Genomic DNA, 122,181 nt, shown 5'->3' on the forward strand with positions numbered 1-122,181 from the left:
AAGTGACATAATCACACTGGGCACGTTGCGTGTGGATGTGCAAGCATTTTGGTCCAAACTCTATGGTTACCCTGGCGTTTGCGCCAAAATGCTAGAGCATCCCTGCATTATGTGCCTGATGTGATGATATCACTTCTACATGATATCATTGTGCAGGAACATCCAGGAACGGACCCAGAAGTCCCTCACTGGAAGCCAGGTAAGACTTGCCAACCCTAAGAAGAAGATATTGAAGATATTGGATTTATATCCCGCCCTCCACTCCGAAGAGTCTCAGAGCGGCTCACAATCTCCTTTACCTTCCTACCCCACAACAGACACCCTGTGAGGTGGGTGGGGCTGGAGAGGGCTCTCACAGCAGCTGCCCTTTCAAGGACAACCTCTGCCAGAGCTATGGCTGACCCAAGGCCATTCCAGCAGCTGCAAGTGGAGGAGTGGGGAATCAAACCCGGTTCTCCCAGATAAGAGTCCGCACACTTAACCACTACACCAAACTGGTGTAACCACTGGTGTAACCACTCCAAAAGTGGAGACAAGAGAATTTCTCTTCCTCTCAATATACTCTCTAAAGATGCTAAGGCCCATATTCGAGTAAGAATGGACTCTAATTCTGCCCTATAAGGCATTGCAGTCCAGGTCTGCCTGTGTGTCACCAAACACCCGGTAACTAGCCAAACTTTACCCTCCAGATAGTTTATATTCCTCAAGAATAGAGTGCACCAACACCAAGGGCAAATGGTTATAAATTAAGGACAGGCCAGCCAGTGCTATCCAAACGATTCTTGATCTGTTCCATAGTTCTGTATAGTCTATAATATTGTTAGTAGAAAGGGTCTGTGTATTGTTGCTAGAATGACATTCTTCATGACACTCGCATTGGAAATGCTTAGCAACAAAAGAATATGAAAGATGTTAATTTTAGATGCTGGGTGTTGCCTTTTCTGATGGCCAGCTGGGACCTCCTTTTAGGCATCCAAGAGATCTCTTTATTATTGATAAATATGTGTACACTGTTTGACATATGCTTTGAGTAAATGGTTATCTTCGTCTTTAGCTGAATAAAGTAGAACAAAGTGAAAGCTTTTGTCTTTATCTCTTTCCCACTGGGCTGATCTCCTGCCATTCCACATCTGGCCCAGGGACTCAGGATCTATCAGATATTTTTCCACCACATAGTACAGTGTGCTTTGTTCTCATATATCTTACAGCAGAAGTAGGTAATCTTTTGGGGCATAATTCCAAAAGATCTGCAACATTAAGATGTGATGATGTTGGCATGCTGGCAAAGAAGAGACGGAAGGATAGAGAGATATGAACTGTGCTCTTGGCCAGCCAAACTGATTGGGAACCAAGGGAGCTTCAGTAATTACAGGTGTGCATTCAAAACCAAAAATATACCTGAAATTAGCCATTTGGGGTTATCAAAATGATCCCCTCAATTCCTGAAATTCTAGGAGTAACATTAAGATGGGTAACCGGATTAGTCTGACTGTAGCAGTAGAAAAGAAAAAGAGTAAGAGTCCAGTAGCACTTGAAAGACTAACAAAATTTCTGGTAGTAGTAGGAATAACAATAATTATCAAAGGTTTCAGGTTTTCACGGCTGGTAACATCATTAGGGTTTGTAGAATCTTTCGGGCTCAAGTGCGGTGTTCTGCTGGAGAAAGTTTTCCTTCCAGACGTTTCATTCTCAGCTGCGGAGAACATCCTCAGTGGTGTTGCAGCCAGAGCATGCGCTCTGACCTTCTTGGCTGCTTTGCATTGAGTGGGGCCAGGGCTGCTGGAGAACTGCTATTTCTAGGCTGGAGGGGGTGTGGTGAAAGGGCAATTGGTTTGTGGATGTGCCCATTTTTTGGTGGGGCTTTCTGGAAGGGTAGTGGATAAGGAAACTGGCTGTTGAATGTGCCCATTGTTCTGTGTTAATTGCTGGGAGGGTTGAAAGGGGTGTGAAGATAAGGAAGATGGTTGTTGACTGTGCTGATTGTTCTGTGGAATGTACTGGTTGTTCTGTGACTTTCTGCAATTTATAGTTTGTAGGGTGTTTTGCAGAGCTGGGTACCAAGACTGGTGGATGAAAATGCCTTCTTCCTTTCCTTTTAACTTTTAAAAACCTGTTTTACCAGGTTTATGATCTAAATTTGGCTTGTATGGTGCGAAGGGAATGGGTTGGGAAACCAGAGTAAATATTTTAAATTATCTGGTTCTAATATTTAACTTTATTCCTTCATTCCTCTGGTTGCAGGACAAGAAATAAATAAATGGCATGTTCAGGAAAGACTGCTGCTTTAGGCAATGTGAGAAAAAGAGACCTCAACAGATGCTACAGCATGCAAAACACTAACTGTGCAACAAGCAAACATTTTCTCTGGAGCAAAACAATAAGTATGGAGGAGGCACAGAGATACTCTGATCAAGTACTATGAAATAAGCAGGGCAGTGACTTCCTCAAAGTGCAGCCTGCTTCCTTGGATGTAGCAAGCAATATCTCTGGAGAAGATCCCTGGTCATAATGAAGTTTCCAGATAAGAGGAAAATGCCTGTGCACAGACATGCCATTTGATTCATGTGTGCAAGTCAATGTGCCTGTGGACATCAGCTGACTTGTGAACTAATTTTGATGGCAGACTATGCCACACACAAAAAAAGTTTGCTAAGTTCCAGCCTGCCAATATTTGCCTCCCTTGGGAAAATTCCGTGTAGCCCACTGGAACATGTGTGACCCACTGGCAAATGGTAAGATTCCCTACAGGGGTGATAGTGGCTCCCTGGGTAATTACAGGTCCAAAAAATGATGCAAGGGAAAGTTTAATTCCCCCTTTCCACAGGTGATTACAGACTGGCACTTTGGGCTGGCTCAGAGACGCTTCAGAAATCAACCCCCAAAAGTCCTTCCACACACAAACCTCTGCCACCTGTCCCTATCCCATACTCCCATACTCACCCAGACCTCCGGCCTCTGCAGGCTAGCTCAAAAAGCTAACACTTCCGAAGTGGTAGCAAATTTCTGAGTCAACAGCCAGTTGCTCCATTTTCGTTTGGAAGTGGAAGGGCACAAGGGAGGAGCCTTGGTGGTGTGAATCTGCCCTTTCTGGTTTTGTTTTTTTGTTTTTGTAAAATCTAACCAGAGCACTTGAGTGCATGAGCACACAAGTGCCTGACTCCTCAGGGGAGAAAAAGAGCAGTTCAGCTTCTGAGGTGCCTCCCCATCTGAAAGCACCAAGTCACCTAGCAGATGAGATGGGGCCGCCTCGCTGGAGAGCATGTGGAAGCTTCAGGGCAGCCGTTTTTGAGCTGGCTCAATTTGGAACATCTCCCAACCACCCCAAACTGCCCATCTGTTAGCAGCCCACATGTGGCAGTCCTGATCCAAATTGGAGTCCTACATACCTGAGTATTCAATTTCACTGTGGAACTTCCGCATGCATCTGGTAATAAGCATCACATTCAGCCTGCTTCCAACTATGAGCACTGCCAAGAGATCATTCTCTGGTTCTTAAGTATTGTCCACCTCCACCAATCTTACTATTGAAGTAGCATTCAGAAGCCCTGCCCCCAGGGGACCATGTGCCTTTGCACCTCCGGAGGCTTCAGTCTCCGATTGAAAGGCTTCCTCTTGGGATGGTGTGTCTGTGTTGCTGTGAAAAAGTTGGCAGCAACTTGTGAGTAGAGAGGCCAATCCCCCTTCAGAGTTGCCAGAAACTGGGTGGGGGAGGGAGGAAAAGGGGAGGGAAACGTCTGCTGAGCACTTCATTATTCCCTATGTGGAGATCGATTCTTATAGGGTATAATAAGGAATTGATCTGGAGGTTTCAGGGGCTCTGGGGGAGTTGTTTTTTGAAGTAGAGGCACTGAATTTTCAGTGTAGTATCTAGTGCCTCTCTCCAAAGTACTCCCCAAGTTTCAAAACGATTGGACCAGGGGGTCCAATTCTATGAGCCCCAAAAGAAGGTGCCCCTATCCTTCATTATTTCCTATGGAAGGAAGACATTTAAAAAGGTGTGCTGTCCTTTTAAATGTGATGGCCAGAACTCTCTTGGAGTTCAATTATGCTTGTCACACCCTTGTTCCTGGCTCCGCCCCAATGTTTCCTGGCTCCACCCCCAAAGTCTCCTGGCTCCGCCCCCAAAGTCCCCAGATATTTCTTGCATTGGACTTGGCAACCCTAGTTGTGAGGATCCACAGCATGGCAGGCTAAGACACTATTGTTTTTCATGCCGCACCTTACAAAATGTGTGTGTGTGTGGGGGGGGAAGGCACTTCATACTACGGACTCATCAGGATTGGCCCCTCTGAGCACTCGTACGTGATTTTTAAATGATGGCAGTCAGGGCTTTAAAAAATATATTATTATTATTATTATTATTATTATTATTAGGAACGCACAGGAATGCAGTTTCGGTTGGCTTGGCGTCAGGGGTGTGTAGCCTAATATGCCAATGAGTTTCTGCTGGGCTTTTCTACAAAAAAACCCCTATGCAAAACAATGGTGATGTCAGGGGTGTGTGACCTAATATGCAAATGAGTTCTTGCTGGAGGTTTTCTACACAAAAAAGCCTTGGTGGCAGCATCCTTGTGGCAGCGATAAGAATGCTGTCTTATCTAATCTGTTGACTAAGGAGGCAGCATTCTGTCTTGCCAGCAGTTGCCAACAGGAAGTCCTGGATCTTAGAAAGGAGAATTTTGGTTAGCACAATTTATCTTGCCACAGTGGAGGATGGGATGCTATCTTTTTCTCTCCATGTAGAAGTTCAAAGCACATGATCTCTCCCGGGCTTAGATCTCCCCCAGCCATACAAAAGGCTCAGGGACGTCCCTCCGGCAGTACAAAAGGTACAGCTATCTCCTCCCAGCAGTACAAAAGGCTCATTCATTTGCTTTCCTTTGATCAGCACTCAACCAACATCAGCCTCTTCCTGCACTGTGACCCTCAAAAAGTGCTGGAGCTCAGGGACAAATTGCACATTTTGGGTTTTTAGAGTTGGGTCCAGCTTGCCAAGGCCCAACTCAGGTTCCTTGCAGCCACAGCAGTTGCAAGGGATGGCTTCTTAAAAAATAAAGGAGAGCCCAAACAGGCTTGGAATGCCCCTACAGAGGGAAGAAAGAGTCCTGTTTCCCTCCCACCAAGCTGTTTTCCTGCATGGAAAAAACACTGGGAGGTAGTTTCCCCCCCTGTATTTGCCGTTGCACACAGAATATTCTTGCATGTGGAGGTGCAAAGATGGGACAATAACTCCTCCCTGCTGTTTCTGCATGAGAAGGGGGTGGGGAGTGAGAGGCAGGTGTCTTTCCTCCCCCTGGGGTAGCACTCCAAGCTTGTTTGGTCTCTACTTTATTTTTCTTAAAAAAAACCATTCCCTGCAGCTTCGGTGTGGCTGCAGGGAACCTGAGCTGGGTCTGGGTATTTAGACTGAACAATTAAAATGCCCTAATGTGTAGTTTGGCCTTCAGTTTCTGCTCATCAACTGCTTTATAGCTTCTAAGCTTGACTTGTATTTAAACTTGTTTTCTTCCGGGCTTCTGGCCAAACTGAAATCTATAAAAAGCTTCCTTCTGAACCTTCCCCTCCAAATGGGGTTGCCAATCCCCAGGTGGGCATTAGCATAATCAACAAGGAGGTCACAGTGAGGATATATACAAAAAACACACAACATGTCTGTGATATGAATAGACTACCAGACTTTTTAATACTTTTAAAATATATTTTAATATATATTTAATATATTTTAAAAGTATTAAAAAGTCTGGTAACCTATTCATATCACAGACATCATGTGTATTTTTTGTATAAATCCCCAGGTGGGGGATTTTGGGGTCATCAGAAAGCAAGGGGGGGGGGAAATGTCTGATAGACACTCCATTATTCCCTATGGAGACCAATTCCCATAGGATATAATGGAGAATTGATCCACAGGTATCTGGGATTCTGGGGGCACTGTGTTTTGAGGTAGAGGCACCAAATTTTTAGCATAGTATCTGGTGTCTCTCCTCAAAGTACCTTCCAAGTTTTTAAAAGTATTGGACTAAGGGATCCAATTCTATGAGCCCTAAAAGAAGGTGCCCCCATCCTTCATTCTTTCTAATGGAGGGAAGGCATTTAAAAGGTGTGTGGTCCCTTTAAATGTGATGGCCAGAACTCCCTTTGGAGTTCAGTTATGCTTGTCACAACCAAGCTCCTGGCTCCATCCCAAAGTCTCCTGGCCCCACCCCCAATGTTCCCAGATATTTCTTGAATATTGGAACTGGCAACCCTAAGCTGCTAGGCAGGGTTGGTACGTGGAAGAGAGACCACCAAGGAAGACTCTGCAGTGGAAGGCACCACTACATCTCATTTGCCTTGAAAAACCCCTTGCACTTCACACACACACACAAACATATTATGCAAAGTGCTATGGATACTGATAGCACTTTGTGTTTCTCTGTATGTGTCTTGTATAATTTAGTTTCCACACAATACTCTAGATTATAAATGATGTACTGAATATATCCTCTGTGACTGTAGAAATAAATAATGGAAATTGTAAACACAAATCCTATGTTTTTGTCCATATTAGTCTGTTGTAGTAAAAAATAAGCAGGAGTCTTGTGGGCTGAAGAGTAACAATCTTTTATTTTAGTACATACTTTTCTGGACTAGAGACCACTTTGTAGTCTGTAAGGTGCCACAGGACTCCTGTTTTATCTCTGTGGATGGGATTATTTTTAAAAAGAAATTGTCCAGTTTTTCAAACAGCATCAATACATATATATAGTAGGGTACATTTTTACAATTAATTGTATTTTCTGAATCATATTTAAAAGGGTGAAGAGCAAAAGTTTCACAAAATACATAACTGATGCCTTTCTTGTGTTTAAGCAAGACTAAGGAGATCTTTTTTCTGGGCCCCTTCTCTCCCCCCCTCCCACGAAGTTCTCTATTTCTTCTTGAAAATATGGTGTGGAAGGACTTATTTTCGCTCTGCTTCTCTTTGCGCTTCCCCTAGCAAATGCACACATATCCTTAGAGACACCCCTTTCCACACTTCACCTATAAATAATTTATTGGAGTGGAGGACAAGGAAAATGCACTAGCATTCTTGCAAACTTTCCCCAGGATTTTCCCCTTAAGATTCCTTCATTCCACTTATAAAGAAGGTGGTGGGGTCTAACTTATACAATAAAATATGTAACTTATATAATAAAATATGTCCTCCCCCACTAGAGTTACCAACTTCCTGATGGTGGCTGGAGATCTAATACAACTGATCTCCAGGTGACACAGATCAGTTCACCAGGAGAAAATGGATGTATTGGAAGGTGGATTCTATGGCATCAAAGTCCCTCCCCTCTCGAACCCCACCCTCCTCAGTCTCCACCCCCAAAATCTCCAGATATTTCCCAACCCAGAGCTGGCAACCCTATCTCCCATCTTGCCTCCTTTCATTCCGTGGCTTCAGGTACTTTTCTCTCAGGCCAAATCTACTTCTGGTGGGCTAAGGAAAAAATGTCTAGAGGGATGAACCAAGGGGCCAACTTATATGTGCACATCTTTTTCTATAAAAACTAAGCTTCCATTTCCTGATTTCATTCCATGTGGGAGAACTAGACATAATGAAAGCAAATAGAGCTGCATCCCATCACATCTACTTTTGGGTCCCCAGGCTTGACATTTGTGTTTGAAATTCAGTACTGATGTGGTTTATTTATCATGATAATCACAAGAGAATATGTTACAGAAACTCTTCCTCCCTGGGCAACAATCTGTGTGATAAATAGGTCTTATATTTTAAGAAAACAGAACTAGCAATCATTCAGGTAGATTCTCAGACTTAAATTTTGACACAATAAAATCACATACCTCATCAATTTTAGAGGCTAACAATTCGAAGGAATCACGGTGAATGACATGGGGAATGGCTTCTTGATGTCCATGAGTTTACCTCACACAGGAATGGAGGACTCATCATTTGTGGACACAAACTGAAGGGGAAAGTGTGAACCATATTTACCACATATCTTAATGGCACCTAACAATTTTAGATGTAACCTTTTTTTATTTTTAAAGGTATCTTTGCAGACCAGACTCTGGCTTCCTTCTTGTTGTACATCAGAACAACTGGCCAGAGGAAGCAGTTCCAGGAGTTACTAGTCAGAGGTAACACAACATTCTCAAGCCAAAGGGTCAATGACCCTGCAGGTGCTGCGTGGTTGTAGTGAAAGCATGTTAGGTCCAGAAAAGCCAATTCCCTAAAAAAAAAAATCATATAGTTTAGCCCTGACTAGCAGTCCTAATCAGAGCTGCACCCTTCTAAATCCACTGAAGTCAATAAGAATAGAAGGGCCTAACTTTGCTTAGGACTTTTTTGTAAGCTTTGGACATTCTACCTAACTCTCTGCCAGTTCTGCCACTATCACCAGATGTCCCTTACCACTGCCAGAACTTGATCCTGAAAAGACCTAGCTGGCAAGAGTTTGGCAGAGATTATGGTTGTAAGAATTCATACCAGTGAATGATCTTGGAGGGAGATCCCAATATATCTATTTCATTTAACATATTCTAGGATTGAATCCCAGCAAGTCCTGGCTTCTGCTTTCCTTTCATTTCTCGTAAGACTCTTAGGTTTAGAGAACTTGACAACTTTGATTAAAAGGAGCTGAGTGAAGATAAACTAGCTGTCCATTTAAATAAGTCAAGCTAGGATAGAATCTAGAGTCCCAGTCAGCTAACCCTTCACACCCATTAGCCAAACTGAAGTGGCAGAGCTGTCAGTCATCCGTGCCTGCAGGACCAGAAATCAGCCTTCTCCCCCCCCCCCCGCCCCTGCCCACACACACTTTTTAAAAATGTATTTCTCCTTGATCCAGATAGAGGTGAGAAATGAGACTGATATGGGAACTGAGCAACATTTTTGAAAAATGTAAAGAAGATATGGAGGCTGCTACTAAAGTCACCTATTTTAAGTTATCACTGAACTGCATATAATCAGTATGCATCAGCTCCTCTAGCACGGTGAATGTTAGGCTGCAGCTGATGGCCCTTGCTCATATTCTGTGGGGTAGTCCTAAGATGTGGAAAGTCCTTGCTTAGGCTTTCAAAATTCTGGAAATGGGCTTCGGAATCAAGAAATGAAATATACCTCTTCCTACTTGCTATGTTAAGATCACAGCATTGGAAGAAGCCTCAGACACCACCTAGTCCAAGCCCCTGTTCAGTGCAGGGAACCCACAACTAGAGCATCCGACAGACGGCAGTCTAGTCTCAGTCCCTGAAGACCTCCAGTGGAATTTCCCCATGGCTTTGCTTTATCATGCCATCACATTTTCAAAAACCTCTGCAACCGTGAGAGTTAGAAACTTACTTTCTTTAAATAGAAAGCTGCTGTTGGTTTCAGGATCCATGACCAGTCAGCAGCTCGCCTTATGCTTGTGGCCTGCACAATAATCATATTTCATGATCAGTGACTTGCCAACAAATGTGTGTTGTTAATTGACACCTCCCAATCAATGTTCCCTCAAAGCTGAGTTGGCGTGAGCTAGCTCACAGTTTTTTAGCCTCCGGCTCACAAAAATGGCCCCAGAGCAAACTAATTGATGCAATAGCTCACAATTTTCATGCCGGTAGCTCACAAAGTAGAATTTTTGCTCACAGGACACCACAGCTTAGAGGGAACATTGTTCCCAATGTTGGCTGACTGCACTACAGTTAGTGCACTGGAAGAGAAGCAAAAAATGAGGTGGGGGATATCCTTTTCCACCATCCCACACAGGTAACATGAAGTAAATCAGGCAGATAGCTAGTGTCAAACTCTGTTAATTGTCATATTTTCTGGGAATAAAGGCCAAATTATACATCATACACATGTAAAAACTCCATGAGGAAAGCCTAATGGAAAAGCATGCAAATGTGATTTGGAGCAGAGAAACAGTGGGGGGGGGGAGCTATTTAATAAGCTCCCTTTCCCGCACTTCACCATAGTTTATCTGCTCTCAACTGTATATCCCAAAGCAGTTTTTCCTGTAAAACAAATGTTGCCAGGATACCGTAACATAGATTTTCATTTAATGTGTACTTTGGTTTGCAGATATTCTGACAGAAAACCTCTAAATTGGAGCTATGTTGATGTGACCTAACAGCCAGTGTGCACATCACTTTTTTTTGGGGGGGGGTTGTTTTAATCACGTTAAACCTATTCCTGGGCTACACCAGGCTGCAGGGGGTTCAATGCTCCCACAAATTAAAAACAAAAGTTTCTGCACAGAGAAAACTAGATTCAGGGAGATTAATTCCAGCCTAAATATTTCCCTGGCAAGTTCATTTTCTATATGCATAGATTTTATTATTCTTGATGGATCATACAAAACTACTCCCCTCCTACATGCCATCTGATGTAATACAGACCTATTGAGCAAAGGTTATGTACATAATTGGTTTGTATGACTTTCACAGCTGACTCCAAAAAGTACATCAGAGCATCATTTTTATACTATTTGTGCCACATGTTCATGTTGTTTAGTGGAAGAGAAACTGAATGTAAATTCTAGCCAATGTAGGTTTTACATGCACATTACAGACTGATTTAGGCACCTGGAAATGTTTTAATTTGAATAATTGGGATGTTAAATGGCTTTGTCTAGCATACAAATTTGGCACCGAAAGGATGGATTCTTCAAGCCATCCTGTGAGGACATAGAAACGTTCAGAAAAATTTCCAGACAGAAGCAGAACCCGTGTGGCCATTCAGTGGCCATCTAGCTATTCATCACATGCACACTCAATGGATCACTTCACAAAGGAAGTACACATATGCTAAATATTGTGATGAGCTTTTGGTGTGCAATTAGGTATGCATAGCTGTTCCAGTGACCAAAACTTGGCACCAAGATAGGAGTTTCAACCAAGAAAAAAAAATATGGCACTTGTTCAAATATCAGATTCTCATCATCAGACCTCAAATAGTTCATGGAAGGTCACGATTCATATTTTGGACTTTTCTTTCCGGTGAGTACAGTCCATTTTGTGTGTGGTAGGTGACTCTCCTATGCGCTCACTGACACCGAAAGAAATTTGGAGAGGGGAATGGTCAAGTAAATCCTCAGATTTTAAATCTGCACCTTAAAAATCTGCATTTCCAATTTTGAAAATCCCCTAGAAATTGTATTAATGCAAAATTTTATCCCAGCTACATTTTAGATTTTTTTAGGGGGAGGGGACATGGATATGGAGTTATAAAATCTATGAATGCATTGTTGCATAAGCACTCACACCAACAGAGCGTGTGTGTTTTTCTTTGTGTGTGTGTGTGTGTGTTGGCTCCCTTTCATACTCAGTAGAAGCCTGTGCATCACAGAGGGCATTGGTTTACTCATACGAAAGAGAGAAACATATATAGGGGAGGGTATTTAAAGGACTGTGAGGAAGCAGCTTTGCTTTGAGTGATTATAGTGCTCTGATGCCCTTCAGCAGAGGGGCAACTCATCAGGCATAATGTCTTTGTGTTTATAGGGGGAGGACAGTGATCCACCCACTCTACAAGCTGAGGTCCACCACAATATGCTTGTAGACCAATGTGTTTCCTTTGAAGCTGGGTGCTAGCAGGATATCCATGCCCTCCAAGGGAATCGGGTGGAATGCTCGCGGAGCTTGGACCGAGAGTTCCTGGAACTTGACAAACTTCTGCTTCTCTTCTTCCCAAAGGTAGATATGGGTAAAGGAGAAGTCACTGCCCAGGGCCAAGTACTGGTGCTGCGAGACTCGAAAAGGCTCCATGACCATGGAACCTCGAGAGGGCAAGGTCTGCAGCTCTGTGAATCTCAGCCCTTCCCATTTGACCACCTTGGAGTCACCAATGTAGCGGCTCAGGCACAAATAGTTGTCCCTCTTGATCCGGAAATGCTTGACCATCTGTACATCCATCACTTCTGCCACATCACCCAGGTGGACAAACTGTTTCTGCGAGCGGTTCCACTGGTAGATAATGGGCACCTGGGAGCTACTGGAGATGATGAGGCGGGGCTTGCCATCTATTTCCACATACTCCACGTCAGTGTCTCGGTGCCAAGAGTGCAGGTCTTGGTGGGAATAGAAGCCATTCTGGTTCCAGCGGTAGAGGCTGGTAGAGCCAGCTTTGGAGCTATCTGCAATGACAAAGAACCATTCACCCTCAATCTGGAAGGCTTCAATGTCATTGGGCTTTCGGATCTTCTGGCTGTCAATGTCTTGGATCTTGATGAACTTGTCAATGTTGGTGTCCCAGCGGTAGATATAGGAGCCGCCAAAGAGCTGGGCTACCACAACATACAGCTGCAACTCCGCCACAATTGGCTTGCAGTAAACAGCTGAGTGAGCTGTAATGGAGGAATTGAGAAGAGTCAGCAGATAAAAGGAAATCAGCAGCATTGTATCTTAGGCAGGTACACTTTATGACAATCTGAATGGCTACAGACATCTGGTTCAGGCTTTCTCTTATAAAGCACACTACCTGCTTTTACTTATTTTAGGCGCAAAAATGAAGCCTTGGAATCAATTTGAACGGAAGAGGTGAGTCCTCAAAAGTTCGTAATGGATGTCTGTAATGAAATACAGCTTCTATGTGTATATGTTGGCCAGTGGGCAGTGGTGGGGAAGGCAATAGCTCCAGGGTAAATTACCACCAGTCATTGCAAAACAGCAAGGACTTAATATGATCACATGTCTAATAGACAATGATGGTCCCCCAGGCAGATCAAAAATACACAGAAGCCCCACCCCGCCAGGATAACGTTCAGGTCTGCAGTTTGTCCACCTAGGTGACATGGTTCATAGATTGCTATGTTAGCCACAATGCTGGTGCACCAACTCTTTAAGAGAGCCAGTTTGGTGTAGTGGTTAAGAGCAGTGGTCTCTAATCTGGAGAACTGAGTTTGATTCCCCACTTCTCCACTTGAAGTCAGCTGGGTGACCTTGAGTCAGTCACAGCTCTCTCAGAGCTCTCTCAGCCCCACCTACCTCACAGGCAGTGTTCCCTCTAAGCTGAGTTAATGTGAGCTAGCTCACAATTTTTTAGCCTCCAGCTCACACATTCTTGTCTCAGCTCAGGAAAAATGGCCCTAGAGCAAACTAATTTATTTATGCAGTAGCTCACAACTTTAATGCCAATAGCTCACAAAGTAGAATTTTAGCTCATAAGACTCCACAGCTTACAGGGAACAGTGCTCACAGGGTGTCTGTTGTGGGGAGAGGAAGGAAGGGAGATTGTAAGTCACTCTGAGACTCCTTCAGGGTTTGAAACCAACTCTTCTTCTTCTTAATCCGTTTATTTTAAAAAAATATATCCATTTTGCCTAGAGCCAGAACTATCTGAGCCCCACCCCCTTTTTTTTTCTATCTGCCTTCTGTGGAGCCATTAGTGGGTGTAGAGGAAGCAGTCAGGCGTCTTTCTTTCTGCTGTATTTCCAAGTCCTTACTCTTCATGGCATTGATCTTGAGGCTTCACTCCACTATAGGAAATGGGAAAGATTTTTTCCAGGACTTTTTCTGTGTGTGTGTAGCAGGAACTGCTTTGCATAATAGGCCACGCACCCCTGATGTAGCCAATCCTCCAAGAGCTTACAGGGCTCTTCTTACAGGGCCTACTGTGAGCTCTTGGAGGATTGGCTATAACATGAGTATGTGTCCTAATATGCAAAGGAGTTCCTGCTACAAAAAAAGCCCTGGATTTTCCTATTATCTACCCTGCCCACTCCATCTTTACCTGGGATGCGGTCAAAGTCACGCAGCTTGCGTTCAACATAGTCCCATTTGAGGATGGTACAACTGCTGGAGCTTGGCTGGGCCAAAGCCACGTACAGGTCACTGGCATAGACAAAGGGCTCAGCAGACACAGATTGGAAGGGCAGGACCTGGTGCACCACAAAGTCTGATAAGGGAAAGATTCCAAGAAACAAAATGAAGTAATGCAGCCTAATAAGCCCATGGCTTCCTGGTCCCTTATAATCACCCCCCAGACTGTAGCTTAAAGGATGGCTGTTCACACTAAAGCTGACCCTTTGGTTTGGTATAGTGGTTAAGTGTACAGACTCTTATCTGGGAGAACCAGGTTTGATTCCCCACTCCTCCACTTACAGCTGCTGGAATGGGCTTGGGTTAGCAATAGCTATCGCAGGAGTTGTCCTTGAAAGGGCAGCTGCTGTGAGAGCCCTCTCAGTCCCACCCACCTCACAGGGTGTCTGTTATGGGGGGAGAAGATATAGAAGATTGTAAGCCACTGTAAGCCACTCTGAGTCTCTGATTCAGAGAGAAGGGTGGGGTATAAATCTGCAGTCTTCTTCTTTTTCTTCCTTATGGTCAGATCTCTTCAAATGTGCTTTATAACATTTTTGATTATGTTGGACAGAGGCCAATATAACCCATTCAAATCATGTAGTGCCAGTCAACTCACCAATAACACAGTGGGCTGCTTTTTCTACCTCAGAGATACTGTGATGGGGAAAGTTTCAGCTGCTTAATTCCTTTCTGTTTCACAGATGTTACAGGCAGCCAGAAAAAGCTGGTAAGAAATGCCGCTATGTTTTTCAAATGCCTCTTCAAACATATGTGAACTTTTTCAAGAAAGAAAGAAATGCCCACCAAATCTAAGTATTTTCCTGATTCTTATCCTGCTCTATCACTTCTGCTTCTCTCCATACTTTTGCTCCATCATCTACACACATTCCAGCCATTCCAACCTGTAGTGATGCAATCAAAATCCTTGAGTGGCAAGTCCCGGATCTTTTGCCCTTGGTACTGAGGGGGGCTACCACAGAAGGCAGCAGGTACGGTAGTGTTGGAGCTTTCCATCCACTCCACCAACCACTTGGTTTTGCAATCACAGGTCAAGGAATTGCCTCGGAGATCTCTGTTGGGGAGAGACAATTCAAGAACAGTCGCTGGAGGATTGGGAATTCTTCCCTTCAGTTCTAAAGAATAAAGTTGTACGGTCTCTGAGTATTCCCCATATATAGAAACAAGTGCTTAATCTCCATCAGGAGAGGACTGGAAAATCTGAACTGGTCACTGGTCAATCAAATGTATTTTGAGTGCATGACCACACCTGGGTTGGGTTGAGGCTTAGATGTGCTGCTGATTTGGAGTCATCTGTTCCCCAGCAGCGGCTAGAGCAATTGCGATGATTCATCAATCTGCGCAGCTCTAAATGAATTTTACTGCTGTTCCTTGCCAGTCTTGTCCTACAGGACACTTGTAGGCAGGAGTCTCTGTCTTCTCTGGGAAATTAACTCATTACCATTAACTCTGTATCATAAGTTCTAGGAGAATAAAGGGATCACACCTTACTGGTGAACTCTGCATAACTTTCCCTCACATGCACCAAATGATACTGCCCTTGCTTTTGCAGTTTATTGGACACCTCATTTTCAGGCCAATGATCATGCTAAATGTCCTTGCATACATATCACAGACAAAAAGACAAATGTAAACCCAGTCATTTTACAGTACATAGTATGTACATTTGTTTAGCATATATCTGAATTGTAACATGTGGGACACAATCTTCTGTTTTCCCCAGGCCCTTGCATTACTTAAGTTGCAGAACCTTTGGGGTACAATTATAGGTCAGTTGTTTTTTGGTGAATTTGCATAATTTGCCCTGATTCTGGGAAGTAAAGCACACAACAGCTGTGGATCTTCACATTCTAAAGGTAAATTACTAAAAACAAGGTAAGGGAAAACCTTACAAATCACTTAGGATGTCCAACGGCTTCAAGAGGTCTCTGGGCAGCGTCTGCAGATTGTTGTGGGCCAAAGATCTGAAAGAAAGAAAGAAAGAAAGAAAGAAAGAAAGAAAGAAAGAAAGAAAGAAAGAAAGAAAGAAAGAAAGAAAGAAAGAGGCAGACCTGAGCTGAATGCTTGCCCATTATTTTTTCAAAGTGAAAGAAGTACTTTGTGAAACTGGAGGCAGAAATATTCCCTGAAACCCCACCCCAAACATGCAAACATTCACCATTTCTCAAAGTTGTGTATAGGTATTGTCTTCCCTGTCTACTGCTGCTGGTTCTTCAGTGCAATTTTCCTCTTGGTTGGGGCTTCTTTCTTCCTTGCAGAGTGATCCTACCCAGTCAGCAATCACACAGCAAATGTGAAGTCATCTCAACACTACACAGCCAATCAGATGCATCACTGAGGGCAAACCTAGCCAACTAGGAGGACAAGGGAAACAGGCACCTTTTCATGCTGATGAAAAGTTCACAGAAAACAGTCTCCCCTTTCAGCTCAGTTCAAGGAGAACCACTGTCATCATAACAAGAGATCGAGGACTTGATTTGCATAATTTCTTAAAGACATGGGGAGGAGCATCACACTATGTGGGGCTGCCTCCTCACCAGTAGATAATGTGCTCAGCCCCCTTCATCTCAGCTCCTGAGATTTCCTACACATTCCTAATCCAATAATCATAGCCATAAGAGCTGAACTGAACTCAGATGGAATATGCAGGATAAAGTCAAGGCCATAAGCAGAATGTTTAGTTTCTATTCCAGGGGAATCTCCAATTGGACCTCTTTAGTTTCTCCCATAGACATGCATAGTTTTCCAAGACCTCTCTTGATGCACCACTGTGGTGCAGGGCAACCCAGCTCTCCACACTGATCCTGGATGACCTCTCTCTCACGAGCAGAGATCCTGCAGCAGCATGCAATGCGTCTGTGCTCAAAGCACAGAGGCGGCAGGCAACCCTTGGGGGCCTTGCAATACAAAAGCTGTCCCTTCCTCCAGACAGATTGACAGGCGTTATGCTAATCTCACTGGTATGTTACACACTAACTAGTCATACACCCTTTAGCTTATGCTCCAGGCTCACGCAAAGTATGCTTCTGCGCCAGTGCTAACTCACAGGTGCGTCAGGGATTTGAGCCCACGGAAGGTGTTTTTTGACAGAGACCGGATGTCATTGTTCTCGATGAACCTGAGGGCAAAGAACAAAATGTCGTCTTACTGCTCTGTGCCTTGATGCTGCTTGAGGAATCTTCTTGCTCCACAGAGGGACATCTGTCCTTCCACCCCAATCACAACAAGGTGTACACGCTGCCTATATGCCAACACTTCCCTGGCAGGACTCTCAGAGCTGATCTCCTTTGGCAGGGTCTCGGCTGGATTCCCTCTGCTGCCTTACTGGCACACTCTCCCTTGCACCTGCTCTCTATACCAGCCTTGGATGTGCATGGCCACCCTCTCCTCCCTTGCCTTTTGGCTCCTAGGCCACTGCAGCACTTCCCCCCTCCAGATAAATGGCTATCTGGAGGCATAAGTGGTAGTAAAAATTAAAATGCCCGGAAGCTGCTTGCAAAGCACTTCTTGCAAGGCTTAATACCCTTAGGACATCTATCTTATCCCCCTCAAGATCAGTCCCCTCAAGGAGCAGAATATCCCTCTTCCTTCCTACCCTTCACAGAATATCCCTATTCTTCTAGCCCACAGTAGCATCTGCTTTGCCACTTAGCAGCCCTCCCTGCCCAGTCATCATGCCAACTTTACACCATCCCCTCTCTGCTTTGACTGGGTGCTAGACAAAGACTCCCCGTTGTTCATACAGGTATTGCAGGTGCGGGAGTCCCATGAAGGCATTGTCCCCAATCAAGGTGAACTTGTTGGAGTTCAGCAGCCTGCAAAGGGAAAAAAGAGAAGGTGTTAAAGTGGTGACATTAGATACAAAAGGGATCACTAACCACCCACCACCACCACCAGGATCATGTTCTCATTTTGTTTAAAGTTTCCTTTGGAAGAATCAGGAGGCTCAAGGCAGTTTAAGACAACAGAGTTCTACAGTTAAAACAAAATGGATCTATAAAAGAATACCCTAAAAATAAGCAGGCACAACATTTTACACATGCAGCAAAATGTTCTACAAAAAAAGCCCTGATTATACCCTTAAAATCAGAGTAAATTACAGTAAGTAGACAGAAACTTGTTTTTAATTTAATAATAATATCTCCTACTCCAGCTGAGTGAATTTAGTGATCTGCACCCTAATACCAGGAATACTGGGCTCTTTGTTAGTCTTTCTTGCCCCACTAGGAGGGGATCTAGTCTCCCCCCCACCGCTTACTATTGCTGGCCAGTGAAAGCATATGTTCTAAAGCAATCTGAGAAAGAATGAGCCCTTCCATCAGTTGCTGCAACAAGTAGAGTGGGTGCTGCCCTATGAAGCCATTCCCCTAGTAAGACTAGATATGGACTAATTCCCAAACCCTCCATTCCAAGAACACCCCAGTGAGAGTGAAGAACATACAGGAACTGCAGAAATGGAAGGTGAGCAAAGGCGCCTTCTTTGATTTCGCTGAATGCTGCATTTATCAGTGTCCTGCAAAAGAGAAGGAAACAGTAAGCGAGATGCAAGAGATAGGGGAGAAGATTTATCCTGTCACAAGGAAGCATTTGAACTTCAAAAGTGTTGATATAGCAAGGCTGAGACTGAATACATCCCTAATCCACAGAACGTTGGCATCATAAGTAGTAGTAATAGTAGTAATAACAACAGCAACAAGTGCATAGTTTGTGTTCAACATAGAACACTGGTGTGATGGTGTAGGATATAGATCTACCTACAAAATTACATTGCATCTTTGCCAGTTTAACTTTCACAAAGAATCCCAGGATCTGTACTTTGGTCAAGGTACAGAGAAATGTTCTCAGCTTTCTATCACACCTTGAACTCTAATAATAATAATAATAATAATAAATTTTATTTATATCCCGCCCTCCCCACCTCGGCAGGCTCAGGGCGGCTAACAACATTTTATAAAAACATACAATAGTAGATAAAAACCTTTAGATTTAACAATATAAAACATTAAGCTTAATAACATTAAAACCAATCCAATAAGTACAGTTATTCAGCGGTATAGGTCTTCAAACTGCATTGGCAGATCTTTAATTACCGATCTTCTTAGCAGTCCAAGTGTGCAAGTTTAAAAAGGGTGGTCTTGCAGGCCCTGCGGAACTGATCAAGGTTCCGCAGGGCACGCACCTCCTCGGGGAGTCGTTTCCATAGGGTAGGGGCCGCGATTGAAAATGCCCGTGCTCTAGTATTCTGGTATTTAATCTCCTTCGGCCCAGGAATGGTCATTAGGTTTTTCCCGGCTGACCTCAGTGCTCTCTGGGGTTCATATGGGGAAAGACGGTCCCTCAGGTAGGCAGGTCCTCGGCCATATAAGGCTTTAAAGGTAATGACCAACACTTTGTACTGGACCCGGTATATAATCGGCAGCCAGTGCAGTTCACATAGCCCCGTGAACTCTACTACCCTCAAGAGAGGGAATCACTGGTTAATCCATAGTGCTGATGCTCCTGTTGTGAAATTTCTTGTACAAACAGGGGCAGACTGGGATGTTACGATCACCTAGGAACAATCTGAGCCCCCTTTAAAAGGTCCACAACATTATTAATTTTAGTCATATTTAGGAGTTTATTTATTTAAAGGTCCATCATAATCTGAGACTCTAAACTGTGGTTTACTTAGTTTGCACATGAATCCAGTTCTGGGGTGTAAATCTGTGTGGAAGTAGAGACTACAGTTTTCTAAGAATTCTTAGCACATAACTACTTGACCCCCAGGACTCTCCAAGGAAAGCTGTGAGTGTTAAAATGGAATAAAAGTTCTGCAAATGTAGTTTTGATAGGGGTCTTGGATGCCATTCTTGTCAGTGTATAAATTACAACTGCCCCAACTCAAGCAAAGTTATTTCCAGTATCTTGTAATCACCAGCTGTCAAGAACCATCAGTACATATTTGAGTATCTTCTAATCATCTGCTCCTGTCATCTCCTCACCTAAGTGACTTTCTCAGTCCTGCATCACCCCACCTCCATTATATCCGTCTGATAATGGTGCACTCGCTCTCTCTCACACACACACTCATGCACATACATGCACAGCTTGCTCACGAATGGGAGCTCAGCACAGCTAATGAATTGCACCTACTACACAATCCCTGCAGGGGGGGTATGTATTGAAAGATCTCTCCATTTGCTGTGATTAATGAGGGCTAGCTGGAGAAGGGCTCAGAAACCACTTAAACAAATCAATGCAGGCATCAACATTGGCCAGCAGACAGATCTAGCCAGTACAGTTTGAGAGAAAGCAAGCAACAGGAACTGCCAGAGTATCAGAAATTCCTGATAAGAGATATGGAGGGGGTCAATTTGCAGGATTTGCTGCTTAAAGGGAGATGAAGTTCATTTTATGGTCTTCCACAGACTTTGGAGGCTTGCTGGATGAAACTCAATTAGTTTATCCTTTAAAAGAAGTGTTGAACTGAAATAAGGCTACATCCCTGCAGCAAGCTCCCTCCTCCAATAGCATGCAGATGCTGAAGAGCTGCCACCATCAATCTCCAGGTGGGGCCTAAGGATCTCCTGGAATTATAACTGATATCCAGACTGCAGAGATCAGTTCCTCTGAAGAAAACGACAGCTGTATGGGTACAAACTATACCCACAATGGACACCCAACCCAGCAACCATCATAGGTAGGGTACAGAACCACAAAAGCTGCCCATCCTGTGTGAGGGGAGCCATTATGTGCTTTCTTGGAAACACAGGAGCAGCCACAGGGCAGAGGCTCCTATGTCACTAAGGTATCATTTAAATTGTGTCCAAGACCTTCTGCAGAATAACAGTGCAACGAGATGAGATGTAAGTGAATGGGATCATATTTTTGCATTTAAAAAAAAATCTGTACTCCAAAAGAAACAGGACAGCAGTCAGGGTTGCAGCCTCCCTCCCAGATATGTTGTTTATTTACTTGCAGGGGGTTTTTGACATGGAAAGCATTCAACCCTTTGTATGGCTCCAAACCATATCTACAATGATATCCTCTCCATCTGCAGTTTCAAGTGGTACAGTCCAGCCTGGCACTGCAGGATGATACTACCCCATTTCGCTGCTTGTACAGACTTCTCCCAAGCTACTCAGAATGTGGTGATAGAATCTTGGACAACACCATTTCAGTACTCCTTGTTTGGAGAGGTTAATGTATTGTTTTGTTTCCACATGCAGAGGTATCCTCTTACATGAAGCAAACCCACTTAGTAGCCATTGGCACTCACCAGTGTTCCCTGGCACCTGCCCACTTTCTTTCCTGGTACCCCACTTTCTGGCCTCTTCCTGATCCCTTTCCCCTTTCCTCTCCTTCTCTTTGTCCTCCCCCACCATGTCCACATCACCTCCTTTTCTACTGTTTCCTTTGACAGTGTCCACCTTCCTTCCCCTTCCACTGCCCAACTTTTGTCCTTGATCTACCCTACATCATTTCTCCAGCTAGCTTTGAGGTATGCAAAAGGTAATGGGAGGATAGCGGGGTTCTGGTCTAGCTTCATCTTGTGAAGCTGGGTAGTAGCTGCAGAATAAAAGGGAAAGAATGCCTGAGCTCTCAGCTAAACTTTGTCTTCATGGAGACAGTGGGCTGCTTGAAGCTATTTCACCAGTATTTCATTCCATTCACCACTGAAACTATATCACTCCATTCACCTCACCACTATCCTGTGGATTGATAATAAATATCATATATACATAAAAATAAGTTATTTCACCACAATGAGAGCTTTAATGCCAGCAGAAATGAAAGGGTTTCCCACAAAATGAAAAGGAGCTATTAGAAGAGCCAAAAGATATCCAGTAGAGGTGGGGGAGTAGGGTTGCTGGATCTGGGTTGGGAAATATCTGAAGATTTTGTAGGTAGACCTGAGGAGAGGAAAGTTTGGGGAGGGGAGGGACTTGAATAGGGCATAATGCTATAGAGCCCACCTTCCAAAGTGACCATTTTCTCCAGGTGAACTGATCTTGGCCACCTGAAGCTCCTTTGTAATCCCAGGAAATCTCCAGCCACCACCTGGAGAGCCAGTTTGGTGTAGTGGCTAAGTGTGCAGACTCTTATCTGGGAGAACTGGGTTTGATTCCCCACTCCTCCACTTGCACCTGCTGGAATGGCCTTGGGTCAGCCATAGCTTTTGTAAGAGTTGTCCTTGAAAGGGCAGCTGCTATGAAAGCTCTTTCAACTCCACCTACCTCACAGGGTGTCTATTGTGGGGGCGGGGGGGTAAAGGAGATTGTGACCGCTCTGAGACTCTGAGATTCAGAGTGTAGGGCAAATACAAATTCAATATCATCTTCTTCTTCTGGAGACTGGCAACCCTAGCCCAGAGAAGGATGACTTATGCTACCCCTATTCCAGCTAGGAAAACCTTCCCTGCCCTCTTAGTGCCTGCCACATCCAGAATAATTTCTCTCATATTCACCCCCACAAACTCTCCAACACACAACCACAAAATCCACCAAACAGACTTATGGACTCCCCAGTATTAAATTCAGCTGGATTCACCCATTTGCAGACTTTCATAGGATGGCAAAGGCTATTCACCACATTTTTTTTCAATTGCACTTAAGTAATTACTATCTGAAAGTTTCTTTGGCCCTTACAAAGACTGAAATTTTACTTTTTAAAAAAAGTGAATGTTTAATGGAACTGAAACTATTTTTTCAAAAAATTATGGGGGAGATTTAGGTGGCACCCAATGTCTTTTTTTCAGAATTGCAAACATGCCCAGAGGGATCAACAAGGACAGCAAACCCTTTAGTAAACTGTCACCATGAATGGCCTATTGTATGCCTCTTTCTCCAATAGCTATTTTATTACACACATATTTTAAAAATGTTGTTGTTGTTAGGTCGCACAGTCGAGTCTGACTCTTTGAGACCCCATGGACAAAGTCACGCCAGGCCCTCCTGTCTTTCACCATCCTCCAAAGTCTGCTCAAATTTGTGTTAGTTACATTAGTAATGCTGTTCAGCCATCTCATCTTTTGCCATCCCCTTCTTCTTTTGCCTTCTGTCTTTCCCAGCATCAGTTCTTCTCCAGTGAGTGCTCCCTTCTCATTTGGTGGCCAAAGTATATGAGCTTCGGCTTCTGCATCTGACTTTCCAGGGAACAGTCAGGGTTGATTTCCCTTAAAAATGAGGAAGCACTAAAAAAGATGCAGTTTGAATTGGTGCAGTTGGACATTTTGCCACCTCCACTTATTGGCTCACTCAGATTTAGGTGTGAGATAAGCACCCATAGAATAGCCCTAATTGACACCGTAGTGTTAGATTTACTGAAAATGGGAAAATATTTTGCCAGGCGTAGGAGCTTCGGGATCTGATTTACAAATTTCCCTTGAATCTCCTCTGGTTCCTCATTTTCCATCTCTGAAGCCACTTCTTAACACAGACTTTCAGCCAAGCTTGTGGTCAGAATTAGGCTGCTGCAGCTTCCTCTGAGGCATCTGTGTACCACCTATTACCCACAGGTATGCCAGGATCCAGCTTCATAAGGGTCAAGCATTCCCTTTTGTGTACTTATGCACATGCGCCCGTATTTCCTATTTGTCTATCTGTGTTTATCCACCACATGGGACACTTTACATATGCATACTCACATGTTCAGTGATGCAGTAATAAGTACTTACAAATGTACATAGCATTTGCATGTGTTCAAAGGACATGCATGGCCTCAAAAAAATCTGTACAACAGACTTCTACAGTAGGCTAGTATTGTTCTTTCCACCATTATGGGGGACTGTCTGGTGCTGAGACAATACTGGCAAACTGAATGTGTGCCTAAAGCCAAGATGCAACCAGATCTCAGTATTTTGCAGGCTTGCTCTGAAAGGCTGAAGATAGACAATCATTTTAAAGAGATGTGACAGCACTTCGCCAAAGCCGTTGCTCTGCTTCCTTTTCCCCATCCTCCCATCATCATTGATCAATTGATATCAATGCATGTGTGAACTAGCAAAGCTTTGTATAGCCACAGAGTTCCTGTAACATCTCACATACTCCAACTCACAGATTACCTTTTCACCCTGCAAGCTCTGTAATCAGCTTCCTTTTCCCTAGGAACAAATCAGTCATTACCCAACTGCAAAGTAACTCCTGAAAACAAGCTGCCACATGACAACCCAACACTCTGAAAAACTCTGGACTGATGCTCCCAGCAAGTGTTGCAGATCTAGCCCACCCCACCTCAGTCTAACCTCATCTCTCCACCTGCTGGCTCCAGACCCAATGGCCTCTACCCTCAACAATCTGACCTCCACTAGGGTGACCACTTCTCTTTGTAGCTATCTACAAGCACCAGCAACACCCCCCACACACACACACCACCATGCATACATATGCATACATACTTCCCAGTTTGTCTCTGCTAGTGATTTCCAGATTTGCCACTTACAGTGAAATGACATCCCGGGGCAGATTCTTGGGTATGCTCTTCGAGTCCACACAGAAGGCAGTATCTCTCGTGCAAGAACAGCTGGGGGGGCAAGGGGGTGGTCTCGGGGCTCGCCGGGAGCTGGCAGGCAGCCAAAAACAGGCCAGGCCCAGCAGGCAGAAGAGAAGAAGAGATCCCCTCAGGGAGGTTTTCCCCAATGGCTGCAGCTCAGTCATGGCCTTTTCCTGGCCTCTTTCTCCTCTCGTAGTGAAGAGAACCCCCTCCAACTCTCTGTCAAGGAGTTTCCCCAGGGAAAACCAGCAGTTGTAGCTGCTGCTGCTGCTGCAGCCACCAAACAGGATGCTCTTTCGACTTCTCTCTTTTCTCCTCCACAGACAACCTCTGTGTGTTTTCAGGCTGCCGCTGAAGCCAGACTGGCAGGCTGCTACATACAGCAGCCTTGTGCGTGGGGTGGAGGGGGAGGCAGAGCACCAGGCTTCTGAGTGATGGGGGAGAATGAGAGCATTGCTAAGGATGCAGCCCTACCATGGGGATTGTCACTAAGGGGGTGGAGAAGAAACAAGAGGCAGGCTGCATATGGAACAGTATACAGCTGCTCAGAATAGCTGTAGCCATCAGAAGCGGTCCAAGATGCCTTATCCAGGGTGGAATGAAGAGGATAAAAGATGCAAGCATCAGAATTTTTAAAATACTGGAAAATTAAGACCACATTTTTAAAGTGCGGGACAGATTCTAGTTGAAAGCCCTACACATTTTTGGAAAGGTTTTTAGCTGGTCTCAGAAGGCCTGTCAAGAGGGGATGAAGTATAACTCCTAGAAGAGTTTCAAAGTCTACACCTGGTCACCAAGAGGGCCTTCACTAGAGTTCCCTTTAACTCTCAGTGTAGATAGTAAACAGTAGAGGGAACAATTGAGAACCTTAAGGAGCCCATAAACTAAAGGCGAAGGGACAGAAGACCACTGGCACTGCTTTCGGCCTTCTGCCCCCCAGAAAGGACCAAAATTTCTCCAACACAACACCATCCATCTATTTATACCAGGTGATACTAAAGGATAATGTGGTTGATAGTATGAGACTGTTGAGAGATCCAGGACAACCAGCAGGTCACTCTTCCTTTGTTAGTAAGCTAGCATATGAGAGTGACCATATATGAATTAAGCTAACATGTTTAAGTCATATTTTATTGGACTGCTAGTCCTGAGAAATATATAGGTACACATTGCGGGGGGGGGGGGGGGGATTCTGTCCCAGTGAACAAATGTCATTTCAAAGATGCACATTATGAGCTACTCCATGCCAATGTTTGTCATAGAATATCACTTTTAAACTTGTATAGGTGTGTGATTTCTCCAGTGTTCACTCCAGTAAACAAACTATTTCTCAAATTGAAAAAAAGCAGAGTTCATATTTGAAGTACAAAAAATACAACTCCTAATGTTGGTCAGTGAAATTTGTCAAAATCTCTTGAGGGGGGAACGGAGAGAAGCTGAAAAACAAGTTGATTTAGTCACAGGAAATTCTCACAAACGGTACATTAGTGCCTCTATTTTGGGTGCCTAGAGAAAAGCTGTAGGAAAAGACTACAGCACCTCACTTGGGAACCCTTTTGCAGTGATGGTTGCCAACCTCCATGTAGGGCCTAGAGATCTCCCAGAATTACAATTGATCACCAGATGACTACAGAGATCAGTTCCCCTAGAGAAAATAGCTGCATTGGAGGGTGGCCTCTATGGCATTAAACTCTGCTGAGGTCTCTTCCCTCATTGAACCCCATCTTTCTCAGGCTCTGCCCCCAAATCTCCAGAAATTCACAACTCATAGTTGGCAACCCTAGCTGCAGTGAAAACAAACTGTCCTCCACTCTTCAACTGGCTAAACTGTCCCTAACAGGAATTCCACAGGGGCTAAGTGCTTTTGTGTAGAGATGCCCGATAACTCCTAGTGTCTCTGCAACACTCAGCCCCTCCTACCCATAAACACGTCAAAACAATGAGCATTGTGTTAGTCACAGATAAACAATATTGCACAAAAGCCGGTAACAGGCACAATCTCTGCATCTCACCCTGCTGCTGCTCCCCCATCCCTCCCTGCCCCCAACCTTTTGTGCTGCCTCATCTCTTTCATCCCCAGTGATCCTAGCAGGTTCAAGTGGCTGTCAAATAATTTATGGCACACGAGCTGCCTGTGAGCGCTGAGTGTGGCACGGTCACAAACAACTCTCGTTCCAGGCACAGCTGAGTCCCAGACAACAAAAGGCAAAGGGTACGAAGGCCATTCTTAGCCTCTTGGAGAAGGGCCGGGATGGTCACGAGCAAACAAGACGCAGGCCCTCCCAAGAAGAACAGGACTTGTGCCATCCTCTGCAGGGGAGAGAATATACACATCTCAGGGAGGACACAGCAGGGAGAGAATAAAGCAGATTATCCAGACAGACAGCGGCTTCAAAGTGCATTTCTATCACATGTAACCCTCCTGTGGATCATCATGATTTAAAGGCAGCAGCATAATGGATAGGGAAGGATAACTTTCTCCCTTCCCCTGTCTCATGCACATTTGCTATTTGCAGGCTGAACTCTGGCATAAGACCGCATCCACACACATTAGGCATTATGCTGCTGTAGTATTGTGTAATGTGGTGCTATAGCAGTAATTCACAACTGTCTTTTACCTGCATGAACAAGATAATCCAAGAGGTAAATGGTCACTGTAGTACAATAACATAATATCCAAAGATAAGTGAAATCTTTCAGTCATGACGTTATGCTCTTGTGTACTTCCCACTCATTGCAAAAAAGAAAATACAGAATTTCCTGGGGAAATGTGCCCGAAATATTTATGGAGGCACTGTTTGGATTTTCTGCCTCAGGAGTCAAAATTTTCCTTCCACCAATGAAGACAAACACTGCCACTTGTTTCATATTGCTTCCTTCAATTGGGTCTAACTGTCATTTCAACAGGGGACAACCAAACGCCTGCAGGTTCAGCTAACTGGTTGTTCACCAGTCATGAACAGGGAGCTAGCTATCCAGCAATGAATTTGCTGTTTGTGAACAGTTCAGACCTGTTTGTCAGGTTACATTTCTCAAGCATTCAGACAGCAATTGGCAATGTTTATACGTGTACCTTCTCACTGAGCATGATGGTAGTCCTACTTCCCCCCCCTTTCCTACACATCTGTCACCAACAGACCTGTTGTCTCTTCCTGCAGCTTGAAGCCTATGGTATAAACCAACAGTGAACATAGATCAGTCTGCCACCCCTGACATAGCCATTGTTTCCACACAGGGCTTTTTTGTAGATAAAGCCCAGCAGGAACTCATTTGGATATTAGGCCCCCAACCCTGGACACCAAGCCAGCCAGAACTGCTTTCCTGTGCATTCCTGCTCAAAAAGGCCCGAGTCTTACTGCTTGGTGTTTCTTGAAATCCATGTTATCAACATTATTTACACATGCACATTTTCACATAGCCCTAAGGGAGACACAGTTCTCTCCTCAAATCATTTAATTACCTTATTTGACTATTCATGATTTTTAGTAGAACTAATTTCATCTACTGAAGAGATGCAAAAGCTCATCCAAAGCCAGGAAAATGAAATTCTACCACAAGGAAATGAAATTCCACAGCTGCAAAGCCATTCAAAGTGAACAAATCAGATGTTTAGGTGATTGTGGCTTTTAAACAAGATATGTTTGACCATATTCACTGCAAAAGTTGCAACATCACTAATCCTGACATGTGCCCCTCCCTTCCTAATATCCTTCTTGTACCTGGAGCTAAGTAGTGTGTGCATCTTGAAACCTCTCATCAAGTTCTTGTGTTCTTACTTAGAACATCTCAAGAACTTTGTGACACAACTGATCAAAAGTGAGAAGGGCCCTTAATCCTGCTTGTATTGACAAGTGGAGCCTGTAACTTTATGGGAGCATGACAAACCTTTCAGAGCAAGTTGACTTTAGCCTTCAGAAGACAAAGAGACCCTTTGCTGCTAAGAGGCCCTTGTGCTTTTGGTAAGCTTCCTCATAGGCTCTTGGCTGACTTAAGTCCAAATGCCACTTATCAAACTTGTCCTTGAAAAAACTTAGTGAAAAACAGGTTCCCAAATCAAAGGGCAAAAGCCAAATATGGCTCTCAGCCAACAGCAGGTTCAAAGAGACAAGTGTTACCCACAGAGCTTTAGTTCCCACCATCTGATATAAATATTAGAAAGTTTCCAAAGAGCAGAGCAGAGCAGAACCCACTCAGAGTTGGCAAGGATGGCAATGGACAGCAAGGAGGTTCTTCTGATGGAGGCACCACCTGTAAGTCTCTCCTTCTGAAGTAATTTATTTCTTATCATGGCAGGTGTGGCTTCCAAGCCATGGCAATGGCAGCTAGAGTTGACCCATGGAGTTTTAGTGACTGTGGTCCAAAATTCCAACAGGCACAATCCAGAAGGAATTTCCCCTTCATGTATCTTGTTAAAATAAATAGGAATTGCACAAAACAGTGCAAGTTAATTTCAGTAGGACTCATAAAAAAGAACTTCCACTGGATTGTGCCCCTTGAGTCAGATCTGTCCACCTCCCATTCGTCCGCCTTCAACAGCACTCTTCATCCGCCACCCAAGCTTCCACTTAGTAGGGTCACCTGTCAATTGGAGGAAGACAAAATGGGAGCCAAGGTTGTGTGAATCTATTCCAACCTCCCACAGTTTCCTCCAAAGCATACGCTTTGGCTCTTGTTGCTTTCCCCTGTTACTTAGGGTGGTAAAACTGTGTTTTGGTTGTGCCACTTCAATCTACACGAAGGGCTCTCATGGCTGAATAGCTGATGTGAAAAAATACTCCCTTGGCATAGAAAGCTAGCAGGGAGAAAGGATCCAGTATAGACTTTACCTTACATACCTTTTCTATGTTTGTTGTTTTTCAATGGAGTTTTAAATTGTTACTTCAAGCCAATTGTTATACCTCAGATGAAACAAACAACATTCGTTATTATAACTGTGTTTCCATTTCCATCTTTCTTTCTACTGTTGCAGGATTATACTGCATCCCCCCGACTTCCTGGGCTCCCTTGCAAGAAGCTCTTGATTGTTGTGGTTGTGGTGGTAGTGATAGTCTTGGTTGTTTTGGGCTTCCTTCTGATGGGCCTGCATATAACTGAGAAGCACACTGAAACGGTAAGTGCAATAAAATGGCCGCAGGTACAGGAAATTCCAGGTGCTGATTGCGACAGTAAAACACTCCATGGCCCAGTGGTTCCTCTGCTGCTAGGCAGGAACTGCTTGGCTCATATCCAGCCTACTATAATACCAGCCCTGTTCACATGTTACAGAGCTTGCATGTACAATCCATGTGACGTATACACTTGATTTTTCTTTATACCTGTGTTGAATAATTCTCATGTTATATTCAACACATGTACAACTGAATGTGTGATTAAAAAGCACGTTTATCCAGGTACTGATCTCTGGTTTCATTTGTAAAGAATGGGTATTGGCTCTTTTTTATGGACAGGTGTATGCATATACATGCAGGCTGTTTGTGTATTCATTGTAACATGCAAACGTGGCTGGTGACAACTGTAGTAAAAGCAGGACTTTTTTGTAAAAAAAAGCCCAGCAGGGACATATTTGCAAATTAGGCCACACCCCCTGACACCAAGCCAGCTGGAACTGCATTCCTATGTGTTCCTGCTCAAAAAAAGCCCTAAGTAAAAATAAGTGGGTAAAAAGTTGTACCGCCAGTATTCTACACTGAGCCTCCCCCCCCTCAAAAAAAAACAAGAGTGAGAAATGTCAGCTACTTTCACACCTGGTGACCATGATAAAAGTGAGCTTGCCCCTTGCCTCTGTCTGCATCACTGCTGACATCAGAGGGGGAGGAGCCAACAAGCAAGCTTGTGTATGTGATTGGCTTGAGCAACCTAGCAGTGCTGTTAATGCCACTGTGGTTGAGCTTAGCTTAATTTTGACCAGGAGCAAGTCATCCACGGCAACAACATTACACACTGGGAAATTTTCCAGTAAATTATGGACTAGTTCCTAGAAGTGTAGAGTTGGTTACTTCCTGCTGCTAGCGACCCTAAACAGCAGTCAGAACACTGAACTGATTAAAAGTAAAGAAAGCTTTATTTAGGAACTAACAAACAGGATAGGACCCAGAAGAGATAAACCTTGCTACCTCAGAGAAAGTTCTAGAGACTGTTCTAGCAGAAAAGCCTAAGAGTAGCATCTGCTGACAAAAGCCCCTTTAGAAAGAAGGTACGACCCCTACATTCCTACCTAGCTGGAGCTTGCTGCCCCCTGGAGGATTTTTTTGTACAAAAGACATGGCTATATTCCAACACTCTTCACAGTACCCCTTAACTCAGGGGTGTCAAACGTGCGGCCCGTGGGCCGGATCTGCCCCACGGAGGGCTCCAATCAGGCCCTCCAGCAATTGGCTGTCATCTGCTTCATTTTCCCTTGCCACTCTTTCTCAATAGGAAAGCATGTGAACTATTTAGAAGAGAAATATCAGCATTAGGCTGAGAGTGTTTTCCACCCCAGGTTTACCCAGCAAATTTTCCTTATTTTTTTCTTTCACATTTTCCTTTGATTGGAGGTCTTGAATTTAGACTTCCCAGATAGTAGGCTGACACTGACCGCTGTACATGGCTGTTTCTCTGTTCTTGTAGTTGGTTTTTTTTTGGGGGGGGGGAGGGAAGTTGTATTTTTTTTTTAGTTGCAGTCATTTTTCTGGGGAAAATTATAGTTTTGTAGACAAGCACATAGCCCTCAGTCTGTGCCGTGGTGCCTTCACATGTTATTGACTAGTACTTGAAGCAGCTTCTGTACAAAAGCTCACAATGCCCAGCTGCTTCATGTTCCTCTGGGTCTTAGGCTCAGAGCATTGACCATGAGATGTCTGTAATGAATGTCAATGAATCAAAAGTAGGTTTGCAGCTTACAGATGTGCACACCTGAACAGCACATATTCAAGACTGGTACAGCACAGACATCGTCTGCAGTTTTTAATGCAATAATTCATAGCAAGAGGTGACATTTATCAGATACTGTAACACAAAATATTGCAAGTGGGCTAATATTTTAAGCATGTTTTATTTTAAGCAAAATCTTTAATTGTGTGTCTGTGCTCTTTATAAAGTTTATATGTCCGCTACCTGACATTACATTTTATGATACACATGGCTCAGCCCAACAAGGTCTCATTTATGTCAAATCCGACCCTCATAACAAATGAGTTTGACACCCCTGCCTTAACTCGTAATTTGTATGCGTAGTGCAGGCTCTGTGTTCTCTATACCCTCTCCCCTGGAAACTGACATTTGAGCAAGTTAAAGAAAGCAAAGGGTGCTGCTGCTGAAATGCACCATTCTCACTACTCTGGCTGACTATTCTTTCATTTCTCCCTCCAGTGCTCACACACAGGCGCGCACGCCAGTTGTGTTCAGTGGCTGAATGTGCTGAACAGTGTTAGGTTGCAGGCACAGTGCCACTGAGGAGCTGCAGTGGTTTTATTTGGCCTGGCTCACTGCCCTCCCAAAGCTTCAGAGCAGGCTGATACCCAGATTTTCTTTCATCACCTTCAAAAGCATGCTTAGCTAATCCATATCAATAAAAAAAAGGTTCCACAAGGTAACATGATTTTGATCTTCATCAATGTATTGATCACCGATGTCAGTCTTGTGTTCCAATCAATGGCCGGCATCCCTATCAATGCATCAAATCTTGCAGCTACTGCAAATGTCAGATGTGTAAGTGCTTCAGGTTTTTAAGGCCAGAAGAAATTATGCTAGTCAGGAGTCACAGTTTCTTTCCACCTAATTTACCAGGAATAGCTCTGTCTTTTCTTCTTCCCACTGGAAAGATAGCCAAAGTGCTCTGGCAAAGACCTCCTTGTCTCCTACTGTCTTGGGTTGAATCATGTAAGGCAACAAAACGTCTGCTGTGAGAAAAAGGAGAAACTCTGATCCCTGCACAGTTTAGACAAAGCAATTGCTATATACTCTTCAGTTTCCCAGTTGCTCTAGTTGTAGGAAGTTCCAAAGGGTTTCCTTCTGAGAAGAGAATACAGGTGAATTATGATGCTGTTGTAATATCTGTTCTGTTACAAATATGCAGATGGAGCAGAGGATTGGACAGGAACCCTGACAGATAGTTAAGCCAACAGCATTCCTTTACAGTTCCCCAACCCCCTCCCAACAGCTGCTGCCCAGCCAACAGGTGAAGAAACTCAAACTTCTGGTTGCTCTGCTGGCTTCTCCAGCTGAATCTGATGGAATGTGCTCAACAGCTAGTAATCACCCATCCTTAGAAGGCACTGATGCTTATTCAGATCTGTCGACTGAGCGACTTCTTTAACTATTAGCTTTTCAAGAGAATGCTTATTTCCTTGCTCTTATCTTCTGATCCACAGACACTTCTTTTCCTTTGCTCTTTGTTGCTCTCTTGTACCATCTAGGTCCTGCAAATGACCATTCAAGGTCTGGATGGAGATGGTTCTCTGCAGCACCTTTCCATGACTCGGAAAGAGCGGCTGGCAACATTCCATGTCCGTGTGGATAGCAATACTTCCGCCACTGTGGTGTATGACTACAGCAATGTAAGGTTTGCTTAATGTGTTTGGCATCTTTTGAAGGGAAATCCCTGAGGGGCAAGAGTGAGCATCACACAACTGCTGCTTCACATTTTCAGATGCATGCTTTCATGGCCTGCATGCCCTTATTGGAAGCATAGGTTCTCCTCATTTGGAGGAAATTTCTCATCTTTAAGGCTGCAGAAATTATTCTTATTAAGTTATATGGCACTTCTCAATTTTTAAAATATTTCAACTAGATCATCTCTGCAACAATTCATTCACAGGCAGGGAAATCTGGATGATTCCTTATTCCCTTTTTGTAGATAAGAAACTGAAGCTTAAAGATTCCTGACTTGCCTAGTGTCATTGTAACTGAGCTACAGTTAGAGATGGGCATGAACTGGGAAAATGTGGCTTGGTTTGTGGCATGCCTGGTTCATGAACCACGAACCATCATGAAATTTCAGGAGCCAAATGAACGGTTTGTGATGTGATAGAACAGCCCCCTCAGCCTGTAGAGACACCAAAATCACAGGGATCACCCGCTGACCCTCCTCTACCTGACTTCCATTTTTGGTGAGGATTGGGTTTACAGGGTCTGAGTAACCCCACCCCCAAATGGTGCCCCCAGGAAAGTGCTTTCTGGGGAAATGACAGGCATAGGTTCAGGAGTGTACAGAATGAATCCTGTAAAAGCTAGAAACAACAAAGTCACAGGGGACCTCCTGTGGATGCTCCTCCAAGTTCTGCCCCTTCTGTTGCTTTGAAGTTTGGTAAACATTTAGACTAACTGGAGACAGTCTATCTGGAAATGTATCCATAAACTGCCATGAACTGCTTGAAAGTTCATGACGGTTGACCTGCTACGAACTTCAGTTTACAAACCACAAACTGGCCAAAATTCATCATAAAGTGTAATTTGTGGACCGGTTTGTGCCCTTCCCTAGCTAGGATTTGCATACTGTCTTAATGTCAAGTACAAGAATTGTTGATTTAAGTGGAGAAGGACCTACTTTGGCAAAGGAGCTGGTGTGAACTGCAAGACATTTGAAAATTCCACACATCTCAAATCTTTGCATCCTTTGGTTTTCTACATGTAAGAGGGACATGGGAAGAAGCTACATGAATCTGGATCCTTGACAGGAAGGCAGGAACAGAATTGTGTGCGAGAAGGTGATTTGACTGAGACTGTGCATTAGGTTTTATAGTATACCCATGAATTCTGTATTTGCACAGCTGCTGATTGGGTACAGATCTTGGCCAGGACCGTCCTGCTGCGTCACCAAGATGAACAAGGAGAATATCCCAAGCCTGGATGATATCACCAAGTCTTTCCAAAAAGTTCAGGTGAGGTCAACCAGAAGGCATCACCATTGTGATTTCAGGGAGCACCCGTTGAAAAAGAGTTGTCTCCCTCACAGGGGAACACTTGGATGGAACGTCAGCATTTTGTGCCCAAAGACTCAACAAGGTCAAGATCCAAGGATCTCTATTCTGCACTAAAGAAACAAACCAAGGAGAAAGTTAGACTAAAGATTTCTCCTTAACATCTATTTTCCATGCACACATAATTCTTAAGTGGAGGGGGGAGACACACACATCCAACTTGCAGTCTGAAGGAACACACAGTGCATTCCTAAAGAGAATTATACCCCTCTAAACTTATTGACTTAAATGAACTCAGGCAAGTGTAACTCTGTTTAGGATTGCATTGACAGCCTAAGAACAATTAGCCCATGTGATCTAGTTGTGTGGACTAACTCCACTGAAAGTAACCAGATGGGAAAGTTCATAAGCAGGGCACCATGGCAACAACCAATCCTCTGTCCTTAATCCCCAGCATCTGGAGACAGTAGGTTTACTGCTAAAATATGAACAACTGGGTTTCTGGGCATAATGACACTACTATCTAATTCTTTTAATTTATCTTGAAGAGGAGCTGGAGGAAGGGGCAGTGCTTGCTGAGTTTATCAGAGCCCTCTCACTCCCGTAGATTGACAGAGGTTTCCACTTTAATATTCTCTAACAGATGGCTTATCCTCTCCTCAAAACCAGCCCAAACGAAAACATCAATATCTCTTCTGAAGGGTGAATAGCCATGAGAACAATTCTGGCTCTGCATAATGGAAAGTGATAGCAACGGGGTGCTGTCAGGTCATGTTCTGAGAATGCAACATTTTTTTTTCTTTTCTCCTTTAGTGCAAGCTTCCTACAGCCCCCCACCAGCAGACTGAGGAGAAGGAAGAAGGGCTCCTTGTCTTCCTGACTGATCGCTCTCTCCTGAGCACCACAGTTAACATCCTCTGCAGCAGCGTTCCCATCTACTGGGCTTAGAGGAGAGGTGGGTGACAAGCAAGTCTGACAAATGTCAAGGCCAACAACCAAACCTAACTTACCCACCAACTACAACTTCCAAAAAAGTCTTCTAACAATGTTCCTGTCAGAAAGAGTCCTGAGATGACTCATAGGGTACCTCTCTTCCCACACAATTCTGAAGCCTTTTTCTAGAGTCTTGTTTTTGAGTATGAACTTGATTAACCCCCCACCAAATGCTAAATCTCCCCCAACATGAAGGCCCAAGTGACATGATCAGCAGAGTCATGTGGTCAAATTATACCACTTCAGACTGAAAATGGGAGTTTAAGTGCTTGAGTGCTTCTCCTGTATAGAAAAATACACAAGTGGCATATCTGGGCTTTGAACAGCAGTTATGGAGCTGGGATTTTTTGTTGATATCAAGGAACACTCAAACATTCAGACCTCCCCAGACAGTCTGAAGTGGCACAGACCAGCATCAGGTAAGGCTGTAGACTATGTACCTTGCTTCTAAGCCATCAAGATTTCAAGGCAGTGGAAATGCACTAGACCCTTTTAAGTCTATTTGCCTAAATTTTAAATAATTGTCTTTTAGAATCATTATTGATGGTACCTAATGTGAACCAAACTTCGACAGGCCTTTTCCTTTATAATTTTTATTGATCTGCTGTCTTATGCTGTGTTTTTATGCTGCTTGCAAAAAAACCCCACGCCTATAATAAATGAAGCATGGAAAAGCAAAAGATGAGTTTAGGGGGGGGAAAGTCTCCATTATGTCACAAAGGATCCAGCTTTCATATTGCTGTGGGTGAACTGTGTAGCATAAGTGATATGGAGTCAAAATAACCATGGTATCCTTTCCATTCCATTTATCAAATAAGAGCTCCATGACACATCAATCTTGAGCAGTGGATAGCTGTTGTTAATAATTTATCACACAACAGACAAAAGAATAATCATGGTATCAACAGTGGTGCCCAAGCCAATATACCTGGGCTCCACTGTAATCACATCTCACCTTGCTGCCCTTTCTGTAATTTTTTTTTTCTGAGATCCCCCCCCCCCCTCTGAAAACCTACAGCTTTCAGACTATGTTTCTGGAACCCTCTTGGAAACTTATAGAGAAGATGAGTATTGGTGGACAAGCTACCAACTGAAGAACGCCTGCCTAGTTGTGCAGATAAAAACATGGCCATAAGGAATTATCTCTCTCGGCTTGACTTCGCGAATTATAGTGAAGTGTAAAAAGGCTGCATGAACTGTGCCCAAAAAGACACTACCCAAATTTATGTTCAGTGGCAGCTTTGCAGGGGTTCCTCATCAGAAGAGCCATTGTGGAAGGGGCCAGTTTCAGGGAGAAAGATTTAAGCCACAACAAATATATGTCATCTCTCTTTTTTACTTATACAGTTAGGGAAATGCTAGGCAGGATAAGAGGGAACAATCCATGATAGCTATTTTTATACATTGATTAAAGATAGAATGATTATTGCAATTGGAGTTCCAGTTGTGTACCTACCACTGTTAGGGTTGTCAGTTCTGTGTTGGGAAATACTTGGAGATTTTTGGGGTGGAGCCTGAGGAGGGGAGTGTGGGGAGGTGAAGGACCTCAGCAGGGTATAATGCCATAGACTCTATCTTCCAAAGCTTTTCCAGGTGAAGTGATTTCTGTCGCTTGGAGATCATTTGTAATACTAGCAGATCTCCAGCCACCACCTGGAGTTTGGCAACTCTAACCACTGTATGTACTAGTGTCCCATTTCTGGATGCAGAAGAGCAGATTTCTGTGAGTACATAAGGAATATCTTTGTCTTAATGGCAACAGGAGAGGCCTAGCCACATGTATAATTTACAATACTGAATTATAACTCACTCACAGTTAACTTTATGCTGAGTGAGGGTTATCAGCAGTGTGGGAGGAAATACAGAAAACTCTCAAGATTTAAAGTACAGGGCTGCCAATCCTAACAACCATTTTTTTATATTTTTTTTAGTATTTCACTCTACGTGGGACAATCCCATTTTGTCATCACAGCTCTGTAGAGTAGATTTGCTGAGAGAGCAGCTTCCTCCCAGCAGATGTCAAGTAAACTGTCTGGCCGATTTCGCACTAGAGCTTTAATCCTGGTTTAACTCTATCCCCAAACTGACTTTCTACACTAGAATCATAGAGTCAGAGAAACCAACTTTATGACTCTATGATTCTATGGTTTTAGTGTAGAAAGTCAGTTTGGGGACAAAGTTAAATCAGGATTAAAGCTCTAGTGCGAAATCGGCCTCTGAGTTTGGATTTGAACCCAGATCTAATAACTCACTAGCAGTAAACACTGAAATAAATAACAAGCAGAACCATGTATGGTTCTGTGCTTACACTCGCAAAACAAGTAAATTTACATATGTGTCATTTGTATCATATCAAAAAATCTGATTTTTTTTTTTAAGAACTGAGTTTCAGGTTAAGAAAGAGGAGGCATGAAAGGAAGGAACATTGCAAGACAACTGATGGTTCTTCATTAATACTACAGAATGCATTCCTAGGCAGGCTTACTAAATTTTATGTCCTATTCTAATTGCCAATCCTCTTAGCAACTGGCAGAGAATGGTGGGGGAACTTAACAGGAGAAAGAGAAAGGCCCAGGCCATATTGCTTGTGTTGCACTGGAAGTGACATAATCAAGGCAGTAACTTCCAAGTGACACACTGGTATCTGGGCAAAACTCCATGGTAAAATCAGCTTCTACCATACAGTCTTTTGCCCAACTACCAGAGTGTCACAGAAGTCACTAATGTGATGACATTACTTTCTGTATGAGACTGGTGACATGGCCTGGACTTTCCTCTTTCTACGGTCCATAATAAAAACAGTAAAAAACCAATTTAAAATATAAAATCTAAGATTACAAAGATTAAGATGGCAGATTCTGCCTCACAGATGTGACCTATTATCCTAGTCCAGCAGATCTTGCAGCGCTGGGATGGAATAAGGGGGTGGAGAGGCCGGTAACAAGTGACGCCCACTGCCTCAGCTGAAAGCCTGGTGAAAGAGCTCTGTTTTACAGGCCTTGCAGAATTGAAGCAGATCCCACAGGGCCCGGATCTCCAGGGAGAGCTCACTCCACCAGGCAGGCTCGTTGAGGCCAGATGGATATCTCTGGGGCTAGGTATTACCAGAAGTTGTTGGTTTGCTGACCGTAAGGATCTACGGGGCTCATACAGGGAAAGGCAGTCCCAAAGGTATGCTGTCCCTTGGCCGTATAGGGCTTTAAAGGTTAGTACCAACACCTTGAACCAGATCCAGTACTCAATGGGTAGCCAGTGCAGTTCACGCAGCACAGGATGGATCCATGCCCATATAGGTGGCAAAGTCAATATCCGTGCAGCAGCGTTCTGCACCAGCTGGAGTTTCCGGAGGAGGGTCCAGGGCAGCCCTATGTAGAGAGAGTTACAATAATCTAGCCTGGAAGTGACCATTGCATGGATTACTGTGGTCAGGTCGTGGGGGTCGAGATACGGGACCAACTGCCAGACCCGCCTCAGATGGAAAAAGGCCAATCAGGCAGTGGTGGTAACCTGGACCTCCATAGTTAGAGAGGCATCCAGAAATACCCTCAGGCTCTTCACCTTCGATGTGGACATCAATGGAGCCCCATCAAAGGATGGGAGCCTGATCCCTGACCCCAGCCCGCATAACCTAGACACAACACCTCCGTCTTCAATGGATTCAGTTTCAACCAGCTCTGTTGCAACCAACCAGCCACGACTTGCAATGCTGTACCCAATTCCTCTGGGGCTGAATCCAGGCGGCCATTCATTAGCAGATAGAGCTGGGTGTCATCTGCATATTGTCATCATCTCCGGATGATCTGGGCAAGGGGGAACATATAGATGTTGAATAACATTGGGGAGAGAATTGCTCCCTGCGGCACACCACATTGTAATGGGTGCCGCTGGGATAGTTCACCCCCAAGTGCCACACTCTGTCCCCGACTTTGGAGAAAGGAGACCAGCCATTGTAGAGCCAGCCCCCATATCCCTGCATGGACGAGGTGGTGGATCAACACTTCATGGTCGACCATATCAAATGCTGCTGACAGATCAAGAAGGATCAGCAGCGCCGAACCGCCTCGATCCAGATGCCTCCTGAGATCATCCACCAAGGCGACCAACACCGTCTCCGTCCCATGGGCAAGGCAGAAGCCAGACTGGAAGGGATCCAGGACAACAGCATCCTCCAAGAAAGCCTGAAATGGCGTTGCCACTGCTTTCTCCACTACCTTGCAAGGAATGGCAAGTTTGAAACGGGGCGGTAGTTTGCTAGGGCCGTAGGGTCCAGAGATGGTTTCTTCAAGTGGTAGGTTTCACAGCAGCCAGGGTCTTGTCAATTTCATCCTGGGAGAGCAGGCTGAAATGGTCCAAAACTGGACCTGAAGAGAGGCAAGGGGCTTTCTTTTAAAAAATGAAATCAGAGATCCTCAAAATGTTTAATTCTGTGCTGTCATGGTATATCTCCCCCATGTCAGCACAGAATTAAACATTTTGAGGATCTCTGATTTCATTTATATGTGTGTGTATGTGTGTATTTACACATATACATATATATACACATATATACATATACACACACACACTGGCCTGCTGCATATGGATTATTCATACTGCTGACTGTCAAGATTTAATCACTGACTCTTGAGAACAAATGAGCTCTATGAATATTGTGTCACTAATTAATTTGGTATCTCTGGGAGTTTTCCACATGCTGAGTAGACCCAAGGGAGAAGCACTTTCATGTGGTACAGAGAAGTCAAAAATAATTACCACACATCGTTTGAAGAACCAGACCTGGAACATTATTCCAATTAGCTTGAGATATTCTGGATGGTGTTTTAGAATTGCTTCCTACCTAATCTTGTACTAGCTGCACTTGGGGGCTATTCATTACCTGAATTGTACAATAAAATGAACCAGTTTTCTTGTACTGGATTTGGTCAGTCTCCTGATTTCCAATTAGCAGGATTTCCAATTGCATGATGTAACTACAAACAGAGTGAGAACTGTCCATGGCAAAAAGAGAACAAAAAATTAGGTTGGTCTTATCTCATAATTATCCATCCCTTTTCAGGCCAGTATTCCAGTTTCTTATACTCAGTTATCTCCCAGCTAGGATTGTGTTGATCGAACCAATAACACCACAGTCTGAAAGATAAACCAATATTAGGGTCTGAAAAGCGAGTAAACCCCATATCATGCTAGACTTCACCGAAACTTCTACTAGGTTCCTCCCTAATAGGTTATATACTGGAAATCAAAATGAGGCAGCCCTATTAAGAGACTGCTGCACACTCAACTTGTGCACACCAAAAAATCTATACAAACATGAGGAAACCACAGTTCACCGCTGAATAGTATTGTTACAAACAATACAATACACCCATGAGTGATGAAAAGTTCCAAGAGCAGTATCCAAATTGGTTCCTGTTCAGTGGGAGATAATGATGGTCGTTTTGTGTGATATTTGCTTGATCCATAACACCACAAGCAAAGCATCTGGGAGGCAAAGCATTTCTCCTTCATGGCAGCAGACCTGCTAGGCCGTATCAGATCCTGAATAGATCCAGCACTCTAAAACATGTGCACCCCTGAAACTTTCCTTCAGACAGGAAAGGTCTCCAACTTCTGATGGATGCTAGAACCGAGCCAACAAGGCACCCTCCCTTAGTACCCTCTGCACTCATTGAGGAACAGTAGAATTCTTTTATAATTAAATTATTTTATGTAGCACAAGTCCCTAGTGACAGAATCATTTATAGTACTGAGTAATTTCACAGACATATTGAATGTTTTAGTGAAAATCTGTGGGAAGGAGGGGCAGAGTCCAGCTGTACTATATTGGCTCCTAAATGAATGGGACACAATGGTTACAGGGAAGCTCAAATACCAATCTAGAGTGTATTGCCTGGAGCTAAAAGCATTGACCTTTGTGATAATCTGGGCCTCCTTGGTGAAGGTGGAACTAGTACGCTGCCCAGTCAATATATTGTGGTGCACTTTTCACTTAAGTAGTGAGCAGTTCCATGTGCATCACTGCCAGATTTTGTTTTCTTTGGAATTGCAAATCTGGAGAAAATTTCCTGTATCTTTAGTATAGGTTTATTGTGCAGAAATGGGCAGTTGAAGCTTACCCTGGCATGGAGTTAAAGGATATCACCTGGTAAACATATCCCATTAAGTTTCTATTAAAAGGGATGGGAGCCTGTAGCCATGGGGGTACATTTGAGGGTGATGTCCCCACCAAATGTGCCTTCCCTTCACTTCCTCTTGCCCTCTCCTGGTACCCCCTGCCATCCCCTGGGAAGTGGAGCCTGGGATGACCAGTGATGATAGCGCCTGCGCCAGCCCAGGCTTGGGCTCCTAATCAGGGCTGTCTCCCTTTGCTCATGGTGGCTGCAGGTTATGAAGGCTTGGCAGAAGTGATGTAATCACATCAGGGAAGTGTCCCTCCACCATCCACATTTCTGGCTACAGGACATTTTTCTCCAAGTCTGTTGGCAACCCCTTTTGGAGACAGGCATGGAAATGCATGGCATCTTTATATATAAGTTGAACACAGTGGCACAAGTAAACAAGGAGCAGACTGTACAGTAGGTAGCATAGCTGCTCATCCTGCATGAAAGAACTGCATGTGCAGTTCTCCTCCACTTCACCCCCAGATGCCTTTCCCACTTCAGCTGCAGCTAGAAACTTCCAGCTCCTTCCACCCTGCCTAATTCAAAATTGCGTCTGCCTTTAGCTGGAAGCTGTCATTTCCCCCAGCTCTGATAGGTGTTAAGGCTACAGCCATCAAAGTTCTTTCACAAAGTCCCTGGTCACTTGACAGTGATTAAGGAAGCCAAAATATTATAGGAGGAACATTTAAAACAGAGAGGGTCTAATAGGAAAAGATAGCCTTCCTCGGTATCCTATTACCTCCAGGTTAATTTTATCTGTAACTTTCTTACACTAATTCTTGGGGATACCATGTATATCATGTGCATGTAGACTGTGGCACATAGCACACGGCACCTCCAGTTCACATGAATCCTTATGCTGCACATAAACATACATGTTGTGTAATAGTTTCAAATGGCTGCACAGCATTAAGTAGTTAGCGGGAATGTGAAGGAGAAATAATTGTGTGAGAGAAGCTGAGGCATGAAACCATGCTCGCAGAGTACAAAACAAAGACACAAACACAAAGTTTCAGTCACATTCAAATAACTCTTATTCAGGCCTTTTTTGGTAGAAAAAGCCCAGCTGGAACTCATTTGCACATAGGGCTGCCAAGTCCAATTCAAGAAATATCTGGGGACTTTGGGGGTGGAGCCAAGAGACTTTAGGGGTGGAGCCAGGAGACATTGGAGGTGGAGCCAGGAACAAGAGTGTGACAAGCATAATTGAACTCCAAGGAAGTTCTGGCCATCACATTTAAAGGGACAGCACACCTTTTTAAATGTCTTCCTTCCATAGGAAATAATGAAGGATAGGGGCACCTTCTTTTGGGGCTCATAGAATTGGACCCCCTGGTTCAATCGTTTTGAAACTTGGGGGGTACTTTGGGGAGAGGCACTAGATACTATACTGAAAATTTGGCACCTCTACCACAAAAAACAGCTCCCCTAGAGCCCCCGAAACCTCCAGATCAATTCCCCATTATACTGTATGAGAATCGATCTCCACATAGGGAATAATGAAGTGCTCAGCAGACGTTTCCCTCCCCCCCCCCTTTTCTGGTGACTCTGAAGCGAGGGATTGGCCTCTCTACTCACAAGTTGCTGCCAATTTCTTCAAAGTTATACAGACACACCATCCCAAGAGGAAGCCTTTCAATCGGAGACTGAAGCCTTCGAAGGTTGAAAGGCACATGGTCCTCTGGGGGCAGGAAGGAGTCTGGGAAAGCGGAAGACCCCCGCTGGGACCTGGGCATTGGCAAGCCTATTTGCACTTTAGGCCACACCCCCTGGCACCAAGCCAGCCAAAACTGCATTCCTGTGCGTTCCTGCTAAAAAAAAAAGAGGGAAGCTTATACACATATCCCACATCCAGAGAGACCCTGAAGGACCCCACTTGGCCTCTTTAAAGAGATAAGGTCCAGACTCTTCCTAAAGTTGCAAGAAGGCTCCAAAGACAAAAAAAAAAGTATTCTTCACTCCCACTGGCCTTGGGATTATTACATTGACTTTTTTATACTGTATTTTGTTTTCATAGTTAGCAATATCTTCTCAGTTTAAAACTTCCTTCCTCACCTTTAGGGGGAAACAGTTCTTCTTAAAACTTCAGTTCAGATTTGAGTGGGCTCTGATCACTATTAATGCAACAACCTTGCCTTTTATGGCTGACCAGGTAAGGCAGAAGTGCATATAAATATATATATGTATATGCAAGATTAAAGCAGGAGTACAAATAATTGATAGACAAGGAAGTGCTGGCATTGAATATAAGAACATAAGAGCAGCCCTGATGGATCAGACCTATGGTCCATCTAGTCCAGTGGCCAACCAGTTTCTCTGCAGGTAGGGTTGCCAGGTCTCTGTTCCATTTTTTAGCTGAACTATGTGTGCTTTAATTTCTTGAGAGCTAAGCTAACCAAGGGGCAGTCTTCTGGTACAGCAGTTGAATTTAGTGATAGGTTACAGAGACAGGTTAGGGGCGGCCAAACCGTGGCTCAGGAGCCACATGTGGCTCTTTCACACATATTCTGTGGTTCTCAAAGCCCTCACCACCCTGTTGACCAGCTTGAAGAAGGCATTTGTCTCTTTAAATCACTTATCTGAGTCCCATCAGCCTGGTGGCTTGAAGAATGCAGTTAAAGTTGCATTCTCTCCACTTCTCCCTCCTCACTACCCCTCTTCCTTCCTTTCTTCTCTCAAACATCTGACATTCATGTCTTGCAGCTCTCGATATGTGTTCTGGTCGAGAGAAAGATTGAGTTTCTTGATGCTCTCAATGACTGTGCTATGGAGCAGATGGTCTCAGAACCTACCAGGGGTGGGGTGATCCTGGATTTGGTCCTAAGTAATGCCCAAGACTTGGTGAGAGATGTAAAAGTGATCACACCATTTGGGAGCAGTGACCATAACGTTATTGATTTCACCATTTGTATAAATAGGGAGTTGCCCCAAAAGACCAGCACAACCACATTTAACTTTAAAAGGGGTAAATTCTCTGAGATGAGGAGGCATATGAAGAGGAAACTGAAAGGAAAGGTAAATATGGTCAAAACCCTTGGGGAAGCTTGGAGGCTATTTAAAACTACAATCCTAGAAGCTCAGATAAAATATATACCACAAGTTAGGAAAGGCACAAACAGGTATAAGAAAAGGCCTGCATGGTTAACGAACAAAGTAATGGAAACTGTAAAAGGTAAGAAGGACTGCTTTAAGCGGTGGAAAACCAGTCCAAGTGAGATTAATAAAAGGGAACACAGGCTGTGGCAAATCAAATGCAAGACTGTGATCAGGCAGGCAAAAAGGGACTATGAGGAGCATATTGCAAAAAACATAAAGACCAACAATAAAAATTTCTTCAAATATATTAGAAGCAGGAAACCAGCCAGGGAGGCAGTGGGGTCCTTGGATGACTAAGGGGTCAAAGCGTTACTAAAGGAGGATAGGGAAATGGCTGAGAAGTTGAATGCACTTTTTGCCTCTGTCTTCACTGTGGAAGATGAGAAGTGTTTGACCGCTCCAGAATCACTAATTTTGGAAGGGGTGTTGAAAGACCTGAGTCAGATTGAGGTAACAAGAGAGGAGGTCCTACAACTGATAGACAAATTAAAAACTAATAAGTCACCAGGTCCGGATGGCATACATCCAAGAGTTCTGAAAGAACTCAAAGTTGAACTTGTGGATCTTCTGACAAAAATATGTAATCTTTCATTGAAATCTGCCTCCGTTCCTGAGGACTGGAAGGTAGCAAATGTTACCCTCATCTTTAAAAAGGGTTCCAGAGGAGATCCGGGAAATTACAGGCCAGTCAGTCTGACTTCAATACCGGGAAAGTTGGTAGAAACCATTATCAAGGACAGAATGATTAGGCACATAGATGAACACGGGTTATTGAGGAAGACTCAGCATGGGTTCTGTAAGGGAAGATCTTGCCTCACTAACCTGTTACATTTCTTTGAGGGGGTGAACAAACATGTGGGCAAAGGATACCCAATAGATGTTGTTTACCTTGACTTCCAGAAAGCTTTTGATAAAGTTCCTCATCAAAGGCTCCTTAGAAAGCTCGAGAGTAAAAGAACAGGTCCTCTTGTGGATCAAAAACTGGCTGATTAATAGGAAGCAGAGAGTGAGTATAAATAGGCAGTCTTCGCAGTGGAGGACGGTAAGCAGTGGGGTGCCACAGGGCTCAGTACTGGGTCCCATGCTCTTTAACTTGTTCATAAATTATTTAGAGTTGGGAGTGAGCAGTGAAGTGGCCAAGTTTGCAGATGACACTAAATTGTTCAGGGTGGTGAGAACCAGAGAGGATTGTGAGGAACTCCAAAGGGATGTTGAGGCTGGGTGAGTGGGCATCAACGTGGCAGATGAGGTTCAATGTGGCCAAGTGCAAAGTAATGCACATTGGGGCCAAGAATCCCAGCTACAAATACAAGTTGATGGGGTGTGAACTGGCAGAGACTGACCAAGAGAGAGATCTTGGGGTCGTGGTAGATAACTCACTGAAAATGTCAAGACAGTGTGCAACTGCAATAAAGAAGGCCAATGCCATGCTGGGAATTATTAGGAAGGGAATTGATAACAAATCAGCCAGTATCATAACGCCCCTGTATAAATCGATGGTGCGGTCTCATTTGGAGTACTGTGTGCAGTTCTGTTCGCTGCACCTCAAAAAGGATATTATAGCATTGGAGAAAGTCCAGAAAAGGGCAACTAGAATGATTAAAGGGTTGGAACACTTTCCCTATGAAGAAAGGTTGAAACGCTTGGGGCTCTTTAGCTTGGAGAAACGTCGCCTGCGGGGTGACATGATAGAGGTTTACAAGATAATGCATGGGATGGAGAAAGTAAAGAAAGAAGTACCGTACTTTTCTCCCTTTCTCACAATACAAGAACTCATGGGCATTCGATGAAATTGCTGAGCAGTCAGGTTAAAATGGATAAAAGGAAGTACTTCTTCACCCAAAGGGTGATTAACTTGTGGAATTCACTGCCACAGGAGGTGGTGGCAACTACAAGCATAACCAGCTTCAAGAGGGGATTGGATAAAAATATGGAGCAGAGGTCTATCAGTAGCTATTAGCCACAATGTGTGTGTGTGTATATATATATAAATTTTTTTTGGCCACTGCGTGACACAGAGTGTTGGACCGGATGGGCCATTGGCCTGATCCAACATGACTTCTCTTATGTTCTTAAACATCTGATGTTAATTCTTTGTGGCTCTTATATTAAGCAAGTTTGGCCACCCCTGGGTTAGTAGATCAACAATCTCACATCTGAGTTCCTTAAGAACTATCTGGTGTTTGCCATCAGGACCTGGAGACTAATCAATTTTAATTTCCCCAGTCAGTTTAGAATTTAATGTCGAGTCACCTCAATTTGGCTCAGTTCTTCAGACTCCCTTCCTAAAAATAGGGGCTGTGGCATGGGTACATGCCCCGCACTTTCTATATAAAGGTAAAGGTAGTCCCCTGTGCAAGCACCAGTCGTTTCCAACTCTGGGGTGACGTTGCTTTCACAACGTTTTCACGGCAGACTTTTTACGGGGTGGTTTGCCATTGCCTTCTCCAGTCATCTACACTTCCCACCCCCCAGCAAGCTGGGTGCTCATTTTACCGACCTTGTAAGGATGGAAGGCTGAGTCAACCTCAAGCCGGCTACCTGAACCCAGCTTCCGCCAGGATCGAACTCAGGTCGTGAGGACTGCAGTACTGCAGCTTTATCACTCTGCACCACGGGGCTCTTTCTATATAGATTCCATTAAAAACTTGTAACTAGAAAACATACCTCCAGTCTGCCTTTTATTTCCCAGTCTCTAACCTGGCATGAAAGCGTCATCTTTGCAGGAAAGATGGAGGCTGTCTAACTAATGTAATACCCACTGAGCATATTTTAACAGCATTGTGCAGCATTTTTCTGTATTTTATCAGTGGGGAGCAAACATCACACTACCTGTGGGCTGCTGTGTAAATACAACCATAAGCTGATGTTCCTGGGGTACAGTTCATTTAGCTCTGTTCCCACTTTTTGGCAGCTAGCATTACGCATCGTGTTCTTGGCCTGGCTGACAAAGAGTTCTATTATGTGACTGTGGAAAACACAAGAACCCTTACCTGTATAAAAGGCCTCTTTACGAAACATTTGAAGCCTTAAAAGTCAAATTAGCCAAAGCAAAGAGAACCCAGGCCAAAAAGATTGTTCTCTTCAGCTGACAAACACTATCTAGAGAAAGGACACATATACAGTCAAAATTACAAAACCAAATAAAACTGGTACATTCTAGAAAGCAAATACTTCATCTCTCCTCAAACCCTGCTGACGTGACTTTGTGTAAAAAAATAGTGTTCCTAAGCACTCAGAATTTCCACATTTCTTCAAGGCCCACTTCAGACTTTTCAAAGGGCAAGTCCAAGGACACAGAAGGAAGTTCAAGGCCAGCTGTGAGAAGACAAGCTCAATGAAGACATGACACAGGTTAAATGCAAGGAGCAGGACTGCTGCTCATAAAGAAGTGACCAAAATCATCTGCCAAACAGCCTAAAAGGGGCAAACACTGCTAATCAAAGGTGACCACTTTGTGTGTTGTGAACAGGCTAGGAAAAGAACAATAAACACAACTACTTCTATGAGATGCTTCTGTTCTTAAGAAGCTATTTAGGAAACTCAGGGCAAAAGTCAGACTGGTGTAAACTGCTGCTCAGTTATGAAACACTTATTATGAAACTTTATTGGGTACTTTTGGGAAATCCCTCTTTCTTGGCTTACATTGCAGGGTGGTTGTGTGGATAAAATACCCCTCTGAGTTCAAAAGGAATGATGAGACAACTCTCACTCAGTATTTATGTCTGGAAAGTAAATGTGCCATTGTTCTGAATGAGTGTAGGATCTCCTAGTTTGAAGGTTCAGGATAGGAAAATCATTTTTGAATTATTGTTTTGTACATTTCAGATCATTCACAAAACAGTTGAGGAGATGAAGAGAGGCCACCTCATTCACATAAGGGGATATTGATGTCACAAGAGCAGACTCACGGGTACACTTTGGCTCTCAGAAATGAACACTTACAGTTCTCTAAACAATGAGGCCATATCAGTGAAGGACTTGCCTTTAGATGTTACTTAATGCTGAGGCTCCAGGCCACCTCCTTGGTTCTTAAGAGCTGAAGAGGCATTGAATCAAGTTCTCAAATTATATAATTAAAAAAAAAGCAAAAGTGAAAATCTGGATCCCAGCCCACCGTCTTCTCAAAACCTCTTAGCTGTGGACACCTCACCTGTTTTACGACACCTCTGGCTTCATATATATGACACACACTCCACTCAGAGTGGGCTGGGAGCAGAAGCAGCACAGCAGAGTTGGCAGGACAATGGAGATAAGCGAGAAGATGGAAGTTGTTACTAAAGAGGTACTTCTTCACCCACCACCAGTGGTGAGTCCCACCTTTATGGGCACAATGTTTTTCTTTTAAAAAGCCATAATAATAAACAGCTGTATGAACCTGCTGTTTCCCCACTTCTGTGTTGCAATTCCAGTACCAATTTTAATAAGTGTCAAAGTAATCTGAGCAAGAATGACCGATGGAAAATGAAAACAACCTCCATTAGAGTAAAGGCACAATCCCACCAAATATGAGTCAGCTGGCAAGAGTCTTTGTCCCTCTAAGATCTCTTGAGTGTGAATTTGTCATCACACACACATGCACACACATCCCATGCAAAACAATACTGTAATGACTGTGCAACAGACTGTATAGATTTTTCAGTGGTTTTTTTTTTGGGGGGGGGGGATGTTGCTATAAGGTACCATGCTTTTCAAATGCAAAAATATATATAAAGCCAGTGTGGTATAGTGGTTGGAGTGTCTGGGAGATTCAGGTTTGAATTCCCCCCCCCCCTCATGCCATGGAAGCTTGCTGGGTGAATTTGGGCTGGTCACACACTCTCAGCCTAGCCAACTTCTCACAGGGTTGATGGAAAGATAAAATGGAGAAGAGGGGAATGTTGATATATAAATGAAGTAAATAAAATAAAGAATAAAATAAAAAGCTAATTCTGCCTTTTGGTGGAAGCTGTTATGCAAAAAGTTACTGCTAGCATTTCCAGATTCTTATTGATGATTGCAGTTTTGCTGTCTGGAAAACTTACACATTGTAATCAATTGCCTTTGCAAAGTCTGAGCAAAAACATTTAGAAGGTCACAAAGTGTTGGGACTTCAGATAATGGATGGGACGCTCTGGAGTCCTGCTAACCACAGCCAGTGAGGGAGGAGATAGAGGATATATCCTATTGTGTTGGTGTTTTCAATTCAATATTTTATAGGCACAATTGTTCTTTATTGTTTGGAATGGGATGAGCAAGAACCTTGGTCTCAACAGACATGACAAAGCATGTTGGTGAACAAAAACAAATGATCTCAAAATTATATAGGCTTTTAATTTTTATGGAGTCTACTAGACCTCCCAGTTATCAGAAAGCATGGCAAAAGGAAGGTTAGATTTTCTTGACAGAACAACAATAGGATGTTCTTAGAGCATTATCTATAAACAAACCTAATATTACTGTCTTAAAGTTAAATCACTTTAAAATTGTAACGCAATGGTACTTTACCTCAATGCAGCTTTCCCATATGTATAAAGATATTAAACCTGTATGTTGGAAGAACTGTGGATCTAAAGCTATATATGCTCATTGTTGGTGGAATTGTTTAATAATCTCATAATTTTGGAAACAAATTATTTTACAAATCAACAAAAATCACGGGCCATTTATTGCCTTTTACAGCAGAGATGCTATGGTTAAATTATGGCATCAAGGATTCATTAGCAAACTCTACTAAACAGTTAATAATGTTTTTACTTGCAGGAGCCTGAATGACTATAACTAGTAAAAATAGCCCTGCTATTGAAGCATGGTATAATAGAATAGCAGGATATATCGTATTAGCAAAGTTAACTGATAACATAAAGAAACAGGTACACAGTAATCACCAGTTGAATTTCATTCAAATTTCGTTTCCCCCGATAGAATTTTTGGCTACTAGAATTAATTTGTATACCCAACAAATGTTATATTTTAATGGAAACTTCAGAAGGACATTGTCTCTGCAAGGATTTAAATTTTAGACTTGTTGAATTACATAGTAATTGTCAGTTAAAAGTTTTATAACTTTGACCCTGATTTGGCTGGTAAATTTTGTTTAGACAAAAAAGAAAAAAAGACATGACAAAGCAGTGTATTCCCCAGTATTTCACAGATACCACTAGGGACATGTTTTATAATCCTATTCCAAGGAACACTTTGCATGCTGTTGTGTTACATGTTATTGAAAGCTCTTTGCCACCTATTATATGCTTTATTAATTTACCCTGAAATAACCCTACCCTTAATGGGTTTAAAAATCAAGGTATGGCGGGTTCTTTTGGATAAAAGTAAACCTGAAGCACATAAGTGTCCTATCTATCTCAGCAGCAACAGAATGTAGAACAGCCTCCCATCTCCACCAGCAGGGCCAGCCCTAGACTGGCAGACACCCAAGCAAGGCTGTCTTCTGGTGCCCCCTCTTCCTGCACTGATAATGTCACCAAATCACATGGGGTGCTCCCAGAAGGCTGGCGCCCTAGGCAATCACCTAGTTTGCCTAGTAGCAGGGCCAGCCCTGTCCACCAGTAGGGGTTTTGGCAACCCTAAGTACAGCAGGCTGTGTATTGCTTGCTGTCTTAGTGTGCATGTACTAACAGATACCAATTAGAGATAACATGCATGCATTTCCCATTCTGAGATTAAATTCTAGACATTTGGTGGGAAGAGCTGAATTTTAAAGACTGACAATGCTGACACAAATTTAATGAGGCATTCCCACCCCCCAAATAAAAATGACCATGAACTACAATGGACAGCGACCAGCAAATGGCATCCATGATAAAGAGGAACTGTTGGAGCACTCCCACCATGGATAAGCAGCTAGATTGTGTGACATGTTCTAAAATGAGTTATAGTTGCAAGGCCATGAATATCTCTTGACTGATGGGAAACAAGAAACGGAGGAGGGAGAGGACTAAAACAGTCACATCTCAGCAATAATTAATTATGGTCCTATACTCCAGGGGGGTGGTATAGCACAGCCCTATCTGGTCAGATCTTGGAAGCTAAGACAGGTCACTTCTTGGATGGGAGATCATCAAGGAAGACTCTGCAGAAGAAGGCAATTGCCAAGCGCCTCTGCTTCTCACTTGCCTTAACAGTCCATCACAGGAGTTGCCATAAATTGGCTGTGACTTGAAGGCACTTTACGCACACACACCCTATAATTCAGGCTGGGTGGTGCAGTGAATGAAAAAGGGAAGTCCTCTGGAGCTATATGGCTAAAGGATAACGTAATGTGTAAAGTATTTGAAAATTGTGGTGGATCCAGCCATTCTCCTAGTAGCCCCTTCCTCCAACTGAAGTGGCTCTTCCTCCAATGAAAGACACATTTAAGTTGGAGGAAGACTCCTGACTGCAGGAGAGCTCCGAATGGTAGTGACAGGACAAAAGTAGGATCCACCCCATTGTGTACGGAGCCAGTGCCTCCCAGCCAGGAAATCACTTTGCCCTCTGATCTCGCCCCTTCCATAGCACCACCATGCCTTGGATCCAGATCTTCTGGGCTGCTGCCCCTGTTGCCCCTGCTGTGACTGCTGCCCCTGCTGCAACTGCTGTTCCCTGCCTGACTGTGGCTCCTGCCCCAGCTGCGGCAGCTGTCCCAATTGCTGCTGCTGCTGCCCCAGCTGCTGTTGCCCTCCCAGTTGCAGTTGCTGCTGCCGGATCTGCTGCTGCCTCCCAAGTCTTCTGTGCAAGTTACCCAAGTTCCCCAGCTGCCCAGTGCACATCAAGAGGCTTTTGCTCATTGTGGTGATTGTCATCCTCATCGTGGTGATCATCGTGGGTGCTCTCCTGATGGGGCTGTTCATAACTCAGGGGCACACAGAGACGGTGAGTGGAGGGTTAAGCAGGTGGGGGCTGGTGAGGAAGGAGGCAATACATTCAGCAGAACAGTATTTTGTTTTCTCTTAGTGCGCTTGGCTTTTTAAAAATCCCATGAAGGGGTATATTTAACTTTTCCACAGTAGCGTAATACCTGCACAGCTACCTAGAATCATACAATCACAGAGTTGGAGGGGGCCATACAGGCCATCTAGTCCTCCAGCCCCTGGCTCAATGCAGGATGAGCCTACAGCATCCCTGGCAAGTGTTTGTCCAGCCTGCAATGTTTGCCCGCTTTTCCACAGGCAGTACGAAGATTGAAGTCACAAGGCACAAGGGACAACAACAAACACACTAAGTGATAAAGGGCACCAAGAAAAAGCCAATATCAGAAGTAAACTCCCAGAACTACTTCTCACCCAAACAGTCAACATGAGTCTGGGGCAACTATGGGGGCTTCACAAATATAAAATTGTGCTCTGCTCATAGAAAACTAGATATCAAAGAGGACAACAGAACAATTTTCTTCATGTAGGATTTTTCTTTCTTTTCTTTTTGGAATGAAGGGACATTTTTGTCTTGTAAGCAACCACTTGCACTGTAGTGGTATAATCCAGATACAGCTTGATATAGAAGTTAGAACACCAGAACAGAATCTCAGAAACCAAGATTCAAATCCCGACGTTGCCTTAAAGTGCGCTGGATGACCTTGAACTGCCAGCTAATCAACCTCACAGAGTTGTTGTGAGGATAAAATAGAGAAAGAGAAGCATGCATACTTCCATGGAGTAAGGGAAAGATAAAAAAAGATAGACTTGATACTGGACGAAGCAGAGTTGCCCTGAGACCATCAGGGGAGGGCGGGATACAAATAAAATAAAATAAATCAGTTTTCCAATGTCAGAGCTTATCCAATGCATGAAACAAGAGTATGCATATACAGCTAAAAGTACCATTGGAGCATAATGGTGAGCCAGAAAGTCTTCCATTCCTATCTCTCCTGTATACTTATGCAATAGCCTTTGACAAGCCACACACTCTCATTCAGCTCCCACTTACCATACTGGGAAAATGCTGACCTATCTTATTGGATTGTTGTAAGGATTATTGAGATGAATATATATGCAGATTGCCTCTCTGGAGCTAGGAAGCAATTTTCTCCAGGCCAGTTTGGACAGGGATCCTGGAGAGGTGTTTTTTTTTCTCCCCCTTTTCCATCTTCTGGGCATGGAGCAAAGGTCCCTGGGGCTGTGGGGAGGTAGGTGTGAATTTCCTGCATTGTGCAGGGGGTTGGAGTGGACTAGATGACCCTGGAGGTTCCTTTCAACTCTATAATTCCACAAGAGCATTCAGAACACTCTACAGCAGAATTTAAATACCATTGTGCCACAAACTATCTGAGTTTAGAGAGCCTTATTACCCTTCTTTTCAGGGATTCAGTACTGCTTACCATCTCCACAAGATCTGGCTGCTTCCCAGAGCTGGAACTGGGACCCTTGCAGGCAGGCTGGTGAGAGGGGAAATGGAAAGCAAGCATTCTCACCATAGTGTGTCCTGTTCTTTACTGTTAGGTTTTGCAAATGACCATTGAAGGGCTGGAAGGGAGAGAGTCACAGCTGAATCTGTCCATGGATCAGGAAGAAGTGGCCACTTTCCATGTGGATGATGGAATCAATGACCCAGCCACAGTCATTTATTACTTTGGCAAGGTGAGCATGAGAGGCCTCTGGAGAAGAGGGCCTTTGGGAGAGAGGGGCATTGGTCATTCAGGCTGCACCACTGCCATTTTTATTGTGTATGGACAACGTGTGGCTGCAGTCTCACAAATGGTTGTCTGCCAGTTTAGTTCACACCACCCATTCTCTCCTTGGTTGCTTCAAGCAGAACTGAAATAAAATATCTGCCATTGTCCATTACCTAGTTTCATCCCTAAAATTATGAATGTTCCCTAATTGGAAAAAAATTCAATATTAATATAGCAAAATATATTTTTGTTGTTGGCACCTTTTGGCTATTTTCACAAGCATCAGATATGAAATTCTTGCATCTAATGGCTGTGTTAGCTATCCAACAAGGGAACTGGATAGCTAATGTATAATTTAGGTTAAATAAAGTAGTATTATAGAGAACATCTGGAGAATTAAAATCAGGACTGGCAGCCCACAGGCAAGCAGAGAGAGCTGGTGGTTCTAGTAGGAATTCTAGCAGTGGCCTTCTGTGACCCATGACTTGCTGACATTGAGGGTCACTAGTTATGTGAGGCCAGCTGGGACCCTAGGGCCTTTTTAATTCAGCAGAGCATCCTCTGGCCATCAACAAGCAGAGGAAAGTTAGGTAACCATGGAGGAAATTTACAACATGGCCCAGCCTAGCATTACTGCTAGATTCCACACAAAATTCAAAAACTGAGCCACCCTCCTTCTAATGCATCTCCAAGACCTACCTGATTATTGGCATCCGACAAGTACATATGAATGAAAGCATGTCCTCTGTCTGCAACAGCTACTGATTGGTTACAAATCCTGGAACAGAAAGGCCTGCTTCATCACCACAATGGACAAGGGAAACATCCAAGGCCTAGATGCCATCCTAAAAAAATTCCAGGTAAGAGCAGAAACCTGATACAAAATAAGTTGTGCTGCAGGGAAACATTGTGAGATGGTGGTACTTATGGCAAAATCCAGTGGATTTGCAAATGGGGAGAGGATATCATCTACTTGTTAGGAGGTTGATTGTTAAATAAGCAGAGGTCATGGCCTTAGTGACTCTACTTATGCAGAATGGTAGATTGGTTCCAATTCTATTGTTTTCTTTCACAGCCCAACCTAACTGTTATACCTCCCATACAGAGGAAAGAAGATGAGATGTTCCTTCTGTCCCCAGCTGATCACTCCATCTTGGGTGCTACAGTTAACATCCTTTGCAGCCATGTCCCCATTTTCTGGGTTTAACAAGGTGAGTGAACAGAGGTGTTCAGTGTGGGTGTCAAATGAACCTGGAAATCAAGGAGTTGCAACTTCATGCAATAACATCTTCCAGGTATCAATGTACAATCCATTTGTCTTCCCAGATCACTTATCAGTTTATATGCTTATACTTGTCAGATGCAGGGTTGCCACCTCTGGGTTGGGAAATTCCTCTAGATTAGGTGGGTGGAGCTTGAGAAGGATGGGGTTTGGAAAGGGGAGGGACTTCAATGGGGTATAATGCCATATGGTCAACCTTCCAAAGTAGCCATTTTCTCCAGGAGAACTGATCTATCACCAGGAGATCAGTAGTAATTCCAGGAGATCTCCCACCACCACCTGGAACTTGGCAACCTGGGCAGTTATCTCTCCAAAAACAGGGAGAGGCAATGGACAAACTTGCCTGATTTCATCCTCTGTCACATACTGAAAGACAAATCTTAGGCATGTATACTGAGATGTTATCCCCACACCACTGAACTAGAGTTCCCACAGAGGCTGAAGACCTTGGTCATCACCTTTCCTATCACAGAAGATATCCCAAAGGCTCAGTAGCACTTGACATGAGTATAAATTCCTCTCATGTCAGAAAGAGGGTTCAGGTCTCTCTTGTGGCACCTTAGGAATGGCACTGCTCCTTTCTGGGTAGAGTCACGTGAGGAGCAAAGAGTTCCTGCTATGACCCCACATCTGCCAGTCCTGAGAATACTAAAGTGGTGAATTGGCAGGTATGAAAAGCCCTATCAGTTTGGCCTGAAATGTCAGAGTTGTAGTCTCTTCTCAGGGCCTATAGGGGAAAGACAAACATTTCAGGCTGAAGGGCCTAAATCAAAGACATGGGTTTGTTTTCTGACTGGCTCAAGAAGAACTTTTTATATTTCTTCTTCATCCTTATCTCTCGAGCTTCAATCATGAGGCACCAGCTTGAGCTAGACTCCTTCCTGACCACACCGGTGCCATCCTTTACCTTCACCACCAGACACTTCTAGGTTCTCCCCACCCCCCCCCCCCCATGCTGCCAGGCTCCTGATCTGCCAGGCATCACATCTTATCCCCAGGCTTTGCATTCCACATCTTTGCCTCTTTGGGTTCCCATGAGAAGAAAGGCAAGGTGTCAATGAAGTAAATGGAGCAGAGGGCCATCAGTAGCTATTAGGCATAAGGTATAGATGGAACTCTGTCTGGGGCAAATGATGCTCTGTATTCTTGATGCTTGGTGGGGCAACAGTGGGAGGGCTTCCAGTGTCCTGGCCCCACTGGTGGATCTTATGATGGCACCTGGGTTTTTTGGCCACTGTGTAACAGAGTGTTGGACCGGATGGGTCACTGGCCTGATCCCATATGGCTTACCTTATGTTCTTATGTTCTTAAATCATCAAGCCTGAGCCACTGGAGATCAGAATTGCAGCAACAAGCAGTTACCTCCAGAGATGCTGAATTTCAGGACCATCACTTGACAACATTCTCTGCTGCAGCCCCACATTTAAGCAGAGGACCAGCCAGTAGACTTCAGCCCAATTATGTGAAGATGGGTTCTCACCTTCCCGAGATCTTACCTTGTTTCCTTGCAGGTTTGGGACAAGCTACTAAGTTCTGGGGTTGCCCCTAAATGGAACAGAAACACCTCTGAGCAGCTTTTAGGGGGCTTCATGGGGTTTGATTTGGGGGTGATTACAGAAATAGCACTATGGTGGTTCTGCTCTTGGGCTCAGTACAGCATCCCAAGAATGGCTTTGGGTGTTAACAACATGTGTGCAGATACAGGAAATGTGCACAAGTTGGCTTCCTGTATTTGCTCATAGCATTAATGCCTGAAGCCTGACTCCTAAAGGCAACCTTCCCTGGGACTGTGTGCAAGACTGTGTGCAAGTGGTCTGAGGCAGGGACTGCAATTCTGAGGTATGTATTTGAAAAGGCAGTCCAAATTGCTTGGGCTCCCTGCCTCACAGTCTGCAGACCACTCCCTGTTCAGTTCTCTCCTCCTCTCAAATAAGAACTTGCCCAACTGAACCGCCACCCAGGCAGCCCTGCTGTCTTGCCACCCTTAGTGGCAGCCATTCTGCTGCCTGGAGGAGAGGCTGCCTCATCATGTAGAGGCCCATCATAAGAACTCCTAGCTGTGCAAGAAAAAGGAGAGAAGTTAGAAAGAAAGCAGCAGTTCTGCCTACTCTGTTTCCCCACGTTACCATCATGCCTGGGTGGACTGCAGTGAAATATAAAGGAGCTTAAATAAATGATAGGGGCTTCTTAACACTAACTCAAAGAGGCAGCCGTGTAGTCCCAGAGGGTGGTAGATTGCAGACTGAGGAATGGAAGCCTTTGCAAAGGGGTTGTGCCTTGTGCTGACAGAGCCTCCTGGTGGGCTGTCTGTTTGAGAAACAGCCAGCACAGGAGGGAAGAGATGGGCGGTTTTTGCCCTAGTTTTCACAGTGGTAATAAACCTGAACTTGGGCTGTGCCTGCTTCATACTGCAAGCCTGCTACTCCACATATAAAAATCCCTTTCATGAAAAAACTAGCAAGGCAGGGAGACGACTAATTAAACAGGAGCTCTTTCCCTAACATGCTAGCTTCTTATAAGAATGATATTTTTATACAGAGAGAGAGAGAGAGCAGGGGGGCATTTAGTCTAGGCCTTGAATTCTCCCAGAATTACAGCTGATCTAAGGTTGCCAGCTGAGGATTGTGAAATTCCTGGAGATTTGGGGGTGGAGCCTAGGGAGTTGAGGAAGGGAGAGACCTCAGTGGGATATAATACCATAGAGTCCTCTCTTCAAAGCAGCCACTTTCTCCAGAACTAGGGATCAATTGTAATTCCAGGAGATCTCCAGACACCACCTGGAGACTGGCAACCCTTAGCTGATCTCTGAAGAAAATGGCAGCTTAAGAGGGTGGACTCTGTGGCATCACAACCCTGCTGAGCTCCCACCTTTCCTCAGGGATTGTCTCCAAATCTCCAGGAATTTCCCAAAGTGAATATGGCAGCCTTACTGCCCCAGCCAACAGTCTGAAGTGGTACAGGGCAGACACAGGCTACCTTAGAGGTAGGAGATGGGAGTGGAGACCTTCTGATTTTGATTTTACCGTAACATTTCAGATGAATACTAGAGCAGTGGTCGTCTCCCCTGTGGTGCTCATAGGGGCCATGGGGCTATCAGTACCTTTCATGGTGCCTGCCAAGTAGGAAGTGGGTGGGACCAGGGAGGGCTTTCGTCCAGCTAGGCTTCTTTTTGATTATTGGAGATTTGATTGGCTGTGCAGATTTTTTTTAAAAAAAAATTGCTTTGGCAGTAGCTGCCACTACAACAAAAGGAGCTACATTGTCTTACTGAATTTCAGCTGTAGCAATCATGTGGCTGGCGCAACCTCCTGTGGCAGCCATTTTGTTGCTGTGCTAAAAATGCCAGATCCCCGGTGGGGGCAGGGTCCTTACTTTCAGATCCCACCTCTAAACTGCTGGCCAGCAGGGGGCAGAATTACCCCCACACAGGGAAGAATGCTGGAAATTAACATGATGTGCCTACATGATCTGGAAGTGACGGAGGCATGTGGGGGATTTGGAAGGGGGAACACTCTAGTTTTGGGGGGAAACTCTATCGTAAAAGTAAATTCTACCATAGCGTTTTTGCGCAAAGCCAGAGCACTAGCCCTCGATGTCCTCACATCACTTCTGGGTTATATAAGCATATCACATTAATTTCCAGTGTTCTTCCGCACTCCAGGTGTGCAGCCCCTACCCTCAGCTGCAGTTCCAAGGGATCTGGCTACCCTATGCTGTATCCACTGTGCCATGTCAGAATCTCAAAAGTGCTTGCAGGCTCAAAAAGACTGGGGACCCCTGTAGAAGATGATGATGATATTGGATTTATATCCCGCCCTCCACTCTGAATCTCAGAGTGGCTCACAATCTCCTTTATCTTCCTCCCCCACAACAGACACCCTGTGAAGAGGGTGGGGCTGAGAGGACTAGTGAATCGCTCAATGCACTGACATCACTTCTGATTTGTGCAGGAAGTGGCATTTCAATGTGTATGAGGGGTGGGTGGGATACCAATTACCCCCCACTAGACTGTTGAGCAGGGTGGACAACAGGAGGCCCAGCTGGGAGGTCTCCCACTATAGTGAGGTCCTGTCCCTCTGCTCAGACTCCTGTGCTGTCCAGCAAGGGCCTGCGCCTTTCTGATCCAGGCAGCACCCAGGGAAAGAAGAGTGCAGGAGAAACAAACAGGGAGGTAGGAACAGAAGAAGCAGTTACTACATAATCAGTAAAGAAGTACAGAACAGCCAAGAACCATAACTTTAGATTTGAATTTGAGAAAGAAAAGCTGATTTAAAATGCTGCAAATAAATAACAGCTCAGTTGACAGGAAACTTGGCTGGCTGCCCTCACTCGGGTGTTTTGACAGCTGGAAGAAAACATTGAGGAAATCATTTTGAATGCATTTTTTGACATTTAAAGACTGGATTTCCAATCTGAGCACTCCGGACAATCTTTATACAGAAGTACATGCCATTATGCTCAGTGGGACTTTCTCCCAGGTAAAGAGAATAGAAGCACAGCCTATGATCAATAGCATTCTCTTGATCTTTGCTCTTTTTTTGGCCGTTGCCAAATGCCATCAGCTATAAACCATCAATCGCCTATCAGAATGCCACTACCAGATTCTCAGCACTGCATGTCACTTGGCAAATGCCCAAGAGTGTTGTTCCCTGTTGAATACTGTCAAAGCAAATTTTGTCAAAGATCAAATCAAATCAAGCATTGAATTAATTTAGGTGGAAAGAAAAATGCCAGTTTATATCCTCTTCTTCCTCTTTCCCTTCTTTGTTGTCTTGCCCATGTAAAAATTTAGATTGTAAGCTCCATGGGGCAGGGATCTGTCGCTTTGCATCCTGTCAAGCACTGTGCACAGTGATAATAAACGTTGATAATGATGTATATATGAAACATTCACTAAATATTAAAATCCTCTGCAAATATTTGACACCAAAATTGGTTAAGTTGTATTTTGTTTCTGCTTCATTTCAACTTTTCGTTTCTAAACTGCTCTGACTTTAGAACCTACAGTGGAAAAAAGCAACACCACAAAAAATCAATCAAATAAAAAAAAATCAATTTGAATGGAAAGTATAACATACTCTTGAGGAAAACAAGTTAAAATTACCCAACAGTTTTCGTCTGGCTTCTAAAACTTGACAGTATTAAAGTGGCTTCAGAAGGTACCCAGAGTTGTAGGTTTAGATCCTATGAACAAGTTTTGTGTGTGCAAGATAGTTTGGTGTAGTAGTTAAGATTGGTGGACACTAATCTGGAGAACTGAGTGATTCTCCACTCATCCACATGCACCCTGCTGGGTGACCTTGGGTCAGTCACAGTTCTCTCAGAGCTGTTCTCAAAAGAGCTCTCTCAGCCCCCACTGGGTGTCTGTTGTGAGAAGAGGAAGGGAAGGAAATTGTAAGCTGCTCTGAGACTCCTTTGAGTAGTGAAGGGAGGGGTATAGAACCAACTCTTCTTATTTACCATGGACCATGCTTCCTGTTATGCTCACACTTTCAGTTGCACAAGATCAAGGATTTTCAGTGAGACCTTGGTTACTAGCGCTAAAGAAACCACTTTCCATGGTAGTGACTATCCAGCATGCACAGAAATGGCAGACCTTGGTGAGTCTCTGGTGGAAGGGCAATTCACAGCTGTGGAGGACCCCACAGGAATATGTACAGGCCTATGTTCTCAACACAGATCAACCATACACAGAAAATGCAGTTTTGTGGCACCTTGAAGACACAAAATATTCTTCCAGGATCAGTTTTTGTGGATGAGAGCTCACTCCTTTAGGTACTCCACTAAGCATTCATTTTATGGTGGAGATTTGAAAAGATTAGAACAGCAAGGTCAAGGAGGTTGTGAAATGCAGGGATTACAGGTTGAAATATAATTCTGTAACATTCAAATCGAATCAAGAAAAATACAAAAACCATTCACTAGTTTTGCCAAACAAATCAATGGGGTATTTGCATTAAAAAGTCTTTCTGTGAGGAGCCATTACATTACATCTGAAGAAACGGGATGTGGTCCAAAAAAAGTATGCTGGAATAAAATTTTGGTGCCAGTACACTCGTTTATTTCTGCTGCTACTAACATGACTGCTGTCCTGAAATTGTTTCCAAAAGGGCTCACTCATCTGATGCTAAAGATTCAAGTGCATCACAAGTAAGGGGGTCAATCTAAAGAGAACACTTTTCCATTTTCCAGCTTGAAATGTCAGCATTTGTCTGCTGAAGTGTCCTGGACCATAGTAATCAATCTTGGATGACGTTCTAGGGCAAATGCTCCATGTGGGGCAATGTTCCGCAATTTTAGTCTCTCAATTGCTATTATCGTTGAATGTGCTCTAGAACCTCTGTTCTCTGGTACATGGTCCTAGCAGAGAAAAACGAGTGGCTATGAGCAGGTTCTCCTTCCTTTGGGCTCACAGGGCTCTCTTAAGTACAGCTTGAAACCCACTGCTCTAAAGATATGCAAGCCCATTGTGAACTTGACTTGTCTCATTGATGGGGCATTGGTTGACACTGGTCCTAAGAATGAGAAAATTATGGAAACCCTCTTTGTTCAGCATGGTATGTGCTGGCAAATGATCAGTTTCTATTAGACATGATCATGAAAAAAAAAAAGTAGTCCCCTGTGCAAGCACCAGTCGTTTCTGACTCTGGGGTGACGCTGCTTTCACAACGTTTTCATGGCAGACTTTTTACAGGGTGGTTTGCCATTGCCTTCCCCAGTTATCTACACTTCCCCCCCAGAAAGCTGGGTGCTCATTTTACCGACCTCGGAAGGATGGAAGGCTTAGTCAACCTGAGCCAGCTACCTGAAACCAGCTTCTGCCAGGATCAAACTCAGGTCGTGAGCAGAGAGTTCAGACTGCAGTACTGCAGCTTTACCACTCTAGGCATGGTCATGAGCCAATCCACAAATCACAATTTGCGCATGAATCAGGTCAATTTTTGGTTCGTTCTAAACTGGTTTAGCCTTTGGTGATTTGTTTGCTTCATTTTTGCTGTTCATTTTTCCAGACAGCCTGGTGCTGATTCAATCAATTCCAAGGCAATGCTGAGGGTGGACTTCTGGAAGCCCTAGAAACACTCACAGCAGTTGTCCATAACTTTATTGGCAGCTCCGGGAGCCAATCACGAAGCTCCCATTCTGCAGCATGAAGAGAAATGAGTTTATTGTCAGGAAAGCTGAAGTGAGCTTTCCTGGGAACACCTGCTTTGGGGGAGCTATAACTCAGACATTCCAAATCCAATCCTCACCAAACTTGGAGGACAGGTGAAAGACAGTCTGTTGAAGACTCCCAGTGAGTTTTACACTCCCAAACCAAATGAACCAACAAACCATGAACCAGTTCGGAAAGCATATGAATCGTGAAACGAAACAAACCACCATTTTTTCAGTTCATGCCCATCCCTAGTTTCTATCACTCCTTTTCTTCAGTGTGGTTTTTTGACCTTTGCTGAGTGTTAAGTTCTTCAAATAATTTTTTTTAAAAAACACATTTAAATTAACTGGGCTGAGCAAAGTTGCTTTGTGTTAAAATAGGAATGGATCAGTGCTGGCTTTTACCCTCAAATGCTTTCACTCCCTTTCAAGACTGACTGCTGGTCCTGTAGCGATTGTCAGGAACAGAAGAGGTGGTAAAGAAAGAGGCTGCATTCTTATGTGTTTATTTCAGGCTTCCGAGCAGAGGGGCTCTTTGCATTATTGTTTCATAACCCAACCATTAGTTTCCTTAAAACAGCCAAACAAAGCATGGTACAGTACAGCCATCCTGCCCCTTTCCAAAAAAAGCAGTTTTAAAAATAAATTTCCAGGCATTCAGAATCCATATGAGATCACTCAGGGCTGGTATGTGAGGTAGACCCAGGTCTCTGGTTTTGGGAGGGGATCCAAAACACTTGATCTGTTATGATGCAGGAAGGTCATTACCTTTATTTTTCAAACAAATCTGATACTACTGGAAACCCAGGCAAAATGTACCCTTACACCTCCAAGTCAGCTGCTGTGCACAAACAGCCCCACGCAGCTACCAGGATTGCAGATCTGTCAGACTGAGGATGGCACTAGCCACCCAATAGATGGCCATGGAGCAGGCTGAATTCAGCCCCTCACTCTATGGTTGCCCAAAAGCAGCTTTTCACATCCCTGAAGCTGAGTGAGATGACCATCTGCACTTGGAATTCCTTTTTCTGCACATAAGGGTGCCCTAATGGTAAAAGGCTGCCCCTTCCCTCCATTCCATTAGTGGGCCATGTAATCAGGTTGCTATTTAGGGCAGAGACTTCCATATTTGACAAAGCCCCAGAGATCATCATGACCCTGACTTGACGCCTGACTCATCTTGAACTGCAGATTGGATGACCTTCCTCCAAGTGCTCAGGATATGGAAATGCCTGCAGATAAAGTCTATGGAGGGGGGAATATTAAAATCGTCCCCTTTCTGAGCCACCTAGTGTAGATGGGCAGGATGATGGTGGAAAGAGCGTGAGTTGTCCAAGGCCACCAGTTGAGTCCATGGCAGAAACAATATTGAAGCAGGGGACTATCAGGTATGTAGATTGCAGTGCAATCCTCAACACACCCTTCTAAGCCCACCAGTATCAACAGATTTAGAAGGGCATCATCCTGTTCAGGATTTCACAGTCTCTTCACAATGGCTCTGCATGAACGGAGAATCTCTTGCAGGTTGCCTCAGTTGTGTAGTCCTCTTCCCACCTTCTCTACCCTCAGGTATTACCACTACCACCATTTTCAGCCTCTGCTTCAGTGGGAGCGGAAACTATAACAGTGATAAATTTCTGAGTGCCTACCTTCCTCTCAGAGCTGCACTGTGTCCCTCCACATTTTGCATTGAGTCTACGAAGTTGCTTTCCACTGGCCCATGCAGTTCGGCCCCATCTCCTCTGACTGACGGCAGCACTCCAGGGTTTTGGGCAGTGAATGCATGTCTTAAAACTGCTCAAGTCACTTTTAAGTAGAGATGACAGGGACTCCTTGAGACCTTAACATGCAACCCATGTGTTCTACCCCTCAGCTATGGTTTCCTGTTAGGGCATGTGGTAGACCACTACAGGTGCCAACTTCCAAGTGGGGCCCAAAGTTTTCCTAGAGTGACAACTGATCACCAGGTGACAGAGACTAGTTCCTCTGGAGGAAGTAGCAGCTGTCAATGGCACAACACCTCTGCAGTTGATGGCATGCATCCATCTGCTTCTCAAACTCCACCTTCCCCAGGCATGCCCCAAGCCAGAAACGGCAACCCTACAGAGCCCTCATTTGAGCCTGAGCCCCAGCACTAGAATTAAATGCAATCCCCTCCTTCCTTGCCAGTACGCCAACAGCATGGTATTCATTTCTTCAAAGTGTACAGCAATCTTCTCACACCACTGTAAAGCGTGCGCCACAAATTCTAATCTGACTTTGCCTGTTTGCTTCCTTCCTCCACTGGTGAACATCTAAGTGGAAGTGATCAGCCCTCACAGCAAACCAAACCAAAATCTGCACCACCCAGACTCTTCTCCTGGCTGTAACAGATGGGTGTGACTCTGCCTTTAGCTCTGGAGCACCATGTAAGTGACCCCGCACACTATTGGGGAGAAGGTCATCAGCAGAATCCCCACACTAGCCCCCTTAGGAGCTTTGCTGTAGAGCTCTCCTTCTGCCAGGGGGTCTGACCAGTTGGGGTTCTGGAATCCAGGTTGGGCCATCTGCTTCCCCCCTGAAGAGCTCTGTCCTCCTCGGGAATAACGAGACCTCCCAAGAGAACTCAGGCCGTAGCCCACCGCTGCCCCTGCAGCCGCTGCTCCCGCCAGCTTTGCATGACGGCTGGAGCTTTGCCCGCTGCTGCTGCTGCTCTTTGGCAGGGAGTGGAAGCCCCCACGTGATGACCCTCCACTTTTGCTGCTGCCACCACCACTTCTTCCTCCTCCTCCTCTGCGGCAAGTGGCAGCATCACTGAAAACAGCAATCAGGAGCATTACGATCCAACACCAGGTGGTCCACATTCTTCTCATTGCACCTCACCTGGAATAAAAATAGAGGATGGGCAACATGGGCAGGGTTAAGAATGCATGGATCTGAATATTCCAAAAGCAGCTCAGCATAATATGTCAAAAGGTCAAGGCTTTGTGAACTGTCCACATCCTCCCCCCAAACCCAAAGTATTTTGCTAATTTTCTATAAAATGTTGTCTTGCTTATAGAGCGCACACATGGAGAGTGTGGGAATTCACTTTGCCCCATGTGTAAGAAGAGTTACCAATCTGCAGATGGGGTCTGTTCTCTCACAATTAAACTGATCTCCAGCCTATAGAGATCAGTTCCTTTGGAGAAAATGTCTGATGTGGTGGGTGGACTCTGTGTTACTGAGCACCACCATCTCCCCCAGCACACACACACACTCCAAATCACCAGGAATTTGTCTAATAGGAGCACTCCTCTTAATGGACACATGTTCTTCAGTTAATTTCTGCCAGCATAAAACTTGTTTTTGAAAAAATGAAATCCAAGATTCTCAAGATGCTGAAGTTTGTACCATGTCACACAAGCACAGACTCTAGTACAGGGGTGACCAAACTGTGGCTCAGGAGCCACATATTGCAAGGCTCTCAAAGCCCACCCCACCCCACCCCATCAGCCAGCTGGGGTAATGCATTTAAAGTTGCTTTCTTTCCACCTCTCCTCATCTTCCTCCCTCCCTCCAACATCTGACATTCATGTCTTGTGGCTCTCAAACATCTGACATTTATTCTGTGTGGTTCTTATATTAAGCAAATTTAACCACTCCTGATCTAGTATGTGAAACCTTCTACAAGGAAAGGTGTGAGAGTGTCCACCCCTGCCTCCCCCAGCTCTCCATAACCTAGGGTTGCCAATCCCCATGTGGGGGCAGGGGATCCCCCGGTTTGGAGACCCTCCCCCCACTTCAGGGTCATCAGAAAGCAGGGGGAGGGGAGGGAAATGTCTGCTGGGAACTCTTTTATTCCCTATGGAGATTTATTCCCATAGAAAATTATGGAGAATTGATCAGCAGGTATCTGGAACTCTGGGGGGGGGCTGTTTTTTGGGGTAGAGACACCAAATTTTCAGTATAGCATCTAGTGCCTCCCCCCAAAATACCCTCCAAGTTTCAAAAAGATTGGACCAGGGGGTCCAATTCTATGAGCCCCAAAAGAAGGTACCCCTATCCTTCATTATTTCCTATGGAAGGAAGGAATTGAAAAGGTGTGCCGTCCCTTTAAATGTGATGGCCAGAATTCCCTTTGGAGTTCAATTATGCTTGTCACAGCCTTGATCTTGGCTCCACCCCTAATGTCTCCTGGCTCCACCCCCAAAGTCCCCAGATATTTCTTGAATTGGACTTGGCAACCCTACCATTACCACAATTCTCAAGATTGCTTGGGGGATATCAAAAGCTCTTACAAGACTTCTGTGGAATGGATTGCCCCTATTTTGGTGCTCAGCAATGCAAAAAGTGAGCCTAGACAGAATTAGGACCACCTCTAGATTTCAATCAGTCTCTCACTTCAGGGGAAATTAGGGACTAAGCAGGAATGCTATAAAATATCATACCTGCTGAGCTACACACACACCAGGCCAAAATCCCAATGTTATTCAGCCAACTATCTTGGCTGAAATCAAGATTTAGAGTCAGGTTAAGGGGAAACAAAATGCTGGGGGTGGGGTGAGGTTGGAGCTATATACTGAGGAGGAGGAAGGAGGAAGAAGAAGGAAGAAGAGCAGATTTATACCCTGCCCTTCTCCCTGAATCAGAGACTTAGAGTAGTTTACAATTTCCTATATCTTCTCCCCCCACAACAGACACCCTGTGAGGTGGGTGGGGCTGAGAGGGCTCTCACAGCAGCTGCCCTTTCAAGGACAACTCCTGCAATAGCTATGGCTAACCCAAGGCCATTCCAGCAAGTGCAAGTGGAGGAGTGGGGAATCAAACCTGGTTCTCCCAGATAAGAGTCTGCACACTTAACCACTACACCAAACTGGCTCTCAGAAGGACTCTAGAAGGAAAACACAACCTTCCAGCCTTTGGAACGGTCTCAGCCCATCAGCAGGACACAGATCCGTGGATTCCCAACTCTAACCTGTCTTGTCTAAGGCACAGATAACTTCATAGATGATGTCAGTGAAAATTTAAAAATGATAGCCGGCAAAATAAAATGAAAGTCCAGTGACAAAGACTAGCATAGTAACATCTGAATAAAGTTCACTTCTTTAGATGCTGGTGGAGATCTGGGCAGATCCAAATACTAGTTTCCTGATGGAAGGCAGTTTACTGGTCAACAGCCCTGGATGGACTGGTGGGGGGTGGGCTATCAGGATAGCTTTGATAAATATAAATGACATGGCAGAACCTTCCAGGAATAGAAGCAGAACAAAGAACTGGGAAAGTGCTGAGCAATCGCCCCATTAGCAGCTCCCCACACTGCTCATGTGATCAAGATTTACAATAGCCCAAATGATCCCAGGAGGGAGGAGATCAAACCCTTACACACTTTTATGGCAGCACAGAAAATCTCTTGCAACACAGAAAATCTCTTGCAACAGAGAAAAGCAGTATCCTATCCCAATGGTGTTTTCCCACTTATGAGCTCCAGAAACAGGACCAAACTATAACATGTGAAATAATATTAGCACTTATAATATCCATGTATAGTAATTTGTATCAGCTTATTTCTTAAGTGCTCACAATGGAGAACATGCAAAGAGGGAGTTGTTATACAAATGGGGGGGGGGGGACTACAGATGAGCAGTTATCACGAAAACAGAATGCAGGTTCAGTTACATTGGTGTAAACTGAATTTTGGCAATCATAGAACACTTTCAGTGCTTTGAATCCTTACAACAGCCTGTAAGGCAGGCCATTACTGAGACTGAGAAACTGATGCTCATCTGAAACCTCCTACCTACTTTGCAAACAAGATGGGATTTTAGCCAATGACCTCCCAACTTAAACCACCTCTTTTCTCACCATTATGCCATTATGGATCCTGACAAGAGGCTGGGAATCAGTGCAAACTGGGGAAACCACTTAGGTGGGGGCTTGAGAGGAAAAGAAAGCACACATAAATACATCCCATGAGCTGCAAAGAGAGCTGGAAAACTTTTGATCTCAATCAGTCATCAAGGGGGGGGGGGGGAATCAGCTTCACTTACTTTGCCCCAGGAACAGCCACTTAGAGGTGGAGACCTTCCGCAGCAGCAACCGCTCTCTGCCTACAGGAGGGTGGTGTGGTGGAGCTGCCTTCCATGCCAGTGGCTAATGCAATTGTCAGGGGATGTTGGGGCTCTCCAGCAGGGAACAAAAGCAAGCCCGCAGCTTCATCATCACCTGACTGATCAAAAAGAGCCTAGTCTGCTCCAATTCAACCCCAGCACATACAGTTGTGTGACCAGCCAGGCCAAATGTAGTCCAGGGGCCAGGCATCCTAGGCTGCCAGATGCTCAACGGTCAGATTTTTTCCAAGTCCAGCAAAGAGCTGGAAGCTTACTAAACTACTTGGATGATGAACTACAGTTAGCTTGATGCCTTGAGTATTGTACAAGCCTGTTTTACATCCAGTCAATTCAGTTGATGACAGCCATCAACCTATTGCATTGTCCAGGGCTTAATTTGAATTCTCCAATCTAGAAGAAGAAGAGACTGGATTTATAACCCCACCCTTCAATCTCCTTCCCTTCCTCTCCCCACAACAGACACACTCTGTGAAGTAAGTGGAGCTGAGAAAGCTCTGGGAGAACTGCTCTTGAGAGAACAGCTGACAGAAGTGAGGGTGACCCAAGGTCACCCAGCTGGCTGCATGTGGAGGAATAGGGAATCAAACCCAGTTCTCCCAGAGTAGAGCCTCCACCCCTTCCCCCTTATATAGCCTCAAACTTTCCATGGCTCCTAGCCCAGTTCTAGACCATACCCTTTATTTGGGCCTTTGTTTCACTTTCCCCCCCCACACAAAAGAAACAGACTTCAACATCACTGATACATTTCTATTCACAAAGTGCTTTTTTAATTAAAACAAAATAATCTTGTTGCATGTGCTTTACACTATTAATCGAACTGTTATGGAATAGTACTGAACAATAAAACATCATCAGACTCATGATCGAAAGACATCTGCCACATTGCAGTGATGTTGTTGTTTCCCTCTGTAACACAAACCCTGGTAAGTTTTTCAAAACATCTAAAATGGGAATTCAGAACATACTACAGGTTAACATGGGAACACTAGCCAACATTTCTTTTATCAATCAGCTTATTGCTCATTCTCTCAACAAAAAACGACAGATGTTTTAGGCTATACATATTTGAGTGGGGGCGGAGATTCCACACACATTTGCATTTCATATGCTTAGTGCCCTGCAGGCTCAGACAATTTCCTTTCAGTATGACGAAGAATAGTTCTGTGCAACTCTGAAGGCTACAACATTCATTGAAAAAACAGGCATTGCTTCAGAAAAAGATATTGCTTTTCCTGTTGCAAATCTGATGTTGCAACTCATTTCACCAAGGATGGATACCAGCAGTTTCTAATAAAAAGGTTCTCTTCCAAACAGATCTTGTCTGACATCAAAAAAATCCTGTATATAAAAGAGAGGAAACCAGAAAGAGCACCCATTCCACTGCTACATTCAGCAGACCAAGGCCCATTTAGCCATTCAGAAGAATCCAGGGATAAAGGTTGTCTTGAACGGTACCACTTGGGCTGGCAGGGATAAGGATGTCCACTTTGCATACCTGTATTTTTCTCTAACTCATTTCACATGGAATACTAGTGTGGCATATGCTACGTATCTTTTTTTAAGGTGGAGGGGTGCATTCAGACAGCCTGAATGGTACATTCCAAGAAAAGTTTTACTTTTGCATATACAAAGCCTTTACTCCTGTACATATAAAGCTGCTTCTGGCACATTGCTCATTACTGTATCCAAAGCGAAAGCAGTTACTTGTGCTCAGAGTATGAATCTTGCAGCATCATGGGCCATGTAGTCCAGGGAAGTCCTGGTTGCTCAGTGCTTGCTGGGCACCCTACCCCTTGAGAAGGCAGGGAGTGCAGAAGGTATCATTGTCCCCCTCCAAGCATGGGCAGATTATCTAAGAGTTGCAACTTACAGAGATTCTTCTTCTAGATGTGATTGCCTATGTGATGTTCACTGGTTTCCAGTCACTTTACCTAGTGACATTTGCCACTTTCTTCAGCCTAGGGAGTGTTCCTGCAATGGAAGTGGTACTTCCACCAGTGGAAGTGCCACCTAAGGTGGAGGAAGGCTCCTTAGGCAGGAGGAAGGCTTCAAATTCTGCTGAGCAGAGTGGCAGGACACAGGTCGCGGGCCTGAAGAGAGATCTTGTTTCCAGACCTCTACCCAGCCTACCAGAGCTGCCTCCACAGGTCTGCTTAGATCATATGACTAACCACCAGGGAATAATCATATTTAGCATATTTTTCAGGCATCTAAAGTGTTCCAGACACTTCACGTGCATTATCTCAGTCATCCTTACAAGGTAGTACGGTACTATCTAATGCAGCATAAGTCCAAGAAATTACTGCTTGCTGAAGACTGCCTTCATGGCCTACATTCATGGCAGATTAAAAGTTTGATCTGGGCCCCTCTCAATTTACAGTTCAGGCTCTCTACTACATGAGCTTAGAGATCATTTCTTCATTCTACATTAATGTGAACCCTCCATTAAGGTAATTACAAGGGCTTTTTTTGTAGCAGGAACTCCACTGCATATTAGGCCCACACACCCCTGTAGCCAATCATCCAAGAGCTTATAGGGCTCTTAGTACAAGGCCTACTGTAAGCTCCAAGAGGATTGGGTACATCAGGGGTGTGTGGCCTAATATGCAAAGGAGTTCCTGCTACAAAAAAAGCCCTGGTAATTACTCTGTGCAACAGAGACCCATTACACATTGGCCACAAGGACACTTTATGGAACTGTGGTTCATTTTGCCTAGTATGTAGAACTTCTTACAGTGGTCTGCATTCAAGATGGGACTATTGATTCATACATATTCCTTGTTTGCTACCGTTAACCAAGGAATTGCATGTGCAAATAAGCTGGCACAGGCAGAAATTTTTTTTTTATTATCTCATATACAGTGTCCTGGTTCACATACCTGTGGATTTGTCACATGACATCGCAAGCAAATACCATAGGTCATGACAACTCAAACTGTGGGTTGTATCTAACCAGTTTTTCTGTCGTTTGGTGAGCATTTGCTCTTCTGGGGCTCATGGGAACTACATGGACAAAAGACATGAAATAAGTGATGGGAACAATAAAGAGGGGAATTGGGCAAGATTAACTGAAAAAGCTAGTTGGATCTAACCTGTGGTTTTCAAGCCAGTTCATACATTCAGCTCATACACTCATCAAGCGATATATGCATGAACCAGCCCTCAGACATAGTAATGAGAACCAGTTTTACAATACGAATTATATCTATAAGAGGCGCATGCTTGGAACTCTAACAAACTGCTTTCCATACATCAGACATCTGCTTCAAATGATACACAACTCCTTTCTTAGATCCATGGCCAAACAAATAAACAAGACTAGTGCTGATAACATTAAAGGAACAGAATGTACATTTGGACTAACACAGTGGAAAGGTAACAAATCACAAGGGCAAAGAGGTTTGTGCTATTTGACCTACACAAAGGAAGGCTGGAGATCGCTCCAAACAGGTCACTAGTAAAAAGTCAGGCTGCTCTTGAGCTGGTTTATTTTCAAATATTTCTAAAAATAACATTATTTATATATAAATTATTGCTGGTATTTTCCTGTGCGTATGATATTTGGCATAGATAATACTAGAAAGAAACAGAAGGGGGAAATATCTACAATCAATCTAGTGCAATTTAGAAGTGAAAAGATGTTATAGGGTTAGTTGAAGGGCAAAGAGAGAGAACAAAGGACTAGTCCTAAGCAGGCTGACTCGGAAGTAAGACCTGTGGCACTCAGTAGGGTTACTTCCCGGTAAATATGCTTAAGATCCCAACTGTAATACAAAACACTGGGAAAACTACTCTTTTCAGGGTGGTAAAAACAGATCTTTATCTGCATAATTCTTTTGTCAACAAGATTCCACAGGGACCACAAAATAATCAGAGGCCAGAAGGGGGGGAATAACAAGAAGAAACCAGCAGTTAAACCTGATGGCCACTTCCATTACTTAAGGGAGGGGCAAGACCATCTCTCCCCCAGCGCCTTCCCCACTGCAACTCCTTGCAAAGATATTTCTGACAACCAGCAGGGTTTCAGGCACCTGTCACAGGAGGGGTCAGCAACGATTGGCTCTAGAACCATACATGACTTAGCACAGAAAGAAATGTGGCTCGAAGAACATGGAGTCTTAACACGAAGTCTTAATGTTAAGGTATACTGTAGGGAGGGGATACTAGAATAAAGGAAAAAGCAGGCAAAGATTTATTATGAGATGACTTAAAGATGCTTTACAGAAAGCAAAATGATAGGTGAACATCTGCCATAATCTAGTGCAATTAATGCCAGTGCACTAACGCAGTCACATGGGATGCTGCTGCGTGTATTTATTGCTTATTTTGAGATTCTGTATGTGCCGCTTCCTAATAAAGGACTTGCAACAACCAGTGTTTGGGCAGCAGGAATTTTATGGATGGTTGATATATCAATTATCAGTAATGTTTAAATTGTATACTTTTCAGCTATGCAAATACACTTTATACTGGCTCTCTGTTGATTTCTTGTGCTGAATTTTAATGGAGTTTGGCCCTTTAATTATAAAAAGTTGCAGATATCCTCCCTCCCCCCACCCCATTTAAGAGGGTAACCGAACACCTGGAAGTCCTTGGCAGGGCAGGGAAGAACAGCTTGGAGTGCAAATCAGGAGGAAGGAACAGCAAGTGAGGACAGGGATAAACCCTCTGGGCTCATGCATGCATAGACACACAGACACATTTGCAAGTAATGTTGCATACTCTTCCATTCTAAGTCCTGTTCAAGAATCCTGATTTCTTGCTTCTTTTACTCAAACAGAAAAGGGGAAAGAACACTCTAGTTTTCATTGCTAAACAAGAGGTAATGCTTCTTTAGGCATCTGCTACTGCCAATATCCCTGGGTATGACCTTAATATAGACCGAATGCAAAAAGGTTCTTGAAAACAGTACTACAAGAGTCAGCATCGTATTTAATCACTCAAGTCCTGTCCAGGGCCACCATTTTCAATGATCAGTGCAGTTACAGGGCAAAGAGATTTCCACAGGAAGGGTGAGATTCACAGCAAGATTTTTACGCCTTGCTCTTGGATGTATTCAAGTTTAAACTCATTCAAGATTCAACCATCACCCTTCTGCAAATTAAGCAAAGAGATCCAAGCCTTTAGCAAGCTCATATAATAGCTTGAAACAATTGGCATCAAAAGTGTAGAAGCAGGAAGCTGGCCAGGAATACTGGTGTTCCTGAGGAAGGGTCACACATGGTATGAAATGGGGAAGATGAGACTTCGGGAGAGTACCCTTGGTCTGTCCAACCCTCCTGTACATGTCCCATCTCACTGTAAAGAACAGCAACGGCATGCTAGGTCAGAGGTCCAGCATACCCAGGCCGTTTGCAGTGGCTCAGACTGCACTGAGCAACTAGGTGAAATCCTTCTGGCTTCTTGGGCCCCCTCATTCCTGCTGACAGCTGCAATGCCCCCTTCAGGTCATCAGCAGTGGTGATGCTCCTTTTGCCTGCAACCTATCCTAGCAACGCAAGGAGTAAGGAACCTGGGCTGTCAGTGACAATGATCCAGAGCCTCTCCCACACCTCACTGAGAACCATTCAGACCAATGACCTTGGCCATATGCAAAAGTCAACCCAATGAGCAAGTTCTCGGACCAAGATGAATGCCTCAAACCTTCCACTTGGGCTTTTCGGCTTCTATTGCTTCTTCTCAAAGAAAGTAGCGTGGTGTGAGAAAGGACTTGAGAGAACTACCTGGAGACAGATGCAAAGGTGCTTGGGGAGGTGTCTGTGGAAGGGATCAAGATTTAGGCAGCTTTCTTACATGATGGATAAAGCACTCTAAATTCACTTTAGCAATTTTTTGCAACTATATTTTCCAGTGTGAAACAGGAAAATCCAATTGCAAATATTTGGTAAAGTGCCCTATCCAACATGCGTGAAAGTAGCCATTCCAGCCATCTGTGCCCACTTGGGGTAGCATTTCTGCCAAACAAGTGGAAAAGCTTGCTTTGGAGGCTTACAAAAAACAAGAGAAGAGGCCCCAGTCCCTCGGGTGCTTGAGGACTCCCAGCATCCTGTGGTTTGGATGGAGCTGTAGTAGACTCTCCTGAGGTGAGGATCATAATAGGACCCTGGAAAACATCAACACCTAATTAGGTCAGGGGAGGGAGGAATGTCAACAGGGCAGGCTTCCCTCTAAACCTTACTGGTGAACAGACAAGTGTGATGAGAAGGACAGGCTGACATTTTTGACAAAGAGGCAGTATCCAGACACAGTTATGACCAACAGCCTTCTAAGAACATAGGGATCAGGCGCAAAAGAGCATTTAACCCAGCACCCTGCTTCCCAAAGCAGCCACAGTCACCTCTGGAAAGCTCATCAGCAAAAGACAGAAGTGGTAACTTTCCTCTGAAGCTTATGCCCCACATTTTATTCTCAGGGGCCTCCACATCTACAGATCCCACTGAGTTCACCTTCTACAACTGGAGAGCAAGGATGAGACAACAACCAAAGTGAGTTCCATGTCTAAGTTCAGTTGCAGGGAAGAATCAACCTCTTTGCTTGTCACGGGGCATTTGTAATCTTTGAGAAGTCTCTCTTCTGGATGTCAAGCTCTAGCACAGTTCTCCATGGACGGTGGCTTCACATTGTGACTGGACCTTCAGAGATCTCTTCTAACCGCCGCTCAATCATTACACGCAGAACTGAATACCTTGGAAAAAATTGCACAGAATTAGCCAGGTTGGTCTGCAGCAAATAAAAAGGGGAAAATGGCTGGGAGCCTCACATAGTATTGATTCTCACACTGGTGGCTGTGAGGAGACAAAAGAAGGCCTTCAAAAATTAAGCCGCTTTGAGGGGGGAAAAGAAGGCCTTGAAAAATTAAGTGTCAGAGATACTTGCCATTCCATGCTTCTCTGAGCAGGTGGTAACAGATTCCTGGACATTTGAGACTATAATACATTCTTTATGTATACATACACATAGTGCAAAAAAGTCTTAAAGCAAAATGATCCTACGAATGCTTATTTATCATATTTGTATCCCGCCCTCCCCTGACGGGCTCACGGCAGCTAACAGGTAAAAATGACCGATATAAAAACAAAATATACAATAAAACCATAAATACAAGCCCCTTTGCATTTGAGAACAAATGCCATTAAACACAATAGGACAGACCTCTGAGAAGATATGCTGCAGTAGGAGGCCAGAAGGCACCATCAGTGTGATCTGTGAAAACACCCCAGAATTATTCTGTCCTTTGCTGTTGTGCTGTAAGGCACTTGTAAAACTCTTTACCTTGAGGACTAGAAGCCACTAGTTCCACCTCCCTGGCAAGGAAGAACTTACTTGCGTTTCAGCTTCTTCACTTCTCGATCTTCTTCTTCTTTAAGTTTCTGAATGAAGCTTTTCAAGACGGGCATTTCAAATTTGATATATTGGGCAACCTGCAAGGGAAAGAAAAAGAGAAAAGTAGAATGGAAAATTCTTGCAGTCTGCCTTTTCTTCAAGTACTGAGTTCTGCCAGTTCTACTCCATCTGAGAACACAGGAGAGCTGAATAAACATTTGCATACTCTGGAGTGCTCTTTGAGGCAACTGCAAACTTCTTGAATTTTGAGATGTACACCTATGACTTAGTGTGCACATCACAGGAGCAAGGAAGAACTAGGAAAGAAACCAAAGGTGGCTCACTTGCAGGTATCCTACTGCTGGTCAGCCAAGTGTAAGGCTTCGCTCCAGCCTAAGGACTGTTCCTCCAGCCTCAGTGGCTCTTCTTCTGGCCAAAGGAACCCATTTAAGCCAGGGGAAGCATCCTTAGTCTAGCAGAAGGCTTCAAATTTTGCTGAGTCATGACCCCTTACCATCAAGAGCCACTTGAAGCACTGTGTTCCAAAAAGGGACATTCCTTCCTGTGCTGCCTGAGCAATTTCAGCAGGAACAGGGGCCTTATTGTTGCTCGGTACTATGAGAATGCAGGAATTCCCTGGGGCTGTTTGTGCTCAGAGCCCTGTGCTGTTGGGAAGAAGGGGTGCAACAGCATCAATCACCTTGTGACTGGGGAACATTGCACAGTCTCTGGACTTTGGCTAGGGCAGATATGTCTCTTACAAGGGCCTGGCCTTCAGCCTTTGGTCTTTCATCCGCTTCACTTCAGGCTTCAATGTCCACCTGCTCAGCTCAAGATCCTAAATCTGATTTCAGCCTCAGAGAATGGAGCTGCAAAATCCCTACTCCTAGTTTAAATTTGGGCACCCCCTGCATAACCTCAACCAGGTCCTGATAAGAGGCTGGCGGAATACAAGCTGGAGGCTCAATCACATCACAAGGCAGTACTTCCACGGTGAAATGCTTCAGCATAGACTTTGCAAGAGACTTAAGCAGAGTTATACCCAATCCATGGACATAGAAAGGCATAACTCTGCTTAGGGTGGTGCTGGTAGTAAGAGGCATTATTGCAATGATTTCACATGATGCTATTGAGTGATCTGACTGCATTTCATTGCATGCAACTGGAATCAACAAAAGAATGGCACCTGCCCTTAAGAATGCCACAAGGGAAAATGTCAAGGATATCCACAAATGAATAAAAATGGTCTTCCATTCTAAGCAGAATGGCTCTGCTTATAAGGAAAGTCTAGCCCATAATGCCTTAGATCAGGGCCGTCAAACTCATTTGTTATGAGGGCCGGCTTTGACATAAATGAGATCTTGTTGGGCCCGGCCATGTGTGTCACAAAATGTAATGCCAGGCAGCAGAGATATAAACTTCATAAAGGACACAGACAAACAAAATTAAAGATTTTAAAAAACTAATAATAAAATATGCTTTAAAAATGAAAATTCTTGCACTATTTTATTTAACAGTTTCTGATAACTGAAACCTCTTGCTCTTAATTATTGCATCAAAATCTGGAGATGATGTCTGTGCTGTAGCAATTTTGAGTATGTTCAGGCATTGTAGAAGTGTCTGTCTAAGTTGCAAACCAACTTTTGATTTATTTACATTATTACATAAATCTCATGGTCAGTGCTTTGAGCCTAAGACTAAGGGGAAAACATGAAATGGCTGGGCATTGTGAGCTTTTGTACATAAGTTGCTTCATGTGCTGGCAAGGCAATAAAGAAAATAGAGGCTTTGCTCTGTAGCTCCTGTGCAATTCAGCAAGCCTGGCAAAGGAAGCTGTGATGCAGAAGGAAGCAAGAGAGACAGAAGAAAGTAGATGACAGTGAGTAGCTTGCAGGTCTGATAGGAACCCTCTGGGGGCATGATTCAGCCCTCGGGCCACACATTTGACACCCCTGCCTTAGATAATGCAAGAGTTGCCTTGCTGGCTCAGATCAAACTCCCCCCCCCCTACTAATTTACTTATATACCACTTTTTCAAAAAGGCTGAAAACAGTTCCCATACATAAAAGCCAAAAGTTAAAAAAAAAAAGTTAAAACAAGCTGACTTTTGTCACTCTCCTAGCAACAGCTAGCCATACATATGGGAACACATTCTGCATATTAAAAGATTCTTTTGCCGGTCCTGATCTTGTTACTAGTCAGCTTTGTTCTGGTGGTGGACAGTGCCATCAAGTCACAACTGACTTACAGCAACCCCATAGGGTTTTCTAGGCAAGAGAGGTTCAGAGGTGGTTTGCCCTTGCCTTCCGCCGCATCACAACCCCGGTATACCATAGAGGTTTCCCATCCAAATGCTAACCAGGGCTGACCCTGCATAGGTTCCAAAATCTGACAAAATTGCAATAACCTGGACTAACTTTGTTCTATGACACCAGAATTCTAGGATTAAGAGAGCTGGAGAAAAAAAAATCCCTTCTCTCTACATTTAGAGTTTTTTATATATGTAATGTAATGTAATGTAAAATTTTATTTATACCCCGCCCTCCCCCGCCAGAGCAGGCTCAGGGCGGCTTACAACATTTAAAATGAACAATACAATAATAAAACATTAAGAACACATTAAAACCAATCAGTGATTAAAACATTAAAATATATGGCCCTCTCCTATGCCATTTCCCCTCCTTTTGCCTCTAAACTGAAAAAAAAATGTATTTCTGGGGATCCCGAGATTTAAAAATAAAACAAAGAACAAGGGAAAGCCTGCAGCTACAGCACAGTTTAGGAAGTCCATTAGTGACCTCTCCTCAAACATCAAAAAATCAGACCAGCTCCTGTCCTACTACATGATACTGGAGACCAAGATAATTCAAATTACAGTATGGCTGCAAAAGCTGGACAATGAAGAAAACTGGCAGGAAGAAAATGGATTCATTTGAAATGTGGTGTTGGAAGAAAGTTCGGATACTATGGACCTCTAAAAAGACAAGTGGATTCTGCATCAAATCAATCCTGAATTCCTCCCATAAACTAAGATGACTCAACAGGGACTATCTTACTTTGGTCACAAGAATCACTGGAAAAAACAATGTTAGGAAATGTTGAAGGCAGTAGGAAAAGAGGAAGACCCAACATGAGGTGGATTGCTAAGCAAAGGAAGCTGAAGCCTTCAATTTGCAAGAACTGAACAAAGCTGTCAGTGACAGGACATTATGGAGGTCATTTATTCACAGGGTTAGCTTAAGTCAGAAGCGACATGATAGCAAATAACATGCAGAAACACACACAGGTTTTGCCAGGCATCAGCTTTTGCATAAAATGATACCCTGGCTAAGCACAGTTTTAAAAGTCCTGTTTTCATTTAAACATTTCTACCTACTTTTCTCTATATGTGTGAAATCTAATCCTAGCACCCCTTCATTATGGGTATATGCTTATGAAATATCAATGTAGAACAGAGTGGCTTTAATCTAACCACTAGATGGAAGCAGAGGGGTATTTTCCTTGCCAGTGCCCCTGGCACAGAACACAAAAAGGGAAATTCGTCTTTGGTTGATGCTGACCAAACATACGCAAAGGCTGACTGTGCATGAACTGGGGAGACATGAACTCTGCAAAGCAATGACAGCTCTTTGGATTCTGAAGCACAAACGTTAAAGGAGAGGCTTGCAGATGGCTTGCAAGGGCGAATCAGCACAAACCCCTGAAAGTAAAATATTTGCAAAGCAACTCACGTCATAGGTGACTTCTTCAACTTGGTCTTTCTCCATCAAAAAAACCTTAGAGATCTGTTCACATGGCCCCTGCAGAATCCGTGCAATCAGAGGGTAATCAGTGGCCTTCAGCTTCTGTTTTTCTGTGTACAACAAGGGGTTGAGGGAACCAAGTCATTGAGGACCCCAAGGCAGCACTCCTGACTCCACCCTGTACTTCCACATTTAGCCATTGGGAACAGGCCACAGATCAGTGGAAGAACATCTGTTTTGTTGTTTATAGAAGGTCTCAGGTTCAGCCTGCAGCATCTCCAGTTAATTGAATCAGGTGATGTGAAGGACCTCTACCCAAGGCTCTGGAAAATCATTGCCAGTCAGAGTGGACATTACCAGGATGAATGATCTGACTCAATTATCAGGTATCTACACATGTTTGATCTATAAAAAGGTCTCCAAGAAGCAACTGATTTAAGAGTGGGAGAAGCTGAGTGCGGCAAGAACATTCCAGGAAACCAGGACATGGTGCAGGCAATTTGGTTTAATGAAGCATGGGGAAAGGTACTGCATCAAATTTTGCATTACGTATATTGAGATTTCTCAACTGCATCCAGGATCCATAGAACCAGGATCCAAAGAGTCAAAATGGGCTTTGCATATGTGCTCTCTGAATAGCAGCTGCTTCCGCACCACAAAATGCCACACGGCAAAGCACTTAGGACATGGAGGAGTCGGGATGCATCACAAGCCACTGCTAAGAGACAGGAGAGAATCACACTGAAGACATGCAACCAGGGATTTTTTTTGTAGCAGGAATCCCCTTGCATATTAGGCCACACCCCCTGATGTAGCCAAGCCTCAAAAAGCTTACAGTAGGCTCTGTAAAAAATTGACTTGCCCAAGGCCACTCACAGAGAAGAGACATGAACCTTGCTCAGTCCTGACATCTCTTAACTTTGTTAATTATTGCAAATGTTTTGCCTGCTCATGTTTTCTTGGCATTTGAAATGTGAATCTTCTGTCATACAGACTGCAGTTCTGGGAAATCTATTAGGAAGAGACCCTGGTGTGGGCTGGGAAATGAAAGTTGAGAGGTCCCAGGATGCTACAAGGCAATACTGCAGAGCCCACTTGGCTCAGCATTGCAAACAATGGATACTAGCACACCCTGAAAACTGGCACCAGTGTGGGACAAGACAACTGGTGAACTGACAGCAGTTAGCATTGCCAGTGAATGGTCTGGGCCACACAGCTCCCTGAGGCTCTGGCTGAGTTGCTAGTGGTTGGTTATGCTTGCTCTTGGCCACCTGTGGCCTCAGGAAATTTCCAAGTTAAATAGCCTGCCCACCCCTAAAGAAGCCTCCCTGTAGACCAGTCCGGAGAGATCTGGTGTTTCAGATTTGTCTTGTTCACTCTCTTAAGTACCTCTGGGCTACAGCAGTGTGTACTAACTGTCACCTTAGATGAAAGGACAACTGGCACACAAGAGTACCCAGCTAAGGCCTATCTGTCCCAAGTGCAGCACCCCACCCCTCCACAAGACAGGTGAGAGGAGGGTGTGTGGTTCCTGCCATAAAGAGGAAGCCCACATCTCTTGCCCTCTAGCTCACAGGACTTGGTCTACAGAGAACAGACTGTAAAACTCAGCTGAGGCACAAGTGAAAAAGAGTCACATTTGGGAATGGCTCTTACGTATGTAAGTTCCATCACATTGTAACTGACTGATGGTGACCCCAGCACAGGGTTTTCAAGGCAAGTGAGAAGCAGAGGTGATTTGCCATGGCCTGCCTCTGCAGAGTCGTCCTTTGTGGTCTCTCTTCCAAATACCAACCTTGTTTAGCTTCTGAGATCTGAGGAGATTGGGCTATGCCATATTGCCTTTCCTCCTCTCCTGCCTATTTTAAACAACAATAAAAGCTCCTTCCAAATTGAGAATTAGCACTACAAGCAGAAGACTGAACTTGAAAAAATCCTTATTTCTGCTATGCTAGTTCTTCTGCTTGCAGGGAAACTTTTCCATGAGAGAGCATTCAAACACTGCATTTCCCAACTTGCAATCCAGAATGGTCCAGAATCTACCCTGGCACTTCAGGAATTTGTTCCCTCACTGTAGTGCAGACATAGATCTAGCCTTGTAGAAAATGGGCAACATGACATCATCGTTCTCCGAGCTTCCCTGCTCACTTTCATTGGCCTGCTGCATAGGGGGATGTGAGGGAAAGTTGGAGTCCAGTGACCTCATGGCATATTTTATCAGTGGATGATGCTGTGGCTCAGTGGTAGAGCATCTGCTTGGTTTACCGAAGGTCCCAGGTTCAATCCCTGACACATCCAGTTAAAGGGATGAGGTAGTAGGTGATGTGAAAGGCCTCTAACGGAGACCCTGAGAGAGCTGCTTCCAGTCAGAGTAGACAATACTAACTTTGATGGACCAAGGGTCTGATTCAGTACAAAGTAGCTTCCTGTGTTCATATGATGGAAAGCTGCTTTGGGAAGCAGCCCTGCGTGGCTTGTAAACATCTCGTTCTGACCTAAGACCACCTAGTGAGTTCATGGCAGGGGTGAGAACTGAACCAGGAACTCTCCCTTGCTGTGCTACTCCACTTCTCATTCTAAAGTCCCTGTTTAAGCCAGCACACCCTTGTGGGCTGCTCACCTCCGCTAGTGTGGACGATGTACAGGGCAAATTCCTCTGCAGAGTTTTCAATCTGAAAATGTAAAGAATATAAGAGAACTTTCAATTTACACACTTTATTTGCCTAGACTGTCCCGCAAAAGAACTTCCCAATGAAAACATACTGAAGTCCAGCAGTTTCTTCTAATGCATTTGATATTTCCTTATATAGAATACTTTAGAATATAGAATCCCACTTTTCTCCTTATCAGTGGGGCTTAAAGTAGCTCACACATTCTCTGTGGACAGATCTGAGGATCAAAGTTGGAGTCCAGTGGCACCTTTAAGACCAACGAAGTTTTTTTTCAGAATGTGAACATTCATGTGCATGCACTTTGTCAGACAATGAAATGTGGTACATCGGTTCTATTCCATCTGGATCTGACTTGGGGATCTTTTGCTCTACAGGTCACCCAAAGTAGCCAGGCTATGAGACAAGGAAGGGAAGACTTGCCACAACAGGCTGCAGATTTCCAGGGGTACTGAGGACAACAGCAGACAAGCCAAAGAGGTACAACTGATGCAACAGAATCCAGCACAAAGGTTTCTGTGTCTTGCACAATTCTGTTCATTTCTACAAGTCTTGCATAAGAGAGCTTATCAAAAGAGCTCTGCTGGATCAGACACAGTCCAGCATCCTGTCTCACACAGCAGTCAAAGAGCTGCCCTGGAAGGGCAACAAACAGAGCACAGATGCCAAAACCTCCTACTAAGGTTGCCTTCCAGCAAAGGTTTGCTGCATCTGTATATACAAGTTCCTTCAGTCACCAGTTAGTAGCCATCGATTGACCTCTCCTCCATTAATCTGTCTGACCCCCTTTAAAGCCATCTACACTTGTAGTGGCCATCACTAAATACACCAGCAGAATCATACAATTTAATTACTCACTGATAAATCAACTAAGGTGAGTAAAAAAGTATTTCCTTTTGTCAGGCCTGAATCTTTTTCTCCACAAACTTCATTGGGTATCCCCAAGTGCTAGTATTTTGGCAGAGGGAGAAAAAGTTCTGTCTATCCACTTTATCTTTCCTGTGCATAGTTTTATGAATCTCTATCATGTCACCCTCTTAGTCATTTATTTGCTAAACTGAGAAGTCCCACACTATTCAGACTTTCCTCATAGGGAAAGTGCTCCAGCCAGTGAATCATCTTGGTTCCTCTCTTCTGTACTATTCCTAACTCCCTGATGGATTAAATAGGGAGAGGGAAGGTACCGCTGGGATTTTCCCCACTCAGGTACCGAACTTTATTGGGCCAGTGCCCTTAAGAGCTAGAAGGAGACAGGTACTTCACTGCAAAAACTTACCTTAAACTTGTTAAGCAGCAATTTCAGAACTTGTGGTGTTGTCATTGTGCTGTTTATTCGGACGTTCGTGATGGAGCCATAAGCGGGCGTGAACACTGATGTCTGGGGAAAAGAAGAGAGACCATCCCAGGTATCAGAAGAGGGAAGTGCTGGATCTCAAAGAAATGAACGATGGGGGTGAGTGTATTGATGGGAACATGTCACCACGGCCAGATGTGCAGACCATTCAGAATGCCAAAGCAGGGTTTTACAAGACAGAAAAGAAAAAAAACTGAAACTGCAGACAGGAATATTTACTTTGTTCAACTTGGAAAGGATAGTATATTTTGAAAACCATTATTATGGGGCTCTGAGATTGCTGGTTTACATATCACCATCAATGTTCTGTGGGTCTGTGCCATCTACAGGAATGTAAGTCATGCATTTTGTTGTACAAAATGCATTTTTTAAAATATGAGGAGGGGGGGATTCGGTGTTTTCCCCCAGCTTGCCTTTGAAAACTACTGGCTGGCAGATGGCCCTTGGGAGTCCCCTGACCATCTGCACCCACGCTGGATCCTGCCACAAAGCAAAGCAATGCAGACCACTCAGCTCTTATTAAAAACAAACTAAGGGCATAAAAACAAACATTGAGCAGCATTTTTTTAAAAAAAACCCCATAAAACTGTCCTCAGGCTAGAAGGAGACCATAAAAAAACTTTAAAAAGATAAAAACCTTTCAGTGAAAAGCTTAGGCCAGGACAGTTAAGCATTAGAATGGAGAGAATTCCAAAGGCTCCCAACCAGGAAAAAAAACCACTGTTCAGCTGTCCTCCACCTCACCTCTTCAGGGTGGGGCACAGAGATGAGGGCTGAGGAGGCAGACTGTGACAGGAGTCCCACAAGGGATATTTGAGCTTACTTTATGATTGTAGAAGTGTCCATTTATGGAGAAACGGTGGCGCTTGAGCCGACGCTGTTCACTTGGGGTGCGGAGGTTCCCCCTGCGGCGCACTCCAACATCACTTCGTGTGCGCATCAGCTGCGGTGCATCTTCCTGCTCGGCCTTAAGGTCTTTGGCATCTGGATACAAAAGATGTGATTAAAAACCGCACCTTTGATGGACAGGTTTTAAACACTGCCCTCCCGCCTCTTGCTCTCTAAAGTAATACATTTATTCATTCACTTCATTTGTACCCCACTTTTCTTTTCAATCATTCACCTGTATAAATGCCCCTGTACAAATCAATGGTGCGGCCTCATTTGGAGTACTGTGTACAATTCTGGTCACTGCACCTCAAAAAAGATATTATGGCATTAGAAAAAGTCCAGAAAAGGACAACTAGAATGATAATTGGAGCCCCCACGGCTGAAAGCTATAGAGGAAAGACTTCCCTTTTATGGGCTCTCAAGTCAATACCTTAGCAACTTGGCATACAATAAGGCAAGAGAGATGGTGGCACATAGGATATTAGATACTGCCAGACAAACTGATGTAAATAAGTCACAAAAATGGTGCACCTTTATAGAGCCATTTCATAGGTTATCTCCCATGCCATATTTATTTTACCTAGAAAACCATGAATACAGAAGAATTTTCTCCCTTATGAGGTGGGATGCCCTCCCTTCTGCAGTTACAGAGGGTAGATACAGGAAAATCCCCTATAAAGCTCGTATATGCCCTTGCTGTAATGATGGCATAGAGTCATTTATTCATGTCTTTTATGAATGCAAGGTGTATAGTAAGCATAGGGAAACCCTCCTGCCTTCTATGATTATTCCCCCTACCAGCAGTCAAAAAATATACACCAATTTAAAGGTCTTCTGGAGGGCAAATATCCTGCAGTTGCTCTTGAAATAGCTAAATTTGGTTGGCTTGCCTTTAGGACAAGAAAATTATTAGTAGCTTAAAATGCCTGAGTATGTTTGTCTTAATGAGCATTTCCGTTTATTTCTTATTATTTTTTAATAATGCCATAGTACTTCTATCATGTTTTACTGATAGTTCTTATATATATAGATATTTCTTTTGTTTAGGATGCTGGCTTTTGCTGTAAATAAAATCTATCTATCTTCACCCAAAAGGTGATTAACAGATGGAATTCACTGCCACAAGAAGTGGTGGCAGATACAAGCATAGACAGCTTCAAGAGGGGACTGGATAAACATATGGAGCAGAGGTCCATAAGTGACAGAGAATTGTTAGAACTCTCTTTCTGGGGTAAGTGATGCTCTGTATTCTTGGTGCTTGGGAGGAGCAATAGTGTGAGGGCTTCTAGTGTCCACACTGATGGACTTCCTGATGGCACCTGGTTTTTTTGGCCACTGTGTGACACAGAGTGTTGGACTGGATGGGCCATTGGCCTGATCCAACATGGCTTCTCCTATGTTCTTATGTTCTTAAAACCAGTATAGTATGCCAAGCACTAGCTAAGCTAGAACTTATCTTCTTGAAGTGCTAATTTAAAAAAATATGTACAGGGAGGGTTTCGGGGGGGTTTTACATGGGGAAAACTTACAAATCTGGCTTTGCCCAATGGCTGTGTGAAGTGGCACAGCCCATTATATTATATTATTCTTCTGAACATGGAAACAGGTTCTCCTAAGTGAACCGTTCTCAGGTTATCTCACAACAAGCAACACATTTCAGCTTTAGTTTTGTAGGTTGTTTTGGAGACAGAGTCCCTTAAACATGCTGATCTTGGGTTGTCTCCCAACAAGCAACACATTTCAACTTTGTGGGTTATTTTGGAAGAGCCCTGCATTTGACACCCCACATACAAGACAAAGGATCTTCACATGTATCTCTAATGACTGCTGAACTCTCTCTGAAAATGAAAATCGATCTAGTAGGCCTATTCTGCAATGCCCTGCACAGTCACTCAAATGATATGATGCTATCAGAGGTTCTGATGAGGCCATGACAAGCGCCTCCATGTGACACTCATCTTGCCTGACCGAGCGGGCTGCCCATGATTTTCCCAGATTAAAAAGGTGGCAACTGGATTTAAAATGGCTTTTGCAGAGTACTTTAATCCTTTAACTAAGGGTGGGGAAGGCAAACCATGCCTGCAGAACTCCTCAAGGACGCCTGGCTCAGACCCAAAATATAACAAAATCCCTCTTAATCCATTTTTAATGGGCTCCTTAAACTCATGCTTCAACGTTATATCACACCGTATGGCAGTCCTCCCACATCTGCTCCTATTTCAGACCCCAAACAAGCTGGCTTATAAAAAACTTTTTATTTTACAGTCAGAATCCAGCATGTGGCACATTAAGTGAAAAGACTCTGATGGATCTGTTTTGGAGGAGGGGGTCTCTCTCTTCCCACCAGCCACAAACACCAGGATTGTCAGTTTCTCCAACTGTTATGGTGACACGGCACACAATACGGAAGATAGTAAATGCCGCGGGGTCAAAACAAGGTTAAGGGTAGTAGGTGATGTGAAAGACCTCTACCTGAGACTCGGCCTACATCCAGTAAAAAGTTCAGCTCCAAATAAGGGGGTGTTGTAACCATGCTACAGTGGACAGCAGAAAATTTCAAGCCAGAGCAGTCTGCACAATAAGAACTCGGAATTTCAGTCACAAGACCCATAAACACCTACAGTTATGCTAAACATGCCCAGTTTTTTGGGGGGGGGGAGATGAAGGGACATACACACTCACCCGCAGTGCAAAAATACATAATTATGACATTGTGCTCTTCCTCACTTTGGTTCTGAATCTTATGCAATGTGAAAGTTCACACCCAACACCTCAAACTTTGGCTACTCTAAGGGATGTGCAGCTGTACTTCCTTTCTGCTTCTTTGAGTAGCACTGATGCTGTGGCTTTGACCTGAGAGGTGTGGGCCTTGCTTATTTTTCAAAAAATAAAATAATGAACAGGGCTTAGCTCAGATTGCACAAAGCCTTTAAATTCCTGTGAAGTCTCCCTCCCCTCCTGTTGTATTAAACAGGAAGGCTGATCTCTGCTCACGGAGAGGACAGCCCATCTTGAAAATGTTTATTTCCTCATGGTAACCTCCCTTAACAATGACTTCTGTTATTCTCTTGTGAAAGAGGCAAGGACTGCCTCGCCAAGGGAAAGGGAAGCAGAAAGCAGCCCTTGTGTGTGTGTGGTGGGGGGATGTTGGTCACATGAACTCAGAAAGGAAGAAAGTAAGATCTGTTCGGCTGCATCTGCTCTGCACAAGAATTGCAGGATGTCCCAAAACCACAGGATGTGTGTCACAGCACCTACACACAATCTTATTTGCTGCCTTGCTAAAACCTTGAGTGTGAACTGCCCCTTAAGCCTATGCCTTGACCAGTAATGGGATGGAACTGCTCCACTTGCTTTACACGCAGGAAGTCCCTGGTGTTTCTTGTAAAGGGACTCTCAGGAAGCAGGTGTTCAACAAAGACTCTCTCTGCCCCAAACTCTAGAGCTCCTTCCAGTAAGAGTAGACAACACTGAATTACAGAACCTGTCTTGATATGAAGTAGTTTCATGTCCTCTGGTATGCTGGCAACCATTCCTTTCTGTGGCAAGCAGAAAGAAAAGGAAGTCCTTTGAGGATGCCAATGGGGGCTGAAACGACACATGATCATCATCCCAGGGCCTAGTGTCCGTTTTGACCCTTTTCAAATATAGCATCCTGTTTATTGCAGAAATCAGAAGGGAGCGTAAGACATTAAGTCAAGCTCTTATTTCTCTAGCCTTTTTAGAGCTGCCAACCTCCAGGTGGGGTCTGGAAATCTCCTGCTATTATAAATGATCTCCAGACAACAGAGACCAGGTCCCCTAGAGACAATGGCTCCTTTGGAGGGAGGACTCGATCACTGTACCCTGCTGAGGTCCTTCCCCTCCCCTCCCCTCCCCAAACCCCACCCTCTCCCAGGCTCCACCCCTGAAATTTTCAGGTATTTTTCAACCAAGAGGTGGCAACCATGATTAGATTTCTAACACACAACTGCACCTTTGAGAAATAATGCAAAAACAATTCTTGGTTGGAGAGCCCCATTTTCACTTTAAAGGTGAATTCAAGCCAATTACAACACTCTCTCTTTCATCTACCTCACAGGGTTGTTGTGAGGACAAAATAGAGGGGGGCAGAACCATGTAAACTGCTCTGAGTTTCTTGGAATGGAATGAAAATGTGATAGGACCCCAATTACTGATCACCAGCAAAGTTCTCTCAGGATTAATGGAGTGTCTCCTGTCATGTTTTCTTTTGCTTTCTCCTATTGCTGTCATACCATATACTGTCATACTGTCTCATAGAGAGAGAGCGTTAGTGGCTGGGTCTCCCCTCCCTTGGCCTGTACCACTCAGAGTCTGGGAATAAGATGAGACAAGTTCCCTGTGAACAGGGAAGAGTTATGTCTTCAAAAACCTGAGGTGGGAAAGAGCCTGCGGTTTTGGGAATACATTTAATGTCATAAGTTTCAGTTTCACTCCTGGCAAAGTCTTCGTATGGAAAGGTTTTTATCTAGTAGCATGTCAATAAAGCTTCATCTATGCTTTCATAAGCAGAAGTCTATCTGAAAGTTACTTGGCAAAACCTCACAGGTTCCCACCCTCCAAAATCTGTTGCCACCTTACCAACTGTGCTGTCAGTTTCATCGCCATCCGCTGAAGGCTCAGCATCGGTTACTTGAATGTCCGGCAAGGTACTTGGTTTTATAACAGACCTGATCATGAAACACACAAAGAAGCCAGTTTTTTTAAAGAATATTAATGATTCTGTGGAGACCCCTGCTTCCCTCTTTTCAACCAGCAGTCAGTGGAGACTATACCACAGTCACCTAACTTGCTGGCCAGGCATGAGCAGCATGATGCAAGCTGCTTTTCTCCCTACAAAAATAGCCATGATGGTCTTATGTCTGTCCCTTTGTCAGATGCTGATTTATACTTATTCAAGTGTAACCACAGTAAGTCATTTTTCCCATCAAGTTGTAGCTGACCCAGGGCTTTTTAAAAAGCAGGAATACACAGGAATGCAGTTGCAGCTGGCTTGGCATCAGGGATGTGGCCTAATATGCAAATGAGTTCCTGCTGGGCTTTTTCTACAAAATAAACCCTGTGTGAAACAATGGTGGTGTCAGGGGTATGGCATAACATGCAAATGAGTTCTTGCTGGGCTTTTTCTACAAAAAAAAAAGCCCTGAGCTGACCTATGAAACCCCATAGGGTTTTCAGGGCAAGAGACATTCAGAGGTTTGCCATTGCCTGTCTCTGTGGATTCAGCCTGGTATTCCTTGGGGGTTTCTCCTCCAAATACTCACCAAGGCGAACCCTCCTTAGCTTCTGAGATCTGACAAGACTGGACTAGCCTGGACTATCCAGGTCAGCGCTAAGTCATTATAGGGCATATTAAAATAACATCCCAACAACTGATACCCCAAGCTTTCAGCATAATAGCCCCAGTAGCATTTAAACAACCATCTCCCCGTCTGTTTTCTCATTGTTCCAGTAGCATCTAAAGCAGTTACCAGCCTTTGAAAACTATGGAGAAAAAGGAAATGAGTCTTCCTGATTTACACAGTGAAAGACTAAAGGAAAGCCTACCAAAACTAGCATCAGCATTACCCTCTGAAGCATTCTGCATATGATGGGGAAAGAGAAAGTGGGAGGAGGTAGGTCAGCCTCTCCCACGCTTAAAAAACATCCTGCCAACATGTAATGTCACCTCATCAGGGAGAATGCTAATTTAAGCTTCTCTCCTTGATGTGTTCATTTTGTACATGCAACAAAGGGGTTGTTTGCAAATGAACTGAATATTTCAATAGTCTTCTCCACCCTGACCAGGTGCAATCCAGAACTCCGTCACCTCAACTCTGTGCAGTGCACAGAACGGCTCTATGTGACGGTAGCAACAGATGGTGGCAACAGCAGAAGTGACCGAGTCGGCCCCATGGCATTTATTTTTGTACTCTTATTTATGCTGCAGCCTGTGATCATTTAGATTACAGAGTTTCAGAAGCTGAATTAATCAAGGTCTGTGAGGCTAGAGATGGTTATAGCATGCTAACTGTGAGCACAGCCTTGCAGTTGCATGCACAGCTGGAATCCTACAGAGAGGGGTTTGCAGCAAAAAATAACTCCTTTCCAAAGCCGTTCTTTTTAACAACTGGCAGTTGGGCCTTCCTGGCACATATAACATGCAGCCAGTCCCTCTGAGGGCATCTGGGTGCAAAAAATTAGTCCATGCATATGCACCCTGCACTGACCCATGCGCCCCCAGATTGCAGCCGGAGTGCCAGGAGGAGGAGGATGGTGGGGGGCGGATGCGCTGGTTGTCATCTTGCATCTGCAAGCGAATTGGCCGGCGTAAACCCCAGGAGATATTCAATAAGCCTTCCACTATGAATTCCCCTTCTTCCTGGAGGGGGGAGAAAGAAAGAGAAAGGCATGTGAATAATCCTAAAGGGGGCTGTTATGAAGATATTCTGCAAAGCTGCTCCCATTTTCATAGCAGCCCTTTACATGCACCTCTGCACATTCAATCAGTGCACATAGGGAGGGAAGCCAGTACAAGCACACTGGTCTCTTTTTTGGTGCAACACCAGTTTGGCATAGTGGCTAAGTATGCAGATTCTTATCTGGGGGTACCGTGTTGATTCCCCACTCCTCCACTTACAGCTGCTGGAATGGCCTTGGGTTAGCCTTAGCTATCACAGGAGTTGTCCTTGAAAGGGCAGCTGCTGTGAGAGCCCTCTCAGCCCCACCCACCTCACAGGGTGTCTGTTGTGCGGGGAGAAGATATGGGAGACTTTAAGCCACTCTGAGTCTCTGATTCAGAGATTAGAGTGGGGTATAAATCTGCAGTCTTCTTCAATTGTGGGCTTGTGAGCATGAGCCATGTATGCTTCCCCCTCTGAGTGAGCTGATTGCAGCAATTGGGAGGTTTGGGCTCCAGTATCTTGCAGAGGTCATGTTTGCTCTTCATGCCCAGTAAGAGCAAACAACATCTCAATTATAAAAAAGAGAGAGTAAAAGTTGCAGAGTCAGTTACATATAATAAAAAGTTATGCACATGTTCTCATTTTGTATAATGTACAAAGATCCAAGAAACCAACTGTTTTGGTACAGACTTTGGATGGTGAATAATTGTAACCTTTTTTGTTTTGTTTTAAGCACACTGTGTGACGTTACCTTCCTGCCAAGTCCAGAAAGAGAATTTCTTTCTTACCTCTCTGTGCCGTAGCTGCAAATTCTGACCTTCATAGTACAAGTTATACGTCTTCAAGTGTAGTAGCAACTCATTTCTGAAAGGAGGTAAAAGAAGCGAATGGGGAATGGATGAATCCCTTCCTGGTAAGTATCACCAAGCTTGCATACCTCCCTCCAGGTGGAGGGAATGAACCCACCAGATTAAGAACTTGATATGGAGTCATACTTGGAGGCCTGGTGTGCCCCCCTCCCTCCTTAAGGCCAAAACACACAACCTACACACCAATGGAAAGTAGAAGACCTCTGAGTTGCAGTGGACTCGGGAAGCAAAATTGCTCAAACAGAATCTGGAAACCAAGTGCAACTAAGCTTCTCCTGTTGGAATACTCACATATAAACACCAACCTTCAGTGGCCCACAAGCATCTTCACTTGTTTAATAGACATCTCTGGGCCCACTTTCTCTTCAAGGGTCTTCCCACCCATTACATGGCAACAGCTGCATCTCATTCTGTGCCTGTTCTCATTTCCCCTGTATCCACAGCTTCATGACTTGCAAACGTCTATCACTTCCATCACATACACACCCATACACACAAAAACCAGACAAGGTCCTGAGGGATTATGACGACACCAGTTGCAAGAATTGAAGATCCTTCTGGGATCTGCAACTCCCCCCCTCCAGTGACTTACTTTGAAATGTATCTGTCTTTTCCACAAGGGACCAAGTGTATCTCGCTGCTGTAGTCCATCCTCAGGGGAGTCTTTCATTAGGACCTGTGTTTAAAAGAAAGAAAAGGCTACTTTTGGGAGGGACCAGAACATGCCAGGGATACAGTCTGATCAGCATTTGGCTGCCTGCAGGGACATAGTGAGAGGGAAACTTAGTGGCAGCCAATACTTCAGCCCCTTCCTACTTAGTTGGCTGCTGGTAAGTTGGGAAGGCTATGGCTCAGTGGCAGTGCATTTGTTTTCCATACAGAAGGTCCCAGGTTCAGTCCTCAACATCTCCAGTTGAAAGGGTCAGGTAGTAAGTGATGTGATGCACCTCTGCTTGCAACCAGGGAAAGTTGCGGTCAGTCAGAGTAGACAATACTGACCTTGATGGACCAAGGGTACGGATGCCAGCCTCCAGGTGGGACCTGGGGATCCCCCAGAATTACAGTTTATCTCCAGATTACAGAGACCAGTTCCACTGGAGAAAATGGATGCTTTGGAGAAGACACTCTCTGACATTGTATCTTACAGAGGTCCCTGCCCTCCCCAGGCTTCATCCCCAAATCTCCAGGAGTTCCCCAACCTGGATCTGACAATCCCCCACCAATGGCCAGGGAGGACCTGGCAATCCTAACCAAGTGTCTGATTTACTATCACACAGCTCCATGTGTTCAAGTATTGAAACTCATTTTCTTCACATCTCTTTACCCTCTAAGTTGGCAATTAAGGGAGGCCAGGCAGCAAACCCTGTAGGCCTCATTTGGCTTAGGGGCCTTGAGTTCCTGACTTGCAACAAAAACTGCAGTCAGGATTGCACCCACATGTTTCTGAATAAGACTCAACATGCAGTGTTCTTCCACATAGGAGAAGTGTAGTTAGGCTTCCCAGCCACCAGTGGGGGATCCCCCTATTTTGCAGACTCCTCCTTGCCACCAGCCAGCTGGCTAGTGGGGGGAGCCCCACCCCAACAGCCACCATGTGCCTTTAAATCTCAGCAGGCTTAGAAGAAGCTTGGAAACTCCTTGTGTTTTGGAAGGTGTGTGTACCTTTAAATCTCAGCTAGAAAAGGTTATATGGGAGTGGGGATAGCAGGCAGAGCCACATGGGTCTTCCTGGTGAGTCTGCGAAGCTGTGAGAAAGGAAGAAGCCAAGTCCCTCTGTTAGTTTTGCATTCATTTCAGAAGTCGTTTGCATAGTACAGTAGATAGCAAAGAAGAGTAAACTAAAACCTTTCTTTTCCCAGTGTTAGTCTCAGGAACTTGGCTGAATTACAGCAGACGGTTGCATTCAACAACTCTCATGAGTAAATTGCCCAGTGAGATCACAAAAATGTGGGCTTGCAAAACTATTTGTCTGCTTTGTGTGTGTGTGTGTGTGTGTGTGTGTGTGTGTTCAGATTCATTTAGTGAAAATGCAGCCAGCTGCTAGGGAACAAGGAAATGAAGTCTATTCAGGGGGAACGGCTATATTTTTATCTATTTTAGGGAATGAGAACGTATCCTGGCTCCACCCCCAGAGTACCCAGATATTTTCTGAGTTAGATTTGGCAATCCTAAGTGTGGTCTTGAGGAACGAATGCAGATTTGGCAGCACCTCACCTTCCAATGGGAGGAAAAGCAGGCCTGGCTGCTGAACTCCCTCAACTGGGGCCTCAGTGCTCCCTGCCCATCCCTGGCCTTGCACAGCCTAAACAAATCATGTACAACTCAAGAATAAATTTTGCAAAGCAAGGCATTTCATTTACATAAAGTACGTAGCTTGCAAAATTAATCTTTTCTGCATGCAGTGCCTTGGATGGCTGTGGTTTAGAATTTTAAGGGTGGCTTTTTGAGAAAAAAAGAACAGCCTACATTCTGCATTCTGTTTAAATTGTACAAATTCAGCCTGATTTGCATAATCCCTTTTTATTTTGTTTAACATTTTCTGCATTTTGAACAATGTTGCATAATTTATTCTGGAGGTTTTATCAAGCCAGCTCTGGCTTTTGAAATTTCCACAGGCTTTGCCCATACGGTTTTATGTCTATTGCTGCAGCCACAAGGACTAAAAGCTTTGCTTTTTCAAAATTAAAAAAATAGACGCTGAGATTCTGAGCAAGTCAAATTCTGCAGGCAGCCCCACTTTCAGCATTTTTCTGTGTTCCACAATACTATAGAATAATATGATCATTAGATTTCAGAATTTAATAGATGCCCACAAAGCAGAAAACTTATTTTCCAAGATGCTACCCCATGCATGAAATAAAGTCATAAACGGCAGGAAGCTCAGAAACTTACAGCCAGCCCTCCATCCGCCATGCATTGTTCTCTTCAAAGAAAGAAAAAACTGAAAAGAAACACATACTAAGAATATTGCAACCAACCCACAGCAGGACCAATCTTTACACTTCCTGCCTCTTTCTACCTAGTTTCATAACCAACCCAATAGATAATGCAAGTTTGATAGTCACTGATCCTGATTCTCTTTCAACATGATTCTAGTGCAGGCAGATGAGTAGGGTTGCCAGGTCTGGGTTGGAAAATACCTGAAGACTTGGGGGAGGATCTGGGAGAGGGTGGGATTTGAGGAGAGGGAGGGGCCTCAGCAGTGTACAATGCCATAGAATCCACCCTTCAAAGCAGCCATTTTCTCCTGGGGACCTGATCTCTGTCAGCAGGAGATCAGTTCCCCTGGAGGAAATGGCTGCTTTGGGGGGAGGACTCTATGGCACTGTACCCAGGCTGCCGTAGTCCCTCCAGTTTGGTGTAGTGATTAAGTGAGTGGACTCTTATCCAGGAGAACTGGGTTTGATTCCCCACTCCTCCACTTGCACCTGCTGGAATGGCCTTGGGTCATCATAGTTCACGCAGAGCTTGTCCTTGAAAGGGCAGCTTCTGTGAGAGCCCTCTCAGCCTCACCTACCTCACAGGGTGTTTGTTGTGGCGGAGGAAGATAAAGGAGATTGTGAGCCACTCTGAGATTCAGAATGGAGGGTAGAATATAAATCCAATGTCTTCTTCAATGTCTTCCCCTGGTCCCACCCCCAAATCTCCCGGAATTTCCCAACCCAGAGTCAGCAACCCTCACAGCACAAGCCCCAGTCCAGGAAGTTCTCCCATGCAAATCCCTTTGGAAGGAACAAAAGCTGCACATGCTCATGAGAGTGCTCTTCTGTGGCTCCCATTCATTTCAGCAGAGTCTTGTACAAGGAAACTTCCCAGTGACTAATGGAAATAGGGGCGATTTGGACATTCAATTTTTAGCAACCCTGAGACCAACCTTAGATGCAAGTTTTGCCTGACTGTAGAAGCAGAGCCAAGCAGACAGAAGCAATGGCAGGAAAGAGGTGGGAAACGAGATGCTGCACAGGATCTAAATGGCCCATCCCAGAATCCTGTGCAATGCAATCATTCCAGAGTTTGCAGCGTATTTATATATTGACACTGGATATTCTTTACCTTTACGGTACTGAAAACACTGGCATCTTTCAGAATCATCATACATATTATAACTTATTCACTGTGGATGTTTAAAGAAACCTAAACATTTTAAACAATACTATGCTGGGATTGTCAGCATCCTCATTGGGAACAGTCTTACATAACAGTCTTCACATTGCATATTCCAAATGTGTAAAATGTTGTCTTTAAAAGCATGCATTCTAATAAGAAAATATTCTATAGCAGTGATTCCTCAGGGCTTCCCCAAATTTCCAGTTTTCCCAGCAGAGAAACTGAAAAAATAGTCCTCCTCCCACCCCCGTCTGGTTTTCCCAGGCCATCACAACTCTCCCCAAATTTACCTTTAAAATACTCAAGACAAACAGGGATTCCATAATCTGCTAAACTAATTCTTCCCGCAGCACTCTGGTAAACAGGAGCCTGGATTTCTGCAAGTCCCCAGACTTTTCAGGAATGCCACTCCTCCAAATCTGTTGGGCAAGGAGAGGCCCACAACTTGCCAAGTTAGCACAAGGCCCTTGAATAGAACTCCCCACTGCATCTTCTTCCCCCTTCCCATGAGTGCACGATTTAGCTCTACTAGAATGGCTGGCTGTAAAAGAATGATTCTACATGTTCTCACACATGCTTCCTAACAAGGGCAGCTCAGCTCCTATCCTCTTCCAGATGTTCTAGTCAGTGTCCAAGAATTTCTTGGCAATAAAAATTCTGGACAGCCCCACTGTAACAGCAGGAAGGGAGGAGCTAGCATCTCCCCCAAAGGTTACCATTTGCAAGCAACTGAGCTAAAAAACAGGGATTAGGAGATTTTAATTTCCCCCAGATTCAGACAATAGCTGGCTTCATACAGAGGCAAAATCAGCAGCGTTCAAGGATCAAGTACAGTCAAGAACAGATGACTGGTCTATGGTGCATTGGTGGTAGAGGAAAGTCACCTAACCTTCAGAGGTTTCAGAAAACTTTTTGCACCAAGGCATCCAAATAGCCTTTAACTGGGAGCTATAGCTTCTGCCTTGGAAGAAAGCTCTGCTCCTTAACTGCTGCTGCCAAGCACAAGGGCTCTGTAGATGACCAGAGTCATACTTACCATTTCATATCTGCTTTCTTAAAGCAGGAGCACAGTCAGAGACCGGAGGATCAGTGCTCAGTGGGTGCTGCCAAATGAGCTCCAAGACCCACATGCCACAGTTTGGGAAAAGATCTTGTGCCCTTCTGCTCAGCAACAAAATGCCCTGGTTGACCTGAGGCCAGCCACCTTTTCTTAGCCTGCCCAGCCTCAAATTACTATTGCCACGATAACTGGGCCCTGAGCTTGTTAAAGGAAGGGTGGGGTGCAAGTGGAATGGATAAAACTCACAGTGAAAGGCAAGACACTTGTGATGCACTGCTGACGTGCAGCATGATAATGTAGCTCAAAAAGAACTCTCCTACCACAGCTACACCACAAGGAACCTCTGCTCTGTTTGTCCTCCACCAGGACAGCACTGCTCCTCTCTCCATCCCACTCTTCTCTAAGCTGGTTCCATCTTTCTTGTAAGCAACACTTTACATTCGTTCTTGCTGAACTGCACCTCATTTGTCATTGGCTCGGCTGATTTCTGGGACACAAATGCCATCCATCTCCCTGACAGGAGCAGTTCCAATTTCCACAGAAATGAGGAATGAAGGAAAAGGAGCAAACAGAGAAAAGGAGGGGGGATGGCACTGCCATGTGGGAAACAACCAAGCCTGCCAAACACTTACTAGAACATTATTTAATTAATTTACAACTCACCCCCACCCCAGGGGGGGGACTTGAGACAGCTTACAACATTTAAAAATACAGTAAATATAAACCTAATATAAACACATACAAGTATAAAACGATAAAACCAATTAAAACATCAACTTAACAAGCCAATCCAAAAGGATTTAAAACAACTGGCCAGCTCCCCAATTTGTAATGCTACCCAAAGGCAGCCCAAGACAACACAGCCTTGTGTGCCCTACTATGGAATGCTGGAAGGTCCCCTGGGGCACGAACTTCCCTGGGGGAGCTGGTTCCAGAAAGAGGGGCAGCTACTGGAAATGCCCTTGCTCTGGTGCTAGGCAAGTGGGCAATTTGTGGGCCAGGCACCTATACGAGGCCCCATGATGATGATCTAAGGAGGTCAGTGGTGTCATAAATTCCTACACTCCTGTGCATGGAGCAAGCACTTACATGACAGCTAGAATAGATACCCATCACACTCAAACACAACACCATGGCTATTTGAGGAGATCGTTAGCCCTAGTCTAATCCTCTGCTCCTCATAATTCTGAAAACCAAGAAACAGCCACTTTAAAAACACCTCAGGCAACATCTCTAGCCACCTGAAAAGGGTGGATGTTGTAGCCAGGATGTACAATACTGTAGGCCTCTTCCCTGAACTTTCAGCTGTCTCTGACAAGAAAGCTGCCAGCCCTCCTCCTAACTAATATTTAAGGAAACACCACCCAGAGCTCAGTAAGAAATGGCCAATGAGTCCAAACACAATGGGAGTGAAAAGAGCTTCTGATCCACATGATTTCTGATATGGTGCAATCCTGCACAGAAATATGCCCTTCCCAAGTCAGCGGGCATAGAAGGGTATAGCTCTGCTCAGGATCACACTGCAACAGACTTTAAACTGGATGGATTTAAGTTTAAGCTGTTTCACAATGCCTTGAGCTTCCCCACCCCCCACCTCCCACAAAACGTCTAGCTACAGACCTTGGACTTTCCGCTTGTCTCCAGTCATCCAGCAAAAGAAGCTTTGTCCAGCCCAGCAGTAGCCCCATTCCACTTACTGCAGACCAAGACAAAGACCCACATTTCACATCAATGGAAGCCTTGTCAGTCATGGAAGAGCTCAGCAAATCAACACCAATGGAGCACAGCACTGAAGCTATGTCTTTTAACCCTGCTTCGAGCTACCATCTTTTGTTTGCTTACCCTCTCCAAGGATTTAACCTCTCTGTGAACATAACCATGTTCTTTTTCACAAAGCCCATGAACATGTGCAGAGTGCCTTTCCTTTACTAAAGAGAATGTTTCCTTCTCCATCTATAAAACTGGTATCAAGGTCTTCCACCTGGGAGGTTCAAAACACATTCCATTTTGGCCCCACAAATGGAAGGCCTTGCCATGAGCCATACTGCTTATACTTTCTTCCCTGACCTACCTTGCCCACTGATAGCAAGAGCTTAGGACTAGAGTGGGGTAGCCAAACTGCAGCTCAGGAGTGACATGTGGCTCTTTCACACATATTGTGTGACTCTTGAAGCCCCCACTGCCCTCTGAGCAGGCTTGGAGAAGGCATTTCTCTCTTTAAATCACTTATCCAAGCCAAGCCAGCCAGCACCTTGGAGAATGCATTTAAAGTTAAAGTTGCTTTTCTTCCACTTCTCCCTCCCTCTCACCATCTATTTGCCTGCCTGCCTTCCTGTCTTGTGGCTCTCAAACATCTGACAGTCATGTCTTGCAGCTCTCAAACATCTGACATTTATTCCATGTGGCTCTTATGTTAAGCAAGTTTGGCTACCCCTGGACTTGAGTCTCTACTAGCCTTCAAACAAGGAGATACAGGAAATGTAGCTCCCTAGTGAAGCTATCGGAACAGTTTCTGTGCTTCCTGACAACAATGGATGCCACTGTACTATACATGCCCTGAGGCCTTGGGTGCCACCAGACCTATCTGACAGAATCCCTACTCTGAGTATGTTCAAAAAAGGGCTGAGTGGCATGGTGAGGAGGACTGGCAGTGTGGGTTTGCAGTAGGGTGGCCAGGGACACAGCCTTGAGTTTCAAGGAGTTAAACAGGAACACATTTAAACTGGGCCCACAAGAATTCGTTGGAAGTTGGCTTATCAAAACCAGACAAACGGCACTTTATCCAACACTCCTCTGTATCAGGGCTCTAAGGAAGTACCTTGTCATCCACTTCTCATAGGCAGCTGAAAATTACATCTGGGCAAACAAAGCTGATATTTAAAAAAAGAAAGAACAGGTTTCAGTCCTCACAGTCAGGAGTGGGCTTTTGATAATTGTACTTCTAATCTGTATGCTGCCATCAAGAACTTGAAATTGTCAAAGGAAAATAAACAGGAAGTCACCATGTAAAGGGGCGGGGGAACCCAAGTTACAAGATTATTCATCCCATGCAAAAAAAAACCCCCAACCTTGTTAAAAATAGAAGTTCTATGCAGCAAAGACGGCCAATGCTCAAGCCTTGTATGAGGAACACTGCTCCTGCAGTTCCAGAAGAGAGTCTCCATGTGATTTTCTCCTCTAAAGGCCTTGGGGCCAGGGACATGGAGAGGAGGCATCAAGAGGAAGAGCCTCCAACAGGCAAGTGGGGGCTTTCATTCTGGCAACTGGCCTAAAGGGTGTATGAAGGCAGCAATCCCATCAGGCTAAGCTAAGTCTCTGGAAAATCAATCTGAAACAAGTGAAGCTCCCTCCAGGCACAGGAAGGATGCCAATGCAGACATAACTGTCTACCTGTTTTTATCCCACCCCTCCTCTAAGGAACTTAAGGGGGAGTACATGGTCTCCCACCTAGCTGTGTTCTCATAACAACCCTGTGAGTTAGGTCAGGCTGACAGCCCAGGGTTTCTCCAGTCCTAGTCTTCTGTGCTAGACCAGGATGTGGAAGGCCCAGCCTACCTCACAGGGTTGTTGCTGTGAAGATAAAATGGGGGAGGGAGCACTGATGTTGTAAACTCCCTGGGGGAGAAAAGCCAGGCCCTATTGGGGCTGCCTTCAATAATTAGAGTCCACTGGAGCAGGTGCAATTCTCAAAGCAGCACTTCTTGACCTGGAAACTAATCACGGCTGCTCCTTCCCTCGCAGTCCACTCTCATTTTACCAGAGGCCATGGATAACTCAGTATATGAGAAGTCACAGAAAACAGCGAATGAGGATTTACTCACTGGATATGGATAACAACCGTCGAAAGATACCCAATAACGTTATAGCTTCCTCAGAAACAGAAAGCGCTGCAGCTTGGTGGCAAAGCGCAGCCTCTGCGTGCCCCAGGCTCCAGATCCAATCCCTGGTACCTCCAAGGTAACAAGGCTCTCTCTGCCTCAAGGCCTTGGACAGCTGCTGCCACTCAGAGCAGACTAGGCTAGACAGACCAACAACCAGGCTTGGTTTAATGCAGCTTCTGTACACAGAAAAGGTGGATACATCGCTTGGAGGGAGTGGGGATTCCAGGTAATTCGGCTGCCAATTTCCAGGTGGTGGTTAGAGATCTACTATTACAACTGATCTCCAGGTGGAAAAGATCAGTTCACCTGGAGAAAATGGCTGCTTTGGAAGGTGAACTCTATAGCATTATACCTCATTGTAGTGTCTCCCTTCCCCAAACCCCATCCTCTTCAGGCTCCACCCCCTTAAATTTCCAGGCATTTCTCAACCTGGAGTTGGCAAGCCTATTCACCAAGACGACCCAAATGAAGCATTAAGAATAAATTATAGTCTGCACTAGTCTTCAAGTTTTACATTATTGATGCTGCTCCAAGATCTTTCTTTGGCAACTGATTTGACATCTGCCACTGGATATACAGAAAGGACATATAGACTGAGATTCATTAGACTAGAAACCCAAGAAAGACATGGTGTTGTGATGGCCCTTGATCAATTCATTGGTGCTCAGATCTATTCTGGGCTCCAAGATTCTCCCAGGCACATCTATCAACAACAATGAGGATTCCACATCTTGCACCAGATGACAGCATGGACACTAGGTTAAATAGATTTAATAGTCATTTGCTGTCATCGTGGAATCCTGGGAGTTGTAGGAGGGGCTCAGAATCTGTAGATAATTCCCAGCAAGCACCCTCCCCAAACTACCATTGCCACTATTGTGTGCGGAAGCCCAAACTACCATAGAACCAATGCAAGTTTGCAAGACTTGGATATGCTCTAAGATTCTGTGGGCATATGGAAAGTGTGCAGTCCTGACCTAGGGGCAGCTGATAGCAACATTTTTGTACCCTTCTAAAACTGACAGGGGATCTGAGTGACAGAATCTAACAGCTCGTTTCCATTTCATGCAGTCATCTCAAAAGATAACTGCACCCCCAAGCCATAATCCCAGCTAAAAATAACTTCTTAGACTAGTCTCTGATCCCAACAAACCCATATGCCTTGCAAGCTGACAGCTGCTACCCAGATGAAGCAGCCAGGACCCAAGCGAAACCTCAGTCTGCCAGGCCTGCCAGATCATCCAGATGAGCTCTGCTGGCCAGCCTCAGCACAAGGAAGCAGAAGCATCTATTTGGAACCAGAGAATCTTTTTGTTTGTGACAGATCTTCAATGCCATGTGTGAAATTCAGTTTTAGTGAAGGGAGTTCAATCCTATATCTTTGGGAGAGATAGTTTTAAAAAACACATGGGTGAGTAAAAGACCAAGAAAAATGAAAGGCTTTGCCACTACCAAGGACATCAGCTTCAGAACCAAGATTTCAGGAAATGGGAGCTCAGTTCAAGTTTCCCTCTTGAGTCAGTTTGGTGTAGTGGTTGAGTGGCAGACTCTAATCTGGAGAATTAGGTTTGACTCCCCACTCCTCCACATGCAGCTGCTGGGTGACTTTGGGTCACTCATAGTTTTCTCAGAGCAGTTCTCTCATGAGCAGTTCTGTCAGAGCTCTCTCAGCCCCACCTACCTCAAAGGGTGCCTGTTGCGAGGGGAGGAAGGGAAAGGAGATTGTAAAGCACTGTGAAACTCCAAGTAAAGGGAGTATAAATCCAACTCTCCTCCTCCTCCTCAACTGTATGTGGATCTTCCCTGGTTCAGCACTCCAGGGCAGCTCTGGGTCCCCAAAGCCTTGAACCCAGAGGAACTGTGAGGCAAAAGGATCTCATGGACAAGGTCATTCCAGATTGAATAGAGCTAGAGGATGTGATTTTTTTAGGTATGCGAGTTTTCATGACTGTTTCAAAACATGCTTAACTCCTACTTTTTCTGTCACCATATCCAACTCCAAAAGAGATCAGGAAGTCATCACGTCCTCGTTTTGCTCTCTCACTCGGTGTTTCCAGTCATTTCTCAAAGCCCATCAGATGCAACATGGACCAGCAGCTGCCACTTTTCCCACCCTCCCCTTTAACAGCTGTACAGCAGCAGGCAGAAATTCAAAAGGTGAAACTTCATGTCATTGCATCTACCTGCTGGGAAAAGCTTCCCCATTAGCATTTCCAACAGGCAGCTGTTCAAGATAAGCCCTCCCACCTGCACAAGACCCTTTTGTACAAGATTTTGCTTTGGTGAGACTAACACTTTAGCAGTGATTTTAAAAAGACTGCCTTCCAGGAGTCTTCCCCACTTGAATATATTTAAGCATGAAGCATATTTAAATAACTTAATTCTAACTACCCATTTAGGGAAGCAGTGTCAATGTGAAAAATAAGACTGAATATTCATGAGTCTGGCCCCTCTTTCTTTGCACTCCCTAAAGTAGTCATGGGGGCAGGGGGAGTGAAAGGCCATAAGAGAGGGTGATGCTGAGTGGTAGCAGCTGGAGTAAAGGAGAAGCAAAGTCCCTGTACAAGACAGGATGCTGGACTAGGTGGGCCATTGGTCTAATCCAGCAAGGCTCCTTTTATGTTCTTAAGCCTGGTAATATCCCAAAGACACAGCTACATATAATCTTGCCTGTGGTTCTGCCTTCTTTCATTCACAGAAGTTGATCCAAGCACTGCAATTTGAGATTTTCACAATGAGCTCTGTTTTTCTAGCAGAGGAGCCTGAGCAATAGCAGCAGCTGAGTTCCACCTGGACTAAGTCTGTCTTCCCTCTACTTGCAGGTACTTCAAGTGTAAGTGGAGTCCGGGGCATGAGCTCAAAGGCTGGAAACGAATGTTCAGCAGAGCAGCCCAGGATCTCTTTGTTTAATCCTATCATTTAACTTGGTAATTTGCATTTTGGTATCTGTCTGCGAGCCGCTTTGGGTCCCTTAGGGGAGGAAAGCAGCACACAAATGCCATGAATAATAAATAACTACATGTTCATAGTGCCTACAATCAGAGACAGAAGTTTTTACAAGATGTGAAGTGGGTTCAAAGGTGGCTTGTCATTTCAGTTACTTTTAATATTATATGCTGAAAAATAAAAATGAACCCAAGAGAGGCAAGTCAGATGGATCCTCTGGAGGTTTCACAAGCCACTGCTGTAGTGGGATCTCTGAGCAGGCTGCTGTTGATCTTGTCTGTGGTGGTCTGAAACAGCTGTTCAAATTCAGCTCAGTCCAAATGAAGCATAACATATTGAACAAGCAGCTTGCCCAGAGCAGTGTAGTGTGAGAATCCAGCAGTTACTTTTATGTATCCTCCTCATTATTTAGAGTATTCAAGCGCTGCCTCTCCCCCACCCCCACCCACCCCAAAAAACCCAACTCTTTGCAGCCACTCACAAAATAAGAGCCAATGAAAACAAGTTTTGAAAGAGGCAAGTAGTTTAGAAGTCAGGAGAGAATCCTGCAGCCTGGACCAATTATGCAAAGGCAGAACATGCAAAACATTTTTCGCTGGTTCTGCATAATTTATAAGCAATCTCTGCTGTTTTGCATAACTCATTTGGCTTCTGGTAGCCATGGCAAGAGGCAGCGCAGAGCAATAAACCATCCATCATCATCATCTCCTGGAAATCATCTGAGAGCTCAAGCCTAGCTTTTACAATAATAAGGGGCTAGAAACTTTTTGTTAGAAAAAGCCATGAGTGTCACGAAACAAAACTGCAAAAGTAATATAATATTCTTTGCATTCTCCCTTTGTGCTTGGATTTAAAGCGGTGCACACACAAACTTTGTCCAGGCCTTGTCCAATCTGGTTTGGGTGGAGGTGAAAGGATTGTCTAATTCTCACACAACTGGGAACTGTATAAGGGCCACTGATTTCTCTGGAAGAATTAAATCTATGCTTAAATCTCTTCCAATGAAATTAATGGGATTTAGAAACGCTCGTCTTTGGTTGGATTTGTCCTAAGATTTTCCAAAAGTTCTCTTTTAGTTATCTTTAATTGGGCATTAGATCTGGATTAAAACAAAACAAACCCAGGTCATAATCCATCTGAAGATAAGCTTCTGTAAATCTTCTTTATTTAAATAGGGAAAGTTAAGAACATGAAATGCCGGGGGAATCATGCATGTGATAGCATGATGACTGGAAGAAGAAATATTGCAAGTCCCCCAAATCCACAACCCAGTAAAAGATTTTACTAGCTCATCTGCCTAAATACACCTATCTATACAAATAACTTGTGGCATTCTGAGCACCTGAAAGGAAGAATGAACCTCGCAGTTTGCAAAAGTTCTGCTGCCTGGTCACCCGGAGGTTTCTATTACTCACCAGATGTGAGTAAAAAACCTTGTTATTTACAAGCAAGACTGATCTGAAGTCCCTCAGTTACACTAAGCATCCGATGAAGCATCTTGATCATGCCCTTTTATGTCTCCCAGTACAAAAGGACAGGAAAGGAGCTTGGTCTGAAACAAAGAAGCTTCTCTCGGCTTAATGTAGCGTGTTAGTGTAAGCATCATTATGAGTTCCCAGACATTGTTTAATCATTCCTCTTTTGAAAATCTCTTTCCAGGACTTTGTGATCATTAGTTTTGCTGGCACAATTTAGCTTAATGCCTATCCCTGCCCCCAAGAAGCAAAAGACCTCTGGTGTCAAGGGCATACACCAACCAATGCATGTAATAATTCAAAAAAAGAGCACAGTGCAGTAATTAGAGTGTCAGCCCAGGGTCTGGAGACACTGGTTTAAATCCTCTCTGAAGTATGAATCTCAGTGAGCGACCTCAAGCTAGTGACACACTTTCAGCCAAACTTGTTGAGATGATGAAATAGAGGGGAACCACGTAAGCTTGCTGGAAGAAAAGCAGGATAAAAACACCAACTCATAAAAGAAAAATGCAATTATTTTTACTTGTCCCAAGATGTCAGGACCGGGTAAGAAAACATCAATACATTGACAGGCTGTAGGGCCTCTTTAAGATCTATGGTCTTCTTGGTGGCTGTCCCCACTCCTTGAAACAGCCAACCAGATAAGATGCATGAGCAAGGCGTGGAAGGCTGTTTTACTCCAATGTGGCTTTGGAAGTTGAACCTGGGTAACGCTGAGCTCATTTCTTGGAAGTGATGTTCAAGGATGTTTAATTTAGACCAGAAGGAAGTACTGTGGCTCAGAGATAGAACTGATCTACAATTAGGTATGAGTGAACAGTGTTGCTTTCTCCCTAAGGGAACAGTTACAGTTTTGGAGTGTTCCTGAATCCAGTATCGCTAATGAAGAAGCAGCTTGCAGAGGAGGGCAGAAGTGGTTTTTTTGCTAGTACATCATCTGCAACCATTTCTAGAAAGAACAAACCTGAACATCGTTACGCAGGCTTGAGTCATCTTGCAATATTTCTTCTTCCAGTCTTCAGTGCTTCTTCATTTGCTGTGATTCAAAATCTGCCATTTTAGCCTACAGCTAATTTCTTTAATCCTTGACCCATAGAGTCAGATTTCAGCTATTTTTGTTTCTGTCATTTTTGTTAGCCATCTTGGCAGAAAAGCAGGATACATATTTTGTAAACAAAACAGAGCTGGCAAGTCACACCTCTGAAAGAACACACAGAAATCTAGGATTTCTCCAGCCCAAAGACTGATAAAGTACAGAGAGGGGTTGCAGTGCCGCGTAAGAACCCACAACAGGACATCTACAACACAAGGGAAAGATATTAAACTCCCACCTTTACACACTGGTGAAGAAGATTTCCAAGGGCAGCTAAGAATGCATCTATGCGGGCAATTATATGTTAAAGTGTATTTGCATTAATCATAGAGTTGAAAGGGGCCACACACGCCATCTAGTCCAACCCCCTGCTCAATGCAGGATCATCCTAGAGCAGGGGTGGCCAAACTGAGGTTTGGAAGCCACATGTGGCTCTTTCACACATCCTGTGTGGCTCTCAATGCCCCCATCACCCCATCAGTTGGCTTGAAGAATGTTAGTTGCTTTCTTTCTACCTCTCCCCCATCTGTTTTCCTTCCTTTTTCCCTTGTGGCTCTTAAACATCTGACGTTCATATCTTATGGCTCTCAAACATCTGACATTTATTCTTTGTAGCTCTTATGTTAAGCAAGTTTGGCCACCGCTGTCCTAGAGCATCCCCAGCAAGTGTTTGTCCAGCTACTGTTTAAAGACTGCCAGTGAAAATTCATGCCACCCACCTCCAGCTTTCAGGGACAAGGCAAGTTAAACAGAAGTGAAGGTCTAGAAGGTAACTAAGATCTGGAGGAGATTATTCTTTGGAGAGGAGGGAATGGATAGTAGTTGTCAAATGCAAATGAAACAAAAGCAGAGTGAGTGCTACAATGGACCAAGAGCCAGATGCAAATCTAACATGAAACAAAGAAAAGCATGAATGTCTTCCAACAGGAGAGACCGACACCTGTCTGCAGACCTTTTTCTTGAAGACTGTAGTCTACTGCCTGCACTTGCTGGAGGTTTGGTTCTCTAGAAAAGCAACCCCAAAGGTCCCATCACTTTCTATCCTGATCAGGAGATGAAGCTATTCAACGTGGGGAATGGCTCCCTTCTCAGTGCAACAAGGAGAGAATTAAAGGTGATGCTAACAAAGGAACTCGTGCAACTGGACTTTGTACATGCACAGCGGTGCTTTTAAAATGGGCTGATATCCATGCAAATAGCTATATATACTTAGTTCATATGTATGCACATAGCCACCCAAGCTACCAGTCCTTAGTGTACCAACTAAGCATGTGTAGCTGTTTGGCACAAGTAGCAGCCCAGTTTAAACACAACACTTTGCAAGGGAAAGCTGTACAGGCAAGTCCTTTTGCCTTGCCAGCATCATGCTGAGGCCAAGGAGGGGCCACAACTTAGAAGAAGATGATACTGGATTTATATTCCGTCCTTCACTCAGAGTGGCTCACAATCTCCTTTATCTCCCTCCCCCACAACAGACACCCTGTGAGGTGGGTGGGGCTGACAGCACTCTCACAGCAGCTGCCCTTTCAAGGGCAACCTCTGCCAGAGCTATGGCTGACCCAAGGCCATTCCAGCAGGTGCAAGTGGAGGAGTGGGGAATCAAACCCGGTTCTCCCAGATAAGAGTCCGCACACTTAACCACTACATCAAACTGGCTCTCAATGACAGAGCATCTGATCTGAGTGCAGAAGGTCCCAGGTGCAGCCCCTGGTACCTCCAGTTAAAAGAATCAGGTGGCAGGTTATGTGAAAACCCTCTTTTTCATTTTGTCTTCCCCCTTGGAAATTGAGACTCCTTGCCCTGGACAGCCGCTACCAGTCACAGTAGACAATACTGACCTTGACAGACCAATGTTCTGACCTAACAGAAGGCAGCTTTATGTTTGTACACACTGAAATCAGATCTAATGTCTACAGAGCAACACAAACGCTCACTAATCTCAAAGGGCAGCAACATCTGCTCTGCACCGCAGACACTGATGCCACCTGGGTCACATTTAGCCCTCAGCTCAAGCAACACCCCAGCATGACATTCTCCTTTCTTCCTCCCATAAAAGTGAATAAATTGCCAGAAATGGCTGATGGGAGTATCAAGCTTGGATTCTTGTACAACACAGAGAAAGCTATAGTTTGGTCCATGCACACCGTCTAAGACCTACCAATCAGTGGGCAGCTCAGATGATGGGGAATCCTTTTCCAGTCAAGTATGTGTCTGCTGTGTGCTTGTATCTCCCCCCATGACATGTCCAGAAAGGGCTGCAATTACAAGCTCTTCCTCTCTTGTTCCATCTAACCTTTGTCTAGCAGCAATTGACACAATTACTCAGCTGCTCCCTTTTCAGATTTCCCTCTGCAAACAAACACAGAAGCCCTCTTGCTTCCTCTTTTTGCTCTCCTCCTCCCCACCTCCACTTCCCCATTCTCTATAGATCAGAGTACCTAACACCCTGCGACAAAAAGAAACAATGGCAAGTGTGTGCCTTTAACGAGCTACGAAGATCAGATTGATGGGTACAAAGACTCAGAAGAGAAACAAGGTGATGCGGGTGGGTGGGTGTGTGTCAGTCCCACAATCAGAGGAAGACAGTCTTCGACAGAGTTTCAGCATTCACACCACTGCTAAGGGAGAAGCCAGGCATCTTGAACTAGGCTCTCTCTCCCCCCACCCCATCTTCAGTATGGCAAGAGGAAGTGGCTCGTAATCAAGATTCAGCATTAAGACAGTGGGAGTCACAGTTCAGAGGCAAGCCTTCCTCTACTACACAGAAACGAACAGGAAACTAGGAGTGCTCTCCTATGCGTTTCAATGGGTGCTTGTGCAGCGCACCGCCTCGTCTTTCCCCCGTGGCCGCCCGCAAGCTTTCCCTAACTCACTTCGAAGTCCAGCCAGCCACTCCCCTTTCGCACTCAGGAGCCAGGCCGAGCGACTGCAAGGGGTTCACTCCCCAAGCAGCACGCCGACCTGCAACGAGGCACTCCTATGCGAGCTGAGCCTGGGAGCACGCCCCGCTAGAAGCAGACTACTTACTACTGAGCAAGCCGACAGAGGACCGGGTCGTTAAAGAGGCAGCAACAAGGGGGGGGGGGGGAGTTTGCGTTCGTTTTTAACAAAACGCTTCCTAAGTTTTATTCCCCCGAGGCAGAGGGGCATTCTGTCCCCACCCCCCGTCTTGGCGTCCTTCCTCGCCACTTCGGAGGCGGCCAGTTCAGGCTGCAGCTTGGCAAACGGGGTGGGCAACAAGGGGAGCGATTCCCCCCGCCCGGCTCCGCCGCTCAGCAGTCACCCACCATTCTCTCTCCCCGCCCCTTGGACCCCGGGGCGCCGGCAAAGCTTTGTGGGGCAAAGTCTCTTCCCAGCGCCGCGGGGGCACTTGGCCGAAGAGCGAGAGCAGCAGCCTTACCGTCAGCTGTGGGGAGAAGGCGCAGGTGGCGCGCGGCGAAGCTGAGCCGGGCCCCGCTCCTGCTCTGAGTCCCGGCAGCCCCGCGAGCCCATGCAGCGCGCGACGAGACCGAGGCAGCCGCCCGAGCCACCGCCTGTCTCTCTCGCGCTGTCCTCCCCTCCGAGTGATGGTACCTGCAGCGCCAATCGTGGCGCGGCTCCCCAGCCTTCCCGCCCTCTCATTGGAGGGCCCCGGGCGAAAAGGGAGGAGCTGGGAAGTCCAGCCGGACAATGCTGCTGCGAGGTCTGCGCTGAGGTTGGAGTGGGGACCCCGCGGGGAAGCAGGGGGGTGGAGGGAGGGCTCTGGGAGCGGAGGGCCGCTCGGCCTGGAGACAGAGCGAGGAGGAGGGCACTGGTCCGGCTAGGGGAGCTGGGGAGGAGCGGGAGCTCCTCCTGCCCAGTCGGGCCACTCCCTACTCGCCCCGTGACCTCCGTTCAAACAGGTTTGGAAGAAGAGCTTGTTTCCCAAACCTGGGTGTCCAGCAACGACAATAATGGGAGGGTGACCTGGGGACACAGAGCAGCCTGCCCTCGTCCTCTCCTGTCGCCCCAGCCGCTCGTGAAGGTCTCCTTTGCCCGCCGCTCTCCGTTCCATCCGCATCCCCTCCTTGCGGTTGGATTACCGTAATGCATTCTCTGTTGGGCTGCCCTTGAAGATAACCCAGCGCTGCAGCCAGTTCAGAATGCGGCTCCCCAGCTATTCTCAGGAGCCAGCCAATGGGACTGCATCTTGCCCCGTTTAAAGTAGCTACGTTGGCTGCCATTTTGTTTCTGAGTTCGAGTCAAGGTTCTGGTTATGACCTTTAAAGCCCTTCACAGCTTAGGACCTAAAAGACTGCGTCTTTTCCCAAAATGTGCGTGTGTGCCAACTACGGTGTTCAGTCTGCCACCTACTGGCTGGTCCCCCACGCAAGGTAGCCCACCTAGCATCACCTATTTCCACTACAGTTCCTGCTCCGTGAAAGGGGCGCTCTGAAGAGCTGAGCCTCCTGGAAGATCTTTGTTGCAAGACTTGTAATAAAGCCTAAACTACAGGCGTAGCTGGAGAGAAAGGATTTAAAACTGGTTTTAACTGAGACTGGGCAGCTGCCTTGAGCCACAAGGAAAGGAGGGAGGGATACACATGTTTTAATAAATAAATAAGGGAGGCAGGTGGCAGCCAGGGATAGGGCCTTTTCAGTCCTGGCACCTCACTTTTGAGATGTGCTGTCCCCTTATGGTACTCCTGGCACCTGCCTTATCCTCCTCTAGCCTTGAGACCAAACTGTTTCCTTGCACCCAGGCTTTTAATGGAAGGATTCCATCTTTCTAAAAGTGTTTATATGATGTTTCTAGCCTGAGGAGTATTTCAATAGCATTTTATGTTTTATTATTGTATTGTTATTGTTTTACTTTATGAGCTGCCTTCAGGAGGTCTCTGGAGAGGCAAGGTTATTTATGCTTTCTAAATAAATAAAGATGCAGCAACTTTCTCAATCCACTCTCAAAATGAAACAAAATTCCCCAGGCTTACTGGTTCAGTTGGGGTACCCTGGTTTCAGTTTTGCTTCTCCTTTGTAAGAAACATGTGCGCTAAATTGTATTTTAGGGGAAAAAATAATAATTCATTGCAGTAACAAATAGAATATAGCTCAGAATCAATGACAATGTGAGCTCCAAATGAAAAAAGAGCCAGTGAGGTGTAGTGTTTAGTGCGTGAATACAGGAGATGAAGGTTTGAGTCCCTAGTCTGCCAGGGAAACTTGCTGAGAGATATTATCGTTTTCCCAACTTCCACTTAATTCTCAGAACAACAATCTTGTGAGGAAGGGTAGACTAAAACATTGTGCTGTGAACCTCCATGACAGATTGTGGATTGGCGTTGCCAGCTCAGGGCTGGGAAATACCTGGAGATTTTGGGGGTGGAGCCTGAGGAGGGTGGGATTTGGGGAGGGAAGGTGCCATAGAGCCCACCTTCCAAAGCAGCCATTTTCTCTGTTTCCTGGAGATCAATTGTAATAGTGGAAAATCTCCAGCCACCACCTGAGGTTGGCAACCCTAATGTGGATTCATGACTGTTATTTGCACAGCATTGGAAGTTAAAGGAGATTCTGAAAATCTATGAATGGTTAGATAGAACAAAACAAATTTATTTAATGGTTAAGCTAACATGTTTACAGAAAGCTAAGAATCACAATGAGTTTGTAGTCTATTTAGCAACAGGTTGTGAATTGTATTGAGGTAAAATCTGTAGAACCATGAATACTATGATTTGTGTTTTCTGTAACTTTGTGATTCATAAGACAAAAAAATTAATCACAGCCTCAGAGGCCTCAGTTCGATCTGAGGCCATGTGGAATTTGCTGCCAGAGGATTTAGTGATGGCTGCAGTCATAGACAGCTTTAAAAGGGGATTAGGCAGATTTCTGGAGGAGAGATCCCTCAGTGGCTACTGACCACCACGGTGACTAAAGGGAACTTTCACATTCAGAGGCAGTGAATCTCTGGAGACCAGTGCTAGATGACTACATCAGGGGAAGGCCTCGGCATCTATGCTCTGTTGTTGGCCCTCCAGAGGAACTGGTTGGCCACTTTGTCAGACTGGATACTGGACTCAATGGATGGACCACTAGTCTGATGCCACTAGTCTGATGTTCTTATGCCCATCTCCATTCTAATTGGGAAGAAGATGATATAGCATTGTGGCCAAGAAAAAACTGTACAAACCAGGAAATCCCTTGTCTAAAGGCAATGGGTTATATTGATTGGTAGTTCACAATTAGTTACAGATTGATCCACTTGTTCTCTTTCTCCATATCCTACTACGGTACTAAAAGCTACATTTTGTATTGGAAACAGGATGGCTAAGTATGGGTCGCTGTGTGCGTAGACCACTGCAAAACAGAGTTGCACTTACCAGTGAGAGCTGTTTATCAAGTGATCCTCTTTGAAGTCAGTCGCACATCTTTCCCACCTGTCCTGTGGTGAGCTTTTATTCTCAGGCTTGTGCTTCTCAGGCAGTGGCACTGAAGGACTGTGGACATGGGTGCTCGCTCCTTCACGTTAACATTTTGGCGGGAAAAATTGAGAGCAGGGGAGGGATGAACACATAGCAACTTGAGAACACTTCAGATAAAAGCCTTGTTTCACTCAGAATACAAGACATACAAATGTTAAAATGCTATAGCTGCTTCTTCCAGGCTGTATATACTAAAGCATCTTACAGAGGGTACTGAAAAATTCCACATGGATGGGTCCAGATGGTCAGTCTGTTCATATGAGCCTGTGGGAGCACAAGTGATCCAGAACACATCAGTTTCCTTGGCTCCCCAGAACAGGCTGGAGATCATAAACTGGTTGCCTTCTGGAGTCCCTGTGACTAGATGTAACAGTGCACCTCAGTTTCCTCACCTACGGTGTGGTGCCCTTCAGCTGAGTTAGTGCAAAGCATTCGCTATCATTAATATGCTGACTGCTATCAATATCAGGTATCCAATTACTGGGGGCTAAAATCCAGCTTTTCTTCTCCACAAAGGGCTGTTTTCTGATTTGTGAAATAGTGTAATATGAAACATTCATAATACATAGCTCTATTTGAGCATGTCTTTTTCAGCACTACCACTCCAAGTATGAACAAAAGATGCAGCTAAATTATTGTGGCTTTTGCAAGCTAACCTCACCAGTTACATATCTATAACTTAGCTCATTCTTTGCATTATTTAGGGCCCTGGCAGCCAAGTTCAAGTAAAAAAGCATGCCCAAGTTCCACACAGAAGAAATGAATAAAGGTATGATGTTAACTAATTGAGAACCCTCTCCACGGAATCAACCGTGCCCAGGACACACTTTGGAGTTGTGTCACAGGTGTGTAGTCTATGCAGGTATCATATATCCAGGACTTTCACCAAGGCTTTGGCTTGGCCATCACAGTTCACAGCATCCTACCAAGATCCAAAGACAGACAGGAAGTGCACTGTGTTGTGTTTGCCTAGCCTGGTGTGGCTAGACTTGAATCTGGAATCAGAGAGATTTCAAAAAAAATTTCAGCTTATAGGTCATCACCAAGTTCTGGCCAAATATATAGGGTCATCTGCCCAGATCTGACAAAGACATGAAAGCAACAAGGAGGGGTTTTGCTAATACTGTTCGCCCTCAGCCAGGACGTCTGCTTCTTCCCTGCCTTAACTTGACAGGCCCGAACACCAAAGATCAAACTTGCCAAACAGATCTAAGTTAGATGGGGTGTGTGTGTGTATGCATGTGTGATTTATGCTTGTTCACCATCAACCTGCCTACCTCTTTCCTCCACAGCAAAACGTAGATGTCCTGGGGGAGCCAGACTGGGGATAGGAGGAGTGCACTGGTGCAGATAGTTGTGGGAGGGTCTGGACTCATGCCAAATTCTGTGAAACTGAGGATCTAAATAGGCCTTTAGTGTGTCTTCTGTCTTCTAGCCAAGAAGAGGAATGGCTTCAACAAGACAGGAGCAGTTTCTCAATCCTGATAGTGCAAGGTTTATCTTTGTCTGAAGTTAGTAGCCATGAAAACCTATAGAAAACAACATACAGGCCTTTCTGGTTGAAGGGAGGGATTGCACTTGAGAAAAAAAGAGTTGTTTTTTTAAGAGGGAGACCCTGCATTCCCAGGTGCTTCATTTTCAGAAAACTCATGGCTCTCACAAAACTGCGCCATGCACAGAAACCTGGAAATTTATTCATAAGCTGGACCTGGGGAGAGGGAAGCTGAGAAGTTTCCTTTAGACAAGACAGCACTGGAGGCTTATTTCTGCTATTGACAAATACAGAAAGCATTGTGCAAGCAGACATTAGCAAACCTGCTCAGACTGCCCGAAAAAGAGACTAGCTGAGCATTTCTCAGAGCAGGATCCAAGACCACAGGGCACTACTGAGGGTACTCCAGAGATTTTGAAAGTTCCTTTTAAAGGACAGGAAATAAACTTTTCTTGTGCCCTTCTAGCAGCATGAGAACAGGGGAAGGGGATAGGACAGGCTTCTCTTTTTGAAGAATGGAAGCTCCCAAGCTAGCAGCACCTGCACTCACCTAGCTTCCAGACCCAGACTCCTTTAGAGCTGATGGCCTCTGGGAACCCCCAGATTGGCTGTAAGGAGCTATCTGGTTGAGTGTAATTCCTAACAAAGTCATCATACTAAAACCGAACGGCTTTAATTTTATTTTTTCATTTATATCCTGCCCTATCCCGCAAGCGGGCTTTATTTTTCAAGGCAAAGGATTTCAGGTGGGAGACAAGCGAGAGACACTGTGTGCCCCAGGTCAAATTGAATACTGGAAATGTGTTTGTATAATGCTAGTTTTTCCCCTGTGAGCAGCTCTGAAATTCAAATACATGAAGCTGCCTTACAGTAAAGCAGACCAGTGGTCAGTATTTTCAACACAGATGGGCAGCAGCTTTCCAGTAGCTCTCACCTACCATCTTCTCCTTTTAGCTGAAGATGCCAAGGATTCAACCTGCAACCTCCACATGTCAAGCAGATCCTCTACCACTGAGCCACAAGTTTTTCCCCATCACTATTCAGCTGATGCCCAGGAAGTGTCTAGCTGTTTCCAATGCAGAGTCTCTTCCAATCGAGCTGAGATTGATTAGAACTTGGAACAGGACCTGTTGAGTTGTGGCTCTGCAGAATCAGCCACCCCTAAGACTCAACCTCTAGGTCATGAACAGACAGTACAAGAATTTTTCTTAAATGCATTTTAAAGTGTAGATAAGGGGCTCACTGAGAATGCAAATGACAGAGGTCTGCATTGGGCGTGGGTGGAAAGAGGTGAATTGTGGATGGCAGTAAAGGAGGAGATAGACTGGGAAGAAAATGTGCGTACTGTTGATAGGCAGATATTGGACCACTCCCCAGTGGAACACAAACTTTTTTCAGATGTAGTTATTAAAGCTTTCATCACCAATTAGAAAACAAAGCTACAAAGATCAGGATCAGTTGCCACTCTTGCCTAAAGGGCTTGATGTTTGTGCAGTGCAGCTATGCGTGTTGGACACTGCATTTTCTCAAGACACATCACTTGTTTGCAACCTTGTGGCTAAGCATGAGGTAGGGGGACTCTGATTGAAGCCCTAAGCCTGTAAACTGCAACCCTCAGATGTATTGAATGTTTAGCTTTGAAGTAAGGAGCCCTGGTTGTGAGGAAGAGATGAGGTTTGAAGTCTCCAAATTAAAAGCAAGGGTTGAGCAAAATTTTCTGCATCACAAATCAGCAGTAGAACTGGGTTTGGAGCTAAGACACTGAAAGGGTTAACACAAAATTGAGTTTTTGGCTTCTCATGTAGCTGTCCAAGGTACTGCATTTGGCAGGTATTTATAAAGAGAATGGAATCACTGCAAACTACACAATGTCCAGTTCAAATGTTGCTTTGGTCATCAACATACTTGCAGGCCTAAGGCAAGCTGTCAGCTTTACAGTTTGCAAAATGTGGATAATACTCCAACCTCCCATGTGGTCTTCAATGAAAAAAGAAATGCATGGTGAGTGCTCTGAATAGGTAAATGTATTTTGAGTCCTTGTATCAATTGAAGGAGGGAAAAGATTTTCAGGGGTGGAGGCAGCACAAGACCTGAAGCAAAAGTTGAGCAAAAAGTGTCTTGGATTTTTTTTTAAGAACTACAGGAATTTACAGCATCACTTGAACCAAGAGATGCCACAGATTAAACCAGGCGCATTCTGTTTTTTAAAACAGATGCTCTTTCACTGAGCCATGACCTAATAGTCTTTAAAAGAAAATGAAACATTTAAAAAAAAATTGGGGGATTTAAAAATCTATATTTACATTTCAGTCAGCCCTGATACTGTCCCAAGATCTTTTCTGAAGCCTCTTCCCCTTCCTAATGCATCCTTCAGTTATTTTGTAAGAAGCTGTTCCAAATGTGAAAAGCACCTGAAGTTAGATGAGCAGTTTTAAGGAGCACAGCTTTATCTAAGGTGGCACCCAAAGGAAAGTTCTCACAAGCTGTTTTTATCTTAGAGAAGACTACTGAGCCCCTTTATATTTCCAGAAAGGCTGGAGTGAGCTCACAAAGCTAAGTTTTAATGCTGAGTCTTATGCATTTTAATATCATGCTCTATTGGTGGTGGTTTTAGTGTCATGTATTATTATGAAAGGAAAGCAGGTTTTCTAGTTTTTGAGGTACTACTGTCAGTGATACACAGTATCAAAGACCACATATGTATATTCCCAATTTACCAGCATCACAACTTTTGGAGGGGGGAAAAACAAGCACTGTAATCCAGTTGCAAAGTTGCATCTATGTCAGCTTTTATTTATACTGAACAGCTTTTAAAAATACAGAATAAAATAGCTTTTATCTACTATTATTCACAACATCTGGTCCAAATATTAACATATTCTTAAATATTTCAACGTTTAATAAAGCAATGTTAGAAAAAAACCCAAAAAAATTCATAAAAATCTCAAGGAAAGAATTACACATCTCAAAGTAAAAACCCAACTTGGTATGTAACATGAGACTGTGTAGTCAAAGTCATTCACAAAACTCATGGGAAAAAATTACCCCTACTGTCTAAAAACAGTCAAGTTTGTTACATCAAAAGTTGTTGTGAAGAGGCCAAAACAAAAAGTACAGTATAGTTTGGATTGGCAAGATGATTTATTTGGAAAGATGCCAAACAATAACACAAGGCAATTCTCTGCTATCAAATATGTACTGATGACTAATCACAGCCACAATAAAATAATAACCAGACAGGAATGTTTTGGATGTTGCCAAAGATGAATTCTCAATACTTAAAGCAGCCCAGCACTACTACGGTGTAGAGAGAGAGAGAGACCAAACAATGGGCAGAAGCTAAATACTGGCTAATACGTGGCCTCCTCAAAGCATGAAGGACAAAGGATCTAGCGCCGCAAAAGGTGAAGCCCCAGCATATTTGCTGTCCTCTGTCCAGGCCTGTTAAGAAATGTTGAGTGAGAAGCTTTATATGCAACATGCACCATGCGAAGACACAAAACCTTTGAGTATATATTTTCTGCAGGGACTTGCTCCCCCATGCTGCTTCCTCCTGGTGGTTAATGACTTAATGTTTTAGGTCAAGGCCACTGACAAGAAAAAAGAAAAAGCTTTTATTTTTTGTGCTGGTCTGTCATTCATATTGAGATGCTTTGGAATGCAAGTGAACATCCAATGGCAAAGGGCTGCTTTCCTGTGTTAAGAGTTTATCGCCAAAGAGTACCTCCCTGCTGAGTCTCAACTAGGGGTGTGCAAAAAAAAAAAAATCAGTATTTTTCTGATTCAGGTATATTGGAACCCCCCCCCCCCTCAAAAATTGGTATTCCCTGATATTCCTGAATCCCAATACTAGTATGGTATTGAGATTCAGGAAATATTCAGGATTGCTGATTTTTTTTCCTGCTCCATTATATCCTGTGGAGACCATTATAGTCAATGGTCCCCATAGGCTTCAATGGAGAATCAATCCATGGGAATCTGGGGTTGACAGGGTGTTTTGCAGTAGAGGCACCAAATTTGCAGCATAGCTGCTTATGCCTGTAATCAAAAAAAGCCCCCCCCCCCGCCAATTTTAACAAAAAATGGACGAGTGGGTCCAATTCTATGGCTCCCAGAAGGAGGTGCCCTCACCCTCCATTTTTTCCAGTAGAGGGGGAGGGGGATGCCTTCTCCACACCATGGCACAACTCCGCACCAAGTGAACTCCAAAGGTGTTTAAAAGAACTGCAGAGTTAATTCAAAAGGCATTTAAAGGGACTGAGAGCACTTTAAATGCCCTGTAATTGTGGCTATCAAGTGGCCCCAAAAATCCTGAATATTTTTGGATAGCCAAATCACTAACCCCCTCAGTGACAGGCTGAGAAAATACTCAATACCAATAAGATATTTATTGGGTATTTTTTGGCTCAGTTTATACTGAGCACACACTCCTGGACTGAACACTTGTCATCAGAACATTTTACATGTGTTCTTTGCTCCAACTGGTATGCACAACTTCAACAGAGGTGAGAGTCAATTGTGAAGAGAGTCTGACCTCATATCTACAGCAAAGGTGGAGGGATCCTCTGGGGAGCTCAGAGCCAGATTTTAAATGGGTCAGTAGGTTAAAAAAATCTTATGTACAAACTGCGTACCTCAAGCATTCTGACACATGCCTACAAGCAAGCTATGTCACTCCTCTTCTGGCAAGGAAAAACAGCCCACTCCTTCCTTGGAATAAAACTATTTAAAAAAATCGCACAGCAGCAGGTGAGCAAAAGGTGTAACTCAACAGTTTCTAATACCATACCTTTCCTACCACTGTGCTCTCTCCTATTCACACCTCACCAAGCCCTATGCTTGGTAACCCCATACGTCACTGTGATGATCAGTGTAGAGATAAAAGTGAGGTGGAAACGAAGGGCGAGGGAAGAGAGTTGCAAGCTTGTAGGTCAGAGATTCTCCACCATTCAGCTGTTATGTTGGAAGCAGCCTAAAATCATACAACTGGAAGTTGGCACTTCACAGATGGCAGAAATTCACAGTCTAGTTTATTTCACCAGTAAGAAGCTGATACATTTTGGTCTGACTGCTGAATCTCACAATTAATTAACATCTCTGGTAGCATATCTGGTTCTCAATCAAAGCTGGCCCAAGGTGTTATGGTGCCTAAAGCCAAAGGTATTTCCCCTTCCACACACACCCTAATTAACCTGGGCTGCAATCTATTGGGAAATTCTCTTACACATGCCTCAGTTGAAACAGATGGGGGGCTGCACAAAAGCACTGCAGTTAATGTTTGCAAGGCTTACACTGCAGAACTTCCCCAAGAATTGCACCTTATTAATCAGAACCTGTCTCCCATGCTGCCACCTGACTGGTGGCCAGAAGCCAAATCCACCAACCAAGGAGACTGCACACCTTGTCTTGTAAGCTGAGTCAGCTCCATTCTAAACTTTTTCTTTTGCAGCTACTGAAAGCTCCATTGCCGGCACCACATGTTTTAAGTAAGGAGGTGTGATCAAGAGCTCCTTTTATTTTCAGTTACTAAGATAAGCACGGGTAAATAAAGTATACACAATTGCTAGGAATTCGTCAATGAAGAAATTCTATCACCACATGACATTGTCATGACAATCATATCACTCCCACCCAGGAATTGTGGCAATTATCCTGGGAGGAAATGTTACTGGTTGGTTGGTTGTCTTTTTTTTTAAAGTTTATGGAAATAAAATACTGAAATACTCATGTACAAAGTTGCCATATTGAAAGTTAGTATTAAACGGTGTAAAACAAATTGACTGTAAATTTAAAAATGCCATCCCTGATGCAGCTTAGTCCAATTTGAATAACACATTTTGTCAACCACTGACAAAATTAGCAATGAAATATAAATTCAAGAGGCATCATTTTATAAGACACATTCAAAGTTCTTTGTCAGAGTACTTAATTTAACCAAAATATTAACACAATTTTACAGTTTACATACAAAAGCCCCCAAATTGGTTTTAGTTTGAATATACTGTTTATACATCATTTGCATGACAAAGTAATTCTATTTTGTCATGGATATTTACTGTTTTTAAGAGAAATTTGTCAGTGCTTTTTCCCCAGCCCTTCCACTGGGCATCCTCTCTAGACAGTCTGGGTTAATTTAGCGGATAGAAAAAGCCAGGCAGCTACATGCAAAGACATAATAGAAAACAGTCACAACTTTTTTTAAAACTCTCTTCCAGCTACATATAACAATAGGATACATGTAAGCATCCAGCTATTATATTATGTTAGTTCCATTCAGAGTGATAAACATTTAAAGCCCATGAATCACCAGTCAAGGTTAACACACCATTTAACCTCCAAACACCAGAATGAATTTTTACAGAGAAAGGAGGTTCCAGAATTCTCTCTGTACAAATGCAAGCAGCAGAGCAGGCCTAGACATTCTAGTGCCTGATACGGATAACACCGAATGATGAACACCCCCTTCCCCACTAACAGGATATTGGGATGACGTTCTCCTGTGGATTAGCTCTCATGGAATGAATGGAAGCTGTGTTCTTTCATTTCAGTGGTGTTTATGTGGGATAATTTCCCTGGGAGCTTGAGCCTCATGTGCTCATCTGTTATTTGGCCAGCCAAGAGCTGCTCTCTGAGGAGACTGTGCTTCAAGCTACAGTCAGCTCTAACCATCACACAGTTATAGTCTTTGATTAGCAGCTTCCTCACGGGGGGGGTGGGAATCCCCTTTTCACAAGACAAAATGGTATTCAGTTTCTCCTCTGTTTTAGAAATAGCTAACATTTTGATTGCTCTCATGATGGCTGTCTATGATGAAACACCCATGCCATTAAACCCTGTCCTATGTTGCAGACCGTGGTTGCAGTACCCTCTTGTGGTTGCTTTTGCAAGATCACAGGGCTTTGCTTTCATCACTTTGATTCTAAGTCAAAGTCCATCTTCACACAACTCTGGGATTTTTTTCCTGCAGAAACATTTTGTAAAACCAGTTTGTTTGGAAGCAATGCAAACTTTTGGCAAACCAGTTTGCCTCTGCTGCATACTGCCAGTTTGGTGCAGTTAATACTGCAAGCCTTTCAAAAGTTAGAGGAGGATCTCAGACAAAATGGGGCCTGACTCAAAAACAATTTTACATGATTTGCACTTTTAAAACCCTCATCCAGGAAGGGCAGAGAATCCCCTAAAAATATGACTTTATACCTGAGCACACATCACAACTGAAGTGAGACAAGAAATGTGAGTCGCTTCTGTGTAGTATACGAATGGGCTGTTGGTTGCATTTCACCCAGAGAGTTTTTGCAATACATACAGTCAAGCAAGGAGATGGACATTAACACAATATTAAGGTGCTTGTAACACATTGGTCCGGCCTAGGCCTCCACATAGCTCATTTAACATTGCTAGATGCAATCCACTGAGGACTTATTCTTGTCCAAGTTCTTGGGGACTTGTGCCCAAATAAACCCTGCAGCAAATCACATTCAATGACATTTTGATTCTGCATTAAGAAACAACTGGTAATTTAGCCAAGAGAGAAAAAGGGAGAAGAAAGAGTGGAGTGGGTGGAGGAGAGAAACAAGAGGCCAGCCATGATCAAAACATGCATAAATTAATTTCTGCCAATGGATGAGAGAGAGAGAGAGAAGAAAAAAAATAGGAAAAGGATGGACTTTGGCATCTGACATGATTATATAACCACTATTCAACCAAGGTGGCTGTCCTCCCCCATTTCTTTGGTTGCACTTAAAATACAAGGTGGAAAAGAGCACTATGCAGGCCCACCCTATATATATTTACACAGAAGCATGTCCCACTGTACTCAGTGGAACTTACTGCTATGTAAGTGTGCACAGAATCATTACTGTAGTGTTGTCAAAAAAACCTCACAAGTAGTTCCCAATATCGCAAGAAGTACC

The 122,181-nt window shown here is 44.3% G+C and overlaps 4 protein-coding genes and 1 long non-coding RNA gene across 5 annotated transcripts; 2 read left to right on the top strand and 3 right to left on the bottom strand.

Annotated features, from left to right (window-relative positions):
• Nucleotides 1-10,709: 10,709 nt before the first annotated feature.
• LGI3 (leucine rich repeat LGI family member 3) lies at nt 10,710-24,690 on the bottom strand. The gene is made up of 8 exons (XM_060251316.1): nt 24,214-24,690; nt 18,236-18,307; nt 17,538-17,609; nt 16,841-16,912; nt 15,687-15,758; nt 14,679-14,848; nt 13,706-13,870; nt 10,710-12,320 (listed from the first exon to the last, which is right to left on the bottom strand). The coding sequence occupies exons 1-8, from the start codon at nt 24,426-24,428 to the stop codon at nt 11,503-11,505; spliced, it is 1,656 nt and encodes a 551-aa protein (XP_060107299.1). The 5' UTR covers nt 24,429-24,690; the 3' UTR covers nt 10,710-11,502.
• A 3,745-nt stretch (nt 24,691-28,435) lies between these two features.
• Nucleotides 28,436-35,830, top strand: SFTPC (surfactant protein C). The gene is made up of 5 exons (XM_060251110.1): nt 28,436-28,514; nt 29,234-29,374; nt 32,661-32,801; nt 34,014-34,124; nt 34,977-35,830. The coding sequence occupies exons 1-5, from the start codon at nt 28,470-28,472 to the stop codon at nt 35,109-35,111; spliced, it is 573 nt and encodes a 190-aa protein (XP_060107093.1). The 5' UTR covers nt 28,436-28,469; the 3' UTR covers nt 35,112-35,830.
• Nucleotides 35,831-48,602: 12,772 nt separating this feature from the next.
• LOC132580384 (pulmonary surfactant-associated protein C-like) lies at nt 48,603-55,308 on the top strand. Its single transcript, XM_060251147.1, has 5 exons — nt 48,603-48,722; nt 51,908-52,264; nt 53,827-53,964; nt 54,758-54,859; nt 55,075-55,308. The coding sequence occupies exons 1-5, from the start codon at nt 48,660-48,662 to the stop codon at nt 55,204-55,206; spliced, it is 792 nt and encodes a 263-aa protein (XP_060107130.1). The 5' UTR covers nt 48,603-48,659; the 3' UTR covers nt 55,207-55,308.
• Nucleotides 55,309-69,265: 13,957 nt separating this feature from the next.
• On the bottom strand, nt 69,266-109,898 carry RASSF2 (Ras association domain family member 2). Its single transcript, XM_060251787.1, has 11 exons — nt 109,741-109,898; nt 92,371-92,454; nt 91,698-91,773; nt 90,736-90,887; nt 89,108-89,196; nt 84,438-84,598; nt 83,537-83,638; nt 82,212-82,263; nt 79,580-79,701; nt 75,849-75,946; nt 69,266-75,210 (listed from the first exon to the last, which is right to left on the bottom strand). Exons 2-11 carry the CDS (start codon nt 92,427-92,429, stop codon nt 75,141-75,143), a joined length of 981 nt encoding a protein of 326 aa, XP_060107770.1. The 5' UTR covers nt 92,430-92,454; nt 109,741-109,898; the 3' UTR covers nt 69,266-75,140.
• A 7,142-nt stretch (nt 109,899-117,040) lies between these two features.
• LOC132580800 (uncharacterized) lies at nt 117,041-118,968 on the bottom strand. The gene is made up of 2 exons (XR_009556084.1): nt 118,695-118,968; nt 117,041-117,996 (listed from the first exon to the last, which is right to left on the bottom strand). It is a non-coding gene; the product is annotated as an uncharacterized LOC132580800 (long non-coding RNA).
• Between the last annotated feature and the right edge of the window lie 3,213 nt (nt 118,969-122,181).

Source organism: Heteronotia binoei, chromosome 12, assembly GCF_032191835.1.
Source record: "Heteronotia binoei isolate CCM8104 ecotype False Entrance Well chromosome 12, APGP_CSIRO_Hbin_v1, whole genome shotgun sequence".
Classification (NCBI taxonomy): domain Eukaryota; kingdom Metazoa; phylum Chordata; class Lepidosauria; order Squamata; family Gekkonidae; genus Heteronotia; species Heteronotia binoei.

Excerpts from the sequence above, each read along its gene's own strand:
- RASSF2 (XM_060251787.1), bottom strand. The coding sequence starts at position 92,429 with ATGGACTACAGCAGCGAGATACACTTGGTCCCTTGTGGAAAAGACAGA. Across the intron at positions 90,888-91,697 it reads TGCAGCTACGGCACAGAGAG|GAAGAAGGGGAATTCATAGT; the intron begins GTAAGAAAGAAA and ends TCCCCCCTCCAG. Across the intron at positions 84,599-89,107 it reads TGAAACTGACAGCACAGTTG|ATGCCAAAGACCTTAAGGCC; the intron begins GTAAGGTGGCAA and ends TTTTGTATCCAG.
- SFTPC (XM_060251110.1), top strand. The coding sequence starts at position 28,470 with ATGGCAATGGACAGCAAGGAGGTTCTTCTGATGGAGGCACCACCT. Across the intron at positions 28,515-29,233 it reads TTCTGATGGAGGCACCACCT|GATTATACTGCATCCCCCCG; the intron begins GTAAGTCTCTCC and ends CTACTGTTGCAG. Across the intron at positions 32,802-34,013 it reads TGGTGTATGACTACAGCAAT|CTGCTGATTGGGTACAGATC; the intron begins GTAAGGTTTGCT and ends GTATTTGCACAG.
- LGI3 (XM_060251316.1), bottom strand. The coding sequence starts at position 24,428 with ATGACTGAGCTGCAGCCATTGGGGAAAACCTCCCTGAGGGGATCTCTT. Across the intron at positions 15,759-16,840 it reads CTCAAATCCCTGACGCACCT|ATCTTTGGCCCACAACAATC; the intron begins GTGAGTTAGCAC and ends TCTTTCTTTCAG. Across the intron at positions 14,849-15,686 it reads TTGGACATCCTAAGTGATTT|AGATCTCCGAGGCAATTCCT; the intron begins GTAAGGTTTTCC and ends TCTCCCCAACAG.
- LOC132580384 (XM_060251147.1), top strand. The coding sequence starts at position 48,660 with ATGGAGATAAGCGAGAAGATGGAAGTTGTTACTAAAGAGGTACTTCTT. Across the intron at positions 48,723-51,907 it reads TTCTTCACCCACCACCAGTG|CACCACCATGCCTTGGATCC; the intron begins GTGAGTCCCACC and ends CCCCTTCCATAG. Across the intron at positions 53,965-54,757 it reads TCATTTATTACTTTGGCAAG|CTACTGATTGGTTACAAATC; the intron begins GTGAGCATGAGA and ends TGTCTGCAACAG.